The 144,179-nt window shown below is 39.8% G+C and overlaps 1 protein-coding gene across 1 annotated transcript; it reads right to left on the bottom strand.

The window, feature by feature from the left end:
• Positions 1 to 48,437: 48,437 nt before the first annotated feature.
• LOC126480953 (queuine tRNA-ribosyltransferase accessory subunit 2) lies at positions 48,438 to 123,834 on the bottom strand. Its single transcript, XM_050104380.1, has 9 exons — positions 123,521 to 123,834; positions 123,108 to 123,257; positions 119,179 to 119,297; positions 96,685 to 96,841; positions 83,549 to 83,737; positions 81,278 to 81,459; positions 58,973 to 59,176; positions 54,150 to 54,275; positions 48,438 to 48,612 (listed from the first exon to the last, which is right to left on the bottom strand). Exons 1-9 carry the CDS (start codon positions 123,632 to 123,634, stop codon positions 48,510 to 48,512), a joined length of 1,344 nt encoding a protein of 447 aa, XP_049960337.1. The 5' UTR covers positions 123,635 to 123,834; the 3' UTR covers positions 48,438 to 48,509.
• Positions 123,835 to 144,179: the final 20,345 nt, after the last annotated feature.

Raw genomic sequence — 144,179 nt, 5'->3', positions numbered from 1 at the left:
CTGGTTTCTGTACAAATTGTAAATAGCCTTTCGCTCCCTGTATTTTACCCCTGCCACCTTCAGAATTTGAAAGGGAGTATTCCAGTTAGCGTTGTCAAAAGCTTTCTCTAAGTCTACAAATGCTAGAAACGTAGGTTTGCCTTTTCTTAATCTTTCTTCTAAGATAAGTCGTAAGGTCAGTATTTCCTCACGTGTTCCAATATTTCTACGGAATCCAAACTGATCTTCCCTGAGGTCGGCTTCTACCAGTTTTTCCATTCGTCTGTAAAGAATTCTCGTTAGTATTTTGCATCTGTGACTTATTAAACTGATAGTTCGGTAATTTTCACATCTGTCAACACCTGCTTTCTTTGGGATTGGAATTATTATATTCTTCTTGAAGTCTGTGGGTATTTCGCCTGTCTCATACATGTTGCTCACCAGATGGTAGAATTTTGTCATGACTGGCTCTCCCAAGGCCATCAGTAGTTCTAATGGAATGTTGTCTACTCCCGGGGCCTTGTTTCGACTCAGGTCTTTCAGTGCTCTGTCAAACTCTTCACGCAATATCATATCTCCCATTTCACCTTCATCTACATCCTCTTCCATTTCCATAATATTGTCCTCAAGTACATCGCCCTTGTATAAACCCTCTATATACTCCTTCCACCTTTCTGCCTTCCCTTCTTTGCTTAGAACTGGGTTGCCATCTGAGCTCTTGATATTCATACAAGTGGTTCTCTTCTCTCCAAAGGTCTCTTTAATTTTCCTGTAGGCAGTATCTATCCTACCCCTAGTGAGACAAGCCTCTACATCCTTACATTTGTCCTCTAGCCATCCCTGCTTAGCCATTTTGCACTTCCTGTCGATCTCATTTTTGAGACGTTTGTATTCCTTTTTGCCTGCTTCATTTACTGCATTTTTTATATTTTCTCCTTTCATCAATTAAATTCAATATTTCTTCTGTTACCCAAGGATTTCTATTAGCCCTCGTCTTTTTACCTACTTGATCCTCTGCTGCCTTCACTACATCATCCCTCAGAGCTACCCATTCTTCTTCTACTGTATTTCTTTCCCCCATTCCTGTCAATTGTTCCCTTATGCTCTCCCTGAAACTCTGTACAACCTCTGGTTTAGTCAGTTTATCCAGGTCCCATCTCCTTAAATTCCCGCCTTTTTGCAGTTTCTTCAGTTTCAATCTGCAGTTCATAATCAATAGATTGTGGTCAGAATCCACATCTGCCCCTGGAAATGTCTTACAATTTAAAACCTGGTTCCTAAATCTCTGTCTTACCATTATGTAGGTACCCATTGCACGCTAGATTGGCCAGTGACCCCCTTCTGCCTGTGACTTGCGCCATGAAAACTGCTGTGTGTGCCCTCTCTGGCAGTTCTACGCCCCTGTGGCCTCTATTTGCCTTCGCAACTGCTGGTATACGTAACTCACTGCAGTCTGGCCTGCACCTAGCTGTAACTTGTGTTCAGAATATCACACAAAACTAACTTTCCCTATCCTAAACGATGGTGCCGCTACAATACTTTGAACCGCAACAGCCTGTAAACCCTGCTGTACAACAAACGCTTCATGAGATGAGAGAAGGTGCAGCCTTAACAGAGATCTACCAGGAAGAAAGCCTGTTGAAACACAGACAATTTCAGGTCTTTATCCCAGACAAAAGACAAATCCATGCCGTAGTTTTTATACGTTCATTCCACAAAATACTGCCTAGGTCATGGAATGAGAGGCAGAAAATACAATTCGTTGCCTCATATATACAAGGATACGGTGCTTTATGGGCTACTGAAGCCGCAGAGAACTGTATAAACTATGAACGACTTGGAAAGGCTTTTCTGGCTAAGTACTGGTCAGTGGGCATACAACAACACTTTAGAAAACAGGTCTTCAGCCCAGGAATTTACAGCCCAAATCAGGGTGGACTTAGGAAGTATTTCGAAAAATACATTAATTTAACGAGATACTGGGACGAGCCAGTCACGCACAAAGATGTGTAGCGCATCTTAAAGACAAAATTGCCTCTGCATATAAGGGAAAAGTCAATAACACTCCCTGATTTTGACCTAGAACACTTTTTGTCAGTGCTTGATACCATGCACCCAATACAAGAAGATGCGGAAAGCAGCACTGGCAACAATGGCTCGCAGTCCGTGAATACGAACGTACACGGCCACAATAATAGCGGTAACGGCGGGTCGTGAAGTAAGGGCGGCACTTCGCAAACTGGATACGCGCATCAGAATGGCAACAATGGTGGTCCACAAAGTGGACAGGCATTCTTTCAAAGGCAGAGACGAAATAGTAATCGGTACTATCCCAGTTATCAAAATAACCGAAACGGGAACGGACAAAACAACAACAGGTATCAAGACCACAATAATCAGTTGTTGCAAAATAATTAAGAGCAAGGTACGCCTGTTAACCAAAATAGGAATAACTGTAATCAGGACGTCCGGATGCTGAGGTGGTTGAAGCGCCACTGACGACAAACATCGGGAGCGTCAAACCAAACGCGACTGTATCGAGCTCCCGGATGCCAGTCGCGGGATGGAAATGGGGCAATAGTTTGAATGAACATATAAACATGCTCCGATATAGCGATGAGACTGACATCCGTCAAGATTTATTTAATGAGGTAGACAATAATACTGAAGGTCCCTCGGAGTACGTACAAGCCGCTGTTCAAGCATTTGCGGGAAGTATTCACACGACATTGATTTTAGATACCGATGCAAGCGTAAATGTGGTAAAAGATAATTTCTTTAAGAAACTAGCGCAGTCTGTAAAGATTTCGACTTTGCCAGCACAAAACTGCGTGGTATCTGGTGCTATTGGTGCCAGAGGCCAGACTGTTACGTTGCAGGTACGGATAGGTTTAGAATTCGAAAACGGAGCGGATCAACGCACGTTTCTCGCCGTGAAAAATTTAACCGTGTCCTGTCTCGTAGGCATGGAATTCATGCGGAAACGGAACGCAAAGGTGCTATTGGTGCCAGAGGCCAGACTGTTACGTTGCAGGTACGGATAGGTTTAGAATTCGAAAACGGAGCGGATCAATGCACGTTTCTCGCCGTGAAAAATTTAACCGTGTCCTGTCTCGTAGGCATGGAATTCATGCGGAAACGGAACGCAAAGATCGATCTCCTGCATGGGAAATGGAGGCGAGCAGTTTCTTTTCAATCTGATAAAGACAAAAGCGAAACGCAGAAGACTGTGCTAAGAATAGAGTGCAGTGGTTGCAAAACCATTCTCAGCATATGGAGCTTGTACCTGAACTAAAGAACTGTGGGCAAAACGAAATAGATTCTTCACTCATACGATGCAAATCAGATGAAGCGAAGACCTTATCGGACGAACAGAAAATGTAATTATGTATATTACTCGAGCATTACGTCCAGGTATTTTCATTAAAGCCTGATGTGATTAAGCATTATGTTATGCCGGCCGAAGTGGCCGATCGGTTCTAGGTGCTACAGTCTGGAACCGCGCGACCGCTACGGTCGCAGGTTCGAATCCTGCCTCGGGCATGGATGTGTGTGATGTCCTTAGGTTAGTTAGGTTTAAGTAGTTCTAAGTTCTAGGGGACTGACGACCTCAGAAGTTAAGTCCCATAGTTCTCAGAGCCATTTGAACCATTATGTTATTATGTTTACCGGATGGAAGTCCTACCGCATAAAACTTACTGCCAAGCAACTTACTCCGTCCCGTGGTCCAAAAGGGTGGCTGTCAAACAGGAGCTTGAGAAGATGATACAGTGGCGTTTTATAGTGCCTTACCTTTCGCCATACAGCAGCCCGTTATTAGCTGTGGACAAGGCTGGTGGAGGGGTGCGCCTTGTTCTTGATGCACGATCTATCAACAAAATAATTGTTCCACTAAGAAGCAGGCCAGAAGTTTTAGAGGAGCAGCTACAGAAATTCCATAGAGTTCGATATCTGTCATCGATAGACTCCGCTGCCCGTTATGGAAAGTGGCGCTCTCAGAAGATTAGCGGAAATACACCACTTTTATCTTCGCCGGAAGACTGTACCAATTTCGAGTGCTTCCCTTCGGTCTGAGTGTCAGTACCAGAGTATTTATTTCAGCAATATATACAGTTTTAGGACCCTTACTGTTATACCAGTTCACACTATGTGGACGATTTGCTAATCGCAACAGGTACCTGGCAGGAACACCTGTCTTTGTTGAACAAGGTGCTCAATACGTTTTCAGAGTACGGAGTTACTGCCAGCTTGAACAAGTCTTAATTTGCAAGGAATCAGATCAGATTCTTTGGGCACATCATTTCGCCATCAGGAATTTTGACTGACCACGAAAAGATTAAGGCCATAGAAAATTTCCTCCTCCTTCAACTAAGAAGCAGTTAAAGGCGTTTTTCGACCTCGCTTCTTTCTTCAGAAAGTTGGTGCCCGATCAGTCTATGAACGATCCTGATTTGCGGAACTGATTAAGAAGAATGTGGAATGCCACTGGTCCGACAAATGTCAGGAGGCATTTAACAGAATTAAACAGGCACTGGTAAAGTCAAATATCTTGCACCACCCGCACATACAGAAGAATTTCTGTATCGCGACTGACACGTCATGTTCCGGTTTGGGGGCGTGTCTGTTTCAGGAAGACGACGTCGAGGGGAAAAGCGAAATTAAGGTGATCATCTTGGAAGCCGTGAGCTCACGGAATGTGAAAGATCGTACTCAGCCACAGAATTATGGGCATTAGCTGTTATTTGGTCCCTTAAAAAGTTCGACTACTATATTCATGGTAAACATATCAAAGTATATTGTGACCATAAAGCCTTGAGTTTTCTGCTGACGTGTAAGTTGTTACATCAGCGACTAGCCAGATGGACTCTCCTATTACAGGAGTATGATTATGAAGTAGACTACATCAGAGGCAAGGGCAATGTGGTAGTGGATGTTCTATCCAGGCTTCCGCAAAGATTGCCAGAGTATTCGGATCTTATAGAACAAATATCGCATTTCAAGGTACATTTAATGAAAGATAAACAGTATGATCTAGAAATGTGCAGAAATATAGAGACACTACAGGATGCAGATACAAAATGGGCGAAAGTAAAGTGCTTGGCTTTTTGTCACAGTACTATCAAGTGTGCGAAAATGTATTGTTTCATAGACAAAGAAACCAACCCGATTCCTTGTGTGTTTGCATCCCAGACATATTTAAAGAACATGTTATACATATACATATAACATGGGGCACTTTGGTGTCGAGAAATGCAAACGAAACATCGCACAGTACTGTCACATTCCAAATTTGCACTGGTGCGTGCATCGTTTGTTACGCACGTGTACATTGTGTCAGAGAAGTAAACCATCTAATCTTTTTAGCAAAGTAGCTCTGCGTCCTATACTGATTCATAAACCTGGATAAATTATTTCGAACGACGTATCTGGTCTTTATCCACGAGGAAGAGGTGGAGTAAAATACTTGGTCGCCTTGTACGACTTATTTTCAAAATATGTGTGACTGTGTACCACAAAGTCCACCACTGCAGCACCCATAATCAAACGGATTAAGGAACATCATATTCCGAGATTCGGAAAACCAGATGCCATAATATCTGATAATGCACCAAATTTCACTGGCACAAAATGGAAAAGTTTTTTGCTAGAAAATGGCATCAAGCAGATTTTAATAAGTAATTTTCATCCCGAATCAAATCCTACTGAACAGATTTTTCTCGAATTCAACCACTTCATTAGAATGTTTGTACCTCACAAGCAAAGCAAATGAGTTGAATTCGTTACGCCATTTGAGCCAGTGGTAAACAACCTGCCACACACTTGCACACATCAAACGCCAGCCTCGCTCATGTTTGATAGCCTGAGAGAAATAAATGGGTGAATCGTCTTCCCCAGTTTACAGAGAGTAAATTGTCACATGAGGAAAGATTTAGGCAAGCTTTGGTTGCTCTTAGTTCAGCAGCTGCTTTGAGATAAACATCTTATGATAAGAAACTGGGAAAGGTGCAAGAATTCAAAATTGGAGATATTATCTTGTTCACAACACACCCTAAATCTCCTCTTTTATGAAGAAAAAACAAGAAATAGCAACTAATGTATGGTCCATATAAGATTACCGAGCGAGGTGGCGCAGTGGTTAGCACATTGGACTCGCATTCGGGAGGACGACGGTTCAATCCCGTCTCCGGCCATCCTGATTTAGGTTTTCCGTGATTTCCCTAAATCGCTTCAGGCAAATGCCGGGATGGTTCCTTTGAAAGGGCACGGCCGATTTCCTTCCCCATCCTTCCCTCATCCGAGCTTGCGCTCCGTCTCTAATGACCTCGTTGTCGACGGGACGTTAAACACTAATATCCTCCTCCATATAAGATTATCCGTATACCTCATGAAGAAAGTTCCCTATTGGCCTATCCTGAATTGCTGAAAGTTAAAGGACTTTATCACCAAAAGGACATGAAGAAATATGTTCAGTAAGGATATTTTCACAGATGCCAAAGTATATTGTCTTTTATATTTTATCTACCACTCTGTATGATGAATATATACACTCCTTGAAGTTTTATGCTGAGCCAGTCATACTATTAAAGTGTATTGCACAAGGAAGAATATGTACTAGTGTACCAAAACTAATGGATATAAATATTACCAATGGTGTATGTATATACATATATACACATAGCATTAGAAGATGACAAAACTGCTGATATTTGTTTGACATTAGAAGCAATAATGATGTTTTAGTTTTAAGTATTTGCAGAATATAAGTAGTAGTTAGGAGGTTTTTCTGTGTGTTTTTACAAAAGTATGTTTATGTTGTCTAAAGCGACTCTATGTAGTAAGAAAGTACAATTATGGCGCTAAAACTGTGAAATGTGAAAATGAGGACTGAGTATTTTGTATGTAAAAAAATTATTTTCAGCATTAGTTATATGAAGTCTAGAAGTCTGTCAAGTTTATTATGGAATATATTTCTGTATAGATCATTTAAAGTATAGGATAAGGGAAAGTGATGAAAAATGGGTCAAAAGAGAACTAAAGTTATATTTTCATAATTTGTTGCCTAGTACAAACATAAACAGATGAACTATTACCTGCAACTAAGTGTATATAGGACAAGAGACAGTAATATTCAGTGAACTAGTTATCTTGCAGTAAACATCTTTTTTTTCCAAATTTAATTTCTATGGAATAAATATGTGATGCACTTATACATAGGATACTACCAAGTAAAGGACAATTAGTTAAACCTGATAGTGAACTGTATGTAAACAGAGTGTGTTCTCTGGTCACATTTGTGCTATGTAGGGTACACTAAACTGAGCTGATCATTTATTGAAACAAAGATGTACAGGCCATATAATAACTATACTCAAACTGTAAATATTAGTATGTAAGCAGCATGAAAGATAGCATTTCTAGTATATAAGTCAAGCAGAAGCTAGTACATGGTGCTACTGGACTGATATTTTACTTGTATGTGAATATTTATGTGTATGCTAATCTCTTGCTTATCTGTTTCGTGTAAGTTGATGTGAATGCTGTTTTGAATTAGAGGATTGCTATGCAAAGGTGTACTGTCTCAATTTCATCAGCATGATCCATTATATGTTAAATGATGTGAGACCATGAATTATGTGAGTTTATGTGGAGCAGTAGTTTAGATTTTGGCCACATGTGATTTCAGAGACATGTGTTAATTTCGTGATCGCGGTCTGTGTTGTTTGGATTTTGTTTGTGCTTTGCTTGTTGCTGATCCGTATCTAGAATGGGATTATTTCATGGGTACATGGTAACATGACGATAACCTAGGTAATGGTACTCAACCTATGAAATATAAAAAGAGGGAAGTAAAGGATTTTGTGAACATCAGACTGCAAGCAATGCATTGTAACAAACACAGCAGTCTCCATAATTTGTTTTTTGATTACATGAAAGCAGCAGCTGTGAGCTCTCTCTCTCTCTCATTTGTTTTCGATGGATATTTCACAAAATGTGACGTTCTCGTATCAGTAACTTCTGGCTAAATAAATACGCCAATTTAATTACAAAAGCTGTGTTTGAATTAAGAACCTACTTTCCTATTCCATTAATACTGAGGCAAATGCTCGGGTCGGTTACACCAAACAACACCTTATAATCAGAAGTTCATTCACCTCTTTACACAAGTAAGGCTTACAAAGAACTGGATGGCAGAACTGCACAAAGATAATGTTTAGCTTAGTTCAAAGACGATACTCATATCTATACTGGTGTCGATCTCATCGGCGCCACAGTTTCCCTGCCCCCCCAGTATGGAGTACTCTTGAGAGGCCGGGGGGGGGGGGGGGGCGCTGACTATGGCGTCGGCTGGGATGGTCCACGGGAGCCAGACCACGGTCAGCTCGACAGCGTCGTTGGGGAGCTGTGTTGGTAGATGTCATGAAGGAAGGTTCGGCCACCAAACCTCGAAGTCGTTGAAGCGCGCCAGGCGTCGTACTGGGCGTTCTGGTCGTGCAGCAACAGGGAGGCCGATGGTTTGCGGGTGGGACAGAGTGACGACGGAGTGACGACGGGGTGGGCATGGCGAACACACGAAGCATGTCCAGGTCAACGTCGGGCGAGAGGGGAACACATTTCACCAGGTGGCAGCGAATGGCGGAGGTTGTGTCATGAGCACCGGATGAAGGAAAACACACGACGAACAGAGTGTCATCGCATAGTATTATAGAGATGTCGTGGATTATGTCCAGGGGGACAGGCACAAACACCTCGACGAGGGCACATTCAAGATTGGGGGGGAGTGAGAAACCTCGACAGGGCAAGGCAGGCGAAGGGGGAGAGGTCAAAGGGACCGGCGAAGGGCCAGGCAGTGAGGGCGTGATCGTAGGTAAGCTCGACGTGGGGAGCACGGGGTCACTCAACAGAGTGCGTGAGACTGGAGTAGGGACCGAGGTCAGAGGAGAGCTCGACGAATGGAGCTGGAGGTCCGACCTGGAGGGAGTGGTAAGAGTGTCGTGAGCCACGACAGTGAGTGGCCTGCTCGTGGCCTGGAGGGGGGGGGGGTAGAAGTGGGCTTGACATGAGCAGGCTTAAGTATGTTGAGAGAGACTGTAACAGCTGAATCTTTTATCTGGATGTCATAGCTGTTGGCTGAGCGCTGGAGAACTCGGTACGGGCCAGTATATGAAGGTTGGAGGGGAGCATGGACAGTGTCATCTCGGAGCATGACGTACTCACAATTGTCCAGAGATTTCAGGACGTGAACCTTAGGGCGGGAATGGCTGATGGGCGGAGGGAAGGAAGGTAAGTCAGACTGAGGGAGAGAAGTGGAAGGGCACACAAGTTCGCCAGGGAGAACAATGTTCTGGCCATATACAACCTCGGCTATTATGCCTTTGAGGTCTTCCTTATAGATCGCACGAATGCCGAGTAGCACAAGGGGAAGGGCCTATGTCCAAAGAGAGTCGTGGCATCGAAGAGCCGCTTTGAAAGTGCGGTGCCAGTGCTCAACTAGCCCGTTACTTTGCGGGTGATATGTTGTGGTATGGATGCGCCGGATGCCTCAAATGTTACAAATCTCGTTGAACAGGGCCGACTCAAATTGTCTGCCCTGGTCAGTCGTGATGATAGCTAGACATCCGAAACGCGATACCCATGACACGACGAAAGCTCGAGCAACAGTTTTTGCCGTGATATTGGGGAGGGGGACAGCCTCGAAACAGCGAGTTGTTCGTTCTTAGACGAGAGAACATAACGAAAGCCGTTAGAGGGGGGGAGAGGGCTGACAATGTCAATATGAATACGCTGGAAACGCCCAGGAGGGATTGAAAAGGCGCCAAGGGTGAGTGAAGTGTGCTTCTGTACTTTGCAGCGTTGGCACACGACGCAGGAGCGTGCCCATTGCTGGCAGTCCTTGTTGACATTTCTCCACACAAAGCGCTCCGCTACGAGGCAGGTGGACTCATGAACACCGGGGTGCGCTAAATTATGCAGTGTGGTGAAGACAGCTCGATGGAGCATGGTTGGGATGAGGGGGCGTAACGTGCCCATGCTTTTGTCGCACCAAATGATATGAAGTCCGTGTATCTGAAGCAACGAGGAGGCGGGTCAGCTGGCAGGTTTGTAATGGCCGCAGCCAGGGGTTAGTGGTCTGTTAAAACATAGAAAGAGCGTCCCTCAACGTTAGTCTTAAAATGCTTGATCGCTTCGTAGACTGTGAGCAACTCCCTGTCAAAAGCGGAATATTTCTGTTGTGCATTGGTGAGCTTGCGTGAGAACTGCAAAGGCAAAGTTTGACTGTCGACTGTCTGGCTAAGGACAGCGCTGATGGCAGTATCGCTCATGTCTGTGATGATGAAAAGCTGCGCATTGGGATGAGGATGCACGATGGTGCAGGCCTTGGTAAGATTTTTGAGGGCAGTGAAAGAGGCAGTCATAGCAGGGGCCCATGGAACAGGCCCAGATCCAGAAGTCTTGGTGCCTGCCAAGTCATCCGTCAGTGGAGCCTGAATCTCCGCAGCCCGAGGTAGATGTCGGCGATAATAATTAACCGTCCCCAGAAAGCACCGGAGCTCTTTGAATGACGAAGGTCTGGGTCGGTTTAATATTGTTTGTACTTTCTCAGGGGGCGGTGAAATGCCGTCGGCAGAGACCCAAAAATCAAGAAAAGTGACAGCGGATTGATGTAGCTGCAATTTGTCCTGGTTGGTCTCGATGCCTACTGCCGCAAGAGTGTTCATAACAGTTTGCACATGTTGAATGTTGTCCTCGACGGAGGAGCTGAACACAAGAATGTCATCAAGATATGCAAAGCAGAATTTTAGTTCGAATAGCACTTCGTTGATGAAGTGTTGCCAGGTCTGGGTTGCGTTTTCAGACCGAAGGGCATGAATCGAAACTGAAATAACCTGATTGGGGTGGTGATTGCTGTCTTCTCAATGTCTTCAGGTGCCATGGGGACCTGGTGGTAGGCCTGTTTGCAATTAATGACAGAGAACGTGGTCGCACCTGTGAGGGAACTGTTAAAGTCGGCAATGTTGGGTATGGGGTTGGTGTCCATAATTGTTCGTGCGTTTAGTCGATGGTAGTCTCCGCACATGCGCCATGACCCGTCTTTCTTGGATGTCATGTCTATAGGCGTAGACCAGCTACTGGCAGAGGGTTCAATGTCGCCGGAGCTTAGTAGTACAGAAATCAGTTTTTTAAGGTCAGAGAGGCGCTCGGGACAAAGTCGACGTGGTTTACTGGTGATCGAGGGGCCTGGCATGAGGTGAAGCTTGTGAACTGTGCCGTTGGTGACAACGGAAATGTTGCCGACGACACGGGAGGCGGTTTGTTTACAATGTGTGGTGGGCGAGGCAGGCAAGGCGTAGTCTTGGTGTTCGGAGGCACTTGGCGGATCCGACGGGAGCCGAGGCGGCGAAGTGTCCCAGGAGTCAACGTGATAAGATGGCCGCCGACCCGAAGCAGTGGCACTGTGGTCGAGTGAGCTCGGTAGAGCTTGTGAAGCGTTAGTGGGTCCATTGTCCGAGGGCGCGGCCTGTGGCAGCAGGGTCGCAGGTGAAATGCTTGGCGCGAGTGCACTGTTTGTGTGGTCAGTGGCAGTCGTACGGCAGCACGCAGGAGCTGAAGTAATATTGTTTGAGGTGCAGACCGCGAGGGGCGGGGTAGGAGCTGTCAGTTTGGGAACATGTGACACTTGTCGCGCATGCACACTTGTGTCTGGCCGAGTGTCAAACGCTGCCATGTTAGAAGGGTGTGGCCCTGCAGAACTGTCAGTACACGTTATGGCAGTCTTGATAGCACAGTTGCGAAGGGTAGCGGGAGGTAGACAAATGGAAGCTCGATTGCTGGTATTGCTAGCAGATTTGACGCACTTACTGACCTTGCTTTGTCCTTGCTGTAGTGTCTGTAATTCCTTTGCTGCATCGGAGAGCTGGAGCTGTGTTTTGTGGAGCCAGAGGGAGAGCTCAAAGTTTTCCTTGTGTAGGCGTGCGACGTGTTCAAGCTCGACAAGGCACTTATGTGTGGTTTCTTGTAATGTCGTCGGCAGAGACAAGCATGTACGGATGTGATGAGCCGGGACCGATGTGTCACGGGGTGGGTTGCTCGACAGAGCACAGGGGAAGTGAGTCTTGGATGGGTGGTGAAAAACAGTGTTTCGCACTAGGTCCAGTGAAAGTTTGTGGTGTCGCAAGAAGTCAATGCCTAGTATAGGTTCGTCAATTGCCCACACTAAAAAAGTCCACTCGAGTTTGCAGCTTGTGGAGAGTAAGATGACGTGTGAGGTTGTACCCGAGCATTGTAGTTTAGTTGAATTCATGGTTTGCAGTGAAGTATGATGAGGGCGGATGTTTGACGACACTAAGGATGTGGGCAGCAGTGAAACATCAGTGCCTGTGCCCACTAGGAAAAGGTATCCCGACGAAATTTCTTTAATGTAAAGTCGTCCACAATTATCCAGTCGTTCCCGGACAGAATGGAGCACTGGGGGATGCCTGTCATGTTGCGCACAGGAGGTGGCACCCAAACCTATCTGCGATTGGCGTTTGGGAAGTAGTGGGGTGGTCTGCAGTTCCGTGCCGCCTCACCAAACCGTGTGTGGAAGTAACAGTATGGGTAGTGCAGCTGCATTTCCTGTGGAAAGTTCGTTGCCAGAGGCGGTGGTTGAGGTCTGGTGGCCGCAACAAGTTAGGTTGCAGGAGGGGGCTTGACCAAGGGTGGAGCCGGTGATGTCCCAGTTGCTTGATTACTGCGTCCCGGAGCGAGCGAAACAGTCGGTACAGTGCGACCCCGGCCCCGTCCTGCCGCGGGACGAGGAGCCTGAACCTGAGACTTGCCAGGTAGGCAGTGGCTGGCGAAATAGAGCAGTGATGCATCATGTAGTTTGTCAGCAATTGTCATTCGTTGCTCGACAGGTTCGGGAGCCCTCTGAGCCAGAGCAAAGCGGATGTGAGGAGGTAGTTTATCTGACGCGATGGCAAGGAGAGCTGTGTCAGAGAGTAAATCGTCGCTGACAAGGGCCCATAGCCGTCTCCAGAGTTCTGAAGGTTTGTCATTGCCTAGTTGCTCGACGTGGAGCACTTGCCGTATTGCTGTCTCAGTTGAGCGCATAAGCCGACGTAGAACTGTCTTTTTGGCTAGAGTGTACCAGGTAGCTGAGTCCGGGGCATCGACCAGGTCAGCAATCAAGTCCTCCTGGTCGTGCAGGTGGGTAATAAGGCACAGAAATCTGGTTGATTCGTCGAGTTTGAAATGGTTGAATACTTCATACACAATTTTGAACCAGGTTGTTGCCCTGTCGGGATTGAACGGCGGCAGCGTCGGTAAGCGTTGTAGAACATTTGGAAGAACAGGTTGAGTTGAATTCGTCGGGGCACTGCCTGAAACGAGCTGCTGTTGCTGCAGTATTCTGGGAAAGTGTGTCTCCAGGGTATGTGGCTACGACAGCTTGTCAGGTTGCAGCGTGAAGGAGACGCGTTGTGGTTGAGCGCGATCTTTCACGACGCGGAAGGTCGACGCGGGTGAGACACCATAATGTGTCGATTGCGGTTGCGCAAGTTCGGCACCTTGCGGGTGTGTTCGGATTGACGTGTCGCGGTAGACCGACGCGGATGAGACACCGAGATGTGCCAAGAACGGTAGCGGAAGATCGATTGGAGCCAGCGCGGGGGCGACAGGTAAGAAAAAGTTCAAAGTTTGAAAACGCATGCCAGTCTGCGACGTACGATCAGAGTCGGAGCCACCTGTGTTGCAGGGAGGCTGCGGAGGTGCGGGCTGTCCAGAAGCACAGATGTCGAACATCGGGTGGAATGTGTGAATGTTCGCTTTTCATAGTCACTCCACTCAAAACGGTGTGCGGATAAGGTGAATGTCATGGCACAAAACACTGAGGCATAGCAGTAGGACGGAGATGGAGGTCAGGCACAGATAACAAGCTATTGTTCCTGTTGCAGGCCGAGGTATTGAAGCAGGAAGGCATGTGCTGATGCTGAACCAAGGCAGGTGCGGGCATGGTTGGATGCTGAGGAGGTTGACCTGTGAACAAAGCAGTTCTGGCCACGTGGCAGGAATCCGCGTGGTACTGCACGGATTGCAGCGTGGCAAACCATTGTCCTGGCGGTGGTAGGTTATCCAACGAAGCATTTGCAGAAATCGACATTGATCCCGCACTGCACGGAGATCTGTAAGAGGTAACTGCACCGTCGTTGAGGGAGGGAACATGTGGTAGGAACAAAGGCGTCTGATAGCAGGAGTCATGCACACTCCTAACCTCACTTATTGTTGCAGGCACGAAAACGTCCGGCGAAATGGGCGTAATCGTAGAGTGAGAGGCATCATGTTGCAGTCCTGGCGAGTGTACATCGCTCATAACACGATGCATGTCGATCACAAAATCCGGCGCTATTCGGTGGGCCGAAGCCATTGTTCGAATGTTCTGTTGATGTAATACAAGCGAAAATAACCGACGCGGAGGCCACGGACACAGTAAAACGGCGAAAACGGAAGACGTTACAACTCGGGGTCACCAGTGAGGTTAATGCTTGGGTCAGTTACACCAAACAACACCTTATAATCAGGAGTTCATTTATTCACCTCTTTACACAAGTAAGGCTTACAAAGAACTGGATGGTGGAACTGCACAAAGATAACGTTTAGCTTAGTTCAAAGATAATACGCAGATCGAAACTGGTGTCGATCTCATTGGCGCCACAATACCAATCACAATTTATTATGTTACATTTTAGAAATTTTTCAGGCTGCAGCGGAGGACAGTTACCGACGAATTGTTTGGTGGCCACAGGCGAACGCTACTAGTGTTCAATCGGTATTTAGTATATCAAACTTTTATTCCAGCGTCCCTGAGATCTCTTTTACCGATCTTTTCTATCAATATCCGGGCAAGGTAATTACTCAAACTGCGTAATTTTGAGATCGGTCACTGGATTCTAAACAATGTCGTCGATCAACGTTCTCGTCAGTCTGATGGGAATCTGATGCTGGTTGGCGAAATATAATTTCATTATCAACAAGTTAACATTTTCCAAGCACCATTCTATCATTTCAGAAGCTTCGCCACCAGCAAAAGTGATAAACATAAAATTACCTTTTATTAAATACCAGTAATATTATACAATGCCACAGATCAGTGTTTCACTACAACCAGGGTTTTTTACTATTATATTCGTTCAAAAATATGGGTATATGCATGAAAAGCTGACATGACATCAACCATTAACATTACGTCAGTGGCCAAAGCTAACAGTTCGTATTAAACATTTGTCTTGACCCTGCACATTAACATAGCAATTTGTGAGAAACATAATGTTTTAAGAGAGAGCCTTTGACTTAGCATTTTATCCTTAGATACACTTCAATTCTCATAAAAAAAAGGCGTTGTGTTTCACTTCTGAGAAAGAGCATTGTGCATCCATGTTTGACAGAAAGTGGGTGTCTGTATGAATTTATTATGTTGTACATATGCTACTAATAAGTGTGACCACTTATGAAAGCATGCATAGTGAGAGAGTGTGAGGACACCATATCATTACTGATTTAAGTTGTTTCTCACATTTAACTGCAAACTCCATTTTCACACTACTAATGATAAGAATGATCACCAAAGACTGAAAGAAAGTAAAGTTTGTGTTGCTAGTCTATTCTTACATGCTATCTATTTGATTTTCTAGTAAGTAGCCAACGTGAAAAGTTCTGAAATAAGTGAATGGTTTATATGGTGTAGGCCCAGTTCTTTGTTTACTCTTTGTTTCATCACATAAACAATACAGGTTAAATCGTTTTTCTTTCTCTGGAAGTTTTGAATTAGTATCCAAACTTTAGGACTAAAATTTCTAAGAAATTTAACATATGAATTGAGTAGTCTAGGAAGTTATTCTTGTTTTAACTTAGACTGAAGCTACAACTTGTTTGCCATGAGTGAGAAGTGTATGACACGCTGTAGGGTTGTTAGTTCTGGAGTGTGATGTGAGGGTTGTTGCAGTTTTTTTCTTGTGGGTGACTGTAGCAGTGTGAGGATTGGGGAAATAAACAAGGATCATTGGTTGTGTAGGATTTGCTGTATAGATAGGAAGACAGTGCAACAGGAGGAGCAGATTGCTGCCCTTCAAGCGCAACTAGGTAAAACTCAGCAAAGGATAAGGGGCGATAAGGGAAAAGAGAGGTGGGAAGTGACGACAGTTTATAGAAGAAATAGGAATAGGACTTTCTCAGACAGTGTTGTTGTGAATGTGGGAAACATATTTGCTTTGTTGTCACACTTGAGAACTGATGAGCCACAAGTAGATGTAGGAGTAGACAGGACACAGCAAACTTTCAAAAAGTGTTTGAAAAGCAAAAAGTCAGAAAAAGTTGTGAGGAAGAAGAGAGTTTTGTTGTTAGGTAGTTCACATGTAGAGGTGTTGGTCAATTGTTGCAGAATGAACTATGGTGGGGTTACCAGGTCACAAGTTATTTTAACTCTAGTGCAAGTCTGGGTCACGTTCACTTTGCAAAGCCTTCTCATAGCGAGACACTGTGGTAATAGTGGTGGGGTGGGAAACAGTATACATAGGAACCCTTACTGTTCAATTGAGAATGACCTGGCAAAGAAAGCTTCAGCAACAAGACATACTGCTTTTGGGCTCGTGTCTGCTCTGAGCCGCCATGGCTGGCCCCATTTAAACTCTTCCATTAGGAGAGTTAATTTAGAGGTGGAATGGCTGCTTGGATCAGGTATGGTACTCATATCAGTGTGGTTCCTGTTGACTCTATCAGCAGGTGGGACTGTACTAAACATGGCGTTCACCTCAACATGAAAGGAAAGGGAAAACTATCTGGGCTAACTGCAAATAACTTAAGGGGGCACTGTCATAATTAGTAAAGTACCAGTGGTTACAACTGACAGAACAGCAGTTTCTTTGGGGTACGGGGGCAGAAACAAAAGATGTTTGAACACAGACTGAAAATTACATTCACATTGATAAAACAGACAGGCAGAAAGCAAATTTTAATGTAAACATTCCATTCAGACAGCCTGTGATCGAAACTAGAGATACTCAAAAATGGACAGGTAAATTTGGTTCATCCAGTTGTAGTTCAGCCAGTGCACAAAATTAGTTATCCTTATTGCAATAGAATATCCAAGGACTAAGGGATAAGCTTAATGAGTTGCTTATTTGTGTTATAGAATTAGAGTTGAGCAAACCAGTTGATTTATCCTGCCTGTCTGAACACCATGTGACCACTAGTATACAGGGTGTTACAAAAAGGTATGGCCAAACTTTCAGGAAATATTCCTCACACACAAAGAAAGAAAATATGTTATGTGGCCATGTGTCTGGAAACGCTTGGTTTCCATGTTAGAGCTCATTTTATTACTTCTCTACAAATCATATTAATCATGGAATGGAAACACACAGCAACAGAACGTACCAGCGTGACTTCAAACACTTTGTTACAGGAAATGTTCAAAATGTTCTCCGTTAGCGAGGATACATGCATCCATCCTCCATCGCATGGAATCCCTGATGCGCTGAGGCAGCCCTGGAGAATGGTGTATTGTATCACAGTAGTCCACAAAACGAACACGAAGAGTCTCTACATTTGGTACTGGGGTTGCATAGACAAGAGCTTTCAAATGCCCCCATAAATGAAAGTCAAGAGGGTTGAGGTCAGGAGAGCGTGGAGGCCATGGAATTGGTCCGCCTATACCAATCCATCAGTCACCGAATCTGTTGTTGAGAAGCGTACGAACACTTCAACTGAAATGTGCAGGAGCTCCATCGTACATGAACCACATGTTGTGTCATACTTGTAAAGGCACATGTTCTAGCAGCACAGGTAGAGTATCCTGTATGAAATCATGATAACGTGCTCCATTGAGCGTAAGTGGAAGAACATGGGGCCCAATCAAGACATCACCAACAATGACTGCCCAAACGTTCACAGAAAATCTGTGCTGATGACGTGATTGCACAATTGCGTGTGGATTCTCGTCAGCCCACACATGTTGATTATGAAAATTTACAATTTGATTACGTTGGAATGAAGCCTCATCCGTAAAGAGAACATTTGCACTGAAATGAGGCTTGACACATTGTTGGATGAACCATTCGCAGAAGTGTACCCGTGGAGGCCAATCAGCTGCTGATAGTGCCTGCACACGCTGTACATGGTATGGAAACAACTGGTTCTCCCGTAGCACTCTCCATACAGTGGCGTGGTCAACGTTACCTTGTACAGCAGCAACTTCTCTGACGCTGACATTAGGGTTATCGTCAACTGCACGAAGAATTACCTCGTCCATTGCAGGTGCCCTCGTCGTTCTAGGTCTTCTCCAGTCGCGAGTCATACGCTGGAATGCTCCGTGCTCCCTAAGACGCCGATCAATTGCTTCGAACGCCTTCCTGTCGGGTCACCTTCATTCTGGAAATCTGTCTCGATACAAACGTACCGCAATACCGATATTGCCCCATGCTAATCCGTACATCAAATGGGCATCTGCCAACTCCGCATTTGTAAACATTGCACTGATTGCAAAACCACATTCGTGATTAACACTAACCTGTTGATGCTACGTACTGATGTGCTTGATGGTAGTACTGTAGAGCAATGATTGGCATGTCAACACAAGCACCAAAGTCAACATTACCTTCCTTCAATTGGGCCAACTGGCGGTGAATCGAGGAAGTACAGACCATACTGACGAAACTAAAATGAGCTCTAACATGGAAATTAAGCGTTTCCGGACACATGTCCAGATAACATCTTTTCTTTATTTGTGTGTGAGGAATGTTTCCTGAAAGTTTGGCCATACCTTTTTGTAACACCCTGTATATGTGTTAAATGTTACAGGATTCAAGTTAGCTTCTTACTTCAGAAAAGAAAATATGGAGAAAGGAGGAGTTGCCACATTTGTTAGAAACTTTTGATTTCAATAATATTGATATTAATAAATTTTGCTCAGAGCATCACTTAGAAGTTTGTGCAACAGAAGTAGTAGTTCATAATAAGTCCTCTATAGTAGTACTTATATACAGATCACCTCCAGGAAATTTTAACCTCTTCATAAAAATATGGAAGCTCTGTTGTCCTATCTCACAGTAAAAAAACAAGGAAATAGTGGTTGCTGGTGATTGTAATGTGGGTTTATTGAAAAGCTCTGTCAGTGAACAATTACTGAAGTCAGTATCACTCTCATTCAATTTAGTTCATACTGTGAACTTTGCAGCTAGGATATGTAAGTGATCTGAAACTGCTATTGATAATATATTTATAGACAAGTCTAGGAAAAAAAGTCACATCACAAAACCAATAGTAAATAGTCTATCTGAACATGACATGCATGATCTTGTGTTAAATGTTGTCACTTGTCAGGATAAAAAATCTGTTGAATCTTAGTACAGGAGAGTAATAAATAAGCCAAAATTGAGAAATTCAGGAAATTGCTCAAATACATGAACTGGATGGATTTTTACAATACTTCTGACTCAAATGGAAAATAAAGAGCGTTCATTAATAAAGTTATGTCCACTTTTCGAAATTGTTTTCCACTAAAGGTAACTCAAATCACACAGAAGTCAAAAAATAAACCATGGATTACACAAGGAATAAAGATATCATGTGGGACAAAAGGAGACTGTATCTACTATCTAGGAACAGCTTTGATGTTAGCATTGTAATGCATTACAGAGAATACTGTAATATACTGAAGCAAGTAATCCACAAAATAGAAGCAGCTTTATTATGAGAAAAAGATAATTATATCGAACAAAATTAAAACTGTATGAGATATATTGAAGACAGAAACAGGTAAGGCCAAACAGGAAGTGGAACAGAAAAATAAATGAGGTGGGGCCAAAAAGGAAGTGGAACAGACAGCTCTAAAAATAAATGAGACTTTGGTAACAAGTGCATGTAGTGTTACAAACCTCTTAAACAAGTGCTTCATTTCTATTACTGACAGTATGGGGTTATTAGGTTTTGTGAACAGTGCAATGGAGTATCTGAGATCAGTCTTTAAAAATAACTTCTGTAAGATGAAAAGACACTCACATCTCCTAATGAAGTAGCATCCATCATAAAATCTTTAAAATCTAAGTACTCTAGTGGATTTGATAACACATCAACCACGTTAATCAAAGAGTGCTCATGCGAGTTGAGTTCTATCTTAAGTTATTTTTGTAATCAATCTCTTATTAGTGGAACATTTCCAGATTGTCTAAAATATGCTGAATGTAAGCCTCTTTACGAGAAGAGTCTTCAAGAGATACCATCAAACTATCGACCAGTTTCACTTTTGTCAGTTTTCTAAAAAATATTTGAAAAGGTTGTGTTCAAGCATCTCCTTAAGCATTTGACTGCAAATAATATATTGTCCAAGTCGCAGTTTGGATTTCTTGAGGGTTCTGATACAGAGAAAGCTATTTACACTTACAATGAGAATGTAATTAATTCATTAGACAATAATTAGAGACTACTGACATTTTCTGTGGCCTGTCGAAAGCCTTTGTGTGAACCATAACATTCTCTTAAGTGAATGAGAATATTATGGTGTCACCGACAATGCTGAAAATTGGTTTGAGTCTTATCTCACTAACAGGAAACAAAGGGTGTCGTTGCGAAATACCTGTGCAGTAAGCAGTCAGTCTTCATCTGATAGGGAATTAGTTATGTGTAGTGTTCCTCAAGATTCCATCTTGTGCCCATTGCTTTTTCTTATCTATATTAATGACCTCACGTCTATTGTACTGCCACATACTAAGTTTGTTTCGTTTGCAAATGATACAAACATTGCAATATGTAGCAAGTCAAGTACAGATTTAGAAATGGCTGCTAATCAAATTTTGACTGACATTAATAAATAGTTTAAAGTTAATTCACTGTCATTAAACTTTGAAAAGCCTCCCATCTGCAGTTCAGAACCTGTAGGAGATTTCCTTCCAGTATGTGTGTAACATATGAAGACATGTGATTGAAAAGCTGACAGTGCTAAATTTCTGGGATTACAACTCGATAATAAATTCAGTTGGAAAGTGCATACCAGAGAACTGCTCTAAGTACCTCAACAAGTCTGCATTTGCAGTGAGAATGTCAGTTGTAGGAGATATAAATATTAAAAAACTTGCATACTTTACTTACTTTCATTCTATTATGTGATACAGGATCATATTCTAGGGTAACTCATAAAACTGAACAAAAGTTTTTAGCATGAAAAAGCATATAATAAGAATCATTTGTGGTGTAAATTCAAGAATATCATGTAGAAACATGTTCAAGAAACATTGTATTCTAAAAACTGCTTCTCAGTAATTTATTCCTTAATGAAATTTGTTGCAAGTACTATATCCCTATTTCCCACCAATGGGTCAATATATATTATCAATTCTGCGAATAAGAACAGTCCACATAAAGACCTAAAATCACTTACCTTGGCCCATAAAGGAGTCCAATATTCAGGAAAACACATTTTCAATAACTTGCCAGGAACCATTAAAAATTTGGTTTCGGCTAAAACATGGTTTAAACAGAGTTTGAAATAGTTTTTGATAGGTAACTCCTTCTAGTCTATAGATGAATATCTGAACAGAGACTGTTAAGCCAGCTTAAGTAAAAATGTCTGTTAGATTTCGGTTTTAACAGCATTTGGTCACAACAGTGAAGATTAGGTATTTTGTGTATGATAAATTTATTAACAGTGCATAACAATGTTTCACTCTGACAGCATATTAATTCTGTAAATATTAGCTGTTCCAGCTTACTGTTTGGTATTCACCTATTTTTACAATCTCCTGACAAATGATCGGGTAGTAACTATTACTCTGAAATGTTTAATGTTTTTTATGTCATACCTTCTGACATGTTCCACACCCATGGGAATCATCTCATTTTTTGGGTCTATAGAACAAAAACTGAATCAATCTGAAGTGTGAGCAGGAGAAATAGGCGCCCTGGACTCACGAAAGATCACTGTAGCGAGACTGTTTGCTTGGTAATAGAGTGTCCCCATGTCTGCTAGCCCTAGATGTCTCTACAAGTCACATAGGGCATAATATAATTCAGTTGATATTGAAAGCAGTTGTTCGATAGGTTTCCCTGGATAAATAGAAAGTTTTCTGTTGACTGTTTTCAGACCATCTCACCACCTTCAGCCTTACAAGACTTCCTGATTCTTGCATGAGGCCAACAAGAAAGACAGACCGTGATGCGTATGTCACAGCATGTAAGAACTTTAGTGGCTACCTTTTCAATTACAAGCAGATTTCCCGTGGGCCCTACACAATGCCAAGCATTCTCTAAATGTGGCAAACAAGCCGACTACCGTGATGTCACAGGCTCATTGCAGGGCCTATCCGTCTTGTTGTGCCCGTTTCTGCAAACGAGACGCCATTTTGACGTCACCCACAGTTATCGAGGACTTCAGAAAGTGCTGCTATAGACTTTCCTCAGCGGTCGATGCGAGACGTCGGGGGTGGGGGTGGGGGGGGGAGGGGGGGTTCAGTAGTGTCGTATTGTAACTTGCGAGTTTTCGAAAATATTGCATTTCAAAGCAATGGCACACTGAAGATTTATTAAAACACGTCGCTCTTACTACGAATTATCATAATTAAACGTGAAATAGTGACATATCAGCAATCAAAGTCTTCATGAGCTGTAAGTTTCAGTACAAATGATCTGATTTTGTCGGTTCATCGTGCTGTAGTTACAGGCTTAAAGCGCCAAAGTGTGTTATACTATGTATCTGGTTCGTGCTCTGGCAGCTCCGATTTTTTTCCCCATTCGCTTTCCAGAAGGTTCTCAGACTTCTTTATTAATTTGGTAGAGGTATGTTTTGTGATATTCGATGTTTATATGTGTATAATTGCTCTCTCTCTCTCTCTCATTTGTGTGTGTATATATATATATATTTCAAAATACTTGATCATCTAGGAAAACAAATAACGCTCAGAATAAAAACCACAGAAAAGATTGACACTGTTGTAAAACATTGAAAGATAACTTAGTCTCAGCCACCAATAAAGTATAAAACACGATTTACGAACTAGTTCTTTTAGGACACTTCTTTTCCAAGTAAATATCTTCAATTAAATTGCATCTCTAACCACCAATATTACATTTTTCGTCATTTTGTTACAACAAATTTTTCCAGTTCTGATGCGTTTTCAAGAGAACATCGTATGTACAATAAATGAGCTGCTGCTTTAATTCGTCTGCTAGAATAGCTACCCACCCTTTCTAATTACCATACAACTCCTGAACTAGTTTTCAGAGTTCCCAAAATAGACTTATTTTGCTGAGATGTGATGTAAACAGTTGAATAGATATGTTGCTGGATTCAATGATGGCTGGCTTCAGCTTATTTAAAAAAAAAAGAAAAACGAGTTAGTACAACTTTTTCTGTTACTTTCGGAGTGAATTCTTGCCAACATTTAAACTTCTCCCTTATCCACAGCGCAGTCCACATGAATACAAAAATTTATATTTTTAAAAACAATGTAACTTCGAGGTTAGCGTACCCTACACTAAAGAATGAGTGTAACCTCCAGTTCTCTCTGGTTGAGGTGAATGTTATTGTTTTGAACGCCTAATGCGTTGTGAACCGAAAATCACAATAGTTGATAGATCTTTCTTTTCATCTTCAATACAGTGTGTGATGTCAAAGTGACATCACGTTTGCAGGAAGTCTACATCTACATCTATACTCTGCAAACCACCATGAAGTCCATGGCTGAGGCTATGTCCCATTGTACCAGTTATTACAACTATAACTACATTTACACTCTGCAAACCACTGTGAAGTTGATGGCAGAGGATACATCCATTTGTACCACTTGTAATGGTTTCCTCCCATTCCATTCACGTATGGAACACGGGAAGAATGATTGTCTGAATGCCCTGTGCATACTGTAGTTATTCTAATCTTCTCCACACGATCCCTGTGTGAGCGATAAATAGGAGGTTGTAGTGAATTCCTAAAGTCATCATTTAGAGTTGGTTCTTGAAACATTGTTAATAGACATTTTCGGGATTAAATCAGAATCAGATTTTTTTACTGTCCCATAACATACACATATAAATCACAAGATTTAATGTACAGAGGACTCATCAATACTGCATGAGTATTACAGGAACAATAATTATTAATTCATAATTTACAGAGACTGCAGCCTAACAACAGTTTTACTGTAAAAAAGAGAGATTAATTCTTACAGTCTTTTGTTAGACATGAAACTCTTAATCTTAATTTGCAAAACATATCAGCCACTTGCTTTCTTGCTCAGATTGTAAAATATCATTAAGAAATTCTTCTAAGGAATATTAGCATTCCTGTACTAACAATTGTCGAGGTTTTTCCTTTAGTTGCCCCACCTCCATGCTGAGGATTTGTTTCTTTTTTAGAGTGTTGTAAATTTTCATGCCCCTGTATTCTGGGTTTTGTGCATACAGCTTTAATCTATGAGTGGGAAGCATGAAGTTCTCCTTGTTTCTGGTACCATATTGATGTTTCAAATTACTGTCTATGAATAATTTGGGGTTACTGTATACAAAAATAATTAGTTCATAAATGTACAAATATGGAGCACTTGATATTTTTAAATTTCTTTAACAGTGGGCGACAGGACACTTTTGGTTTTGTGTTAGACATATTTCCAACAACTGATTTTTGTAATTTTAAGATTCTAGTCATTTTACTTGTGCCTCCCCAAAAAAATAATATGATACCTTATAACTGATTCAAAGTAGCTGTGGTAAACTATTTTCTTGTCTCCATGCTAGTTGAATATGACAGAACCTTCATTGCAAATGTCAGGCTGTTTAATTTACTTGCTAAATACTTTATGTGTGAAGACCAGGATAGATTTTGGTCCAAATTCATGCCTAGAAATTTAACACAGTCCACTTCTTTCAGTTCTTGGTCTCTAAAATTACTGCTGAACTCTTTTACCTTAGAGTTTTTAGTTTTAAACTGCAGCAAATATGTTCTCCCTACTCAATTATAGCCCATTTAATTGGAACCAGTTTTCCAAACTGTCCAATAGTTTTGTGGCAGTTGAAGGAATTTGTTCCAGGTCATTGCTTTCAAAAAGGGCAGAAGTATCATCACCAAATAAAACTGAGTATGAATTTATGTTCGGGGTAGATCATTTACATAAAGTAAAAACAAAACTGGACCCAGAATTGAGCCTTGAAGAACGCATTGCGAAATCATCATCCATTCAGAAAAGGAATTTCCTTTTGTTGATGATATAACTATCCCTTGTTTTCTGTTCCTGAGATGTGATCTAAACCACTCTAAAGCACAACCCACAATTCCATATGTTTCCATTTTATACAGGAGCAAGTGATGGTTTACACAAATGCTTTCGTGAGGTCACAGAATAATCCTGCAACTTTTTTCGACTTGTTTAAGGCGAAACTGATTTTTTTCATTAACCCATTTATAGCCTCTATTGCACTCTCGCCTTTTTGAAAGCCATATTTGTTATCTGAAATTGTTGTATTGTATTGTATTGAACTAGGACCTAGAAACGACAGAGAGGCTTCATCCCGCTATAGCCCTCAGTGGTTCACAACCCCACAACAGCCTACAGCAGTCCACTCACCCCACCACCACCCCACACTGAACCCAGGGTTATAGTGCGGTTCAGCCCCCAGCGGACCCCCCTGGGAATGTCTCACACCAGACTAGCGTAATCCCAATGTTTGTGTGGTAGAGTAACTATGGTGTACGCGTACATGGAGAAAGTGTTTGCACAGCAATCGCCAACATAGTGTAACTGAGGCGGAATAAGGGGAACCAGCCCGCATTCACCGAGTCAGGTGGGAAACCACCTTAAAAACCATCCACAGACTGGCCAGCACACCGTACCTCGACACTAATCTGCCAGGCGCATTCATGCCAGGAACTGGCATGACTTCCCAAATGGAAAGCAGTTCGTTAGACTGTGCAGCAAATCTGAAATTACGTTTGATTTCTCTATAAATTTTTTCATTTGTGTTACCACCACTTTTTCAAATATTTTTGAAAAAAACCGGGAGAAAAGAGATTGGGCAGTAGTTCCTCATACCTTCTCTTGAGCCTTTCTTAAACAAAGGTTTTACCTCTGCATACTTTAGGTCATCTGTAAAGTGGCTTTCTTCAAGTGATTTATTAATTATTGAGCAAAGAGGGTGAGCTGTTATCCTGGCAGCTGCTTTAACTACTTTGGTTGGTATGCCATCCCACCCAGCAGAATTTTTGTTTTTCAGCTGTAATTAGATTTCTCTTCATCTTTAACTGAAACTTTCTCAAGTTTGTTAATGTATTCTTGTGCCTTCGGTCTTAAATGTACTTTTTCTCCATAAGCATGTACATTTACACCTGATTTAGATACATGTATAAAAAAGTGTTGAATAACTTTTTATACTATACTACTAGCTCACTCATTTGTTACATAGTTTAATTATTAATTTCTTTGCGTGTTTTTGGTACTTGCATTGTTTAATTCATAAATTTCGGGCGTATTATAGTATTTGAGAGTTGTAGCATCGCGTTTTAGTACCTGAATACTGTAAATTCGCGTAGTCGTTTGTCTACTGTTTTTGTTTTGAACGGCCAGTGTCGGTTGGTCACAGTCAGTGTGCTCCCTGCCGCCGTTGGATAAGCAGCTGAGCAGCAAGTCGTATACTCCTAGCTCACTCATTTGTTACATAGTTTAATTCTTAATTTCTTTGCGTGTTTTTGGTACTTGCATTGTTTAATTCATAAATTTCGGGCGTATTATAGTATTTGAGAGTGTAACATCGCGTTTTAGTACCTGAATAGTGTAATTTCGCTTAGTCTCCTTCCGCCGCCGAGCAGTGTCAGCAGTGCGCAAGTAGCAGCATTACTGCATTTACTAGGCAATCTTGTATTTTAATAACCGTTTAAATTTTGTCGATTTGTTTACGCTCTCTGTAGATTAGTTCAGACGTTCTTTGTAAAACAGTTTTTAGCATGGATAGGGACTGCAACTGCTGTGTTCGGATGCAGGCTGAGTTGGCATCCCTTCGCTCCCAGCTTCAGGCAGTATTGGCTTCGGTCACACAGCTTGAGGCTGTTGCCAATGGGCATCACTGTGGGGGTCCGGATGGGGGTTTGTCGGGGACGGCCAGCTCGTCCCACGCATCCCCTGATCGGACTACAACTGTGGTTGCCCGGGATACTGCCCGCATTGAGGCTGATCCCTCACCTGTGGTAGAGTGGGAGGTCGTTTCAAGGTGTGGCAGGGGGCGAAAGACATTCCGGAGGGCTGAATGGAAAGCCTCTCCAGTTTGTCTGACGAACCGGTTTCAGGCTCTGTCTCAGGCTGATACTGATCTTCGGCCTGACATGGCTGCTTGTCCTGTTCCAGAGGTTGCCCCTCAGTCTGCAAGATCCGGGCAGTTGCAGAGGGTGGGCTTACTGGTAGTTGGGAGCTCCAACGTCAGGCGCGTATTGGGGCCCCTTAGGGAAATGGCAGCAAGAGAGGGGAAGAAAACCAATGTGCACTCCGTGTGCATACTGGGGGGAGTCATTCCAGATGTGGAAAGGGTCCTTCCGGATGCCATGAAGGGTACAGGGTGCACCCATCTGCAGGTGGTCGCTCATGTCGGCACCAATGATGTGTGTCGCTATGGATCGGAGGAAATCCTCTCTGGCTTCCGGCGGCTATCTGATTTGGTGAAGACTGCCAGTCTCGCTAGCGGGATGAAAGCAGAGCTCACCATCTGCAGCATCGTCGACAGGACTGACTGCGGACCTTTGGTACAGAGCCGAGTGGAGGGTCTGAATCAGAGGCTGAGACGGTTCTGCGACCATGTGGGCTGCAGATTCCTCGACTTGCGCCATAGGGTGGTGGGGTTTCGGGTTCCGCTGGATAGGTCAGAAGTCCACTACACGCAACAAGCGGCTCCACGGGTAGCAGGGGTTGTGTGGCGTGGGCTGGGCGGTTTTTTAGGTTAGATGGCCTTGGGCAAGTACAGAAAGGGCAACAGCCTCAACGGGTGCGGGGCAAAGTCAGGACATGCGGGGACCAAGCAGCAATCGGTATTGTAATTGTCAACTGTCGAAGCTGCGTTGGTAAAGTACCGGAACTTCAAGCGCTGATAGAAAGCACCGAAGCTGAAATCGTTATAGGTACAGAAAGCTGGCTTAAGCCAGAGATAAATTCTGCCGAAATTTTTACAAAGGTACAGACGGTGTTTAGAAAGGATAGATTGCATGCAACTGGTGGTGGAGTGTTCGTCGCTGTTAGTAGTAGTTTATCCTGTAGTGAAGTAGAAGTGGATAGTTCCTGTGAATTATTATGGGTGGAGGTTACACTAAACAACCGAACTAAGTTAATAATTGGCTCCTTTTACCGACCTCCCGACTCAGCAGCATTAGTGGCAGAACAACTGAGAGAAAATTTGGAATACATTTCACATAAATTTTCTCAGCATGTTATAGTCTTAGGTGGAGATTTCAATTTACCAGATATAGACTGGGACACTCAGATGTTTAGGATGGGTGGTAGGGACAGAGCATCGAGTGACATTATACTGAGTGCACTATCCGAAAATTACCTCGAGCAATTAAACAGAGAACCGACTCGTGGAGATAACATCTTGGACCTACTGATAACAAACAGACCCGAACTTTTCGACTCTGTATGTACAGAACAGGGAATCAGTGATCATAAGGCCGTTGCAGCATCCCTGAATATGGAAGTTAATAGGAATATAAAAAAAGGGAGGAAGGTTTATCTGTTTAGCAAGAGTAATAGAAGGCAGATTTCAGACTACCTAACAGATCAAAACGAAAATTTCTGTTCAGACACTGACAATGTTGAGTGTTTATGGAAAAAGTTCAAGGCAATCGTAAAATGCGTTTTAGACAGGTACGTGCCGAGTAAAACTGTGAGGGACGGGAAAAACCCACCGTGGTACAACAACAAAGTTAGGAAAGCAAAGAGAGCTCCACTCCAAGTTTAAACGCAGCCAAAACCTCTCAGACAAACAGAAGCTAAACGATGTCAAAGTTAGCGTAAGGAGGGCTATGCGTGAAGCGTTCATTGATTTCGAAAGTAAAATTCTATGTACCGGCTTGACAGAAAATCCTAGGAAGTTCTGGTCTTACGTTAAATCAGTAAGTGGCTCGAAACAGCATATGCAGACACTACGGGATGATGATGGCATTGAAACAGAGGATGACACGCGTAAAGCTGAAATACTAAACACCTTTTTCCAAAGCTGTTTCACAGAGGAAGACCGCACTGCAGTTCCTTCTCTAAATCCTCGCACAAACGAAAAAATGGCTGACATCGAAATAAGTGTCCAAGGAATAGAAAAGCAACTGGAATCACTCAATAGAGGAAAGTCCACTGGACCTGACGGGATACCAATTTGATTCTACACAGAGTACGCGAAAGAACTTGCCCCCCTTCTAACAGCCGTGTACCGCAAGTCTCTAGAGGAACGGAGGGTTCCAAATGATTGGAAAAGAGCACAGATAGTCCCAGTCTTCAAGAAGGGTCGTCGAGCAGATGCGCAAAACTATAGACCTATATCTCTTACGTCGATCTCTTGTAGAATTTTAGAACATGTTTTTTGCTCGCGTATCATGTCATTTCTGGAAACCCAGAATCTACTATGTAGGAATCAACATGGATTCCGGAAACAGCGATCGTGTGAGACCCAACTCGCCATATTTGTTCATGAGACCCAGAAAATATTAGATACAGGCTCCCAGGTGGATGCTATTTTTCTTGACTTCCGGAAGGCGTTCGATACAATTCCACACTGTCGCCTGATAAACAAAGTAAGAGCCTATGGAATATCAGACCAGCTGTGTGGCTGGATTGAAGAGTTTTTAGCAAACAGAACACAGCATGTTGTTATCAATGGAGAGACGTCTACAGACGTTAAAGCAACCTCTGGCGTGCCACAGGGGAGTGCTATGGGACCATTGCTTTTCACAATATATATAAATGACTTAGTAGATAGTGTCGGAAGTTCCATGCGGCTTTTCGCGGATGATGCTGTAGTATACAGAGAAGTTGCAGCATTAGAAAATTGTAGCGAAATGCAGGAAGATCTGCAGCGGATAGGCACTTGGTGCAGGGAGTGGCAACTGACCCTTAACATAGACAAATGTAATGTATTGCGAATACATAGAAAGAAGGATCCTTTATTGTATGATTATATGATAGCGGAACAAACACTGGTAGCAGTTACGTCTGTAAAATATCTGGGAGTATGCGTGCGGAACGATTTGAAGTGGAATGATCATATAAAATTAATTGTTGGTAAGGCGGGTACCAGGTTGAGATTCATTGGGAGAGTGCTTAGAAAATGTAGTCCATCAACAAAGGAGGTGGCTTACAAAACACTCGTTCGACCTATACTTCAGTATTGCTCATCAGTGTGGGATCCGTACCAGGTCGGGTTGACGGAAGAGATAGAGAAGATCCAAAGAAGAGCGGCGCGTTTCGTTACCGGGTTATTTGGTAACCGTGATAGCGTTACGGAGATGTTTAATAAACTCAAGTGGCAGACTCTGCAAGAGAGGCGCTCTGCATCGCGGTGTAACTTGCTCGCCAGGTTTCGAGAGGGTGCGTTTCTGGATGAGGTATCGAATATATTGCTTTCCCCTACTTATACCTCCCGAGGAGATCACGAATGTAAAATTAGAGAGATTAGAGCGCGCATGGAGGCTTTCAGACAGTCGTTCTTCCCGCGAACCATACGCGACTGGAACAGGAAAGGGAGGTAATGACAGTGGCACGTAAAGTGCCCTCCGCCACACACCGTTGGGTGGCTTGCGGAGTATCAATGTAGATGTAGATGTAGAACTCTGACATCTGAGCCAGGTTTGTTACAATTTTACTCCCCACTGTAATTTTGGAAATATCTTTGCTGTCATTTCTAATCCCTAGCTCTGATTTTACGATGGACCATACTGCCTTTGATTTGTTTCCATGAGCCAAGATGTATTTATTAATAACCATTTCTTTTGTTGCTTTCACTACCCTTTTAAATATGCTTTTATACTGTTTAACATAGCTAATGGAAACAGGATGTTCACGTATTTCAGTTCCTTGTGCAGTTGTCTTTTCTTCCACTCGTTATTTTTATTCCAGCAGTGATCCAATTTATTTATTAGACATCTTTGTCTGGCACACTCTAAGTGGAAATATTTCATTAAATATGTGTTAAAAATGTTCAGAAAATATATTCGAATGTACAGAGATTGGAATCTCATCTTGGACTTGCCACTCCACCTTTTCTAATTTAGTGCAGAACAGTACAGTAAAATGTCTTTTGCGGTAAGTTTTTCTAGTACTTTGCTCATTTGTATTAGTCATTTCAATAAACAAAACAGAATGGTCTGAAAGTCCTAAATCTACACATAGTTTCCTTGCATCATATTACGAATTATCATATTGCAGAATATTGTGAATTCCGTGAAGTTTGCCTTGAACCCAAATTTTTGGATTAGGTACATAAACTGTAACGAGTCACTGGTCTCATTTGATAAATTTTTATTGAAATCAGCGGCTATTAAAAGCCTTGTCTTTATGTCATTATTGACTTTCTGTAAAAGACCCATTAACTTTGGTAAAAATAATTTTGTTACTGCTACACCTGGAATTCTGTATATTGATATAATGACAATATTTTGTCTTCCTATTTCAGCTGAGCAGCTTTAAAATACACCTTCTTCATTTAGAAAATTGAAATCATCTTTCACTTTGTATTCTGAAGAGTTATTTAGAAGTATGCATGAGCCTCCATGGGTATATTTGTTCTACAGAAACTTGAGGCTACACTGAAATTATTTCGCTTATTTAAAATTGTGACACAGTCTTTTGTAAGCTGATATTCATTTAAACAAGTAATGTTGATACTTTTGCATTCTGAGGGTAAAAGCTGCAGTTCATCAGTGTTATTCACTCTATTGTTATGATTGGTTGTATCTAATCCATTTATGTTCAAGTGCATTCAATAAGTGCTGGTATTTCTGTCTAAAGTCGCAAAATTAGCATTCTTTGTAAGATATCTACTCTGTTTTCTGGTTTCTTATTTATACCAGAGTGTAAATGTACAGTTAAACATTTGGTTCTACTTAACATGTTGGTTTCCTCTTTCTCATGCCTGATGTTAAAAAATCTTTCAAGTGGGATGGAGGCACTATTTTTCGCCTGCCTGACTCACTACACATTTCACTTGCAGCTGTGTCCTCTTCTTCTATTGGTGTGGATATTTTATCTGCTGGTTCTGGTCCAGATGGCACTGTTGATACTGCTGTTGTTCCTGTGGTTTGGGACACTTCACTGCACTTTGTATGATTATGATTTGCGCTTTGTGAAACTATTTTGATTGGCATGGGAAAAGGAATGGCCACTGAGCTAGATATGCCATGAGCATTCTTCAAGATTTCTACAATTTTTTTACCAATTAAACCTTTTCCCTTCCCATTAAGGTGCAAACCATGTCTGGTATAAAATTCTTGGTCCATGTCCCGTGTGTCAAGAAAGAATGTGTTTTGGAAGGCTTGGCAGATTTTATAATACTGCCTGTTGGCTTTCTCAATCCCTTTGATTACACAGGAGAAACTTGGGAGGTCGAATCTGTATGATGTTCCCAAAACAACTGCTGTTTGTTTCTCCAGTAGCATAAGAGTTTTTATTGACGATTTTCTTCAGAGCCTGCCAGTTAAGTTCCTTCAGTATCTCTGTGACACTTTCTCACAGATCTAATAAATTTGTGACCATTCATGCTGCCATTCACAATATATATTCATTATATGTGTGGAAGCAATCTCCTTTGTAGACTGATTGCACTTCCCCAGTATTCTACCAATAAACCAAAGTCTACCAGCTGCATTAGCAATGACTGAGCCTATGTGATCATTCCACTTCACATCCCTACAAAGTGCTACACCAAGGTATTTATATCAGTTGGCTGATTTCAACAGTGAATCATTGATATTATAGTCAGAGGATGCTATGTTTTTTCGTTTTGTGAAGTACACAATTTTACATTTTTGAACATTTACAGAAAGTTGTCAATCTATGCGCTACTTTGAAATCTTATCAAGATCTGACTGAATATTTATGCAGCTTCTTTCAAACAGTACTTCATTGTAGGCAACTGCATCATCTGCAAAAAGCCTGGCATTACTATTAATATTGTGCCCAAGATCATTAATATGCAGCGTGAACAGCAAGGGTGCCAACACATTTCACTCAGGCACATCAGAAGGTACTTCTTCATCTGACGATGACTCTCCACCCTAGATAACATGCTGCGTCCATCCTATCAAAAAGTCCTCACTCCAGTCACAAATTTCGCTTGATACCCCATATGATTGCACTTTTGATAATAAGCATAGGTGTGATAGAGAGTAAAATGCTTTTCGGATGTCAAGGAACACTGAATCCACCTGCCTGCCTTGATCCAAGGCTTTCAGAATGACATTTGAGAAAAGTGCGAGTTGGGTTTCACAGGATCGACGTTTTCAGAATCCAGGGTGATTGGTACTGAGGAGACCGTTCTATTCGAAATACTTCATCATGTTTGGGTTCAGAATATGTTCTAAGATTCTACAACAAATCAATATAAAAAATACTACTTTGTTTTACACGTATTACACAATAACCTCTGTTCTTTAGAAGTTTCTTTACAGTGACTGTATATCATGGAGAGTTCTTCCCATTATGAACTGTTCTACTGGGTACATGTCTGTTCAGTGTGTAGTGTGACTTGTACTTTTTTCCAAGAACAGGGCACGGTTTTTTGTTAGAGGAATGTACAATAGACTGTAGTTAGAAGAGAGGCTAATACGACAGAGATTGCGTTGGACCCTGGAGCCTTGTTCAGATTTAACGTTTTCAGCTGTTTCTCAGTACCAGTGACATTAATACTTACTTCTCTCACCTTTTCTGTGGTACAAGGATTACACTGGGACAATTTTCCGAATTTTCCTTTGTAAAGGAATATTTGAAAATGGAGTCAAGTATTCCAACTTTTGCTTTGCTACCCTCAGTTTCAGTTCCTGTCTCAATCGCTAGGGACTGGACAATGACTTTGGTGCCAGTAACAGCTCTTACATATTACCAGAATTTCTTTGGGTTTTGTGGGGAAGATCATTTGACAGTATCCTGCTATGATAGTCACTAAGGGCTTCACACATTACTCTGTTGACAGCCCAAATCCCTTCACTCAGTATCTCTCTATCTATAGTCCCCTACTTTGTTTTACACGTATTACACAATAACCTCTGTTCTTTCGAAGTTTCTTTACAGTGACTGTATATCATGGAGAGTTCTTCCCATTATGAACTGTTCTACTGGGTACATGTCTGTCCAGTGTGTAGTCAATTATTCTTTTAAACTTGTCCATAGTTTCTGTATAAGCTCCTGCCTTTGCTGGAAGTTTCAAGTTCTTCGTTGAAATACGACACTACTGATTTTTTATCTAGTTTACTGAACATATATATCTTTCTGCTTGTTTTAGATGTCCTTTGTGATTTGCTAATTATTGTTACCACAGTCGCTTCTTGGTCACTGATTCCAGTTTTGATGTGGACACCCTCAATAAGGTCAGGTCTCTCTCTTTCCATGAGATCTAAGACCTATATTTCCATTAAGAGTGGGATTACGGACTAAATGTCTACGTAGTCTTGTGAACTGAATGTACCCCACCTTGTCAGTGGCGTGTGAGCGGTCAATTTCCGTTACTTGTTCCCCCTGCTCATGAATATCCCTATCAACGTCTATTTTTCTAATGTGCCTTAGGCCGGTATTACACCAAATTTCTTTGTCAAAGATTTGATCAAAGATGTGATCCATGTTATTGAAGATGACATGTAAACACCAAAGATAAAGTTGTTCACGCCAGGTTCATCCAAAGCGAAGCAATCCTATTGGCTCTAGCCACCTTGAAATTCTATTGGTTGGTCTCGTTTCGAGCCGAGCTGTCCCCAACGGCAAGTGAAAGTCAAAGGACAGCAAGTGACTTAAATATAAATGCTGCATTTGTTGAAAAAAGTGTGTAAATCGCCACTGTCTGTTTAATGTAATCGTAGTACACAGCAACAACCACGATTTATGGCCCAAAAAAAGCAGTTTTGAAAGCACTTATATTTGTTGTGGCGAAAAGTAACAGCTAAATCCTAAATAAAGTTACTGAAACACAGTGTCATAAATTGCAAACCTGGATAAACAGTTTGTATAGTACAGATTAGTTGCTTCAGCTACAAAATAATGTTAGATGGGTTTTTCCATATGAACTTCATATTAACATCCAAAGCAGAAAAAATGAAGAGGATCGTGGCAAGAAGAGGAGGCATGTAAATGGTATTAATGGCAGTTCCACGGGGAAGTGTAAACGCCACTTTATGACAGTGTCTGGATACAAAAGATTGTGGCATGTGACAGACAGTGGATATTTTCCTTTTTATTTATTTATTGCACACTGATTCTCAGCAATACTGCTATAGGTATGTAAAGCTGCTGTATAGGAACCGTTAGACTATCATATGCTGACATTTATCTCAGTTTCTTTATTATAAATTTTTTCGCCTCTATAGAAACTTTCAGTTGACGTAGGTGCGTTTCAAGTGTCACGTAGGCGCATGGTAGAAATCGAGGTTGCAGCAATGCCATTGGTACTTTTTGCTGTTTCGAAAGATAATCAATTCCAACACTTCCTTTGTTGCTTGCTTCACAATACTGTCGACAGTTCCTAGTATGACACTAGATTTTATGAATCATTTGTATTCCCAGCACTCTCACACACTTCTTCATTTATGCAAAACTTTCATTGTTTATTAATTTATCCTTTTGGAAATATATTAAATTTAACATTTTGCCATCCTGTGTAACCACAGCCGCTTGATAGGTTTCAGTTTTTCCTGTGAGTCAAGATAGGGCCTCTTCATTCTTTGCAAATGCTGTTATCAGTTCCTTTAGATTCCTTCCATATGATTCCCAGTCTTTATGTGAACTTCAGTCAAGAATTTGTTCTTCAAGAATCATAAAAGAAGGTTGTATACATGGAAGAAGCCTGGAGACACTGACAGGTTTCAGATAGATTATAAATGGTAAGACAGAGATGTAGGAACCAGGTTTTAAATTGTAAGACATTTCCAGGGGCAGATGTAGACTCTGACAACAATATATTGGTTATGAACTGTAGATTAAAACTGAAGAAACTGCAAAAAGGTGGGAATTTAAGGAGATGGGACCTGGATAAACTGACTAAACCAGAGGTTGTGCAGAGTTTCAGGGAGAGTATAAGGGAAAAATTGACAGGAATGGGGGAAAGAAATACATTAGAAGAAGAATGGGTAGCTCTGAGGGATGAAGTAGTGAAGGTGGCAGAGGATCAAGTAGGTAAAAAGATAAGAGCTAGTAGAAATCCTTGGGGAACAGAAGAAATATTGAATTTAATTGATGAAACGAAAAAATATAAAAATGCAGTAAGTGAAGCAGTTAAAAAGGAATACAAACGTCTCAAAAATGAGATTGACAGGAAGTGCAAAATGGCTAAGCAGGGATGGCTAGAGGGCAAATGTAATGATGTAGAGGCTTATCTCACTAGGGGTAAGATAGATACTGCCTACAGGAAAATTAAAGAGACCTTTGGAGAAAAGAGAACCACTTGCATGAATATCAAGAACTCAGATGGAAACCCAGTTCTAAGCAAAGAAGGGAAAGCAGAAAGGTGCAAGGAGTATATAGAGGGTCTATACAAGGGTGATGTACTTGAGGACAATATTATGGAAATGGAAGAGGACGTAGATGAAGATGAAATGGGAGATACAATACTGCGTGAAGAGTCTGACAGAGCACTGAAAGACCTGAGGCAAAACAAGGCCCCCGGAGTAGACAACATTCCATTAGAACTACTGACAGCCTTGGGAGAGCCAGGCCTAACAAAACTCTACCATCTGGTGAGCAAGATGTATGAGACAGGCGAAATACCTCTGACTTCAAGAAGAATATAATAATTCCAATCCCAAAGAAAGCAGGTGTTAAGAGATGTGAAAATTACCGAACTATCAGTTTAATAAGCCACGGCTGCAAAATACTATCACAAATTCTTTACAGACGAATGGAAAAACCAACCTCGGGGAAGATCAGTTTGAATTCCGTAGAAATGTGGGAAAACGTGAGGCAATACTGACCCTACGACTTATCTTAGAAAATAGATCATGGAAGTGCCAACCAACATTTCTAGCATTTGTAGACTTAAAGAAAGCTTTTCACAATGTTTACTGGAATACTCTCTTTCAAATTCTAAAGGTGGCAGCGGTAAAATACATGGAGTGAAAGGCTATTTACAATTTGTACAGAAACCAGATGGCAGTTATAAGAGTCGAGGGACATGAAAGGGAAGCAGTGGTTGTAAAGGGAGTGAGACAGGGTTGTAGCCTCTCCCCGATGTTATTCAATCTGTATATTGAGCAAGCAGTAAAGGAAACAAAATAAAAATTTGGAGTAGGTATTAAAATCCATTGAAATCTTTGAGGTTTGCCGATGACATTGTAATTCTGTCAGAGACAGCAAAGGACTTGAAAGAGCAGCTGAACGGAATGGATAGTGTCTTGTAAGGAGGATATAAGATGAACATCAACAAAAGCAAAACGAGGATAATGGAATGTAGTCGAATTAAGTCTGGTGATGCTGAGGGAATTAGATTAGGAAATGAGACACTTACCAAAGTAGTAAAGGAGTTTTGCTATTTGGGGAGCAAAATAACTGATGATGGTCGAAGTAGAGAGGATATTAAATGTAGACTGGCAATGGCAAGGAAAGCGTTTCTGAAGAAGAGGAATTTGTTAACATTGAGTATAGATTTAAGTGTCAGGAAGTAGTTTCTAATAAAAGTATTTGTATGGAGTGTAACCATGTATGGAAGTGAAACAAGGACGATGAATAGTTTGGACAAGAAGAGAATAGAAGCTTTCGAAATGTGGTGCTAAAGAAGAATACTGAAGATTAGATGGGTAGATCACATAACTAATGAGGAGGTATTGAATAGGATTGGGGAGAAGAGGAGTTTGTGGCACAACTTCACTTGAAGAAGGGATCGGTTGGTAGGACATGTTCTGAGGCATCAAGGGATCACCAAATTAGCATTGGAGGGCAGTGTGGAGGGTAAAAATTGTAGAGGGAGACCAAGAGATGAATACACTAAGCAGATTCAGAAAGATGTAGGTTGCAGTAGATACTGGGAGATGAAGAAGCTTGCACAGGATAGAGTAGCATGGAGAGCTGCATCAAACCAGTCTCCGGACTGAAGACCACAACAACAAACAAGTCCTCATGACTAGACTAACCAAACATTGCCAGGATTTTTCTCTTCTTTGTTTACTAGTACCTGGCATTATTTGAGAGGCACTGGGTGACATTTCAAGCAACTGTTCCATTTCATATGGATTCCAGGATTCGTTCAATATTTCAATGCTGTAATCTCCATATTGGCAAGGTCCTAGCTTCCAGTTACACTTGTAACATACTATAACAACAGTAATCTCTTAGCAGTATGTTATAAGATTCATCCCAAGCAGAATCAGATTTACAACAACACGGAGTTACTTTGATCATTTTGTCAGTGATGCAAAGTTGCACCAGTTGGCCCAGAAAATAGCTTTCACCTCTGCTTTTGCTAATTAAAACTTCCCTAAACCTAAACCTGCAAAGACTAGATGAGACTGGGCAATGAAAACAACAAATTTCAGCTGCAGTAACCCCATATAATAATATGTTTAGAGCTCTATCTGGGAACAAGCTGCTGGAAGTAGACTAAAGGAGTAAGTACTTTTGCTATGATGTTACACTATTTTTAACACTGTTGCACTGTGTACCTGAAAATACAAGATCTGTTGAAAAAAAAAAAAAATTCTGGATCTTTATCACAATATTTTTCTACACTTACCTGTTACTTATTGTGCATGGTCTCCTTCGAAATACTCTCCTCCATAATTGGTACACTGCTCCCAACATTTCCACTTCTGGAAACAGTCTTGGTACAAATTTTGCTGGATCATGCAAAGTGCCATCTGTGAATTTTCTTTTATCTCATCTTTTGTTGTAAATTTTTGTCCTTCCAACGGGGTTTTCAACTTTGGAAATATAAAAAAGTCCGCAAGGGCCAGGTCTGGAGAGTACAAAGGATGAGGCAGCACAGTGATTTCATTTTTTGTGCAATAGTCACACAACAACAGGGATGGATGTGCAGGTGCATCATCATGATGCAAGAGCCACGCATTGTCTGCCACATTTCAGGCCGTTCCTTCTCACATTTTCCTTGCAGGTGTCACAACACATTCTGATAGTACCATCCATTAAGTTTGTCGCTGTGGCACAAATTCATTATTAAGTAATCCTTCAAAGTCCAAGGAAACTATCAGCATGGCTTTGACATTTGATGTAACCTGATGAACTTTACTTGGTCTTGAAGAACCTTTCCTGACCCACTGTGAAGACTGAACCTTAGTCTCAACACCATAACTGTAGACCTATGTCTCATCACCAGTTATAATTCTCTTAAGGAAAATCTCGTTCTCATTTGCACGATCCGAAAGCTATTCTCAGACTGCGAGGTGAAGGTCTCTGTGGGCTGTGGGATAAACTTGGTGGCAACATGATGCATTCCAAAGTGTTGTGTCAGGAATTTATGACATGATCCTACTGAAACGTTACATTCTTCTGCAATCTCTCAGGCAGTCAGTCTTCGACTGGCATGCACAATTTTGTTGACGTTCCTGATGTTAGTGTCGTCAGTAGACATCAAAGAATGTCCTGAATTAGAATCTTTATTGTCTATCCGGCCATTTTTACATGGTGTGAACCATTCGTAGCACTGAGTACAGTGTAAGCACTCATTACCGTAGGCTTCCTGCAACATTTGGTGTGTCTCTACAAAGGTTTTCTTGAGTTTCATGGAAAATTATAATGCACATGCATGGCTTCTCTACCTCTGCCGTCTTGAAATTCGCAAACTGTGCGACACAACGTCCTACTCAATACACCACTGAACAATAACTAAAGACCTACAACAATGAAACTTCTGGCAGTTACACATTAAACACAGGCATATGTAGGCCTGCCAACTGCATTTCACTCCAACACACCATTGGTGTGAAATTATGAATATCCTGGAATTTTTTGAATGGACCTCTTACACCAACTCTTAGAGTAGATAGGTAAGCCAGAGCCATTACTTTTGCTGTCATTATAAAATTGCTCAATCTGTATCCTTGGACATGGAGGAAGCATACGATTACATTTTCCACAGGGACATAATGTGGAGAAAACCTCCCCATTATTTATGATGACTACATGAGACAAAACACTTTGTTCTACTAATGATGCATAGGCCAGAAACAGTAACACTGATTCAACCAGTCTGCAGCCAAACCAAATACTGTTTCTCCACTCTTGCTTCCAGGAAACTGGGTAACATTAAATGGAAAATAGTGATAATGATAGACTTAAAACTTGTAATGATTGTAATATTATGGCTATATGATCAGAATAACTTGAATGAGATCCTGAAAAATTTTTTTGGAATATTTCTTAACACACAAAACTACCAGATAAGGAGCTCATGAAGACTTGGAGCAACATTTTTAAAAATATTTACAGGAGATTCACCAAGGAGAATACAGATGACTTAATTGTTAGAATGAAGACCCACTGTCACAGTTTCTTGACAAAATTCTTTTCAAACTAAGAGACCAGATATTTTTCAGTTCTGTTGATTTGTGATACATTTCTGGCCAAATGAAATACTCTAATTACTTATTTATGAAATTAATTACAGTCAGGCATGCATTTTGATGCTCCCATCTTCAAATCAGATTTAATTACTTGTAAAAAAAAAAATTTAGTTCATTCCATAGTCTGTTCTCATGTTTTGCAAGAAGCACAAGAATATTCTCATGTGCCCCACACCAAATATCTCTTGGTGGGATCAATTTATTTCCATAAGCTTACAAGTTGTGGCTAGAAAACAACAGCACTGGTTCTGTAACAGAGTAAGTAGTAAGTACATGTGTGCCAAAGATGAATGACCAACAGCTGTGAATCGTACAGACTTCTGAGTCGAATGAAACATCACTGGAAATCAGTGTGGCCAGGGCCTTCATTTCTGTAAGAGCTGTTATTTTGTTTAGTTGGAAAAATGATGACTAATAACTAAGAAGTAAGTGTCATGAAGTTTCACATGAAACTCGAAAAGCTGCTACTGAAACCTATCTGTTACTAAAAGAATGGTATGGCCTAAAACTGTTTATCACATACGTGAGTTTTTGAGTGATACCAGCATTTCCAAAATGGTTGAGAAGACACTGAACATGACTCATACCCAGGATGGTGTTCAAGAACAAAGATAGATGACAATATTAAAAAAAAAGCACATAATCTGCAGATAATCTGATACAATCTGACTGTCGGTTGAGTATTAGATCAATTGCTGATACTGTGGGAATTGACAAAGAATGTGTAAGGCAAATTTTACATAACCAGCTTTAAATGAGAAAACCATAAGCAAAACTAGCGCTGAAAATTCTCAAGAGCGAACAAAAAGAAACTTGCAAAAATGTCTGTACTGATACTTTGAATCCTCCTGAAAACAATCCAAATTTCTTTGAAAGAGTGATAACATTTAACAAATCTTGGTTTTTCATTGATGATTCAGAAACTAAGTGCTGATCCATCCACTGGAAGGGCCCAACTTCTCCAAGAGTGAAGTTAAAGCAGTGACGATACCCTCCCCCCCCCCCCCCCACCCTTTTGATATTTATGGAACTGTGTATGTTCACTGGGTTTCTGAAGGTCAAACTATTAATCAGCATCACTACCTAGAGATTCTTGCCCAACCCCTTCAGAAAATAACAAAAAACGACCCAAACGATGGAAGAATGTCATGAGTTCTGTATCAAGACAACGCACCATCTCATACTGCATTGTCTGTTACAGAATCTCTAGCGAAGTACAGTATCCCAGTGTTAGATCACCCACATTAGTCCCCTAAGCTAGCACCATGTGACTTTTATCTATTTCCAAGGTCAAATCTGCATTAAAAGATAAAAGGCTTCATTCCATTGAAGCAGTAAAAAGGAAAAGCAGTACGCTTCATCAATGAGCTCACAGTCGAGGACTTCCAGCACTATTTCCATCAATGGAAAATCTGCACAGAGAGATAGTGGAGAGGAGTATATTGAGGGTGACAACAACTAAATATGAAATATGTGTCAAATGTAAATTTTCACAGCAATAGTCCCATTATTTTATAGCCAGAGCTTGTATGTACTGTTCATTTCAAACTGTTCCTTCAACATGAATCTCCCTACAGTTATGCCAAAGCATAACAGTCCGTATTGTGATTGAGAAAGAAAGTACCACCTTTTTTTGAAAGTCAACCATGAAAGCCTCTACCTTTCTGTTTCACATATTGGCTGACCGACATTACCTGCTGAAGCTAGTCTTTCATTCTTTACAGCACTGCCAAATGTAGCCAATATGAGGGGTAGGATTTTTATTTTTCTAAATATTCTTCAGTGTAATTCATGCAAAAGCAAGTTCTCTTTTACAAGTCAATAAAATTTAAAATACTTTCTTCCATTTATTAATTTTCACATTTTAGTCCTCCAAAGTTGATTAAAAGCCATAGAATTTGTGAACCATTGTGCCATCCACTAACAACGAAAACTGACAATTATGTAAGACAAAGCTTGCACAGGTTAATGGAAACATGGCCAAGTGTTATCACCCTTGTCAGTTTCCCTTGAATCACCCATCCATCTACAATGTGCAGTTACAGCAAATATAACAATCATTGTTCCCATCTCGACTGAGTGCCAAATTGCTGGTTTCACTGCCATTCCATCTGACTATGCACCAGGAAAAGGAAAGAGAGACCAGGATTTTGAGCAAGCATCTGCTATTTACATAAAAAATTATAATCATATAAAGATGAAATTCAGTGTTAGCTTCCTGTGTACATCATTATTCATACTGATGTTGTAAATCAACTTGCACATCTTCACTCATCCTTTTTGCGTGCCTGTCAATGAATCAATGCCTCTACTTGGTGAGTAGTCTGCTTTACTGCTCAGTTATTTACATCTTCACACATATTAGATTTTGTAGATTACAATGTTTAATAATCACACCAAAATTCAGTGCAAATGTAGACAACTGAAACAGATGCGCCGGGTGGCTGTGCAGTGAATATGATGTGGGCAATGTGACAGATGACAAACAATGTGCATGCATGCCAAGAAACTAATTATAACTCAATGAAAATTTGCAAATGGCTTACAAGTTTCAAGAAGCCTTATATCACTTATCACCCACCCATTACGATGTCTTCAAGGTTCCTTGGAAGGAAGTATGTTGAGGAGTGCAAGAAGTTGTTGACTCCTGGTCAGGTCTCTAAACTCAAAATGACACTGCAAATGGTTAGGCTCCTTTAGGTTTTAAGGGAGCACAGGAACACAGCAATTAAGCCACAATTGCGTTAGTTTTTGTTATTCTTGCAGATCCAAATTTCAGCTATAAATAGCCACCTTCACTGCATTTCAGTGGGTTACAGTCCAAGAAATTCACGGCAGTACATGTCACCATATGACCTTATTGATTTATAGGCAGAAGGAAACTTTAGGTTTCATGTGGTTTTGTCATTGGCATAGAAAATTTCTTTTCAGGCATTGCCAATATTTTAATACCACATTGCTCTACTGTGTCATTAAGTTTAATAATATATGTGACATATTCCAGTCAGCTGACATTATTTTTGCTTTTTATGTGTACAATATGTTATCCATTGCAGAGATATATTATTTCATCTTCAGACATACATATGACTGTCCAATTAGTCATCTATGGAATACAGCAAGCAAATAAATATTGCAGTATTCCATTCACAATTAATTTGATAATTATATGCATCTCTGAAGATGCAGTTACAGAACTCTGAAATCTCTAACACAGTGGGCACATAAACAACAAAAAACAGACACATCTGAATGAACATGTGAAATATAAATGTAATAAATATAATATAAATGTAGTGGACACAGTTGAATGCCCAAGAATTTCATTTGGCAAAATGGATTACCCTAAAATAAAAGCTTCTTTAATGTACTTATATGGGGTGATTCAAAAAGAATACCACAACTTTAAAAATGTGTATTTAATGAAATTTTTATTTATACATCATTTATACATCATTACAAAGAGCATTTAAAAAGGTTTTTTTTTCACTCAAAAACAAGTTCAGAGATGTTCAATATGGCCCCCTCCAGACACACGAGCAATATCAACCCGATACTCCAACTCGTTCCACACTCTCTGTAGCATATCAGGCGTAACAGTTTGGATAGCTGCTGTTATTTCTCGTTTCAAATCATCAATGGTGGCTGGGAGAGGTGGCCGAAAAACCATATCCTTAACATACCCCCATAAGAAAAAATCGCGGGGAGTAAGATCAGGGCTTCTTGGAGGCCAGTGATGACGTGCTCTGTCACGGGCTGCCTGGCGGCCGATCCATCGCCTCAGGTAGTTGATGTTCAGGTAGTTACGTACAGATAAGTGCCAATGTGGTGGCGCTCCATCCTGCTGAAATAAGAATTGTTGTGCTTCTTGTTCGAGCTGAGGGAACAGCCAATTCTCTAACATCTACAGATACTGTAGTCCAGTTACAGTAGCACCTTCGAAGAAAAAGGGACCAAAAACTTTATTGGCTGAAATGGCGAACAAATGTACAACTAAATGAAACTTTATAGCTCCCTTAATTCGCCGACAGTTAGTGCTTAGCTCTGCCTTTTGTCGTTGCAGAGTTTTAAATTCCTAAAGTTGTGGTATTCTTTTTGAATCACCCTGTATATGTGTAGTTGAGACACTTTCTCTACCTCACCGGGCATATTGTATATCACCTGCCCATTTGTATGTATATTGTATAAAATAATTTGCCTTATATCAACTGTATATCGTATAAAATCACAATACGATTAAATAAAATTAAATAAATCTACCTTACTTTTTGTGAATGGCTATGAATTTGTGAATAATTTTAATATTTCTTTATTCTGTTCATTAATGCATGTATAAGGCTTTTATTCCTCGTGTACTGCTTGTTGTGCATATTTATGAGTAGTTGGCTTCTTTCAATATTTTTTAAACATTTTGCAGCTGTCATCTTCATTTGAAAATGTTTCACTTACACATGATTGTAAAATCATTGTTTACCCAGAGGAAATAATTACTCAGAATTCTTGCTTAGAGTGAAAAACAGAAAGAACAAATATACTGATGTAGTAATTTATACAGGAGACATAACATCTGAAATCACTTTGTCTACATAAGAACATGACAATGAGGTTGTATGCATTTTAAAAATTTGGTCTTGTCCATAACGTAATGAACCACTCATGTTAGTTGGTAGAATACGCTGAAAGAGAAGAGGCTAATATAGAATCATATCCAACTTCATAAGGCAATGAACATATAATTATTACTTTTACAATAACAGAAAGCAAAAATGAGATTGGAATTTTACCTAGAATCAACCCATCTGCATATACGAAATATTAATTCTACTACCAGAACAGACATGGACGGGGGATCACCCAAGCGGAGACATGAGCTGCAAATGGGGAAATCCTTTGAGATAAGAGACTTTGACAAAGGACAGATTTTTACTATGCAGAGTTTGTGAATAAGTTTCTCGAAAATGGCAAAGCTGGTCGAGCTTTCACATGCTACTGTCATGAACATCTACAGAAAGAGGTAGAAGAACAGTGAAACTAACACTAGGTGCTAAATGATTGGATGTCCATGACTCTTTACAGAACATGGGGTTCAGAGGCTTGTCCACTCTGTAAATTGATCTGTGGCATCTCTGCTGAAAGATCACAATGCTGGTGCATGCATACAGGTATATGTTTTGGAGTACACCGCTACTCATACACTGTTGAACATGGAACTCCACAGCAGACCAGCCCTATATGTTCACATGTTGACCCAACGGCATCATCAATTATGATTGCAGTGGACATGGGACCATCAGGATTCAACCATCAACCAATGGAAACATGTCGGCTCTTCGGGTGAATCACATTTTTGCTACACTAGGTTGATGGTCATCTCCACAAACGCCATCATCAAGGTGAAACAGCAGCTCAAAACATGCACCGTGCCCCAGCAGGAGCATTATAATGCTATGGGAGACAATCTCCTGCACTTGCATGGGACCTGTGGTAGTAATTGAAGACATGCTGACAGCTGAAAACCATTTATATTCATCCCTTCATGCTTGATGTCTTCCCCAACCGTGATGTCATCTTTCAACAGTATAACTGTTCATGTCTTGGAGCCATAACCTTTCTACAGCGGTTTGAAGAGCATTACAGTTGAGCTCACACTGATGTCTTGGTGACCAAATTCACCTGATGTAAATCCTATGGAGCCCATTTGGGTCGATGTCGGGCACCACCATTGCACACGCACATCAGCAGCCTCTTATTTACGTGAAACACATGATCTGTGCGATGCCACATACCTCCACATGCTCACCCACAGTTGGACCCCGATTTGCAGAATCAAGGATATATTTTGTTCCAAAAATGGACAAACAAGCTATTAAGCATGTGGTCACAAATAAAGTTTCTCATCAGTGTATGTTAAAGCAGGGCGTAAGGATGAGCATGGGATACTGCATCCATTTATTGTTTGTGCAGGCAAAACTGGAAGGGAGATAATTCGTTGGTGCTGGCAAGTGTTCAGCGCGACCTGCCAAGAATAAGCAAATATGGTCCGGAAGCTCCGTCGCTGGCTGCAAAGAGTAATGTAGCATTGTATTGTCAAAAAACAAATGGAGAGACTCGAAACAGTGACTGTTTATTAGACATTGAACTGCTGTTGAGAATACGTGGACTGGACATGGATAGTCAGCCGCAATAAAAGCTTATGTATTAATTGTGGTCAAAAATGTGTAATTAACTGAGTCTGGGTGCCCGGTAATGTGTGGGCTTATGTCATAAAGTTTAGTTGTTTTTTTGTACAAAGTGGAAATAAATATGTTCTGGTGCATTGAATGATATTCCAAGAGTGGCATATTTTTTAAATAAGAAGAGAGTGAGAGAGTGAAAAATTTCCCCTTCTAGCAGTGAAATCTTTGAAGAAGCATCCGGAGCTAGCAGAAGACATGGGCACTGCAAGAAAGCAGAATCAGCATTCTTCAACAAGTAAGTCCATGAAAACGCTTTAGCTGTATAGAGAGAGCTTAACATTACACCGGGGAACCGCAAAACAAACAAACACACACACACACACACACAAACACACACGCACGCACACTCTTCACCAAATAAATGATTTTAGTGCTATTTTTGAAGTACAACATAATGCTCATGAAGAGCCAAACTGCTTTACTTATTCTGTTTATACTCCAATTAAAAATTACTGTCTGATTGACATTTCAGCAAGTCGACTTGTAGAGGGCCAGCCAGCCAGGATCCAATTGTACTTCTTTCTCGAGCGCCACATGCTCGCTGTGTTGCCTGTTCTGTAGGTACATGCAGCACCTTGTGATGTGTGGCTGGCAACATGCCGGCAACACTGCGCCACCCCCCCCCCCCCCCCCCACCATTGCAATCTGTCAGTCACAGGGTAACTTTAATCACAGTATACAATAAAAGTGACTGTTAAACAAATTGTATAAGGAATTTACACACTTGTCTTTATTTTTTAATGGTTTGTATTTTGGTGATATTACAATTTCATTATAATAGGTATGACTTTGTCTTCACATCAGTGGAGAGAACAGGCCCATATTCACCACACAAATGTCTCATACATTTTTTGTGTTTTTAATACTGTTACTTTCAAATCACATGAATACCTAACTCGTAAACTGTGCATAAACCACAACATCAATATTCGGTTGCAATCATTCTTCAGCTTATAACTTCACGGTCAGTGCTTAAGTACAAAATTGTTTTAATAAAATGGTGTACAACAAGTGCTGAAACATTTTAGATGCAACCAATCTTACATTATTGTAATTACATAGGAATGTTTGCAATTAAGTATAATACAGATTAAGTCTGTGGTACATGCTCGTCACCCAGCTACTGGCCTAACTGCAGACAGAATGCAGACTGTCTCCGCCACAGCACTAGGAGGGGAAGGGCTCCAGGCTCATTGCCTTGACCGCCTTTTACCCCAAAGAAAGAGCCCCAGTACTCATTTAATAGCAGACTTGGTGGACCTGGGTCTATCCTGGAAGGACTAGAATGAGGAAAAATCCCCGCTCCTACCTGTAATCGAATCCGAGAAGTCCAGGGCCAAAGTGTCTAATCCCTAGACCACCATGACCACTGTTAAGTAAGTGTAATACAATAATTTAAAGCAGGGGAACATAAAAATGTGATGTTTCATTATAACATAGTTACAACTTACGAAAAGAGTGATGTACTAAAATTATTGTACAAATTTGGTGTCATTTTTTATAATGTAAAAAAATAGGAACAGTTACTTCATGAAAATGCCGGTTTACATTTTTAATTTTATGTTATTTCTTAGCAATTCAAGGTCTCCTTTTGTAACTGCAGTTCTTATGCTTCTGAAAAACGCCAAGTAGTGGTGCATATTGTGCCTGAAAAAACACAGTTAAAACATTTTTAGTAAAAAAAGGTGAAAATGTCAAAAAATGGCAAATGAAAGAAAGCATAATTCACTTACTATTCTAAATGGATTAAATTGATATGTTACCAGTCACCTCGTCACATCAGACTATTTTTGTTTCTAGACCGTGCCCCAGGAACAGACAGGCAATTTGAAACATTTGCCGAATGCACCCCCCCTCCCCAAATTAGTGGTTTGGTAATTCCTACGTTACAAGCAGCAGTTCATGGCCTTCAGTGTATGTCGTGTCACAGCAGCAGAGAGATGAAACTTCCTGCAGGTCAAAACTGTGTGCCAGACTGGGACTCGAATCTGTGACCTTTGCTTTTTACTGATTGGGCTCTACCAAACGAGCAATGTAAGAAGCACAAATCATGACCTGCCATCACAGCACAGTACCTCATCTCCTACCTTCCAAACTTCACAGAGTGAAAAATCATTATGCAGAAAGATGTTTTCTGAACAATGGTGTTGATCCAATGAGAATGTTTTTAAAATAATATTAATGGCACAGACAGTACACAGATTCTCATTCACTTATTTTTTCCTACCTTCAATTTGTATTATATCAGAATTTATCTTTTTGCATTTTGTTTCTTCTTCCTGTTTACTACTTCTACATTTTCCCAAATTTCTTTTTTGTCTGATGTAGCTCCTTTTTTGCCTCATCTTCAAATGTATGTTCACTCTGCCAGGTGCTTGCTTCTTAAGTAATTTACAGTGTAACACTTTCAGAACATTTTTTGTTGCTAACAAGTTACTTAATTTCCCTCTAGTCCTGTTCTTCTGGGTCTCCCTAACCTAGGTGACTTTACTATTTAACCACTGAAAGTATCATTTACATAACACAAACAAAACAAAACATAAGGATATGTCACTTATAAGACTAAACTCAAGCTGGTTGATCTTCTAAATCATGAACCTATGTGAATTAAAAGTGCTGCCTACAATATCGTGACAAAAGTTTTATGAGATTTTTGAATTGACTACTGTTTTGTGGAGCAGAAGCCAGTGCATTTTTGTCACATGAACTGAACATGAAATTTGATACTGTGAAATTTTTGCTGCAGTTGATGAAATAACTTCAAAATAATAATACTGCTAAATAATATAATCAGAAAGACCAACTCCAAAATTACATGGAAATTCTTTCTGAATTTATGAGTGCTGGTGCCACTTCATGTTATAGTCACAATTTGGCAAATGAATAGAAGTCAATACAAGCATTTTGTCATCAATGTCAAAAAAGGAACACCATGTGAAAGAAAACATGGAGAAGGTGTTCATTTGTTTGTTTGAAGGAAATAGTGTATAAGGCATTTATTACAAGAGGATGAACCAGAATTTTTACCAGGATGTTATGAAAAATTGTTAAAAAAGGAATGTGACACAGTTATAGCCTTAGTCCCATGGCCAAGTGGGAATTGTCTGCTTCAACACATCATCATCATCATCCTGTCCAACACAGGTTACAAATCCAACAGTTTTTGGCAGAAAACAACATCTGTGATTTTTCATCCACCATATTCTCTGAACCTTGCCACCCTACTGACATTTTCTTATCCCTGACCCTATGGCTGGCACACGACACTGCAAAGACGACTCTCAGGATGCCTTTCCATCTAATTCACCAAGCATACTGAGAACCCACCATTTACAATCAGATATATGTACTAGGAATGCTTATGATGTCACTACCTTCGGTATCAAATGCGAACATTTATTTAACGATCTCGTTATCTTCTATGACTGTAAATTTGTATTTGTTTTTAGCTAATAAATCACCAATTCGTTAATTTGGGAGAACTTGAAGAAAATCTGCAGTAGGCCATCCCAGTTCACACAAGATTACTTTTTTTTTTCTTTTTTTCCCCTCCTTCAAGGAGTAAAAAAGTCATTGGAACTGGAGCACAGCATCAAATGAACATTACCTGGAAGTATCAACCAATGGAAAATCCAGGATGGAATGTAACAATAGTATGAGAAGGAATGTTGCCACTCACCATATAGTGGAGATACTGAGTCGCGATAGGCACAGCAAAAAGATTTTCACACTTAAAGCTTTTGGCCAATGGCCTTTATCAACAATGGACCCACATATGTGCACACACAACTCTCACAAACGACTGCAGTCTCGTGCAACTGAAATCACACTGCCAGCATCTCCGCTATATGGTGAGTGGTAACTTTCCTTCTCATAATATTGTTACCTGGAAGTATAATTTGTAAAATAAAACCACATTTTCTTTAAACATTCCAATGATTTGCAGTGCCTTCCTCATATATCTAATGCTACCACCCACTGAATAGAAGTATTTTTTTGTAAACGATAATAAAGACACTCAGCATCAGCCAATCTCATAATAATAATAATAATAATAATAATAATAATTTCATTTTCATGGAACCACTTTTATTGAGTGATAGTAGTTTTTGCGCCAATTTATATACAGATAGCATCTACATTATTAGAAAAATTTATCATACTTATAAGAAACTACAGGTATACATCAGATGGTGTAAAAATCTTACACCAGGGCTTCACAACATATGTGCTCGCGGAGCAAGCTGTGAGCAGCTAGGCGCGAGCACGGAGCAGCGCGAGCACGCTACCCCCACTACCGGACCAGAGCGGAGAGTGGGGAGAATCACGTGGGGCACACAACAGCTGCCGCCAGTCAATGTAAATCCGCGGCCACCTGCAGGGATATCACTCACGAATTATTACTGTGACAAATGAAACAAATAAAGGAGAATGTATACGTGCCACATAATTTTATTAGCTTAGTGTATGCCTCTACATTCATATTAATTTGTGAACTGTTAGACAATAAAAGGTGTCACTGAAGTGTGGGCTTCTCTGTTATCTTGTACTTTTTGCCCTTTACAATTGCGTCTATGTTCAGAGTAATTGTTCTTGTGCATCGTAGGCGCAGTGTGCAGTTTAAATTTCGATCAGACAATGCGTTTCTCAGGCGCGTCTTGTTACATTTCATTGCAGAGAACAGTTATTCACAAACATACATGGAACCGAACAATGGTATTATTGTAGCTGCCAGTTTGTGCAAATGAGGAAATCTATCCTGAGGGAAGTGTCTGTAAAATTCCAAAATGTTTTTCTTGTTCTGAAATTTGTCTCTGTATTCTCTGTCACACTGCAGCTCAATAATTTCTAGTTGCAGCTCAGGACGAATCTCTTCAATATTCGCTGAATATGGAGAGGAGAACAGATCAGAATCACTGTCTAGTGCTGTCAGATCTTGAAAGCATTGATCAAATTCTTCCTTAAAGCAAACTAAACCATGTGAATAACGTTCACAGTCTTTGTGAACATCTTGCATGGATGATAATTTAGGAAAATGAGCTATATTTACTGTTTCCAGCTGACTCACCCAAAGTGTCAATTTCATTTTAAAAGCTCGTATTCGATCTATGAAATGAGTAATTATCAGATCTTTACCTTGTAGTGAAATGTTGAAAGCATTCAGATGGCTAGTTAAATCTGCTAAGAACGCGAGATCACATTTCCATGAAGGCTCTTTCCATTCAGGAACACACGTTATTTATTTCCATGAACACATTTATCTCATCTAATAGGCAAAAATTCGATTTAATAATTCGCCACGACTAAGCCAGCGGAGGTATGACATGTTCTGAGGCATCAAGGGATCACAAATTTAGTATTGGAGGGCAGCGTGGAGGGTAAAAATCGTAGAGGGGGACCAAGAGATTAATACACTAAGCAGATTCAGAAGTATGTAGGTTGCAGTAGGTACTGGGAGATGAAGAAGCTTGCACAGGATAGAGTAGCTTGGAGAGCTGCATCAAACCAGTCTCAGGACTGAAGACCACAACAACAACAACAACAAGCCAGCGGACCTCGCTGTAATGAGGCATGCTACCATACTGGCTTTCTACATCCTCAAGAAAGCTTTTAAATTGTCTGTATTGTAGGCCATGCTTCCTTATATAATTGGTTGTACGAACAACAACACTCATCACATTTTTTAGAGTGATACTCTTTGCACATAAGTTTTCCTGGTGGATCACACAGTGAACGCCCCTTATTTCATTTGGCACGGTCAGTTTTTGCATTTTCTCCTTCAACAGCGCAATGAAACCTAATTTTTTCCCTGTCATCGCTGGTACACCGTCTGTAGACACTGAAACTAAAGAACTCCACGACAATCCTATATTTTCAACACTACTTAAAATATCATCTTCGGTTGTAGTGTTCTTCATGGCTACCACATCGAGGAGCTCCTTCCTCACCTGAAGACCTCTATTAACACCTCTAATAAATATGGAAAGCTGCACTGTTCCAGTGATATCAACACTTTCGTCCAGAGCTAGAGAATACACCATAAAATCTTTATAGATATTTGCAAGCTGGCTCTGGACGTCGTCGGCCATGTCCTGTATGCGACGCATAATGGTAAAGTCAGATAATGGCACAACCCGAAACTGTTCAACTTGAGATGGACACAAATGTTCCGCTGCAACTACCAAACATCTTTTATTAAATCGCCATCAGTGAAGGGACGCAGGGATTTTGCTAAAAACAAAGCAATTTTGTAGCTCACTCTGAGAGCTGCCTCAGTTGATTTTTCTTCATCATCCAGATCTTCTTCGGATAGCTTCCTTTTAAGTTTAATAACTTCCTGTGCACGATCTGGTCCATCACATTTTCCACTTCCGTAGTCTTTCGCGTGGTAGGACATATAATGTCGCTGCAAATTAAATTTCCTAAAAGAATTCAGCGTTTTGTGACATGCTAAACATTTTGCAACACCATCTTTTTCTGTAAACAGATACAATTCCTCCCAATGGGGGTTGAACTGCGAAAGCATGGTTGGGGTTACACAACGGCGACTTGACATGATTCTTAACCAGCGAAGTGACTGTTATGAGCTGATCGTGGTACTTTTAACATTACACAGTCGGCGTGAATTCAATAGGCACGCTGCGGTCCTATTCATACGTGCGCGCGCATTTTCCCTCCCTCCCCTCCCACCCTACTCCGCGACCTTGCACCTGCTCGCGAGCATGTGCCTGAGCAGACGCGAGTACTCGCGCTCAAAACCGGCCAGTTGTTAAGCCCTGTCTTACACCAACTAAATAACAAACCCCATGTGTACCATTCACTGAAATTTGTAATAATTATAAAAGGAGATGGCTCTCTGAGTCAATTATTTCTTCTACATTTATAATCATTTCAAATTTCAGTGAATGGTGCATGTGGGGCTCTGTTATTTAGCTGGTGTAAGATTTTTACCTCATCCAGTATATACCTGTAGTTTCTCATAAACATGATAAATTTTTATACCTCTTGTGCTGCTTTCCTTGAAAATATTACAGGGGAATATGGAAACCTTGGGATCAATTTGAGTTGCTTAGAGAGCAGATCATAGAGACCTAAATACTCATCAGCAGGCAGATAATACAAAATCTTACCATCCACAGTGCAATGTACAGTAAACATTAATTAAGGAGTAAGATGATACTCACACTGATAACAGTACTGGTGCAAGCAGCTCATTGGTCATTAACAGATGATGTATGTAGGCTCTTGTGTGCTTTTTGCAGCAAAGGCACTGACACGATGCTACCACAGGCTCGAAATCTTCACGAAACCTGATCAGAATCACATATAAAAAAACAGCCTTGGATACAAAATCAGTTTTCATTTGAGAAAAATATTTCAATTAAATACGAAACACTAATATCAGATATTATACAGGGCGGTCCATTGATTGTGACCGTGCCAAATATCTCACGAAATAAGCATCAAACGAAAAAACTACAAAGAACGAAACTTGTCTAACTTGAAGGGGGAAACCAGATGGCACTATGGTTGGCCCGATAGATGGTGCTGCCATAGGTCAAACAGATATCAACTGTGCTTTTTAAATAGGAACCCCCATTTTTCATTACATATCCGTGTAGTATGTAAAGAAATATGACCACTTTTTTTGCTTTGTGATAGATGGTGCTGTAATAGTCACAAACATATGGCTCACAATTTTAGACGAACAGTTGATAACAGGTGGATTTTTTAAATTAAAATACAGAACATAGGCACGTTTGAACATTTTATTTCGGTTGTTCCAATGTGATACAATGTACCTTTGTGAACTTATCATTTCTGGGAACGCATGCTGTTACAGTGTGATTACCTGTAAATACCACATTAATACAATAAATGCTCAAAATGATGTCCGTCAACCTCAATGCATTTGGCAACACGTGTAACGACATTCCTCTCAACAGCGAGTAGTTTGCCTTCCGTAATGTTCGCACATGCATTGACAATGCACTGACGCATGTTGTTAGGCATTGTCGGTGGATCACGACAGCTAATATCCTTCAACTTTCCCCACAGAAAGAAATCCGGGGACGTCAGATCCAGTGAACGTGCGGGCCATGGTATGGTGCTTCGACGACCAATCCACCTGTCATGAAATATGCTATTCAATACCGCTTCAACCGCATGTGATCTATGTGCCGGACATCCATCGTGTTGGAAGTACATCGCCATTCTGTCATGCAGTGAAACATCTTGTAGTAACATCGGCAGAACATTACATAGGACATCAGCATACAGTGCACCATTTAGATTGCCATCGATAAAATGGGGCCAATTATCCTCCCTCCCATAATGCCGCACCATACATTATAACCCACCAAGGTCACTGGTGTTCCACTTGCCACAGGCATCGTGGATTTTCCATTGCCCAATAGTGCATATTATGCCAGTTTACATTACCGCTGTTGGTGAATGACACTTCGTCGCCAAATAGAATGCGCGTAAAAAAATCTGTCATCGTCCCGTAATTTCTCGTGCCCAGTGGCAGAACTGTACGCGACGTTCAAAGTCGTCGCCATGCAATTCCTGGTGCATAGAAATATGGTACGGGTGTAATCGATGTTGATGTAGCATTCTCAACACCAATGTTTTTGAGATTCCCGATTCTCGCGCAATTTGTCTGCTACTGATGTGCAGATTAGCCGCGACAGCAGCTAAACACCTACTTGGGCATCATCATTTGTTGCAGGTCGTGGTTGATGTTTCACATGTGGCTGAACGCTTCCTGTTTCCTTACATAACGTAACTATCTGGCGAATGGTCCGGACTCTTGGATGATGTCATCCAGGGTAACGAGAAGCATACATAGTACACGCCCGTTGGGCATTTTGATCACAATTGCCAGACATCAACACAATATCGACCTTTTCCGCAATTGGTAAACAGTCCATTTTAACACGGGTAATGTATCATGAAGCAAATACCATCCGCACTGGCAGAATGTTAGGTGATACCACGTACTTATACATTTGTGACTATTACAGTGCCATCTACCACAAAGCGAAAAAAGTGGTCCAACTAAAACATTCATATTTCTTTACGTACTACACGAATATGTAATAAAAAATAGGGGTCCCTATTTTTAAAAAACGCAGTTGATATCCATTTGACCTATGGCAGCACCATCTAGCAGGCCAACCATAGCGCCATCTGGTTTCCCCCTTCAAGCTAGACGAGTTTCGTTCTTTGTAGTTTTTTTGTTTGATGCTTATTTCGTGATATATTTGGCCCAGTCACTATCAATGGACCACCCTGTATACTAGCCCCCCCCCCCCCTCTCTCTCTCTCTCTCTCTCTCTACTAGAATTATCGGAGAGGATTTGGGTTCCAGTTCAATAGGTCAGATAGGTCAGGCAACACTTATGAAAGGGTAGGTCAGACTTTGTATCTTACACTTCTTAACAGCTTGTTGTCACATCAGCAAGGACTCAAACTGTTGTTTTATCATTATGAATGAGTACACCAACTGCTGAACAAAAATAAAGATCTGCTATTGTAATTTATTTTTTAGTATGATGCTGTTCATGGATTTTAATATATGTTTAGGGTGTGTCCTGCAATACAAAGTAGCTGCCTTGCTGTGGTGCCATCTTTTCTTTCAACATACAATTTGATTTAACTGAAAAATGGTAGAGTTATACGGAACTGGTACAGAAATGAGACAGCTATTACTGGTAGAAAAACTGTATAAATGGAGATACAAACTTATTAACGCATATGACAAGCCCATTCACTATTACTTATCACCTTTAATTTGCATCTTTTGTAAGTCTAATCAAAATCACTGAAGACATCACAACAAAATAAAAGCTAGTGATAAAAGAATAGCTATCTTGAGAGATGTTAATGATGCTCCTGTTCTTGTTGAGGAAACCAAACTGTATGACACAATCAGGGTATCAAGCTAAAAAAATCATTTTTGAAACTTAAATACAGCTAAAGCAAATATGATGGCCTGTGATAAAAGAAGAGCAAATTAAGATAAGAATCAATACTGTAAATGAATTCCTGGAAGAGGCTGATTAATGTACTTGTATAAGGAATATGACACTCATGAACAGTTAACCAACATTAACTTACATAAAATAATGAAAAACAGAGGTGTGAATTAGAATTGTTCATTTAATCTCCAACAATTTTTTAAAAATATTCCTGTACAGCAGCCATGAAATTAACAAAGATGCTTTGAAAGCTGAAAAGGAAAGGAAGCTAAATTCTTCTGAGTAATGGCACTACAAAACTGTGAAAGAAAAAACATGGATTTACAACAAATAGAAAGTGGTTTTTCAAAAATTAAGTGTAAGCTGAAGCCTACTGAAATCCACTGTAACCAAATAAATATGTTTTAGTAGCTTTCTAGACACATAATACATTGTTTAAAAACACTAACCCACAGACATCTTAACCACAAGAAAGCAAAGAGAAGGCTGTAATTATGCAATCTGCAGCAAAGTATAAGAGACAAAGGAGGCAACAATTACGAAAAACTGAAGAGAAATAAGAAGAGTGGAGAACTACCATAAATCGATCTTTGGATTGATCACTACCAATGTGACTGCAGATAGTGCATCAGTTAACCAAAGATCCATAAATGTGTGCATCCACAAAGACATCAATACTAATAATAAAAAAATTTAAAAAAAGTTCATTACATATCTTTCCTTCAGGAGGCAAAGAGAGAAGCTGGAGACAGAAATGGGGAGACGAACATTCGTAAAAGAAAGGGAGTGTTCATCAGATCAACACTTACTGAAACAAATGTGTTTTCAGTAGTTTGAGTTCAATATCAGTAAGTTTGTACATTGAAATTCCCTGGAAGAATGAAACTGTGTGCTGTACCAGGATTAAAAAGCAGAATTTTGTCTTTAGCATGAAATGCTCTTCCTGATTGACCTTTCCAACCATGACTCACAGCCTGACATTAATACTTTATGTCTGCTGTAACTTCTCTCCTAGTTTACAAACATCAAAGAAGCTCTCCTGCATACCTTGCAGAACTAGGACTACTTTAGTCAAGTCGCTGTAAGTTGATTCCTGACAGCTGGAAGCACTGTTGTAAGCTTTCAGCTGTGAAGTGCAGATGGTTGGAGGCGAAAACAACAGCCATCTATAGAGATCCACCAACAATGAGGCACTGCCACAGAGATATTTACAGATTCATTCTGGAACATTTTAGATAGTTTGCTTCTTCACTTCTCTTAAGATTTTTTTACACAGGCATTTTCTGTCTGCGCCAAAATCCTTCTGCTTTAAAACTGACATCTTCACTTCCTCAGCTCTAATGTACAAAATGACTGACACTTAAGCAGCAGCATCAGTGATAAATATGTACATTTGAAAGAAATACAGTATCTTTTGTTTAAACATATAATAGTGACATGTTTACTCTGTAAGGATTATTCAGGAAAAAAGATAAAAATCTAATGAAGTAAAAAAAAAAGTTTATTCATAACCCAAAGGTTACTAGTGGTGGTGTTACTGGAGGTGGTAAGAACCCTAGCTTCCTCTGGCCTTTGAACTGAAGCACCCAGATAATTACAGGTGAACTTAAAGCTTAACATGGACTATAAACCCCAATTCAAATTATATTTTTCACATTAAAATTTAATTACCAGAAGTGAACGAAGTGATAATTGAAAGAAAAAAATCACTTGGGGACTGAAACCATGGACTTCTGGGATAGTTGCCTGACACTTCCCCAAAGAGTCAGCAAGTCACACAAATCTAATAAAAGTGGAAGAAAACTGTTTTTATCATTGACAAGACTGTTATTTCTCTCTGTCTACATGAGAAGCCACAATTTAAGAAAAACACTCATGTACATTACAGCTCTGGGCCTAAAAGCAGAGGCCATAGCATACAGAAAAAAGTGACAAAAGAATAACTTATATTCATATTCTGAGGTACAAAATAGCTGAGCAAGAATATGTTTCATTTTAACCAAGTACAAATTACCATTACTCACCTATCATCCTTCAGAGATATTTCATACACAGTGTCATTACTGTCATGTACACCATTTGCACCTGTGGTTGAGGAATGTACGATGGCTTCTGAATCAGAGTTCAGATTTTTACAGTTTTCACCCTTGTCTGATTTTACTGCTTGCTTCTGACTATCAATATTAATACTTTTGTTAGTTTCCTCTTCCTTTATAGGTGAATCAGGACTGAAAAAAGTACATTAAGTATAGTTCTAAAGAGTAAATAAAACATGTAAGTACTAACATTATTTGTCACATAAAATACAGCCAGGCTTCAGCAGTCAGAAAATGTGGCCGTGTGTGAGATGTCTATGTGTGAGTGTATGTGTGTTTTCTGTATTTCTAACGAAGGCCTAGTTGGCTGAAAGCTCACTTTGTGACAGTCTTTTTGTTGTGCCTATCTGCAACTCAGCATCTCCGTTATATGGTGAGTAGCAACACTCATTTTCATAATATTGTTACAGTCCATCTTGGATTTTACACAGTACTTAGACATTCTTTCACTATCTCTAACTATGTCAATGTTCATATTTTTGGATTAAAAGATACCACTTACTAAAAAGTAAAAGCATTTGCTGTCGATAGGCACACATTAAAAAAGAAAACTTGCTAGCTTTCAGAGTTATCCTAAGATACACCTATGCCCTTAAACGCTGCCACCAGAACTAACATGCCTATGGTATTTTTCAACAGGTGGACAGGTTGTAGTGGTTCGGGTAGACGGAGAGGGAGGCAGAAGGCAGGGAGAGGGACAAGAGTTGGGAGAAGGCCGGTTTGTCATTTTGGAATGCAGGAGGGAGAGGTGCCAGGTATATGGACTAGCATGATTGTAGTGGCCAGTGGGCAGCAGCACACATTGAAGATAACATGGGGATGTGCATGTGGGAGGAGTTGACAGGATGATGGAAGGGGAAACTTTTGGGTGGAGGGTGTGGAGACAGTGAGGTAAAAGACTGACACCAGGATGATTACAGTAACAGAGGATGTGTTGTAAGGATAACTCCCATCTGCATATCTGAGAGAAGCTGGTGGTGGAAGGAAGAATATAGATAGGTTAAGCATCCATTAAAACTGAGCATGTTATGTTCAGCTCTTTGTTGAGCAATAAGATGGTCAACTTTGTTCTTGCCAACAGTTTGGCAGTGGCCATTCATCTTGGTGGACAGCTGGCTGGTAGTCAACATAGCAAACTGTGCAGTTTTTGCTGCAGATTTGGTATACGACACAGCTGCTTTCATTGGTAGCTTGGCCTTTGATGGTGAAGGATAATCCTGTGGCTTGGAGTTGGGAATGGGAGTGGCATAAGGATGGACTAGAATGTTATTTAGGTTGGGTGGGTGATGGGACACCATTTTAAGAGAGGTGGGAAGGATCTTGGATAGGATGTCTCCCATTTCAGGGCAAGATGAGAGAGAAACAAAGCCCTGGTGAAGGATGCACTTCAGCTGTTCCAGTCCAGAGTGATAGTGGGTCACGAAGGGGTGCTCCTTTGTAGCTGATTGGGAGGATTGGGTTGTGTGAGGGTTTGGCATGGGAAGTCTGTTTGTAGGCTAGGTTTGGGTTTGGAGGGTATTGGCTGTCTGTGAAGCTCTTGTGAGGCCTTCAGCGAACTGGGCAAGGGAATTCTCATCACTGCAGACATGTCGCTCATGGGTGGCTAGACTTTATAGGAGGGGTTTCTTGGTGCAGAAGGGATGACAGCTGTCAAAATGCAGATACTTATGGTGGTTAGTGGATTTAATGTGGACAGACTCCCAATTTCTACAGTGGAGAAACTTCTTTGCCATCAACCTCCAACTTAATGCCAACACTGAACTTCACCTCTCCCAGTTCATAACATCACCCAACTAACCCCCCCCCCCCCACCTTGTCCCCCTGCTCCCATCTAATCACTGAAGACAGCATGGCTATATAAGGAAAGCAGCAGCAATCATTCAACAATCACCACTTGACAATGGCCGAGGAGAACTTGGCCAATAGCTCATGGATTTTAAACTACTGGACACAGCTTGATGCTCGAGAAAATTTTATCAGCTTCCAACAATTCCTTACCTCCAACTTCTTCCCCAGCTCCCTTCCTAAGAACACTAACCTTTCGGCAGAAGAAAAGTTCGCCATGCACAACCTGAAAGCAGACCCAGACCTAGTCATCCTCCGTGCAAACAAAGGCTCCATACATGTCATGATGAGTCGCTATGACTACCTGACGGGAGGCCTCTGCCACTGTCTGACTCCTCCAACTGTTCTACCAGAGTGATCCCATCCTGGAAGTCGAACATAACCTCCAATTCCTACTGAAATCCATAGGCCCCACCCAGAAACTCTCGCCTGTGTCTACCTCCCTATCCACCCCAACAATGTCCCGCACACCCACCTCCTTCATGCTCCCCAAAATCCACACACCCAACAATCCCGCAAACACCATTGTAGCTGGCTATTGTGCTCTCACTGAAAAAAATTCCATTCTTGTTGAACAACACCTCCAACTACCTCCCCGATACCTAGCCTCCTATATCAAAGATACTAACCACTTTCTTCACTGGCTTTCCACCATCCCTTTACCTCCTATATCCATACTCATCACTGTTCTTGCCACCCCTCTATACACCAACATCCTTCATGTCCATAGCTTTACTGCAATCGAACACTACCTCTCCCAATATCTTTCAGATCCTAAACTGATCACCTCATTCCTTATACACTTTATGAACTATATCCTGACTCTCAACTATTTTTCCTATGAAGGGAAGGTATATAAACAAATCCATGGCACCAGCATGGCACCCTCCTATGCCAAGCTATTTATGGGTAATCTGAAGGAAACCATCCTAACCCTCAAAATTCCCAACTCCTAACATGGTTCAGGTTCATTGATGATTTCTCCACAATCTGGATTCAGGGTCATGACTAGAGCTCAGACTTTTAGGTTCTAAAAATCTTAATTTAGGTACCTAAAATAGGTTCTATCACTTACAAAAATAGGTTATAAAAATCAGAAAATAGGTGACCAAAATCTGACATTTTACTGTCTAGAAAGATAAATAGGTTGACAAAAATCCACATTATATTACTATCCATGTCCATAGTTACAGTCACATTAAATATCTAACACATTCTCCAGATTTTCCATTAAGAAACTGCTTCTCTTGTCTGTTAATAGCATCTTATATGCCGAGAATGAGCAGTCCACGTCAACATATGTTACCGGAGCATATTTAAATGACGGTATTAGGCTCAATGGGACAACACACTCATGTTCTGTTGATTTACCTGATAAGATGTCAGACACTGTGCAGAGGGTGGTATGGAGATTTCTGCTTCTTACAATGTTCAGAATGAAATTGATGTTTTATCCAGAACTATCCACCAAACAGTAACAGAACATTCTGCACATAGCAACACTAACTACTTTAAAAAATGCTCAATACTCATGCTGACTGGAGCCTATCCACCACCCACAATATTTCTCAACACTAACTCTCTTGATGTGTGCAGGTGAGAACTGTGTATTATGCCTTCTGTTCAGGTGATCCTCTGATCTAAATCTTCAATAGTCTCTACCACTGGCCACCACCTCCCACTCCGTTGCAGCTGCCATTACCTCTCCAGTCATTTCCCATACAACACTAACTGAGTGATGGCTGCTCTTCCCCACACCCCCACCCACACATATTCTTCCTCTCCATCCCTTTAGTTTTGTGAATTAATCTGCATTGTGCCACTGCTCCTGACAGATTGACTATTGATGGCAGGTATGCGACAGCAGGTCAAATAATATCTAACTGCTGAAAGAATACGAAAATCTATCACTGACTGCCAACAATGGGCTATGGATAAACAGTGTGAAGCTGCCCGCATTCTTAGTATTTCATTGTGTGTTGTGGCGCTGTGTGGTCTTGGAAATGTGTTACATTAGCACACAGATCTCATGATCCAACTAACACTTACCATAAACAAACCACAAGAGAAATGGATTGAAAAACAAAGTCATGCATCCCAATCAAGAATTGGCAGACAATCCAGAACTTGGTCAGTATTGCAATGTGTGTGTGTGTGTGTGTGTGTGTGTGTGTGTGTGTGTGTGTGTGTGAACGCATGCACAAAAAAAAGCAATGCCTCTGATCATTTTTTGAATTGTTGTTTCCATTCCAGAATTTGTAGTACTGTAATATTTAAAGAAACAGGGCAGCAAACGTGCGTTTGACACGCCAGTGCTTCATAAAGTGTTCTATAATTTGATAGAATTCAAACCAATGTGCAATTTTGGATTTTCAGCAGAACACCCCCCCCTCCCCCCCACACACACACACACAAAAACACACAAAGGCATTGTCGGAGACAAAATTTTCAAAAAGTGGCAAAAAAATTCACAGGCTGACAGGGGCTTGATCCCAAAGAACTGGATTTGTATTCTGAAACTTGTCCACTAAGCACCACATGATCATAGTATGTGACAGAATATGGTTTGTGTGAAAATGTAATGAGACTGATTGTTTTATCTACCAAAGTTTTTATTTTTTTCACACAGCAATTTTGTCTCCTTCAAAACAGTTCCCTTTGGTAGCTACACACAGGCGGAGTCATCGTTCCCAGTCTTGGTAGCAGCGCTGAAAGACTTCAACTCGTAGGTCCTTTAACATGTCAGTCACATTCTTTTAAATGTTCTCCAGAGTCACAAAATGATGTCTTTTTAAGACTTTCTCAATTTCAGGAAAAGAAAAAAAGTCACAAGGACTCAGATCAGGTGAATAGGGGGATTGTGGAACAACAGGAATGCCATTTGAGTTCAAAAATTCCATGATGGAAGTAGCCATCTGACATGGGGCATTATGATGGTGCAGCTTCCACTTGGCTGCAATGTACAGTCTCATTCGATTCACCCTTTCAAAGACATCTTTGTAGAACATTTGATTGACAGTTTGGCCAGCAGGAACAAATTGTTTATACACAATATCCCTACTGTCAAAAAGCAAATCAGCACCGTTTTGATCTTTGTTTTCCTCATTTGAGCTTTCTTCGCTCCTGGAGATATCGCACTGTGTCATTCTGCACGTTGCTGCTTTGTCTCAGGATCATACTCAACAAGCCACGATTCATCACCTGTGATGTCACAACTGAGCCATTTGCGTTCATGGGCAATCCTCTAGAGAAGATCAACATACACAATTCTTCAATTGTCCTCCTGCTCAGTTGTGAAGTTTGTCAACACTATATTGGCACAAACCTTTCGCATGTGCAAATCTTTAGTAAAAATGAAATGTATGGTGAAAGTGTTTAAGTTTAACAGGTTTTGATGTTCGCCTGCTTTATTTCCTCATTGACTGTCCTCAGTGTTGACGTACTGCGTTGCTACACTGGCTGAAAAATGGGGGTGGAAGTTCAACACTGACTACTTTAAATGATGTAGTCAACAGGTGCACATTTGCATTTCACAGTTCTTTACTTTCACAGTTCACAACCACCCAATATACACATTTAATATGGCCAGTTAACTATTGTTTAACTTTTGATAAGCCTTGTTAAGAGGTTACAGGCAAACATCCATGTACTGCTACAATAGTTTACTGTTGAACATCTACAAGCAGTAAAAGCCTAACCACATAGTTCACAGTTCTTGAAGAATAAAAAGGTACATGTGGAATAGACACTGTCATTGTTTTAACACACGGCCTAATTGTGTTACAGTTATTTCACAGTTAAGTTGATGCATTGCTGTTGATCTAACCATTACATGTTTCCCATCTGAAACTCGGCCATGGACTGACTGTCTCGAGCCCAAAAATTTGGTCTTTACATATCCTCACAATAATAGGTCCTGAAATTACACATTGTTCGACATTTAAGTTACATAAATTACAGTTAAAATATCACTTATTAAATTAAATTAATACATCGAAAAATTCGTTGCTCTTAAATTAACAAATATCGCCACGCAAACAATACTTTTGACAAAATCGTTAATTAATTTGGAATTAATTAAGGGCTGGCTTTACTAACATGTTTTCGAATAGAACTAAATAGATCCCTCAAGAATACTATTAGCTGCTCCTCCAAATGTTTATAATTAGTACAGAACCCATATTTGTTTGTAAGTCAACAATAGAATTTAAGTCATGAAACAATCACAGGTTTCACCCTATAACAAAAGTATTAACCAGGAAGAGTCGAAATAAATTAGAAAATCAGTCACATACATAAAACTCAGCAAAAAACCACACCTGGTGTTATATTCTTTAAAACCTAGAGCCAACCTTTCTCTTTTATGAAAATGCAGACTACACCCACGCATGTCAGTGGCAATTAATTAAAAGTGAAGAAATGAGTTTTAAGGAGGCAGATGGCTAAACAAGGGAGGAAGCAAAAATATCCCAGCTTGCTTTGTCACAAGGTCACCCATCATTCTTATCATTAAACGTTGGTCTGATCTCATGTTTGACATTTTTGTCAGTTTTTGAATTTGGTTCATGTTCTCAGCCTTCCAAAAATGATTTGTGACAGTAAAAAACCTGTGCTCTTTAAAAGTAATGTTTCTCATTGATTTTTCAAAGGTCTCGTGCATGGATTCCCCAAAACTTGGCTGCATAACGGTGCTTTAAATTCCGCAGTTCCATTTTCGTAACACACGACTAAAACACAACTTCACTGATGACACTCTCAAAAATTACATTATGGCTATACAGAGCTGAAACTCTGAGCATCCAGAATGGATAAACACATGGGCCTACACAAGAAGAACAACACAGTGTGGCCAGATCACTCACAGTGTTGTCAGCCTTATTACTTTTCTCACACATCTCATGTTTAATTCTTTTGTGTCCAACTAGCTTATTCTGTGTATTATTTCCATAGGAGAATTCATTCCTTTTGTTCTGTATTTACAATAATAGATTAGTATGTTGTCAATACGGAATTCCCACCAGACGTCACAATAGAATATTTGAAAAATCACACATGTGATATTAACACTTTAAGTAACAATGGTATGTAACTTTGTCCTCCTGAATCATTGATAATTATGTTATCCTGAAAAAGTATTTTGTCATTTAATCCTTGAGTCGGTGTGCCATTTTTCGTAACACGAGCAGCATGCGACGTACTTTGTAGGCATGTAAGAAACAGCTACCTTTATGTAACCAAGGTAAACATGTTGAGCAAAATCACAAATTAATCCTAATTTAATTGAACAACAATAAAATAGACTTACATTATATGACCTAAATCTCTCTTTCATTAAACAATAATTGGTTGTCGCGAACAAGTGTTAACCCACACAAATGACCCACTTGAAGCACTAAACAGTGCAGCTGAATGAGGCCTCAGCCATCCACCTATTTGATTACTAATTATTTCATGAATAACTACCTCAGTGTGGGATTGTGCTGCAAGCTCAGAATCTGGATAATTTTCTTGCACAGATTGTAAATTTTTTCTCACCTAGCTTGCTGTTTATTTTATATTACTGCTGCTCACTTGGATGTCTGTCAACACAACTTCTCACTGTGTTAGCTGAAGCAGTAATGAAGAAATACATATGGGCTTGCAACTGTAAAACAATGGAATGTAACAAAACAATCTTTTTTGTTGTTGGCGCACCGTTTAACCCTCTCAAGGGTTAAACGGTTGATAATTAAAATGTTTAGAACAGGCCCCGTCTGATAGTTCCAGGTCCTTTCTACAATGGCACAAGATTGTAAAAAGTATTATAATATAACCTAAACTTATTATAGAAAAGAAGTAGCTAAATAACATGTCCACATGGATCCACTCTTTGCAAGTGTTTACTGCTGATGACAAATTTTAGGGCATTTACGAATGATATTGTAGTAACCGAAGAACAATTCTCATATAAATCTTATGTTTCTATTTACAGCTCAGAGAAGAGTCTAGTTTTGGCAAAATGTACATAATGAAGTAATGCTACATCCAGGGAATAATGGAAATTTCAGAACATAAACAATAAACAAAAATGAGGAAATGCAGGCATTCACCTTAAGCTGATTCATATGACACACAAATATAGTAGCAAAGGCGTTTCTCACTTCTGAGCAGGCAGTAGCTTGAAAGAACAGTTAAATAGTTACACATCTGTGCTGTTACTTGTGTCACTTGCTGTGCATGCACCACACATCAGTTAGCTACATGTTGTCATTCTCTTTCATGAAGTGTTTTATCTCTGCATTCCTAAAGCATCTGCACCTAGTATCATAGAAAATTCATGAGATAACTTCATGCGCCAAACACAATAGTGCAAGAAAACTACACTTACTGATAGACAGGGTGGCATGGAAGAGGATCGCTGCCATGAAAACAGCTGGCGAGTTTAATATTCACTAATGAACATGATGTAGCAAACACAGTGCAATATAGTTTTTATAAATCTAGCTTAACTGTAATGCTGCCACTGCCAAACTTCACATAAACTATATTTTTGTTGGTTGTGTTTCACTGCTTTAATAAATTGTAGAAAAGACATCATGTAACATGTTAAGCTTGTCTTCAATTTGTTCTTTAAGTGCGACCTGTACCGCTCAAAGACCATTATCCAGCACAGATTTTTTTTTTTAATAGCTAGCAAAAAATGTAGCACTTATAAATAATGTTTAGTCATGCAGAGATGGGTGAATGCATCAGGCTCTTCATGATTAAATTTTATTTATAAATATTATACTACGGACACTTTTTAAATGTAGGTACATTTGCAACTCTTGCTGTTAACAAATATCTAGTTGGATAATGGCCTTTGACTGGTATTGGTCACACAATAAAGAACAAATTGAACAGCAGCTTAATGTGTTACATGGTATCATTTCCCCAATTCTTGCATTCAAGCAACAAGCTTCACTGTTTTAAGGAGTGCAAAATTTTGACTCACAGCCAACGAAAATCAGTCCAACAAGTATACATTTACATTGTGATCTACTGTTGGTGTACACTGTTCAACCAAGTTCTCTTCTTCAAACAATGGGAGACCATACTGGTTGGGGCAAATACTGTACCATGGTCATACGGCAAGGAAAGGTAACAAGTATGGTATACGAAACCAATTTAGGAGACTATGTTGACTCCCCTTGTGGGATTTGTTTCCCCATGATAATACTGCCAATCGTATATCCTGATGTATAAGACAAAGGCAGCCACATAGTTACAGAGGACTGACGTAGGATGCACAGAAACTCACACAAGAAAACAGTTAACACCAGATTTCGAGTTCTTGGTCTTTTTCTAGCAAGAGTATTGTGAGTGTATGTACTCTTACTTGAAAAAGAACAAGAGCTCAAAAGTTAGCATTATCTGTTTCCTATTACATGTTTCTGTGCACCACACACCAGTTCACTAAGGGTAAGTACTTGCCTTTCTCTTATTTTACATATTTTTCAACTCGAGAATTTCCATTATCGTTATATAGTAGATGTCAAAGATGTTTGATCAGCATGAGGATAAAATAGGATATCTTGCCTACCAAAATTTCCAGGTTTGATGTTACTAATTCAAGGTAGTCTGTGTTGGAAAAGCATTTAAGTACTTTTTACACTCTGTTAGTATCTTTGTAGGATCTACGACAATTTATTTGCAAGCAATGGTACAAAATCCTATTGTGACCATTCAAAATTTATTTGGACTAATCTGCAGGAGCAGGAGGATTCAGATTGTATTAGTGACAAAGACATATGAAGCAGTTATTAATATGATTTCGCCCAGTTGCTATATCAACAGTACATTCTTCTGGTGACATAAATGTTACTAACATTAATAACAACTTATAGATACGGTAATGCAGCACAGAAATTGTCTACCACAAAGGTTTCTGCTGAAAAGGTCAACAGTGTTGTAACTACCAAATTTGTGTGTCTGCTGCTTCACAGTCCATGCATGAGGTTTGTGCTTTATTCGGCCACTAGATGCCACCCAGCCTGCTGGTACGATAGCAGTTGCGGACGTAGCTTAACGGCTGGGCCCCCTGTTAGAACTAATGGTTATATAAGCCGGAGCACAAGTCTCTGCCAGCCACTACTGTGTTGTCTGTTGTATGTACTTTGTCTCTCATGTGTTTATGCTTTATCAAGTAATAAAGTTACAGTGTTCTTGCATTAGAACACTTTCACGACAAGTACTGTATTCCACTCCGTGTATCCCACTTTAATTATTGGTCCTTTCTGTTTAATTTCCATATAGGCATTGCTTAAATCTCTTCTCGAGCAACAGCATGTGCTGACAGTTGCTATTTCCTGTTTAATATCTACATTGTGATGACATGCACTCCTGCCAATGATATATCCACCACTGTTCCCTGTGTACAATGATGCAGCAGAAGACTGGAATGGTTATGAAAATGCCTGCAACAGTATTTCCAGGCATCTGGGGTAACAGACTTAAACTCGTACAGGACTCTTCTTTTTTTGTTATGGATCTCACTTCTTATGTATCAGTTGTTGTGCCAGCTCAACTCATTACAGGAACTTTTAAGTCTTTCTTTTTATCAGATGGAAGATACTTTCTACCAATCATTATAAATGTACTCACGTTACTGCTACTCATGTGGAGTTTTACCATTGCAATAGTGAGCAAAACAGTCGTACAGGGCATGAGTAACAGAACTATACAGACTTAGTCATTGTCATAATTTTGTGAAAACGTTCTTAAGGAATCCTACGCAAATCAAATGGTTTCAGATTGCAACACTACATACGGAAGTTCAAGAGCAAGCTCCACAGCATGAAAATCCTACACTTACAGAAGTATTAAACTTAGCTCAATGGAGGCCTCGTCCAAAGTTTAAGAAATCGGTTCCTCTCCCCCCTCCCAGCCTTCAGTCACTTCGCAAGGGAATGGAGAAGCTATTGCAGCACTCCAACATACGTCTAATATCATATAGGTAACAGTTGTTCATGACAACAATGGTCCGAGTAACAACAGCAACAGCCTTGCACTCTGCTGCCTTCATGCCCATACTGTTTCATTCAACTTGAACAGACTGCATCCCCCAAGTGCTAAGCAATGCGTAATAGATGTCATAAAAAAACGATACATTGCTTCTGTGTGTAACTCCCTTCCAAACCTGAGTGAGGATGAAACGAACATGGATGTGAACAGCGTGTCAGCAGGGATGGTGTCTCAAAGCAAGTTATACACTGAACTATTGAGAATGCAGGTGGACAGAGGTGAAGCAGCAACACTGGTGAGTCCTCAAACATATGTGGGTTTGGGTTCTCTCCTACTGGCTCCAATGTTGCAGACGCTCATGAGATAACAAACAACAGATTCCCATTCTTGCACAGTTTTCTGCACCTGTGGCTTATAAGGCTGTGGTTCATTCATTAGCATTCCTAGCTGCGAAAAATGAAAGCAGAGTTAGATTGTCTTCAATCCCTTTATGTCATTCAACCTATTTCTCCCAATGAATGGTTAGCACCACTGGCCATAGTAAAAAAACCTACAGATAAATATTATGCCCCTGCCATAGTTTTAAAATAAAATCACTTAATGCACCATCACTGATACCTATCCTTTACCATATCCTGATGAGCAATTAGCAAAATTATCGGGGCACCATTATTTTTCAAAGATTGACTTAGCAGATGCACATTTACAGCTGCCACTAGACAAGGAATCTAAATGCCTTCTGGTTAACAATACACCAGCTGGTCTCTGTTGATCCATCATGGACAGGAGCTGGTCAAGTAATTATCAATGAAATTCGCCAATAGCTGTCTAATTGAGATGTTATCTTATTTTATTTTGACTACCAGTTTCAGCATTTCACTACGCCATCTTCAGGCCCCAGTATGAATCTCTCAAAAATAAACAATATTGTCATACAGTGTCATATATTCCTGGATGTTGTGAATTCGAAACCATTTCACAAGTGCTTCTTTTGAAGACTTGAGTTGCTATCATGTCTTAGAATGGAACACTTGTGAAACAGTTTTGAATTCATGACATCCAGGAATATATGGCACTGTATGCCAAAACTGTTTATTTTTGAGAGATGCGTATGGGGCCTGAAGATGGCATAGTGGTACGCCGAAACTGGTGGTCAAAATAAAATAAAATAACATCTCAATTACACAGCTTATTGCATCAGTTCCAGGCTGCATCAACTATTTAGATGACGTAGTAGTGTCTGGTGGTTCTACAGAGGAACATTTGGAGAAACTTCATGCTTTATTTTCTGTTTTACATTCTGCAGGATTAAAGTGCAATTTGGGCAAGATACAGTTTTTGCAACCATCTTATTTACTGGAAGTGTCACATGCTGGCATTCAACCCTTAGGCCAGCATTTTGTTGCTGTTGCTGCATTACCACACCATCATGGAATTACAGACATTTTAAGCAAAATTGTGTATTACCACAAATTCATACCAGACAGCGCTACTGTGGCACAACCACTCCATGCATTACTGGGCAAAAATGTTTCTTTCCAATGGTTCCCAGCTTGTGACCAGGCATTCAAGTTGTTGAAATGTAAGCTGCAGCCGGCCCCTTGTTTGCTCACTTTCCAGTCATGCCAGCACCTTCTGTTAGCCACAGGTGAGTCTCAAGTTTGACCTTCACGCCATTCTCACTTATATGTATGTGGATGCATCAGAGTGCCATATTGCATATGCTTCGAAAACCTTAAATTCAGCATAATAGTGTTATTCTCAAATAGAGAAACAAGCTTTAGCAAACATGTATCCTCTAAAAATATTTCATGTTTTTATGTACAGGTCTAAGTTTCACCTGATCAAAAAACACAAACCACCAGTGTCTCTTTTTAACCATTCTGTGACCTTGACGAATAAAACTGCACATCGCTTACAGCAGCGGGCTCTCTCTTTTCCCGTCACAATACAATTATGAGAACATTTTAAACGTATGGTGCAACATACAAATCCTGAGGCCTTATTGTGTTTGTCAATTGGTCCAAATCCAGCATTTGATAAAGAGGAATTCCTTTGTTTTCATTTAGGGGTGGAAGATCAAAATTTTGTTGACAGTTTTCCTATTACAAGCACTAAAATTGCAGTTGCAGTAACTGCAGCTCCTGTTTTAAGTAAAGTTGTCCAACACAGCTGGCTGGACAAACATCCTGGATGTGCTTCTGATCCCCTAAGGAATTATTTTGCATTACAAAATCATCTTTCTGTTTGGGATGGAGTTCTGCTGTCAGCTTCAGAGGACACCGCTCTGCGTGTTGCAGCCCCACCTGCCCTTCGGAGTGAGGTTATGCATTTAGTACATGTGGACCACTGGGTGTACCACATACAAAAGCATTAGCATGTAGACATGTTTTCTGGCCAGGCACTGATGGGAAACAGTGCGAGTTGCTGCAGCCTGTCCACACTGTGCTACTCATCAGGCGACCCCCGTGTATCTTTGTCAACATGGCCAGGTGGCCTTGGAAATGAATTCATGTAGATTTTGCAGGACTTTTTTTAAAATTTCTACTGTACTTGTTGTACTTGATGCACATTCTCAGTTTCCATATGTGGTGCACTGTCTGTCTACTTCTGCACAATTTCAGCTTTGTCTAAAATTTTTGCAATGGAAGGTCTTTCACATATGTTGGTTACAGAGAATGGCCCCCAGTGTGTACCTCAGGAATTTGAAGATTTTTGTAAAAAAGTGGTGTTCACCATGTCACAGCTCCTCTTTTCCACCCTCAATTAAACATTTAGGGATCGAATGAAAAATATGTTCTGGATGTGTCACCTGACGTGGCTCTTGACTGATTCCTCAGTTCTTATAGGTTTACCCCTGTTGGAGGTAAGAGCCCAGCAGAGTTGTTGCACAGCCATCAGCCCCGTACTCTGCTCCATCTGTTTCAACCAATACCAGGACATCCACTGTCACTGCCACTGCAGCACTTCTGGCCTGGCACAGCTGTGGTGTTCACAGTTTTGGCTGCCACCTTCACTTGGTGGTGGCAGTCACTGAGAGTCATTGTGGTCGATGCCTCTGCATCTTCTGCTCTGCTAAGAGAAGGGTGTCACGACAGTTCGGCCAGCTATGACCTCGTGGCGACAGCTGCACACCGGGAGCACCACTGCTGCCCTTGCGTCCTCTGTCTGCCTGGCCGCCTCCTGCCTCATGGCTTGTGCCTTCGTTTCCTCAACTACCATTGGCGACGCCTTCTCAACCGTCTCCTTCAGCTGTCAGGGGCCAAGGGGGCCAAGGCAGAACCCCAGGTCCCATGCTGTCGCAGCCGACACCTCCATCACTACCGCAGCTGGTGTTCCCTGTTCAGCCACCTTTGCCACAGCCTCCTTCACTGAGGTTGGAGTCAGGGGAAATGGAAGCCACATCAACACCACCTGTCCTACCAAATGATCTCTTACAGAGGGGGGAGGGGGAGGGGGCAGGTGCCGCACCTGTTCATGCTCACTTCACTTCTGATCCTATGCCCCATGGCAGTGTGTTGCATGGCTCAACAACCAGCATCAATGACAGAGGAAATGGACTTCTTCACAAAGTAAAGGAGTGCTGTAACTACCAAATTTGTTTGTGCACCACATCATAGTTCGTGCGTTAAGTTTATGCTTGATTCAGCCACTAGAGGTCATCCGGCCTGTTAGCTAGTAAGAGAGCAGTTGCATGTACAGCCCCCCAGCTGCACCCCTTTAGAACTAACAACTATATAGGCCAGAGTGCAGGCTCTGCTGGGCACCTGTTTGTAGTCAGTTGTATGTATTTTGTCTTTCATGTGTTTTTGCTTTTTCATGTAATAAACTCACCACCTGTTTGTAGTCTGTTGTATGTACTTTGTCTTTCATGCGTTTTTGCCTTTTCATGTAATAAACTCACAGTGTTCTTGGGTTACAACAAACATTTATTGCGATATATCAAGTATGTATCTCTCAATATTTCCCATCCAACGTTCTAGTATGTTAAAATAGTTTCTTGTTTCCCTTTAAAACAGTTCATTGCTGTAATGACAAACACACCCTTTCCCCAGTAACTACGCAACAATTACGACAAACTACATGAAAGTCTTGATGTATTATGATAGCCATATTTCTTGCATTTTTCACTTAAGTGTTTTTATTAGTAGTATTAACCTTAATAATTACATCTCTGTATAGCTTGAGTCACGGCTATTGTAAAAGAAATTAAGTTCCACTGGATTTCTGTGCAGTGTGACTATTTGTACCTGCAGCAGGAATGAAACTATATAGACTGAGAAGTTAATGTTAAAAAATAAATACAATTTTTTTTCAGATGGATTATTCTGGGTTCATAAAAGTAAGTCATAGGTACACACTTGGGGCTTTGCATAGGATACAAGTAAGATTTTACTGTAATATAATGCCTGACAAAAAAAAGGAAAGGAATCACTAGGGGAGGAGGAAACAGAATGAAATTTTATGGCTTGGAGGGATTGATACTGCAGTGATACAAAATCGAGTCAGATTTACAAAGAACTTGATAGTATGAGCCCACATATCAGTTATATATTGCACCTCTTATGGCTTGGATGAATGCACAATTTGGTTGGCAAGGGAGTCATAAACTGCTGAATCCTCTCCTGAACCAGCTGACCCACAATTATTGTAACTAGCCTTTGATATTCTGGGTAATGGTACTGGAACAGTGTTGATGTCCAAGATGGTCCCACGCATTCTATCTGTGACAATCAGGAGATCCTGGTGGCCACAGGAGTACCCCAACATCACACAGGCAGTTCATAGAGACACATGTCCTATGCAGAAGAGCATGTCCTGTTGAGAACGGAACCACAATACTGTATTACGGCATGTAACACATACAGAGGGAGGATGTCCATGAGATACCATTGTATAGTCAGAGATTCCTCAATCACTACCAGCCACATCCTGAAGTAATATCAGATGACTCCCCATAGCATGATGTAACAAGTACCACTGCTGTGCCTCTCAGAAACATTGGAAGACTGGGGTCTTTCCCCATTCACCACCATACTCGCTAATGATGATCATCTAGGATAGTGGAGAACCACAATTCATTCTTGAACACCATGCAAAACTATTCATCAGTCACAGGACTACCCCAACTGCAGCAGTTCATACTGTGGTGTTAATGGGAGAAAACATACACGGGTTGGAAATTTCCTAGTCTGGCTGCTGACAGTCTCCATTCAATAGAGCAGGATGACAAGGAATGTTGTAGGGAGCACATTACTTGTTCTCAGGTGGCAGGCAGAGGGGTGTGAAAGGGTTATGAAGTACTTGGTGCACAACACAGTGATTCTACCTTGTGGTGGTCAGACATAGGGAACTGGAACCCTGATGATGAATATGCTGGCCCTCATGTCACCTACAGTCCAACATTAGGCCACTGACACATTCGAATGCCCCACAAATTTGGATACTGTGTGATTCGATCAGCCAGCCAAATGGAGAGCCCACCTTCATGCCCTTCAAAGTGTTCACTCAACATGCGACATTGTTCATATCCCTTATACACAAATCAGCCACCACATTATGACCACCTACCCAATAGCTGGCACAGATAACAGCAGCAATGCATCATGGCATGGAAGCAATGAGGTCCTGGTAGGTTGCTGGAGGCAGTTGGCACCACATCTGCACACACAAGTTACCTACTTCCCATGAATTCCAGGGAGGGGCATGATGAGCTCTGAAATCACATTCAGTCACGTCCAAGGTGTGTTTTATCAGGTTCAGATTTGTCAAGCTGGGGTGCCAGCATACCCACTGTAACTCGTCACTGCGTTCCTCAAACCATACCATCACGCTCCTGGCCTTGCGACACACTGCATTATCTTGTTGAAAAATATCACTGCCGTCAGCAAACATGATTGTCATGAAGGGGTGTATGCTGTCTGCAACCAGTGTACAATACTCCTTGGCCATCATAGTGCCTTGTACGCACTCCACTGGACCCACGGATGCCATGTTAACGTTCCCCAGAGCATAATGGAGCTGCCACCAGCTTGGCTTCAGGTATCAAGGAGCTGTTCAGCTGGAAGATGATGGATTCGCACCCTCCCATCAGCATGAAGAAGAAAGTATTGGGATTCATCAGACCACACTCTGCCCCTGCACCAACATGCAGTCCCGATGGTCAAGTGCCCATTTCAGTCGTAGTTACCAATGTCAGGGTGTTAACACTGGTACATGCATGAGTCATCAGCTGCAGAGGCCAATCATTAGGAATGTTCAGTGCACTGTGTGTTCAGGCACACTTGTACTCTGCCCAGCATTAAAGTCTAATGTTAGTTTCGCCACAGATCACCGTCTGTCCTTTTCTACCAGTCTGCCCAACCTACGACGTCCGACATCTGTAACGGGGGGTGGCTACCCAGCTCCATGATGTGTGGGTGTGGTTTCACCTTGGTTTCGCCAAATGATGAAAATGCTCACCATACCACTCCTAGAACACCTGAAAGGTCATGCAATTTTCGAAACGCTCATGTCAAGCCTTCGGGCCACCATAACCTGCTCTCAGTCAAACTCAGATAGATTGCTCGCCTTCCCCATCCTACACACGGACAACATGCTCACTGATACTACATGCACTGTGCATGTGTCTGACTAGCAGTGCAGCACTAAGTGACACTGCTATAGCCTGGACGGGTTTATATCAATAGTGAGTAAGTGGTCATAATGTTCTGGCTAATCGCTGTATTTCCTAGCAAGTCTGGCAACAATACTAAACATGAAAAACAATAATCCACTGTGATGTCGATTCTACCTGCCACAGAGAACAGCAACTCTAATCATTTACGAGGTGTGATCAAAACATATGTGACCGAATTTTTTAGCAGCAACAGCAGACATTACAACCTTTTGATGTAATATGTTTGATAGCCTGATCTGTTAAGACAGGCAGCATCAAGTTGGAAAACGTTCTGAATTGTCAGTCAGTGTCCAAAAGTGCTAGAGTGAGGCACTGTTTACCACATCTGTCGCGCACCACGAATTTCAAACAACGCATGCACATTAAGTTCTGTTTCAACTTTGTGTATGGCTATAATGCTGTAACTCTTGAAGACTGTTAACAAGTGGTATGAGCCATAAAAAAGTGGAAGAAGACGAGCAACATTCGGGGCATCCATTAACCTCAAAAACAGAAGGAAATATGCAAAAAGTGGCACAAATTGTTCATTAAGTAGGGGAATAAGTATTCGAGCTTGACGAAGAAGGATTCTTGCAAAACATTTTACTGATAATTTGAATATGAGATTTAGTGTGTGTGAAATTTGTTCTCAGACTTTTGGATGATGAACAGAACGAAAATCATGTGTCATTTTGCAAAGAATTGAAAGATTGTTTTCATTCAAATCTGGACTTCATGTCCAAAACTGTAACTGGAGGTGAAACTTGCGTCTATGGGTATGATAATGAGATGCAAATTCAGAGTTTCCAATGGAAAACCAGTGTATCTCTTCACACTAAACAGACACACAAGTCAAAACTAAATATCAAATTCACACTAATTGTTGTTTTTGATATTGAGGGTGTGTCAAACTTGCATAAACATTGTATATAGCGAAGGACTAAGATTAAAGTTGCACATCGCCCATCACTTGCGATAACATTGTAAATTCCAAGTTAAGTATTGTCAATCTGCTTTATTGAAATAAAACTACTAATATTATTTGGTTGAATTGTCGTATATCATTCCAAGAACATCAGCATCCCTTAGGCACCCTATACATGACGAGTGGGCAGGACCTCACAGAGGGCATAGTGCAATCAGAGTTCGTTACAAGGGGAACAACTGTGAGCACCAAATTTTACAAGGGCATATTGCAAAAAAAAAATTTTTACACCACTCCTAATATTTCAGGGGGATACAACACAGCATCTGGGCACCATTCCAAAAGAAGCCCTTCAGAAATGCTTCCAGTCATAGACTTAACAACGGGCTAAGTGCATTGCTAGCCAAGGGCAGTAATTTGAAGGAGATTAAATCAAATTCCATGTAAGCTTATTACTTTGTTTCTAATAAAATTATTCACTGCATTTCTTGATCACACCTCATACATACTGACAGTGGCGTGTATTGTATTAAAATACATTGACATCCAACTATGTCTCCTGGGTGCTTCACTTTTTTTGATAGGCTATGAATAAGCACCGAATTAATTATGCACAAAAGTAATACGTAAACCATGAGAATATAATCAAATTAGAAACAGACCACATGAATACATTATAGATGTATGAAATAACAGAAAAGAAAACAGCAGCAACATCTGCAGAGCTGATTCAATATAGAGCACAGAATATAAAATCTTGACTATAAAAATTAATATTTGTTGCACAGGATGGGAAAATTAGGTAATGTGTGGGCAAACAGAGAAGTACAATTAGTGGTGATAAGAATATAGCACAGATAACGTGCCACAAGAAATATAGGGCACAGGTAAGAAGTCAGAAGTAATAGCAGCTATAACTCAAATTCCAGATTAATAATAAATGAGATATACTAACTATACAAGTCAAAGATGGAATGCGAAAATTGGAAAAAAAGGGGGGCGGGGGGGGGGGGGGGGGGGGGGGGACAGGTCACAAGCAAAATTGAAAAAATAAAAACAATACAACAAGATAATAGTTAATACCCTGACAAGTGAATCTCTAATTCAGAATAGTCAAACTGAAATGAAGAAGTGAAAATATATTATTCCTCCCTCCCTAAAATGAAGAATCCATGTGATACATCAAAAATCTTGAAAACTCCTGAGTGCTTATGATCATGCTTTAGAAGTACTCTGAAATTTATTTATAATTCATGTATTTCAGTAATGTATCATTGTGTCTTGAATAGAGTCCAAAACACTTTCAGATACCTTTTTGAAACTACTCCTGGATAGAATACAAATAACAAATATTCACTGTATACATGAACCACTCAAAATGTTGACAGGCACATAAACAGATTGGTCACTACTGCGGATGCACCATTCACGTGTGGCCGGACTATAAGGATGGTGGCTACAAAGAGGAGATACTATTGATGGCTGATAGACTTAATATGAACAGAGGTTTTTGTGGAGCCATATGAGAAGTGGAGGTCAACGTCCACGAAGGTGGTACACTAGGCTAATGAGAACCACGTGAAAAAGATGAAAAGAGCTTTTAAGGCTGTGGAGTAATGAGGATAGAATGCTTTGATCTGGATTGTGTTGATATCATCTATGAAACTGAACCATACAAGGGGTTCATAATCTCAGGTAGCTAGGAGGGTTTTCTCTAGATGACCCTTAATCAGCTTGTTTTATGAGGATGTTAAGCAGATGCCCATAGCAGTGCCTCTGATTTGTTTTTATATCATCTCTCAAAGAGTACATACTTGTGGGTAAGAACATAGTTGGGCATGGGCATAAGGATGAGGTGATGAGTCTGGAGTCAGCAGGATGTTGGGAGAGGTAGTTACTATGGTTGCAAGGTCAAGGGCAGGGGCAGTTTTGGTGTACAACAGCAATGAGCAAGGCTCCGGGTCATACTGAGGTGAGAATAGTAAACAAGATGAAGGGCTTGGTTTGTGTCCTCAGTACTGGAAGTTTCACAAGAGGTAACATGTTGGAGACATTGGTCATCAAGAGGAGAACAGTCGATGGTTACATCAGGCCTTTCAGGACAGTTAGATTTAGGCATTGCAGGAAGTGTGTGTGTGTGTGTGTGTGTGTGTGTGTGTGTGTGTGTGTGTGTGTGTAGGGTGTAGGGTGTAGGGTGTACTTGAGTGAAAAAGGAAATGGGTTTGGAGGATGATTAGATCAGGATCTGTTTTAAGTTGTGGATGGTATCACTTTCCTCCACCTTGGGGACTATGTTTTTGTGAGGGGACCTGTGAACTGAGTACAATGCCAGGTTGGGGGTAAGGAATTTCTTTTAGGTAACCAGTGGGTGGTTGTTTGGGAGTAGGGGAGTTTCATAGCTGCACAGATTTATAACCTGGCAGAGGTAAGGTTCAATGTTAGCTTTGATTATGAGAAGTCAATGGTAAAAATTTGTTTCCATTGCACGGATCGAAAAAGTGCTCCCAACGCAGGAACTAAGTGAAGGGTGGCAAATTTTTGACCAGCCTAGCATGACTGAATTTTGGAGCAGCGCTAAGGTGGGACCTTATGATAGGACTTATGCAGGATTAAGGTTGCAGTGGACATATTGCCGACAGTGTCTTGCATGTGTTTGGGTTCTGGGTTTTGTGGTATAATATGGTATAACAGCAAGGCAGGGTATATCATCTTGTTGAGCAATGGTGTTTTGGTATTGGAGTAAGGTGAAAGTAAACTGGACAACTTTTATGAGATGGTGTGCATGCTCTCCTAGGAGAGAACAGAGATAGTTAAGAGACGTCTATGCCGCGAAAATTTGGTTTTCTATTATTTGAGAGTAACAGGAACTGGTGGGATCTGAACATTTTTAAGTCATTGTGGAAGGATGTCTGGCCTCCAACGATGGGAATTTTTACGGCAAGATCATTTGGAGGATTTTATGGAATTGTCTGCATTTCAGGCATAGTATTTGGGATGGGTTGTAGCTAGGGATAGAGATGCTTTTCTGAACAGGCACAGTTCAGATGGAACCATGTTCCAATAGAAGTGATATGTACCCAAAAGGGAGGAAAAGAGAAGTTATATAATCCTAAAGTATGACAATTGGAGGTTAGGTACTGCAGGAGAAGACTGACAAGTAAACAAAGGAGGATTAAAGTGAAATAAACACAGGAAGACAAATATACACGAGACAACTGTAAATGGATGTGTGTTTTGATAGTTATCTCTAAAAAAAGACCATAGTTCTATAGGTCAGCACTATTTTCAATCTTGTACCTCTTGACCACTCAATGCATCAACTATATGGTCCTTCCCTTATTTAGGCTTTAAGATAAATAAGACCGGAATAAGTGATAACAACAATTCACAACTCCCAATATTACAAGAAGTTTATTTGGCTTAATATTCTAGATATGCTGCACTGACTACTAAACTAACTGATAAAGAATCTGCTTGCGATCATTTAAAACTTCTAAATGTTCTATTTTTATTATATTCATCTTTCATCAAAAGGTATCCCACTTTGGGACATGATCGATCCTAAGAAAGTAGTTCCCCGTACTACCTTTTTCCTGCAAGTATTGAAGAGCATTCTTAAGCCCTGTCAGCAATTGTGAAGATTTTAATATTGCACTTTCTTGCCCAAATCTGCTGGATGTACAACAATTAATGACATGTAATGAACAGAAATGGAAAATTAAATGAAATACTGCTTTGCCAATAAACCGAATATAGAAATGAAGTATCCTGAGTGACATTACGTAGAAGACTACTAAGAAAAAGATCAGAGACAATCTGAAACCTGTGCTGTTTGGTGTGCTCATAATCCAATGAGTTGCAGAACACTAAAGCTGATCCTCTCTCTGACACGATAAACGGGTATGAGCTGTCAAATACATCAATTCCAGACTCTACCAGTTTAAGAACCATATCTGGATTCCAACAACCATGAGTAATACGGGGCTTGTCTTCTGGAAGTAACTTCTGAAACAGTAATGGTAAACGAACATCACTATATGAGAAAATATCAATGAAGATAATAATACAACGATTTATTATGTCAACTGAACATATATTAAATATATGAACTGTAGTGAGCAAAGAAAAGAATTTATTTTGAAAATAATTATAGCTAAGTCCTGAACATAAGAAACATGAAGAGCATTCCATCTTTTTCCAATAGGCAGTGCAATACTGTGGAGGGTGACAAAATACATGTAATTTGTGTGAATCACTATGCACAAATCGCAAATTTTATCAATGTTAGCAGTGTTGATCTCAAAGCATAATTGTTATAACAAAAAAGGATAAGTGTGACAATTCAACAAACCAGTCATCCGATGAACCTGACATACATTGCTAGCTTCTTTTGCATCTAAAATATTTCATTTTTGCAAACCTATCAAGAAAAGCTGACGTAGCATGGAAGTAGTAGTAAAAAGGTGGTGTAGATAAAATTGATCATAACAAGTACAGGGTGTCTCAAAAGGTATGCTACAACTTCAGTGTATTATAGCACATAAACTAATTAAGATATTCACACCATGTTTGGCTTATGAGACTGACATGCAAAGTTTCGTTTGGGTGTATTCCAGATTGTTGTGAATGAAGCATAATGACAACAGTTCAATATAAGGCTCAGTGTATGGAATGTTTTATTCAGACCAAATCAGACACACAGGTTCATACGAACTCCCAAACATGTTAAGGGAGTATCCACCCTTCCAGATATCAATACTTCAATGGTACAGGGATTTTATGCAGACAAGAAGTGTTAATGTGAAGCATCATACTAGCTCACCTGGGAGAAATGACACTGACACAGAATGGATACAGTTGCCTTTCCAACATTCACCACAGAAGTCTGTTCAGAGGGCGCCGCAGGACTGCAAATCCCAAGGGATAACTGTGCATTCGGTCCTTCAGAAACATTTACAAATGTACTGTTGTGCATATTGAAACCAGGTGACAAGCCACAATGTACGCCTTTCACTGTGGACGTTCTTCACTGATTAGAGGGAAGATGGAAATTTTCTAAATAACCAAATATTTCCTGGCAAAGCTATGTTCCACATGTGGAGTGTGGTAAACAAACACAATGTTTGTATCCAGGGGACAACCAATCTGGATACTGTGATGGAAAGGGTATGTGAATGTGTAGTGTTGTTTGATGAGTGGTCATATTGTAGGACCATTTCCTTTCTCGGGGGAAGGGGCAAAAACAAAAAATCATTAATTCTAACAATTACCTTGAGATGCTAGAGCCGTTTGCATTGCAACAACTGGCTGACTGCTAAGAAACAATCTTTTCCAACAAGATGTTGCACTTCCACATTGAGCTCAGTCAGTGTGGGATGTTCTAGACCAGGTATTTTCAGATCGCTGGATTGCCAGGAGTGATCCAATTCCCTGGCCTCCTAGGCCTCATGACATTACACTAATGGACTTCTTCTAAGTGCCTGTCCCACACATAAATGATTTAAATAACTGAATAGTTGCTGCCATTACCACAGTTGATGTGAACATGTTGTGACAGGCATTGGTAGAGCCCGAATACAAACTAGATGTTGTGCATGCCACCAAACGCATACATGTTGAAATTGACTGAACATCATAAAAACTATGTGTGATAGTGTGTCGTGTAAACCAAACGCAGATTGAACATTTTAATTAGTTTGGATACTATAACACATTATAATTGTAAGTACATTTTGAGACACCATGTATTTCTAGATATGAAAAGTTTAATTTCATTAGTCTGAAGAAAGGCAATTCACACCATGGGATGATACTTATGAATTTTAAAAATGACAAAAAGGAAGACAACAACTAACAGAACTCTTTACAGTAAAGAAACAAGTACAAGATAATTTAAGAGAGTCCAAATTGTCAAATTTACATTGCAGGACTGATGATGAATGGCATACAACAAATTTTCTAACAAAAAATACCAATGACAGTATAAAGACTTTGGGACTATTTATTTAGTTCTGCTACATATAAAAAACATACTTACTCATAAAGCATAAAACCTGCATTACTACTCACTAAACGAAATACTTTTCAGACTTACTACAGTCTCCTGGATCACTTCTCTGATGCTAGAGAATGTAATTTTCTCCACATCTGGTCCATTGGTATGTAGGCCATCAATAACAAAGCCAGATACAGGGTGCTGAGCTGCAGCTCTGGCTGATTCTTGTCTTGCATGTACGCTGTATCCTCCTTCAATTACTGCGAAGAGGCTACTGCTTTGTAATGTCTGAAAAACATCACATTTCACGAAGCGTGATGAAACGACACAGCTATGAGTAAATATATCACAACACAGGCTAATGTCAGTACTAAGTAACATTTCAAAAAAATTAAGAAAGACATATTTTACTCTAATGTGATTTGTTAAAAGTACTGAATTCTTATGCTGCTGAGCCCAGAATACAACAATCTGATTGCAGGATCCATCAATGAACTAACTAGTGTTTTGCTCCAGTAACACTTTCAGTATTAATCACTCAAAAGCTAGCCATTTCATAAAACACTGACACACAGAGGTAGCTTGGCTGGCATTTTCATTACTACCAGCAACTGGTAGTTGCACTCTTATTTATAAACCAGGAAGCCACGCAAATCAAAAATTGTTTTCCGTGTGCAAGGTTTTGGAGCCAATGGCTCCTTCTTCCAACAGAAGGGTTGGAGGCGAAGGCCTGGAGAGGATTAGGAAAAGGGTTGGAGTTCAAAACCCATCCAGAACCCCAGGTCAGGGGAGACTTACCACAAGGGATAAGAAGGAAAGACTGACTGTTGGGGACTGCACTGGCTCCAAAAACCTTCATACATTACACCTTCTTTTATAAGTGTGTTCTCCTGCCACTGTTTGGTGGGTAGATGTTTTTATCTATCCAATTACTTTGTTGTTGTTGTTGTTATTGTCTTCGTCTGAAGACTGGTTTGATGCCGTTCTCCATGCTACTCAATCCTGTGCAAGTCTCTTCATCCGAGTAACTACTGCAACCTACATCCTTCTGAATCTCCTTACTGTATTCATCTCTTGGCCCCCCTCTATGATTTTTACCCCTCACACTCCCCCCAATGATAAGCTGGTGAGGCACTGACATTTCAGAATGTTTCCTACCAACCAGTCTCTCCTTCTAGTCAGACACTGCCACAAACTTCTTTTTTCCCCAATTCCATTCAGTACCTCCTCCTTAGTTACATGATCTACCCATCTAATCTTCAGCATTCTTCTGTAGCACCACATTTCAAAAGCTTCTATTCTCTTCTTGTCTAAACTGTTTATTGTCCACGTTTCAGTTCCATATATGGCTACACTCCAAACAAATATTTTCAGAAAAGACTTCCTGGCACTTAAATCTATACTCAATGTTAACAAATTCTTCTTTTTTAGCAATGCCTTTCTTGCCATTGCCAGTCTTCTCTTTTAGTCTACATCTAATATCCTCTCTACTTCAATCATCATCAGTTATTTTGCTGCCCAAATAGCAAAACTCATCTATTACTTTAACTGTATCATTTACTAATCTAATTCTCTCAGCACTGCCTGATTTAATTCAACTACATTCCATTAGCCTAGTTTTGCTTTTGTTGATGTTCATCTTATATCTTCCTTTCAAGACAGTGTCCATTCCATTCAAATGCTCTTCCAAGTCCTTCACTGTCTCTGACAGAATTGCAATGGCATCAGCAAACCTCAAAGTTTTTATTTCTTTTCCCTGGACTTTAATTCCTACTCCAAATTTTTCTTTTGTTTCATTTATGTTCGCTCAATATACAGATTGAATAACATAGGGGATAGATGAAGATGAAATGGGAGATACGATACTGTGTGAAGAGTTTGACAGAGCACTGAAAGACCTGTGTCGAAACAAGGCCCCAGGAGTAGACAGCATTCCATTAGAACTACTGATGGCCTTGGGAGAGCCAGTCCTGACAAAACTCTACATCTGGTGAGCAAGATGTACAAGACAGGCGAAATACCCTCAGACTTCAAGAAGAATATAATAATTCCAATCCCAAAGAAAGCAGGTGTTGATAGATGTGAAAATTACCGAACTATCAGTTTAATAAGCCATGGCTGCAAAATACTAACAAAAATTCTTTACAGACAAATGGAAAAACTGGTAGAAGCCGACCTCGGGGAAGATCAGTTTGGATTCCGTAGAGGCAATACTGACCTTATGACTTATCTTAGAAGAAAGATTAAGGAAAGGCAAACCTACGTTTCTAGCATTTGTAGACATAGAGAAAGCTTTTGACAATGTTGACTGGAATACTCTCTTTCAAATTCTAAAGGTGGCAGGGGTAAAATACAGGGAGCGAAAGGCTATTTACAATTCGTACAGAAACCAGATGGCAGTTAGAAGAGTCGAGGAGCATGAAAGGGAAGCAGTGGTTGGGAAGGGAGTAAGACAGGGTTGTAGCCTCTCCCCGATGTTATTCAATCTGTATATTGAGCAAGCAGTAAAGGAAACAAAAGAAAAATTCGGAGTAGGTATTAAAATCCATGGAGAAGAAATAAAAACTTTGAGGTTTGCCGATGATGATGTAATTCTGTCAGAGACAGCAAAGGAGTTGGAAGAGCAGTCGAATGGAATGGACAGTGTCTTGAAAGGAGGATATAAGATGAACATCAACAAAAGCAAAACAAGGATAATGGAATGTAGTTGAATTACGTCGGGTGATGCTGAGGGAATTAGATTAGGAAATGAGACACTTAAAGTAGTAAAGGAGTTCTGCTATTTGGGGAGCAAAATAACTGATGATGGTCGAAGTAGAGAGGATATAAAATCAAGACTGGCAATGGCAAGGAAAGCGTTTCTGAAGAAAAGAAATTTGTTAACATCGAGTATAGATTTAAGTGTCAGGAAGTCATTTCTGAAAGTTTTGTATGGAGTGTAGCCATGTATGGAAGTGAAACATGGACAATAAATAGTTTGGACAAGAAGACAATAGAAGCTTTCAAAATGTGGTGCTACAGAAGAATGTTGAAGATTAGCTGGGTAGATCACGTAACTAATGAGGAGGTATTGAATAGGACTGGGGAGAAGAGAAGTTTGAGGCACAACTTGACTAGAAGAAGGGATCGGTTGGTAGGACATGTCCTGAGGCATCAAGGGATCACAAATTTAGTATTGGAGGGCAGCATGGAGAGTAAAAATCGTAGAGGGAGACCAAGAGATGAATACACTAAGCAGATTCAGAAGGATGTAGGTTGCAGTAGGTACTGGGAGATGAAGGAGCTTGCACAGGATAGATTAGCATGGAGAGCTGCATCAAACCAGTCTCAGGACTGAAGACCACAACAACAACAACAGGGGATAGGCAACAACTCTGTCACATTCCCTTCTCAACCATTGCTTCCCTTCCATGCCCCTTGACTCTTATAACTGCCATATGGTTTCTGTACAAACAGTATATAGTCTTACATCCCTGTATTTTACCCCTGCCACCTTTAGAATTTGAAAGCGAGTATTCCAGTCAACTTTGTCAAAAGCTTTCTCTAAATCTACAAATGCCATAAACGTAGGTTTGCCTTTCCTTAACCGACCTTCTATAAGAAGTTGTAGGGTCAGTACAGCCTCGTGCGTTCCAACGTTTCTCCAGAATCCAAACTGATCCTCCTCAAGGTTGGCTTCTACCAGTTTTTCCACTCTTCTATAAAGAATGGGTGTTAGTATTTTGCAACCGTGACTTACTAAACTGATAGTTCAGTAATGTTCACACCTGTCAGCACCAGCTTTCTTTGTAATTGGATTTATTACATTTCTCTTTAAGTCCAAGGATATTTCACCTGTCTTATACATCTTGCACATCAGACGGACTAGTTTTGTCATGGGTGGCTCTCCCAAGGATATGAGTAGTCCTTGTATATGCCCGGCACATTGTTTCATCATAGGTCTTTCAGTGCTCTGTCAAATTCTTTACGCAGTACCGTATCTCCCATTTCATCTCTATCTACGTCCTCTTCCATTTCCATAATATTACCCTTAAGTATATCACCCTTGTATAGCCCCTCTATAATACTCCTACCTTTCTGCTTTCCTTCCTTTGCTTAAGACAGTTTTTCCACCTGAGCTCTTGATATTCATACAAGTTGTTCTCTTTTCTCCAAAGATCTCTTTTATTTTACTGTAGGTGGTATTTATCTTTCCCTTATTGATATATGCTTCTACATCCTTACATTTGACCTCTAGCCATTCCTGCTCAGCCATTTTGCACTTCCTGTCAATCTCACTTTTTAGAAGTTTATATACCTTTTCGCCTGCTTCATTTACTGCATTTTTATATTTTCTCATTTCTTCAATTACATTCAATATCTCTTTGTTAACCAAGAATTTGTACTAGCTCTCATCATTTTTACCTACTTGATCCTCTGCTGCCTTCACTATTTCATCTCTCAAAGCTATCCATTCCTCTTCTACTGTATTCCTTTCCCCTGCTCTTGTCAGTCAAAAAGTTTCCTAATGCTCCCTTTGAAACTCTCTACAACCTCTACTTCTTTCAGTTTATTTCAGTATATCAAGGTCTTGTCTCCTTAAATCTCTACTCAGTTTCTTGTGTTTTAATCTACAGTTAATAACCAATAAATTGTGCTCAGAGTCCACACCTGCCCCTAAAAATGTCTTAAATTTAAAATCTGGTTCTGAAACCTCTGTGTTATCCTTATGTAATCAATCTGAACCCATCCGGTGTCTCCAGGTCTCTTCCATGCATACAACCTTCTTTCATGATTCTTAAACCAAGTGTCAGCTATGACAAAATTATGCTCTGTGCAAAATTCTACCAGGTGGCTTCCTGTTTCGTTTCTTTCCCCCAGTCCATATTCACGTACTATTTTTCCTTCTCTTCCTTTTCCTACTACTGAATTACAGTCACTCATGACTATTAAATTTTTGTATCCCTTATTAATAATTTATTTTATCTCATCATAAATTTGTTCCATCTCTTCATCATCTGCTGAGCTAGTTGGCATATAAACTTGTAGTACTATGATGGATGCGGGCTTCATGCTTATTGGCTATAATGTGTTCAATATGCTGCTCATACTAGTTTACCCACATTCCTATCTTCTTATTCATTATTAAACCTACTAACCCTATTTGATTTTGTGTTTATAGCCCTGCATCCACCTGATCAGAAGTCCTGTTCCCCCTGCCACTGAACTTCAGTAACTCCCACAATATCTAACTTTAACCTAACCATTTCCCTTTTTAAATTTTCTGACCTGCCTGCCAAATTAAGGGATATGATATTCCATGCTCTGATTCGTAGAATGGCAGCTTCGTTTCTCCTGATAACGACATCCTCCTGAGTAGTCCCTGCCCAGAGATCCGAAGGGGGGACTATTTTGCCTCCAGAATAATTTACCCAAGAGGATACCATCATCATTTAACCATACATGGCCGTATCAGTCAATCATCTGGGCTGTTGCACCTGCAACTACTGAAAGGCTGCTGCCCTTCTTCAGGAACCACACATTTGTCTGGCCTCTCAACAGATACCCCTCCACTGTGGTTGCACCTACAGTACAGCTATCTGTGTCACTGAGATATGCAAACCTCCCCACTAACAACAAGGTCCATGGCTCATTATATAGTCAAAAATTGATTATTTTTGTTACTCTATTAACAAAGTATCACAGATCCATCAGTCTCTGCCCATCAATGTATTCTTAACTTTAAAGCCATAACTACAACAGTTCAAACTCCAATTATTTTGAATGTCTTCATGTTTATGAGCAGCAGTGGCTTTTCTGATATTACATGCCAGGCCAAATCATCTGAGTAACAAAAATAAGCACTAATTAAATTAAGCAGTTTCTTTTAAAACTACTGTCTGTTTAATAAGTGGTACATCGCAATGCTCATCACATCATCATAGTACTGTCCATTTTATATCCACTGCTGGGTAATAGCCTCCTCCAGAATTTGCCATGCATTTCTGTGTATAATTGTATGCCTCTTGTTACTGTTGCATGTTTTTAGTGTCATCCACCCACATTTCACTAGGTCACCTTCTTAGTCTTTTGTTATATCTTGGCATCCAGTGAAATACAAGGTGTCTACACTGAAATACCATGTTAGCTGACGCAGTTTAAAAATAGTAAATCTTTCTTCGTTTCAGGTCTGACTTGTCTGTTGGGTGCGAAAGGATCTAAAGTAGCTGCCTAATTTTTATCAACATTTGACACATTTTCACTGTTGTCTGCCCAAGTGAAAATTGCATCAGTTCAGGAAAAGGTACAAACTGTGCTTTGGTATGCAGAGTTTAAACCCACTGTTATGGTGCAAAAGCAGTTTTGTTCTTTTTGCAGAGAAACAGCACCAAATGCAAAGAGGATAAAAGCATGGCGCAAGCAGTTTCTGGATACTGGCAACATTCTGAAGCAGCATGCAGAGGGTCGCCGTGGCTCTGAAAAGCAAGCTGAGAATGTTTGCCAAGTCCATGCAAATCATTTCATCAGGTTTCATGAGAACTTCACATGCCATGTGCAACTGTTTGTAAGGTCTTCAAAAAGTGGTTGCATCTATATTCATACAAGGTGCTGATTCTGCAGCCATAAAGTCTGCAACAGTGGTATGGATTTCCACTTGAAATGTTTAACTGAATCGACCAGAAATGTGCTTTCTTATCAAGTGTTATGTTATCTGATGAGGCCACATTCCATGTATCTGAAACTGTGAATAAGCATAACGTTCACATTTGGGTGCCACTGAATTCACTGGGAAAAGGTGTGTGAGAGCATGAAAGTGAATGTTTGGAGAGACTTTTGTGCAACAATGTAACTGGACTGTTCTTTGCTAAGGAATGACGTACCTAGACGTGTTGGATATGTCTGCTTTTCCCCGAGGCTGAAGACCTGTAACCAAACCTTTGGTTTCAACAACATTGTGCACCACATCACTTGTCATTGGCTGTTTGGACAACTCTCAATCAGACATTTGCAGGGCACTGAATTGGATGAGATGGACCCATGAACTGGCCCTCCTTGATCTCCTGATATCATTCCAATCGATTATTTTTTCTTTTTTCATTTTTGTTTTTCCTGGAGCTACGTGGAAGACAGGATGTTTGCCACTGCAGTGCAGGACCTTCAAGACTTCCTTATTCAAGAGTGGAAGTCATAGGTACCATCCCTCCAGACATACTGCAAAGGACCTGGATGGAAACTGAATACAGACTACACATTCTAAGTGTCACTGCAGAGGCTCAAGTGTAAGTGTTTTGATTTGATTTTTTAACTTAACTTGACATACAACTTATTTTTGTGAAGGAAATAAATTGATTTCATTTAATCTTGTGTTGAGAGCAATTTGAATATAGCATTTTGATACAGACACCCTGAACTTTTGTGATCTATCTACCATCTATTCACATGACTATATGCCTACCGACGTCCATTTCATGTTCATTACTCTCACATTAATACCTTTTACTCCAGTCTACTGCCTATTATCTCTCACAGATATCAATATGAACCTTCAAATTGCCTGCTGAGCAAAAACTAGTAAAACCCTACTTAGTTTACCTAATTCCCTCAAAGACATTTTTACTATTCTGTTCATTTCTTTTGCTATTCAGCCAAGTCTTCTGAATATAAAAATTCCTCAACTAGCTCTGAGACTTCAGTGTTAATTTGTACTATTTTTTCCTGAAGCACTGATAACAGATTATTTTAGATCTATGATAACTGATTTCCAGGTCTACTTTTAAACTTGCTTTATTAAGTTGTTCTATTTGCTCAAGAAACATCAGCAAATGAAGGTGGTTCATATATGTTCCACTAACATATTCTGTCTACATTTTCCCAGTCTAATACTCTGAATACCGGCCAGGTTAGCCGAGAGCACTAATGTGGTGCTTCCTGGACTTGGGTAGGCGTGCCGGCCCCAGATCGAATCCGCCCGGAGGATTAACAATGAAGGCCGGTGTGTCGGCCAGCCTGAATGTGATTTTTAGGCAGTTCTCCACATCCCACTACATAAATACCGGGACGGCCCCCATGTCCTGCCTCAGTTACATGATTCGCATACATCTCAACACGTTCACACTATCCCATGGATTGCACTAGATGCAGACAGCTGGGGTACACTAATTCCGTCCCAGGGGGTACGGGGTGGTGACAGGAAGGGCATCCAGCCACCCCTTAACATTAACCTTGCCAAATCCAACCCTAACCATGCCGACCCTGCAAAACTGCAGGATAAAGGCACAGGCATAAGAAGAAGAATGCTCTGAATACTCCAAAACTCTTTCAACTGAGAATTCTGGCTACGGAGATGAAGTCTAATGGAAGATCTAGTAAGAACATGAACTTTCTTCAGAGTATTACCATAAGGAGAATCAACTGCATTGTTACTCATGTGCTGTTAATACAGATTTCATTCAAAATGGGGTCAAAATATTTCTCAGAAGTTATGACCCACAGGCATAGTAGCAATTCAGACTCAATGCTCCATTCTACAATTTGCTCATGACTCACAAGTGGCCTGTTGTTACCACCATATAGCGGAGACACTGAATTGCAGATAGGCACAACAAAAAAGACTGTCACAAATAAGCTTTTGGTTATCAAGGCTTTCATCGAAAATAGACAAAAAAAACCACACACACACACACACTCACTCACACACGAAAACGCAACTCACACGCACGTGACTGCAGTCTCTGGCAATTCAACTGAAGCCAGCAATGGCCTGTTGTGCTATATCCACATCTGGAGCCACATTGTTCCTGTGCCAGACTGACATCAAGAGTTTTTTTCTAGGTGATTGGTGATAATGTTTGTGAAAATTTAAAGTAAAACAATTACTGCATTGTTCCAGTCTTGGAGAAGTACCATCTGGCATGCACATTCAATAAATAATTTTGCAGGCTCCTTTTGCATTAATTTTCCTCCCAATTCAGCCATTTCTATTGAGCTACCATAATCTTCTTCTAACTTTCCTTTCTTCACACCTCGAATAGCTTTCTATATCTCATCTGTCATTACTTCACGAATAATATATTTGCATTAGTAACCATCTTTGTTTGCGATTCCCCCCTTTGAACTACACAACCAGTTTAAGAAATCTTTGAAAGCTTATAAATGTTTTTTCACTTCTTAACTGCTATACTACCTGTTGTCTTAACTGACAAATGTGATACCCACAAAAAGTAAATTTTGGTATTGTTTTCTTCACACTCTTATTTTTTTCAAATGTTTCCACCACTCAAACTTACTTGATGGAGCGGACATGTACCAGAATCATTTCCCTCCCTCTTCATTCTGTTTGAGAATGGTGTGCAGGAAAAAAATTGGTACCTCTCTGTCTGTATTCAAATTTCTCAATTTTATTGTCATGGTCATTATGGTAAAACTGGAGGAAGTAGTACACTTCTTACTTCTTATTGGGATGTAACACATCACAGCCTTTGAGAGTAGAGTCTCTACGGGGTGCATAGAACCAAACTTCTGAAATTTACTGAGTTCCAGAAACACAAAAAAGCGCAGTTGCTTTAAAAATACACTGTCTGACAAAAACTGTTAAGCATCTGGAAGTGGCTGAGGGAAAAAAATGGAACTTCATAGGTTGAGGGGGACTTGAAATTATTTCAGTGTTTACATTATTGAGCAAAATATATAAAGAAATTGTCAGTATCAGCCCACATATCAGTATGGCATTGCACCTCCTCTGAACTGGACGTATGCACTGATTCGGCAGTGAAGACATTGTATCCTTTCCCGAAGCAAGCTGGTATACAACTGTTGTAACTGATCTTTGGTATCCTGGGTACTAGCACTGAGATGAAGTTGAAATCCAAGCTGGTCCCACACATGTTAAATCAGGGACAGATATGGGGATTCTGTTGGCCATGAGAGTATGTCCAAATCATGTAGTCAGTTCATAGAGACATTTGGCACGCATGGATGTGCAGCATTTTGCAACAGTATCATGGTGTCATTTTTCAGCACGAGAGATAATACATGAGACTGTAGGCTATCCATGACATACCACTGTGCCATCGAAATTCCCTCAGTCACTACCAGCTGTGACCTAATGTCACATACTACGTCTCTCCACACCACGACACCAAGAGTAACACCGCTGTGCCTCCACAAAACATTGGAAGGATGGGAATCTTCTGTGGTCACCACCATACTAGTCGACACAGGCATACAGGGTAATGTAGAACTGTGATTCACTGCTGAACACAGCGCAACATCATTCATCAGCAAGCCATGCTTCTCATCAGTCACAGCACCACTCTAAATAAAGACATTTGCACTGTTACGTTAAATGCAGTCTACTCACGGTATGGTTATCACCTGGTCTGGTTGCTGCTACTCTCTGGCCAATGGAATGGGATGGCATAGAATCTTGCAGGGAGTCCATTACGTGTTCCCGAATGGCCTAGGGTTCCCGGCAGTGTAAGGTGCACAATATGGTGATCTTCCTTTTATGGTGGTCAGACACGGTCGACCAGAACCTCACCGATTATGCCCCCCACAAGCTCCCATGCCGTCCATCATCTAGCCAGTGTCACATCCAAACGCCCCACAAATCTGCATATTTCCTGATTCGACCAACCGGCCAAATGGAGGCACACAACCATGACACCCCATTCAAACTCTGTCCGGAGCTGATAATGCTGTCTCACACCAGTTCCTTCACAGTGATAACATGTGACACTGTTCATGCCCCTTATAACCCTACCAGGACTGGTGACAATGCTACAAATGGGGACACTAATGCACTCTGGTGACCATTCTATCTGTTACAGAGAATTGTAGCTTTACTTATTTCGACATCCATCAATGGTGTGGATGTATATTAAGTTACACTGACATCTGACCACACCCTCTAGGTGCAGCACTTTTTTTGTCGGACAGTGTAGTTTTACAAGTTCTTACAATAAATATCTATGATGTTTACCTTCCCATATCTCAGCTAACAAATACTTCACAGGTGTCAATGATTCCAGTGATAACTGATTGTGTAGCCATATAATACTGGGTCTTTTTGACTAATAACATAGTTTTCATTATATTTATTTACTATGGCTGTATGTCCACCTTTGCACTGACTGCAGTCCATCTTGAACTTGAAGCCTTTTGTACCAATTTTCTAACAGCGAAATCTCCCTATACACAATTGCGTCTGCTGAAAACTGCTTCAAAAAGCTCATTGCCTGCTAGGTTGCTTGCATACATTGTGAACAACAATGGTCCTAAACCACTTCTCTGAAAAAAATGCTAGACACTGTTTTCCCTTCTGATGATGTTACCCCTTTAAGAATGACTTATTGGGTTCTGCTTGCTAGGGAGTCTTCAGTTCATTCATATATCTGCTCAGATATTCTGTAGGCACATATCTAGTTAACTAGGCAATGGTTTAGAATTTTATTGGAGGCATTTTAGATGTCAGAAAATATAATATCAACTTTGACTCCATTGCATACGGCACTCTGAACCTTGTGAACAAGCAGACTAAACTGAGTTTCACGTCTTTGTGGAACTACAATGAGGTGAAAAAAGTCACAGGATAGTGATATGCACATATGCAGATGGCAACAATATCACGTACACAAGGTATAAAAGGAAAGTGCACTGGTGGAGCTAACATTTGCACTCAGATAATTCATGTGAAAAGATGTATGATGTGATTACAGCTGCACAATGGGAATTAACAGATCTTGAACGTGGAATGGTAGTTCGAACTAGACTTATGGGACATTCAATTTCGGAAATCGCTAGGGAAGTCAATATTCAGAGATTATTAGTGTCAAGTGTGTGCTGAGAACACTGTCTTTCGGGCATTACCTCTGATCACAGACAACACAGTGGCTGATGGCCTTCACTTAATGACCGAGAGCAGCATAGTATGCATAGAGTTGTCAGTATCAAAAGACAAACAACACTAAATGAACTACAGAAATCAACATGGGACGTATGATGAACGTGCCCGTTAAGACACTGTGGTGAAATTTGATGTTAGCAGGCTATGGTAGCAGATGACAAGTGTGAATGCCTTTGCTAACAGCACAACATTGCCTGCAGTGTCTCTCCTGGACCCATGTTTGGTTGGACCCTTGACAACTGGAAAATTGTGGCCTGGTCAGATGACTCCAGTTTTCAGCAGGTAAGAGCTGATGGAAGGGTTCAAGTGTGGCACAGACTCCACGAAGCCATGGAACCAGGTTATAAACTAGGCACTGTGCAAGCTGATGATGGCTCCACAAGGGTATGGGCTGTGTTTACATGGAACGTACTGGGTCCTCTGAACCAACTGAACCAATTATTGACTGTAAATGGGCGTGTTCAGCTGCTTGGAGACCATTTGCAGCTATTCATGGACTTCATGTTGCCACAAAGTGATGGAATTTTTATGGATGACAATGTGTCATATCACCAGGCCACAATTGTTCACGACTAGATTGAGGAATATTCTGGGCAATTCAAGCAAATGATTTGGCCTCCCAGATTGCCCAACATGAATTCTATTGAATATTTATGGGACAGAGTTGAGAGGTTAGTTCATACACAAAATCCTACACTGGCCACACTTTCACAATTATGGACAGCTATAGAAGCAGCATGGCTGATATATTTCTGCAGGGGACCTCCAATGACTTGAGTCCATGCCATTTCGAGTTGCTACATTATGCCAGGAAAAGGAGGTCCAACACGATATCAGGGGGTATCCCATGACTTTTGTTGCCTTAGTGTACACTGCTTCCTACTAAGGAGCTTGTTGTTTTGAAAAAAGTCATCACATACAAGCATAATGCATGTTCCACAATCATTTTGCAAGTTGCAAAGGTATAAGTAGAATCTCACCCAAGTTGGCCGGTACCGATATGTCAAATTTATTCAATATCAGGCACGTTGAAACTTATCAGTGTCTTATTCTTATGCTTCAGTGAGGATTTGTTTCCTTGTTTGCTGATTTATGGAACAGCACTGAAACTCCATCTCATTTCCATTCAATGCTCAAATAGTCACACTGAAAACTAAGGATTGCTTTCTTCCTGTGTATAGAGGATACAGCAGATAATTATTCCCACAGTGAATGCTGAAAATCAGAGCAATGCAATGTACTTTACCTATATATTAATGGATCAAAACACTTAAATTTTGCTGAACATGGGTTGCTTTCCTGTGTATGTGACTAAGACTTTGACACTGAAGCTGACACAAACTGCACACACCTTTGATGCCTTATGCCTCCGAACACAGTGTTTAAGAAACTCTGATGTGCGATCAACACACTTCCGCGTACGTTTTTTGCTGCTATGGATATCCGTATCACCATCACAGAGTGCTTGGTACATGTCAGGCTGGAAGGCTTCAATCAGATCCATGTACCTGAAACCAATTTTACTGTTGAAGCTAAACATACACTTACAATGATCACTATATGTATTTCAGACACATAAATGAATATTTATTACAGAATAAAACCAATTTTACTAACAGTACAATATATAAAATTTAACTAAAATGGACACCCACAACAAAAAATGAATCTCTCTCTTTCACTATTTTGGCTTAAATTTTGCAAAAGATGAACAAGGTAGTGTTACTGAATGGTATTTTAGATTTACCCCGTTCTCCCTCCAGAGTTGTGATAATGTCACACACAACAGTAAATCAATGCTCTTGTAAATAAACACTTAACTTCCAACAGTGAAGTGTTACTTCTAGTTCAAATTGTACTCCTGATTTGCTTGAGAAAGCAAAGGTATATTTTTTATTTGTCACTGACCACTTTCAGTTACCTTTTGTCATTAAGTAAGCTACATATACATGACAAGGGTATTTTTTAACATAATTCCAGGAAACTCAGGCTACTGTTACACAGATATTAATAAAACTTAATGCCAATGCTATTTTATTTTATAAATATAAATATCTGCTACAATGTAGATCGAGCATTAAAAAAAAATTACGGTTCTTAGAAGTTAAAAGACAGACTGAGCAGCCTTGGATAATTAATCAAAAAATATTTATATAAGTAATTTTCTAAGACTAATTAGTCTTTTAGAATCTCTATCCTGGAATATGAATGTCCAAAGTTCTCCTGGTGTTGCGATAATAAATGTTTTTATTGGCACCTTCCTCAAACATTGTTGTTGCATGAAGTAATGCAACATAAATGACTATGTTTGCATTGATTCTTCAGCATGATAGAGGACGTACATACATTCCTTAGGATTAACTCTGCTGATTATTCTGGCCATTTTTTCCTGTGCTTTCAGAATTTCACCAAAATGACAAAAGTGTCTGCAAATCATTATGCTAAAAAATAATTGAGACTGGAATAACCCCATGTATACCATCCTTAGATGACCAATAATGACTGCATCCTTTAGCTTCTGCAGAAAGCAGAACACAGTCATGTTATTCTTTCACAGACAATGACTAACACATCTGCCTAATTTTAACTTGAAATAAATATCTTACAGATGCATTAATTTACTTTCCTTTCCTTTATTTAGTCTTAGAATCATGTGGTTTGTTTTACCACAGTTGCAAATGAGTTCATTAAGATCAAAATTAATTCACTGCTGACTACTATTTCCTTTATTAATTTATTTTTTATTTTCACGTCTAGTTCTGTAGGACCAAATTAAGGAGCAAAACTCCAAGGTCATGGAACATGTCAATACATGAAATTACAACATAAAAGTATTAGCAGATAAAATAAAATGTTTATGACCAAAAAAAAAAAAAAAAATCAAGCCACAAGTATAAGTAAACGCAATCAACAATGTAACACAAGAATCAGCTCAATTTTTCAAGGAACTCCTCGACAGAATAGAAAGAGTGACTCTTCAGTTTCAATTTGAAAGTGTGTGGATTACTGCTAAGATTTTTGAATTCTTGTGGTAGCTTATTGAAAATGGATGCAGCAATATATTGCACACCTTTCTGCGCAAGAGTTAATAAAGTGTGATCCAAATGCAGATTGGATTTCTGCCGATTATTAACTGAGTGAAAGCCACTAATTCTTGGGAATAAGATGATATTGTTAACAAGAAACGAAAGTAAAGAATATATATATTGAGAGGCCAACGTCAAAATACCCAGACTAGTGAACAGGGGTTGACAAGAGGTTCACAAACTTATACCGCTTATAGCCCAAACTGCCCGTTTCTGAGCCAAAAATTGGAAGAGTTGCCATATGATGATGTTTTAATGCTGTGGTCATCTGGATAAGACTACTGGATGACCTCTTACATAAGTAGAGAAATGTTTATTGCAAGTAATGGAAGGAATGTCCTCGTAGCATTCCTTTTGATAGTTTCAATAAATGATTCACATAGTTATACAGAAGATCATCCAGTTGGCAGGGATGCTGATGATCATAACACTTTATAAATAGATCATATGTTGCAGGAAACATTACTTCAATAATGAAATTAGAAAACTGTTTAATTATTCTTTAATTTTTTGATAAGGAATTGTCAATGGTGTAGTACTGCAGAATTTATAAAGGATTGTACCTACTATTTCATGTGTTAACAGATTCTAACAAGTGAGCGGCCACTTTAACACGCCCTGTACTTACTTACAGTGTTATATTCTGTTGGAATAATTCTGATTTCTTACAAATGTTTTGAAAATACAAACTTCATCGCTCTGTTTTTTTAAAACTTTTTAAAGCATCACACACTCAAAATAAAATCACAGAAAATTTATTTGTAAATACAAGAATTATATTTTAATGCATTCATGAATTAGTTCATAACAATCATTTGATTATTTGTGTGGGGGATCAAGGTTCTAAGCACAAATCTTATGAATGTTTTAACAGTTAATTTCATCTATATTATATAGTATGAGGGTGCGGTGAAAATTAATGCTGCTAAATTTTTTATTCTGTTCTCAATATGGACTAGGTATTACATGTCATGTATATTTATCAGTCCAACCCCCAGTTTGCTTATGCAAGATGCAACCCTCTGCTGTTAGAGGGCTGAGAATTGCAGCATGTAACATGGCTGTGTGCAACATAACTACTGTACGTTGATGTGAGAAAACTTAAAGCATGAATTCAAAGACTTCACCCACACATGAAACACCCACTCCTTCAGCATGACAATGCCAGACCACAACGAGCACTGCGACATCTGCCACAATCTGACATTTTGGGTTCACTGTCGTTGATCATCCTCCACACAGTCCCAACTTGGCCCTATCTTATGTTCATCTGCTTCAATGACAATATTGCAAAGAACAGATTACTGCTCACCGTATAGTGGAGATGATACATCACAGATAGGCACAACAAAAAGACTGCTAACAAGTGAGCTTCAGTCAGCTTAAAGTAGGAAAAAAAGGAAGCAAAGAAGCACACACGCACGCACACACGCGTGCACCCCTCCCCCTCCGCCCCCCCCCACATGTGGACGCGCGTGCACACACACACACACACACACACACACACATATATATATATTCACTCAAGCACAACTCACACACATGAACACTGTCTCTGGTTGCCAAGGCCAGACTGCGAGCAACTGCATATGATGGTAGAGGCAATTTGCATGGTGGAGGAGGGGGATGGATAGCAGGGCCGGGGTGGGAGATGGTAAAGTGCTGCTTCTGGGAGCATACAGGGATGAGCGTGTGTTGGGAGGTGGGGTGGTGGGGTGGGTGGGTGGAGGGGGGGGGGGGGGGGGGAGCGGAACAGGAGAGAAGTGAAGAGACTGTGGTTGCATTAGTGGAATAGAAGGCTGTGTAGTGCTGGTGTTGGAGCAGGGAAGGGGACAAGTGGTTGAAGGACAGCGGCTGTCAAAAGTTGAGGCCAGAGGGTTTATAGGTACATAGGATATACTGCAGGAAGAGTTCTAACCTGCACACTTCAGAAAAGCTGGTGTTGGTAGGAACAATGCAGATGGTGCAGGCTATGAAGCAGTCACTAAAATCAAGAACATTGTGTTGGGCAATGTGCTCAGCAATTTGGTCCAGCTGTCTCTTGGCCACAATTTGTCAGTGGCCATTCGTGCAGACAGATAGCTTGTTGGTTGTCATTCTCACATAGAGTGCAGCACAGTGATTGCAGCTTAGCTTGTAGATCACGTGACTGCTTTCAAGGCCCTGCCTTGATGGAATAGATGAATGCTTGTGACTGGGATGGAGTAGGTGGTGGGGGAAGGGTGTGTGGGATAGGTCTTGCATCTAGGTCTATTAAAGGGATATGGGCCATGAGGCAAGGGGTTGGGACCAGGAGTGGGGCAGGAATGGACAAGGATATTACGTATGTTTGGTAGGCAGCGGAATACCACTGTGCGAAGGGTGGGAAGGATAGTGGGTACAATATTCCTCATTTCAGGGTAAACAAGATGTAGTCGAAACCCTGGCGGAGAGTGTGATTCAGCTGCTCCAGTCCTAAGTGGTACTGAGTCACAAGGGGAATGCTCCTTTGTGACTGCACAGTGAGAGTTTGGGAGGTGGTGGGTGACTAGAGAGATAAGGCACGGGAGGTCAGTTACTGTACAAGGTTGGGAGTGTAAGTTCAGTGTGTGAAGACCTCAGTGAGACCCTTGGCATATTTCAAGAGGGACTGCTCATCACTACAGATGCGATGACCACTGGTGGCTAGACGACCACTGGTGGCTATGCCACACGAAGAGACTTCTTGGGTATGGAATGCGTGGTGGCTGTCAAAGTAGAGGTAGGTTTCATATGGATAGAGGTACTGATGCAGCCATCTTTGAGTTGGAGGTCATTGTTGAGGAGGGTGGCTTGTTGGGTTGAGGAGGGACACATGGAGCCATGGGGGAGAAAATGAGTTCTGGAGGAATGTGGGTAAGGTGTCATCACTCTTGTTGCAGATCATGAAGATGTCAACAATGAAGCTGAACCAGGTGAGGCATCTGGGATTTGGGGAGGTTAGGAAGGATACCTCTACATGGCACCCGAATATGTTAACACAGGATGATGCGATGCAGCTGCCCATTGCTCTGTCATAGATCTGTTTGTAGGTAATACCTTTAAAGGTGAAGTAATGGAAGCTGAGGACATAGTTGGTGATAGTGACCAGGAAGGAGGTTGTGGTTTTGGAATCTGTTGGGCACTGGGAAAGGTTGTGTTCAATAGCGGTACGGCTGTGGGCATTAAGGATGTTAGTGTAAAGAGAGGTGGCATTAACAGTGACGAGCAGGAGACTGTGTGGTAAAAGAACAGGAACTAAGGAGAGTGGGTGAAGGAAATGGTTGGTGTCTTTTATATAGAAGGATAAGTTGCTGGTAATATGCTAAGGGTGCTGGTCTACGAGAGTAGAGATTCGCTCAGTGGCAGCACGGTTAACTGGCCACAATGGGGTGTCCTGGCTGGTTGGATTTATGGACTTTAGGAAGCATGTAGAAGGTAGGAGTGTGGGAAGTGCAAGGGGTGAAGAAAGAGGCAGACTCAGGGGAGAGATTCTGGTATGGCCCTAAGGTTTGAGGAGGGTCTGGAGATCCTGTTGGATTTCTGGAATGGGGTCATTGTGGCAGGGTTTGTAGGTGGGTGAATCTAACAGCTGGTGGAGTCCTTCCGTCAGGCAGTCCCTGCGGTTCAAAACCATAGTAGCGGAACCCTTGTCAGCAGATAGGTTTATAAGATTGGGATAAGTTTTTAGGTGGTGGATTGCAGTTCTTTCTGTGGATGTAAGGTCAGCTCACATGTTGAGGGGCTTGTGGAATGATGGTGAGGTAAGGTTTCAGGTTAAGAAATTCTGAAATATTAACAGACGGTGATTTGGGGGTATGGGGGTGGATCATGGTTGGACGGAGGAGTGAACTCAGTCAGGCAGGATTCAACATCGGTTTGGGGGCGAGCCTGATAAGTAGGGTTGATGGTGAAAAAGTATTTCCACTGCTGGGACCCGGAGAAGAAGAGAAGGTTTTTACCAAGTCCAGCATGACTGAATTTGGGAGAGGGGCAAAGGTTGAGGCCTTTAGAAAGAACTGATACTTTTGTGGGACTAAGGCTTTTGGAGGAATGATTCATGTCTGTGTTTCAGGCCGGTTTAGGTTCTGGATTCAGTATGATGGTGAGAGGGAGTTTCTGAGGCTGTGGTACATGTAGGTCTATGCAGGGTTTATCAGCTACGAGGGGATGGCGTAAGGGGTAAGAGGTTTGGAGACTGTTGTAGAGGTGGTAGTCAGTTGTAGTGCAAGGTGGGGAGTAGAAGGTGAACACATGGGAGAGCTGAGGTGGCGTTGTATATGCTGCTCTAGGTCCTGAAGGATAAGAGTTTCAATGTGAGTCATAGGATACAGCTACAGTAGAACTTCAATTTTACATCTCCCCAATTTTACATTTTTCGCAATTTCGTGCCATAAATTCATAGTCCCTGTGAAAAACTCATAATATCAATGCTAAAAATTCCCTGATTTTACAATTCTTCCTAGTAAGGTTTAACTCGATTCTACATTCTTACTCGACATCTCACTTGACTTTATCCTGTTTTCTTCCCATTGACATTTGATGTGACTGAACGAGTTATAAGTGGTGACTGAACAAGTTATAAGTAGCATAAAAGACAGTTTGCACCAAAGATGGTGGCAGAGTTAAAGGCATATTTTAGGCCATTGCAGGAAGTGGAGATGTGAGAGAGGAAATGCTGACATAATCTACAATCCGCATTGCCAATACAACTTGCAACATTTAGCTTCACAATGCAATTATGATACAAGTACTGCTAGATTGTGGAAATAATGGAAAAACATGACAGTCTACACAAAGTGTTCCGCACCAAGCCAATACATGACGAAGGTGCTCACCAGCCACCACTTTTTCTTGTGCCACTTATAACTCAGTCTCGTCCACCATCTTTGTGTCCCACTTGTAACTCAGTCTCATCTTTTTGCATGTATTTCCGATGTACTGTATTCAACAACAATACAGAGTGCCAACCTTTTAAATTCAAACACTGATTCTCGAAGAATATGCTTGGTCAGAATCAAGGCCCATTGGCCATTTTTAGCTAGTGAGCTATTGTTGGCTGGTGATTTATTACGCCACCCTAACAGCCAGTGCAGCCACAACATCAAATAAATACATGTAAAATAAGCTCGCCCCTTTGTTTAGCTCATTATGTAATAAGTTCACAGACCTCATTCAAAATTACTAAAAGTACTGTATTATAAAGTACACACAGGCATGGAAGCTATAAATGAAAGTTTGTATGAGAATGTCACTTTTCTCCTCCCAGGTAGCAAACAAGAAAGAAATTTCAAAATTTTACATCATATAATATATCCACTAGGAAAATCAATGGTTTTTGCCACTAGTAATACAGTACAGTATGTAATTGAAAAGACTATCACTTTTGCTAATGATGTACACGGTAATTGAGCCATTTCCCAACCCACTACTGCCACAAAATATACCTGAAAACACACAGTTCTGGGGGTTATTTAATTATATGTTCACCTCAAAAATAGCAAAAATTGATAGCCTGTGTGATGAAATAAACTGAAAACTGTGAAATATGGTGAAAACTGCCAGAATATAACATCTCATATGTTTGTTTCCCACCTGCAGCCACTAACTGTATAGCATGGTGATGTCATGCTAATGCAGTGGCTTGTAGAATATAGAGCGATAAACAGCAAGCTTACTTGGCAGCCTTTCCCAAAGTATGGCTGATGCGATCGGTTTATAGCAAATGGAGTGACCATGGCTTCCACTAACTTATAAACGTAACGGATTGCTGGAACAGAGACATGCTGAAATCACAGCAGCTTAACTTTATGTCATATTGATTAGTATAAATAAGTACCACACATGAAGGAACACTTGTGTGTGTATATAGACACTTTCTCGAAACATGCTGTGTTTACACTACAGCAAGTGAAGAGTTCGAAGTGCAAACACTGCACATTGGTAAATACTGCAGAATGTTCCACTTCGACCACTCGGCTTAGGATGGAGTAGATTTCGAACTACTTTTTGCAGTCGTGATGCCACTAGTGGGCTTTAGACCATCAATTTTTGCGAGTGCATGTGAATGACCCTAGTGTGAACTGTGTGCATTTCAATTATTCATTTCCTTTGTAGTGTGCATGCCACAATATGCTGTTTCAAAGCAGTGGCACATTGCAAATGTATCACAAACACATCACCTTCATCATTAATTGTCCATTAATAAAGCATCAAAAACATAAGGCTTCAAGAAATATTATAACAACAAAGATAAGACACAACTGACATGAATTAATCTGTAACATAATGAATAATGCTGTGACTTACACATTTAGGAGTGGTAGGTTCACATCCTGCTATACGCAAAAAAAATTTTCCTTCTTAGCGTTGCTACTACATTCTGAGACTTTGTTATGAAAGTAATACAAGTATGTTCTGCAATATTTGATCTTATTTAAAATTTCTGTCTGATTAGAAAACAAAGGATAAAATAAATATTTAGATGTCCATTTCCGAATATATGGTGATTTCCGTCTGTGTGGTTATGCAGGGACCTAAGAGAACAACCCATATTGCTCTGGATGTAATGAGCAGCAACCAAATTCATATTCTTCCTTGTCACAAATTCTTCTCTGTTTATTTCTGAATATATTGCGATTTCTGAGTGTGTAGTTAGCTAGTTTAATTGCTGAGACTGAAGCAAGTAGCAACAAAATTCATATTCATCCTTCTAACCAAATATCTGGCTCTTTGTTTAGGAATTTCTGATGATTTCTGAGTGTATGGTTAGGCAGGAACCTAAGAGGACAGCCTAAATTACTGCAAGTGAAACAATAAACAAAAACATTCATGTTCTTCCTTATTACAAATATTTCGCACACTGTGCAACCACAGACACATTCCGGTAAAGAGCTCTAGCTACAACTAAGATTCTCCTGTCACTAAAGTCGGGTTCACACATGCAACTGATGGGGCACAACAGCTTGTGGCTATCTGTAGTTGTATTGTGAGATATCATTCACATAGGACGCTATAAATTCTACATAGTTGCACAGCTTTCAATGTGGCATCAGTTGAAATCATATTTTTGGGTATGAATGTTATAGTGTAGCTTATGGCATTAGAGCTATGACAAGACTTAAATAGAATGAAGATGAAACCCGAAAGTTGGATCCAAAAATAGATTTTGCACAGGGAGAAATCAGGGGCCACAAACACATTTGTGAAAGAAATAACACCCAGAGACAAAAAAACTGTGTACAATAGCAAGCTAGGCAACACCTGGCACATAAATATCACCTGCAGACACACTATTCTCCCAGGAGTTTAGAATCCTATTGTATTACTTGGTATAGGCATTTCAAAAAACCAATATTTAGTTTAAAAGCAGCTACATAACATTCAGGAGCTATTTCCTGCATATAATCCACAATTTAGACAATTCTTGGTCTGAAACACAGGATGTTTATACAACTCGCTTTTTTGGTTACACATCTTCATTTTATTTATTTATTTATTCATCCAGAAATCTAAAAGATTGTCAGATATGCCATTGGTTTGCAAATATCACGTGAGCGCATACATGCAAATATAGTGCGCACCCACGCGCACACACACACACACACACACACACACACACACACACACACACTGCTGCAAAAAATCAACGTAGGTTGCTGTTCTTGTCATTCCAGAAGCTACGAAAGTGCACCTGCTGACCACCGTTTTCACTTTTTCAGTATTTAAAACACTAAAATCGAATGCAGTATAGCAGCGATTACTCCATGATGACTGTGACAGAACGCTCGTATTTCGAAATACTGCCACCAGGGAGCAGTGGTGGAAGAAAAAGGCCGCAACAAAGTACAACCAAGTTGAACTTTTTGTGGCATGACAAAAATTGTATATCTTAATTTGCACCATTAAAAGCTGGAAGTTCACACTTGCAATTGCACTGCACCTGCAATCGGAGATACTTTCATCGTGTGTGTGACCCCAGCTTAACAAAACATCAACTCGGCGGTACAACAATCGATAAATTGAGAGCCTCGTTTCTGGTCACCATTGCCAGTGGCTACAGAAGGAAAACACACACCCCCAAATGTTAGATCCCAATGCCTTTCTCAGTACTTCACTTTTCCATTCAATTCACCATGTTCATCAATTTTTGCTTTTTTCTGGGTGAGCACAAAGGAAAGAGCTCTAAAAAACCCGTGTTTTGACTTATAATGTGTGGTCATAGCATGTCAGAAAAGAGCTCTATTACCTAGTACCGAGACAAAAATTTCAGTTTTTTGACGAGCTTTTCTTGCTGTTACACACCTGTGATTTTTTAAGAACTGAGGACATTCATTACTACAAATTATTGTATAAATATTGTATTGAACATTTAATTTCCTTCACTTATACAGATTTTATATGATGTATTGGAGAGGATTACGAGTTTTAATCGTATATGCCAATTATATATGTTTTTGCTCAAATTTAGGGGGTTTTAATGTTTTCCTTGATTACGCATTTTTCTCAATTTTACGTTTTTTAAATATGGACAGCACTAAAACCTAAAATAGGGGTTTCACTGTATTTGGGACTATAAAATTGGAGAAATTTACAGATGAAGAGAAGGTACTGCAAGGAGGTTAGCACCTGATTTACATAGTTTGGCAGAGGTTGATGAGAGCTAACGACCAATGGAATCTGAAAAGTATGTAAATCGAAGGAGTAGTGAGGTGAAAGGAAAGAAAAGGGAAGTGACTAGTGATGTCAGCTGCATCGGGACTTTTCGCAGAATCAGCAGTGAGGAGATCCTGGCTTCAAATCCCAGTATGGCGTAAATTTTCACTCAGCACTGCTGATTCCGCGAAAAATCCCAATGCAGCTGACATAGCTAGTCCCTCTCCTTTCCTTTTCTTTCTACCCCTTCTCCTTCAGTTTACATATCATATATCACAGCTGTGAATTCAGTGTGGTGTCTGTTCTTTCCGACATGTCCAAAGGAAAAGATGGAGGTTATTGTGGAAGGAGGGGTTGCAGCCCCTTCCCTGCCCCCACTCCAGCCCTGCACAGCATTATATTCCACCAACACATCCACAGTCTTTTTACTTCTCTCCTTTTCCATTCCCCTACCCGTCTAACCTCCCGATAGCACCCAGCTCCCCTACCCTGTCCCCATCACGTCCCTGTATGCTCCCACAAGCAGCACTTTACGGTCCCCCACACCTATTCTGCCATCTCTGCCCCTCCCCACACCAGCTTCGGCCTTACCCAAGAATCTCAGTTGTTTTTCCCATCATGTGCACTTGCTCACTGTCCAATCTCTGAGGCCAGAGAGACTGGTTATGTATGTGTGAGTTGTGTTTGCGTCCGCACGCGAGTGTGTGTGTGTGTGTGTGTGTGTTCTCTAAATCCTCGCACAAACGAAAAAATGGCTGACATCGAAATAAGTGTCCAAGGAATAGAAAAGCAACTGGAATCACTCAATAGAGGAAAGTCCACTGGACCTGACGGGATACCAATTCGATTCTACACAGAGTACGCGAAAGAACTTGCCCCCCTTCTAACAGCCGTGTACCGCAAGTCTCTAGAGGAACGGAGGGTTCCAAATGATTGGAAAAGAGCACAGATAGTCCCAGTCTTCAAGAAGGGTCGTCGAGCAGATGCGCAAAACTATAGACCTATATCTCTGACGTCGATCTGTTGTAGAATTTTAGAACATGTTTTTTGCTCGAGTATCATGTCGTTTTTGGAAACCCAGAATCTACTATGTAGGAATCAACATGGATTCCGGAAACAGCGATCGTGTGAGACCCAACTCGCTTTATTTGTTCATGAGACCCAGAAAATATTAGATACAGGCTCCCAGGTAGATGCTATTTTTCTTGACTTCCGGAAGGCGTTCGATACAGTTCCGCACTGTCGCCTGATAAACAAAGTAAGAGCCTACGGAATATCAGACCAGCTGTGTGGCTGGATTGAAGAGTTTTTAGCAAACAGAACACAGCATGTTGTTATCAATGGAGAGACGTCTACAGACTTTAAAGTAACCTCTGGCGTGCCACAGGGGAGTGTTATGGGACCACTGCTTTTCACAATATATATAAATGACCTAGTAGATAGTGTCGCAAGTTCCATGCGGCTTTTCGCGGATGATGCTGTAGTATACAGAGAAGTTGCAGCATTAGAAAATTGTAGCGAAATGCAGGAAGATCTGCAGCGGATAGGCACTTGGTGCAGGGAGTGGCAACTGACCCTTAACATAGACAAATGTAATGTATTGCGAATACATAGAAAGAAGGATCCTTTATTGTATGATTATATGATAGCGGAACAAACACTGGTAGCAGTTACTTCTGTAAAATATCTGGGAGTATGCGTGCGGAACGATTTGAAGTGGAATGATCATATAAAATTAATTGTTGGTAAGGCGGGTACCAGGTTGAGATTCATTGGGAGAGTGCTTAGAAAATGTAGTCCATCAACAAAGGAGGTGGCTTACAAAACACTCGTTCGACCTATACTTGAGTATTGCTCATCAGTGTGGGATCCGTACCAGATCGGGTTGACGGAGGAGATAGAGAAGATCCAAAGAAGAGCGGCGCGTTTCGTCACAGGGTTATTTGGTAACCGTGATAGTGTTACAGAGATGTTTAATAAACTCAAGTGGCAGACTCTGCAAGAGAGGCGCTCTGCATCGCGGTGTAGCTTGCTCGCCAGGTTTCGAGAGGGTGCGTTTCTGGATGAGGTATCGAATATATTGCTTCCCCCTACTTATACCTCCCGAGGAGATCACGAATGTAAAATTAGAGAGATTAGAGCGCGCACGGAGGCTTTCAGACAGTCGTTCTTCCCGCGAACCATACGCGACTGGAACAGGAAAGGGAGGTAATGACAGTGGCACGTAAAGTGCCCTCCGCCACACACCGTTGGGTGGCTTGCGGAGTATAAATGTAGATGTAGATGTGTTATCTACTTTAAAACAAGGCCTTTTGGCCGAAAGCTCATTTTTTAGGAGTCTCTCTTTTTGTCGAGGCTGTCTGCAACTCAACATCTCCTCCTCTTATACAATGAATACCAATCTATCTTTCATAAGGCTGGCTGGTGTGGCCGAGTGGTTCTAGGCACTACAGTCTGGAACCGCGCGACCACTACAGTCGCAGGTTCGAATCCTGCCTCGGGCATGGATGTGTGTGATGTTCTTAGGTTAGTTAAGTTTAAGTAGTTCTAAGTTCTAGGAGACTGATGACCTCAGCAGTTAAGTCCCATAGTCCTCAGAGTCATTTTTTTTTATCTTTCATAATATTGTCATCATCATACTAGATTTTCCGTTGTTTGATTTTTCCAAAACCTAGAGAACGCCTTTGAGAACTTCACTTTGATAGTGACGAAGTGGTACAAAGAGAGGTAATATTGTGGCTCCGTCAACAAAGTCACACATTCTACAGTGATGGTATGAACAAACTGGTCTTTCGTGGTCTGTTTGTCGCCAGGGTGACTAAGTTGAGAAACAAATATGTAGGCATAAAGAAAAAAGATGTAGAATATTAATAACATTTGTTTTATTTAAAAATCTTACAGAGTTTTCAAGCACAAAATTCAGCGTTACATTCCAGCACACCTCGTAAGTAAATGCATTAGTGCCTCCTCAGTTCATATAACAACTGTTTCACATTATTCATTAAAGTTAAAAGTTCACAAGAAGGGAAATAGCACACTTAAAGTTTTAGGGTGGTTACTCAAACTTGGCAATAAAATTCCCTGAGAATTCCAGATGTGAGCAGGAAGCTGGTGTCAAGAAGCTCTTGATAAACTAATGGTGAGTGTGTGTTGTGGGACGGGGGGTGGGGGTGGGGGGAGGGGGAGGTGCAACGCACCACAATAATGACTTTTCTTTTCTCTCAGCTGCACTGTATATCAGCCATAGGCAGTAGTTTGCCAGCAGTTTCCAGTATTTAAACATCAATAATTTATATGGAATATATAATGAACACATTTTGAAATATTCAGTATTTTCAGATTTGCAATTTATAAATGGCATAAATGGCTGGTCTTCTGGGTTTGAAATTTTTCCAAGCAGGTGGTCACTCTGTAATTTAAGAAATTCTTCACACTTTCTCACATGTAACATAATTCATCTTGCGTAAAAGGAAATTTACTTCAAAAGTAACTCTTTTCAGACCACCATTTGCAAAATCTTTCCACGGCCTGTTAGAAACATAAACAGTTGTGATGTCATGCTCATCAAAAGTAGTTTGTAGTAACAAATTATTGCATAGTCTTTGTCCTAAAGCCTTTGACACATTTTGTTGTCAGTAGATGCCTGCATGGGCACTGTGTTTTGTTGTCGTAAATGGCATATTTTCTTGCAACTAAAGTTTTATTTTGGTGCTATTCTCTCATTTATGTTTATTGTTGGAGTATTATTCTGTAGTAATGGACTGAAGTATAACTCTTTATTAGAGTATCAATTCTTACAAAACTTAAACTGAAAATTAAAACAATGAAAAATTCCCAAGCTTTTCCAAATGAAACAGCTCCTGGGTTTTTCCCAGATTTCCTGGGGCATATACACCCTGTTATAATCTACATACACTATTGGAAGCCATTCAGTTTAAAATCCTACCCTTGAAGAATATAATTCCAGTGAAGAATTCTGTTGAAGATGCTATGGTCAGCTTAACCCTTTAACTGCTCTGGACAGGTGCCTTTGTACCTGTCCCTGTGTCCTCTGAACGTGTTTACGCGTGCCATCAGTCCTACCTGGTACTCTGAATGTGTCAACGCATAGACACGATCAGAGTAACAGGTAGGACTGGTGGCGTGTGTAAACACATTCAGAGCACACAGGGACAGGTACAAAGGTGCGCGCGTTAACACGTCCAGAGCAGTTAAAGGGTTAACAATAGAAAAATTCTTCAGCAAGGAAGGGCTGTGGAAACACTGAACGTGACAACCATAAAAACCCTATACTTGAGGTTGATTTAGGATATTGCAACTTCAAAAACATTGAAGAAGCTGTTTGAAATGCTGCTTGCACAGACAGATACTTTTATTGCTATCTACCTCCAAAGCATTCTGGTCACACTTGACAGAGCCTTCATCTGTTCATCACACTTGAATAATACTATAATGTGTTCATCTAAGAATGAACCTGATGTAAACATTGCACTACGTATTCTTCTACATTTTCTGGAACCTCAATGGATTTCCGTTTCACGTGGGACTGCAGCCAAGCTTTCTCGAGTACTGTCAAGGACGATAATAAGGGTATGTATTGTGCTGTGCATTACGCACACATTGACTTAACGATAATATGGGACAACAGCTTTACCGGCGCATTTAACTTTGACAGTACTGGCCAGTCAGCTGGTACAGCTAGCCTGCAGTGACGTGGCCAGCTGCAGTTCACATGTAAAAAGGGACGAGCAGAGAAGCAATACAGCTTCGAATGTCAATTAATTTATAAGCGGAATGAAATAATACACTGCAGATCTCCCACAATACACTCCTTAGATGACTACATGAAAACCGCAACACGTTATCATTTTTAGCTAATGTACTATTGTAATTAAAAACAAGAAAGATGAGAATTCCTGACTTACCTACAGGGTAATTTTTCTGCATAAGCTGAGTGTAACATATGAGAGTATTGAAGGATTTCACTGTATAGTTAAATATTGAAGCCACTGATGGTATTACTTACACTCAGTCATCTGGTAATCTCTTAACTCCTTCCTTATCCGAATCCGAGAAATACATTTCAGTTTTGGGAGTGTCACCTGCTACGTTGATAGTGAGCCTATCGACAACAGAATCCACGAAGCCAACCCGGTGCAGCATTTTCTTTTCTTCTTTTATGACGAGCCGTCCTATATCCCTCCAGCGTTTGGCAGTGACATGTGAAAAAGCTGTGTGTGTTAGTTCCAGTACGTCTGGTAGCTTAACAGTCTTGTTACTTCTCGGGCCAAATCCAGCAGCTTGGCTCCAGATCAGTTCTGTTGTGTTCATATTGTAATGGTACAGTAGCAAATGTAAAAATGCAGCATTTGTATGATGTGCTCGATGCTGTGAAAATGATTGTTTCTCATGTTTCTTTGATACTTTTGTACCTCTGTGGTATAAAACGATGGACATAGCCCAAATAGAGAGGATTTGATTTCTCATTTCTGCCTTAAAAAATTAAATTGTTTTGTTTTCTTAATTTAAACAACTTTTATGAACAGTCTTTCATAAAACATCAATAATAAACAATTCTTATTTGAAATGGAAACAGAAATTTTGCCTCCAATATGTACTCAGAAACAAGAAGACGTGCATTATTCATAAGAAATGATGATGAGTTTTATAATTATGAGATGTAGGTATTTCAATTTTAACAAGAATTTTTTTTTTCTGGCGAGATTTGAACCAACGCATGAATAACCATATTCCGTTGACATTGCCACACACTACCGACTACACTGAACATTCAACCTGTTTGTTACTCAACTGCATTACATATGGAGCTGGAAAAACAGAGCTGGAGAAACTTCAAAGCCAATTATCTCCATAAATTTATGAAAAACATTAAGAACAGCCTATTTCTTGGAACTTTTTAATGTGTTCCACATGCATGTTTCACTACGGAACAGAGAGCAGCCTCAGTCATTTTTATACTGCACATTAACAGTGTGACAATCAGAGCACAAAACTGCAAAGGCTGTGTCTGTACACAATTTCTGAAATAAATACTACACAGCTATAGTGTGATTAAGAAAAACATTGATGGCTGTTAATGCATTTGAATATCTTAGAGTTTCCTTTAATGTAACTTGGTAATGAGATATCTAATACATAAGGAGGATCTACTTCCAAGAGCGTAACAACGCCAGTGTACATGTGCTATGGTGTCTGACCAATCATTACATTTGTGTTTTTTTACATCAGGTTTAATCTTATGATGAACTGATTATAGCGCCAAATTCACAACATAAACAGCATCCTCCAAATGTTGTGTAGTACTACATGGGGATGCGGTATTACACTCTGTTTTACAACAATGCATACAATCACAGGTTTTCTAAAAGCTACACCAACTTACTGGCTCCCAACCTCAGACATACCTCTCCACTTGAAATCTGAAGCCAGGAAACATTGTTACATGAGTATATGAAGAAACTGGATAACCAAAATATTCCTATGCACGACTACGTCCCAAGTGCTACATCTGATATGCTGAAAGCCTTACAACTACCAATAAAAACTGCTTTAGAACTTCTTGATCAAGGACTTGATATGTGCCATAAACAGGAGCAAATATGTATCCAGCAAGTACCACCAAGAGTACAAACTAGCATAAATACATGCACTAAACCAGAAGGCATCAACCTGGATTGATATTCATGGAAAACACACAACACAACACATTCAAACCATAGACTAGGCAAGGACTTCCTTCTCAAACAGAAAAAAAGTGCCTGATACATCTTGCAGTTACACTGAGACCCACAACTATCCAGCAGATTGCAGTTGGTTGGTTAACTAAGTCCAACACATTAAGCAAGACTGTTGTTTAACATAATATCCAACCAATGCTAATGACTTTCTGAAACACAATCTGGACACTGCTGACTTAATTAAAAAAATTAAATTTAATATTAGACATTTTTTCCACTATAGTATTTTGCCTACAAGTAATATACTGCACTCTAACATTTTACCTGTTCTTCATTGGTGCCAGTGTCTAACATAACGTATCTAATGTAGCTTGTTGGTTGTCATGCCCACATAGAATGCAGCACAGTGGTTGCAGCTTAGCTTGTAGATTACATGACTAGTTTCACAGGTAGCCCTGCCTTTGATGGGATAGGTGACAGGATTGGAGTAGTTGGTGGTGGGATGATGTATGGGACAGGTCTTGCATCTAGGTTTATTACATGGATATGAGCCATGAGGTAAAGGTTTGGGAGCAGGGGTTGTGTAGGGATGGACGAGTATATTGTGTAGGTTCCATGGACAGCGGAATACCACTGTGGGAGGGGTGTGAAGGATAGTGGTCAGGACATTTCCCATTTCAGGGCACGAAGAGAGGTTGTCGAAACCCTGGTGGAGAATGTAATTCAGTTGCTCCAGTCCTGGATGGTACTAACTTACGAGGGGAATGCTCCTCTATGGCCGGACAGTGAGACTGGAAGGTTGAGAGACTGGAAAGATAAGAAGAAAAACTGATGAAGCACAGGACAGACATGTACTTACAAGGATAGATCCCAATAGGTGTGATCGATGTCCTGGAACCACCTATACGGTGGAGCAGATTAGAGTCCAAGACATCAAACCCTGCAACTATTCACCATAAAAGTGTCTCATTTTCAAGCAACTGATAAAAAAGAATTTCTTCTGAACCATTAGAGCCTTGACTATAGTTCACCAATTTGAAAATGGTGCCACAGCCTAGTGGTTAAGTTGTTTGGCTGGTATGCTGAAGGTTGTGGGTTCGAATCAGAATCAGGCAGCATTGCACATGGCAGTTTATTGTTGAAATTAAGATTTATTTTAGGCCTTGACACTCCACTTATTTAGTTGTTCATTCTTATTACCATTTTATGTATCAATGCTGCATGACTGCAAGCATATGAATGTAGTATGTTTGTGCTGAAGCAAATGTATGAAATAATGTGTTTCTCTCTTTTGTCGTACTTGCTAGTAGTTTCTGTGTCTTGTCATTGGATGTGTAGCGGTGTTAGTATAGGTCACAACCAGTCCAATTAATAGTTAATTGTGAATAATAATTTGGAGGGAAACAGTTTAAGAAGTGTGGCACTGCACTGCAGTATACTAAGTATTCAACACACAAGTAGTTGCAACAGTTTCTGTTTAAGGTAGTTTTGCATAACATCAACAGAGTCACTCTTCCATTACACAAACCACAAATAAAAGCCATTTCAGCCCAAACACTCACAATTAAGCTGCATTGAACTTTAAGGTACTTAAGGAGCTAGTCTACTACACAGTGGAGTGATGTATGTATAACAGTCAGTTGTATGGGAGCACTGTGAGATGGATCAACATGACAGAATGACAGAAAGGAGCTACTGTGTTTGGAAATGCCCGTGAATGAAGCTGCTCAATTTGCTTGTGTATCAACAGAGACTGTCTAGCTTTCATAAGGAATTTAACTTGACATAAGAACAGTGGTTACAGAAAGATCCTAACTGAAAGGGGCCAGAGGCTAGTGTTAACGCATTTTCAATGACAATGAGTTTCAAGATTGACTGGAATTGCTGCCATTAGTTAATGCTGGTACATCTCAAACTGTTTCTAAGAAATAACTGACTGAAGTGCATATCGATGAGTTGTAATTTCTTCTCTTTTAAAGTAATGCATCAGTGCCCTGATGGCCCAAAGAAAAATAAGCAATCAATTCAAACCAGACGAAGCATGTGAAAAAGGAAGGGTACCCATATAAATATGGACGGAGCGCCTGACGCATAGCAATGGCTACCTGGTAAAGCTTAACTGCTAAGCTTACGACTCGAACCAAACTACTATAGCTGTACCGTCATTCATTTGACCTAAATTGTGTCTCATATTACAATGGCCCAACTTTGTTTTGATTTGGAGGTGCGACCTAAAAATTTTCTCTCCCCTTGAATTTCGAGTCTCAAATTTCAGGTGCGGCTTAGATTCCAGTAAATACGGTATCGGGTGGAAAGTAGCACTCAACATTCCCGTGATTTCATAGCTCTAAGGCAGGGGTAGTCAATCTTTTATACCTACCATTCACTTGTTTTTATCTCCATTAGTAGTAAAATTTTCTAACTGCCCACCAGTCCCAAAGCAATGATGATTTATAAAAGAGGGAAGTAATTTTACTTTACAAAATTGGTGGTATATTTACAGCAAATTAAAGCATATAATAACAATTACTTATCAAATACTTCATGTAAAATTTTATGAAAACCTAAAGAAATATTTTTTAAATCCTCTATCACCTACCGTCCACCATGAAATTTGCAATGACCACTAGCGGGCTGTAGGACCAGGTTGACCACCACTGTTCTAAGGGATCTAATCATCTATGATTGGCAGCAGGCAGATATGGCACATCTGAACAAACTTGTGGACTTCCTTTCTCACTGAACTGAATTCATGATCAACACTAGTGGCAGTGTTACATGGTATTAGTGTCACATCTCCTGAGGGTTACTAATTTTTTTGTACAGTGTGCTTACAATCATATGGAGGGGGTGGAGAGGGGGATGGAGGAGGTATGAAACAGATTTTGTGACTGTACTAAGGATTTCTAGATAGAATGAAACAAGTTATCTTCAAAGAACTGTCATCAGCAAATGAAATACATTCAGGTGTGACCCAGGAAAGTGGACTGGGACCCTTGCAGTTAATGTATATTGACCCTTTCACAGCTGCTAGGGCCGAGTGTCCATCCTGCCTGACTGGCTAAAGGGGGGGGGGGGGGGGGGGGGCAAACATGATGTGCGCCTCGCCAGTGGGCAGCTGACTTAGCCATACGACCACTGTAGACTGTGTCCATTGTTGGCTAATCCCTCGTTCCAGTGTGCACAAAACCACTTTCCAATCTTTTCTTTATAAAATCAGTATCACACTGTACAGCCACGAAATAGAACTTCAAAACTAATCCAAGCTTTCTGTAGTACATTTACCTGGGTTAAGAAACAGTTAGTTTAGAAAAATGATAGAAACTTTCCTCTTTGCAATTGGGAAATTCTGTAACTTGAGATTTACACTAGCAATACATGTGCCCATAGCCCATTACAATCTCATTAACTTCAGACCAATATGTGTCAAGATATAAATCTGAAGTGAGCAGTTTCTAATGAAGACACCCAAAACTCAGATCGTCTTCTGTTCTGTACAGCCGCAAAAATTGCCGAGAAACTGCAAGCATCTTCCTACAAAAAAAATGGTTCAAATGGCTCTGAGCACTATGGGACTTAACATCTGAGGTCATCAGTCCCCTAGAACTTAGAACTACTTAAACCTAACTAACCTAAGGACATCACACACATCCATGCCAGAGGCAGGATTCGAACCAGTGACCGTAGCGGTCGCGCGGTTCTGGACTGAAGCGCCTAGAACTGCTTGACCACCACGGCCAGCCATCTTCCTACACTGTTTGCCTTTTGTAACATCTGATATATCAGTTCTGTACTATAATACGTGCCCTTTCACACTTTGTGTGTTTGGATCATGTATACTTTGTAAATTAGAAAATCAGATTAAAGGTACTTGGCTGTGTGTGCCGCTTTCTGTTCAGCATGGCCATGAGAGTTGCTAAGAAACTGCAAGTATTTTGCTACACAGTTCTCCTTTTGTAACATCTGATACATCAATTCATTAGGATAATTCATGTCCTTCAGAGTATATATATTTGTGTCATTTGTCTTGTGTATGTTAGGAAACAAAACTATATCTATTCGATGGTCTTGTCAGCAGAAAGGCACCAGGAGCAGGTTAAAGCTGTAGCACTTTCCAACATTAAAAAGAAGACAAGTTAACGATGACATTGGCAGTGATGCGAAATGCAGACAACAGTGAGTCACCATTCTTTTGTGCACATTTACCTGCTCCCACTCCCAGCCATCAGGTCTTCCTGCCTGTCAGGTGTAAATGAATGCTTTAGCCATATGGCTGTTTCACCTGCCATGTGTACATGTATGCCCAAAGCCATCAGGGTGCCCTGCCTGTTGGGCATATATGCATACCCACAGCCACGAAAGGATTAATGACCAGGCAGACAATATTAACGGTAATCTCAGTAACAGCCTCGAAATAGTGTTTAATATCACTCACATCTCAGTTGATTGTGTATAGCTTGACTAGCTACACCAACATTTCTGTGGAAGGAGTTGCTTGTTGTGAAACATTAACACTCGCACACAGTAATGCTTAGTTAAAGTGTCTTGTTTTATGTACATTGTATTTCCTCTTTGTTTTTCTTTGTACTGATGGTTCCGACATGAATAAAAAAAATTAAAACAGCAGTTTACAAATACAAACCCCATCACAAGAACCTCATTCACGTTCCTATACTGCCTGAAATATTCATTTCCAATGATCGGCTCCTTATCTCAAAATATTCAGTTTAAGATTCTCCTCTATTTGTATGATTTTATGTTTCAAAGTTTGGAAAACCTTTCTTTCTAAAACATTAGAATTACATCATTCTTTTTAATCCACTGATATCACACACTATTTAGTACTGTGTAAGGGACTAAATATAACACTGAAGAATCTGTTAGACATATTCTTGATACAAAGACACATCCTATGAAACTGTAAACGATAAAGAGTGCATGCTGAACAGACAAAATACCTTGGGACTCTCATACTCTCAATTCTATCTTCCAGTTGTCACTTGCATGTAACACCATATTTAGTGGTGCTGTAGCTGGTTTCACTTCTTTAAAGCTGCAGTTGCCTAGTCACAGAGGTAAGTGGGAATATGGAGGACAGAGCAAGAGAGATGAGTATAATCCTACCGATGGGAGAAAACATGACAGGCCACATTTACGTGGTAAAGAGGTAGGTTGCTGAAGGGATACAAGCAATTAGAATGGCAAATGGGGGAGGGGAGGGGGGTGGACGATAGCAAGTGTTTTGCAAGCATGAAACTAAAGATAGATTCCAAATGAAGATTTTTATATGTTTACCATTCTTAAACATTTATTATGTCCAATATTACAAATTGTTAAACAGATCTGTGTTCTCATATATAAATTTTAACATTAGGCTAAAAGATAATTTTGTCTTAAATCAGTGCTTACATATCCGGTGTCAGGGAATGATTACCACTTCTGGGCCACACAGAGACCGCTCCCTTCTCGTTGTATCCTGAGGGACTGACTACTGCTGGGTCCTGAACACCACAGTAGATCACGTAGTCCTATAAAAAATAAATAAAAAACTTAAAGAAAATAAAAGAATCACACACTTTTGTCCAAGAAATATGGCATGTGGAGCAATAAAAACATCTGTTGGACAGGACAACTATAATTACAAAATGCACATTGTAAATGATTAACAATCAATATTTTTTTTCTAATATGAATTAGTAATTCTGCTTTTTCTTTTTCTTGTGTTTTCTCTTTAAACTAAGACATGATCATGTGTGTTACTCTGAAAGTTTAAAAAATACAAAAGTCCTTCACACTACCTTCTTCAATTTGTATGTGCTAATGCAATGTCTCAAGCTGATGGTTAGTGGTCCAACAACATGCCTCTTTGGGGAGACTATCCAAGAACAATTACCAAGCAAAAACAACCACTTTTAGGGGCACTAAATGATCTACAATGTTGGTTTATTGGAGTAACGGACAGTTCAACTGAGAAAATGTAATAAATAACTGCTGGTCAGAACATACATTCAGGAAATAACATTAATGGTATTGCTAACACACTACCTAGCTTTCGGAACTAACAGCTACTTATCGGGGAGGAGAGAGGGGTGTGTTGGTTACACAGGAATGACAGATCATTCAGATCCAAGGATGAGAGAGACCTAGCTGTAATGAATGTACCATCACCCTCATGACAGGTGAGTCTGTGTCATCCTGGGGTCTGAGTAACATGCCTTTCCTTTTTAACTTTCCCCAACACAACACACTTTCCTACCCGAAAAGCAGCAATTAGTACTGAAAGCTAGATAGTTTGCCCCTCTACTTTTATAGCAGTACAAACATACATTTCACTTCCTGAATTTAAAATGCAAGATTAACATATAAGATTACAATTTAACACACTGTCTATGACAAGATCATTAGAGACAATGCACAAGCTTGATTGGGTAAGATGAATAAACAAAATTGGCCATGTTGCTTTCAAAGGACTTGTTCAGGCAATTGCCGTAAACAGATTAGGGGAACAACTGACAATCTAAATGAGGAAGGCTGGACAGAATTTGAACTGCCACACACCTCAATGTGAGTCCAGGGTGTTATCACTGCACCATCTCATCAGTTTTTTTGGAAAGAGAGAAAACACATGAGGTTAAAGCCAGATTAGGGTAACAATATAATAATTACTAAGGAGAGTATGAATGTATGTGGCTCAAATTGGTACAGTTATATTGTCCTGTGTTTACTGCTGAACACTGATTATGTTTTGGCAGAAAAAGACATATGTTAATGAACTGCTAACCATTAAAATAGCAACACCATTAAGACAACGCACGAAAAAATGTCAAATTGACACCAGGTATACAACATGCTTGGCTGCACAAATGATTAGTATTGCTGTGTAACCATTCAGTACTGGAAGGAGTAACACCACCTACATTTTGTACACAAGGAAAGATTAGGCACAGCAGGTTATTGGTTTAGAAATCACATTAGAAAGTTGGTGGTTTGTGACAGACTGTGTTATAACTCCTGCAGAAAGGAGAAATGAATATCAGCAAGTGTCAGAATTTGACAGCGGCAAGGTTGTCGCCCTATTGAGAATGCATTCTGCAATACTGATGCTTGCAGTGGTTAATATCCCATGAGTGTTACGCGAATATGGAATTGATGAGTTCAAAAGGGCACACTCAATTCTTGTTCAGGATTTCAGCAACACAAAAAGTGCACGAGAGAGCAGACATATCATTAGGTCCCCCGTGCAGGATCACACAGCCATGTCGCATACAGAGGCAGTAAAGCTGCGTAGGTCTCCAAAACACCTTAGAATTTCAGTGTGGTGCCTATCACTGTCATTTCCTTGACACGGCAGCCGAAAGAGGCGCAACTATTGTGGATTGCCCAATGGACCACTACACATTATGGGTTTCCAGCTGAAGGACAGCAACAATACCATCAATATTCACTTCCTATTCACAATGTTTTGAAGATTGTAAGTGCTCCAGTTACTATTGGTTCAACAGCAAAACATCACTCTATAAGCAGTGTAACACATTTTTAGTTCATTGACTGGCTAATTTAAATACAAAACAGAGTGCACAGAAGTTGTACAAATGAAACCTTTAAATCTTTGGACCTTTCACATACATTTTGGAACCATTTAAAATGCTTGGAAAATGAGTCTCTTACTCATCTTTCAAAACTAAAATTAAGTCAAATAAAGCTAGGTTTTGATTTTGATGAGCCTGTTATGTGGTAATAAAACAGGTTTTATGCATGGCAAATATTTCAATTGTTTATAAAACCTGTACGACCTAAAAGTGAAAGTTCTCCTTTTCAGGAAATGTAGAACTATATGGTACTAATCAACAGAAAAAAAATCAAAATTCTATGTATTGGCATTTTTGAAAAAAAAAAAAAAAAAAAAAAAAATTTCTATAAATTATAAAAAAAAGTTCAGAGCACTATAGTAAAAGAACTTTGACATGTAGGTCCAAATGGTGGATTTCTTAGTAATCATAAAGCAGTTATCTTTCAAATAAAAAAACCCAATAAAATATCCAGAACTGTTCCGGAGATACAGCATTTTAAAATTTTTTCCAAAATCCGCTTCTTCAAAATGGTATGCGCAGTGTCATTTTTGGAGGGCCGTATCTTGGAGCAGAAATTTATTTTGGAGAAAACAAACAAATAAATGTTCCTTACTTAGTCCTTCATTTTAACATATGCTAAATTCAGTAACATCCAAGACTATGAAGGTGAGATTTTTTCCTTGCCTGTCTGAATTGATATGGACAATGCCAGTTATTTTTTTATGTATACTGAACTGGAAGGGGTGGATGGATGTAGGGGAATGTTCAATATGTGCCATCAGCTTCGAACAGTGACACAGGAAACACACAAATGCCATAAACAATATGGTGACTTTAAACTGATGTTATTGGCAATTTTTCACACAGGCTAAGCCACAGATCAGTCTGCCACCACAAACAGTTCTTCCTTTCTTTCCAATTTGTTGGCTTTGTCAACTAACAACAAAAATGTGCATATATGCAGCAAAAGGTGACATGACAACAGCCATTAACATTCCATCATTGGTGAAAGCTGACAATTTGTAGCAAACATTGCTCTTTTTCTAAGATGGGTTAAACCTACTGATAACACGTGTTAGCTTTGAACAATAATGTAATAAGTGAACAAACAATGTGCAAATTGGCGAAGCTAATGAACATTACGAGAATAACAATTCTTGTTAGTGCATCTTATGCACACTTGTGCCGGATCTTTAAGTCCTCCATTTAGATTATTTCATGAGTTGAAGCAGATGGACATACCATTAAGTTCAACATTTGTGTCAACTGAATCTACCAATCTCAGATGTTAGCTTTCTCCTAGATGTAATAATAAAGTGTCATATAATTTCATACTTGAGGAAACAAAGTGCACAGAACAGTGACTATATGTATTCTGAATCGAAATTAGTTTCAGGAATACAGGTTGTGGTGACGACTGACCTGTATTGTTGCACAAGGCCTAGCTTAGGTTGTAAAGTGATAGTTTGGGTGTGAGCTGGGGAAGCCAATGACTGTGTATACAAAACCAGTTCTGGTGAGTTACTGATAGTGTATCCTGAGCTCTAGTTTATGTTGAAGACAAGTTTGGTTGTTACTTGGCAAAGTAGCACAGAATGCTTCACTTAATCCCAATATTTCCCTTCTAGGTTTGTAGCGGCATAGAAACTCATCCTCAAAGTAATAGTATTAATGCTGTGCGGTAACAACTGTGTCAAACACACAATTCAATAATAAAAGTCCTACACACAAAATAATTCTTTTATACAGAAATCAATATATACTAACCTTCATGCCAATGAATGAGGCTAGGCCCTTCTTTATCTCAGCAACTGGTGAATGCATGTGAATAGTTGTTGGTAGGCTAACACACAGAGGATGCTTCTCATTAGAAACCATCTCCAGGACTTCATGTGTAAGGTGAGGCACAGACCCACCCTAAAAAAGAAAAAGTTGGAAAATAATGAATAAATTCAACATTATTTTGTAAAAGAAATACAGAGCCCTATAGTAAAATTTATTGCTACAGCTATGTCCAATAAACTGCACTATAAATGAGAAAACTTAGGGTTCGGCACAGTTCCGTAACGCAACAAGCACAAGTATGATTGTAAAGTGCACTTTTCCTCCAAGATAAAACAATCATAACAAAGCTTTTGCAACAAATCTTATAAACCAGCATCATCTGTTGCACAATATACCTTCGTATACAAGAGCAGGAGAGGTGTCTCTAGCGCCATCTCCGGCAAACGTGAAATCTCCGTAATAACTCCAAGTCTTCCGCACTTTGTAGCGTTTTGTAAACAGAATTTCATTTTTGTTGTGATATAAATCTCTGTTCTGAGACAGAAGGCGCCACTACCAAAGTAAAACCCACGACGATACCGTTATCACTTGCTTATTTCACATTTGTCAATTTCGCAATACGCACGTCCCGCTACTGCTTCTAAACCTACCCCCACTCTTGGTATCAAAACAACACAACATTTTTTTCCTGTTAAAAAAAAAAAAATACAGTCCAAAGTTTACTAGTAGAAGGATCGTACACACACACAGCTCTGACTGCGCAGATATAAAGCTGCGCAGATATAAAGCTGCGCAGGCAGATCATTGCAAGAATACAGAAGTTTTGCGCAGAAGTAAGATGCGCGCAAATCTGAAGTTGAGGGTTTAAGCAAAATTGCTCAAACCTGTGGGCACTAACCGTATCAGTGCAGACACATCCGAGCGTGTAGATAGCAGACCGCCCCAAATACGGCTCATACAAGTATTTGAAACAACAGTCTGGCCTTTCTCGCCTATGTGTGGACAACGAATTTTAAGTGGTAGACACGTGTCAGTGCTCTTGACAGTTCATCACTAAGTTTATTGGAATGCATAGGAGTCACATATGTTTTTGGAAAATTAAAAACAAGAAGTACAGCGATCGAGATAAGAAAACAGTAGCTTATAATTCCTTAATAGAGAAATTACGAGCAGTTGACCCTAAGGAAAATAGGGAAATATTCGATCTGGAGCTGGGGATAGGGAAACATGTCAACCAAGTTGTGGTATTTCGACCTTCTCTAATCTCAGGTGGGGAACTGAAAATCCTGACTCAGTGACAAACTACACTACAGCTCATTGGCCACAACTACAATTTCTAAGAATGTACTGAGTTTTAAAAAAATATAAAACTTTAAAAAATAGTATCTTTTAATTATCAGAATTGATATTTTAGGCTACACAACTGCGGCACTTCATAAAATCCTCCTTCAGAGCAGTGGAAATAGTTTCACATGCGTTGGGTAAGATTTCATTCGATGATTGTTTCGAAATTGCAGTAGAAGATTCTAGATACCTGTTGCTTCTTCCTGTTGTCAGGAATCTTAACACCACCATCAGCCGCTCGTGTGGAGAAATTGCTGTCCTAGTACAAGTATTTTTCCGTATTATGCGAGGAGTTATGAGTTTCAGAAGATAATTATCTGTTTCCAAATCCATTAGCAAATAATTTCGCCAATTCCCGGATTCGCCCCACAATCTGAGACATTTTGAATTTATGTTCGAAAACTGCCTTTCCTTAAACAGTTAAACAGCCATTGCATGGAGTATTTTTGCAGTACAAGTTACAAACACAGGCCTTTAGAAAATTTCTTTCATTACAACTTCCTTAATAAATGAAATAAAGTTTAACTTCCGACGGTTTATCCACGATTTGATTCTTGTTGTTTATGTTTTAGTTCATGTTAGGCGACTGGAATTCGTCAACTGCTATCGCAGACTGGGCGCTTTTGTGCCTGCCACGCTGGCCAAACATGTTAGGAGGACAAGTGTCACAACGGAACGTGCAGGCTGCCATTTGATCGTTTTTAACAATAATTAATGTTAACTTTTTTCTCGTTTCATTGGAAGAAGTTTGTAAGAAGGAATAGCGAGATAATAATTAGAGCTGTTAAGCAGCACATAACAAAGATGAAGAAATATATTTATATATTAAAAAACCTTTACGATAGCGATGAAAATCAGAGTGCAACTAAATTATTTCTGAGTTAGCATTCTGATCTCAAACACGCTCATTGAACCCGCTACATGAGAAAAAGTCAGAGAGAGAAGCACTGTACCTTTCAGATCTTGCTTTTAAGTTCTCAGTTTTTGCGTCTTGCTTCTCAGTACTTGGCTTGGTATTTGTTTCCATTGATCAAAATGAGACAAGAATTTTGATTCTCAGATGTGTATTGTTCAGAAATTCATTTGCAAAAAATTTTAGGGTGTTGCACTGAAATATGTGTTAATTCATAAATATATTTGTAACAACAGATACATAGAATTACAGAAGAAAATGTTCAATTGATCTTCAAAAACGATTGTGAAAATTCAAGTGGGTAAAACATTTTGCAAACAAGTTGTGATCAAAATAATGGAGTTGCTTAAAGAGTAATTATCCGCCCAGGTATCGAAATTTGAGAGCTGAGCAAGTGTGCATGATGTTGAGGTACTGTTAGCGACTTAAAGAGCTAGGGATCTTCACTGTAGCCTCACAATATATATATTCACTTATGAAATTTGTTATTAACAATCTGAACGAATTCAAAAGTAATAGCAGTGTACATGGCTACAACACTAGGAGAAAGAACGATCTTCACTACTCAAGGTTAAATCTAACTTTGTCTCAGAAGGGGCTAAATTATGCTGCCACAAAAATCTTTGGTCATTTACCTAATAGCATCAAAAGTCTGACAGATAGCCATATAGCATTTAAAAGGAAATCAAAAGAATTTCTTAATAGCAAGTCCTTCTACTCATTAGATGAATTTTTGATATAGTAAGTGGGTAATTTCCCCAACCCCTCCCTCCCCCCAAAAAATTAAAAATATTAAGTGTCATGTAATATTTTGTGTAATGTAATATCTTGTCACCTTTTATTAACCTGACACATTCCACATCATTATGAAGTGTCGTATTCATGATCTATGTAACAAATACTAATCTAATCTTCTGTAGTGGTGGTCATAGGTTCCAGTACGATGTAGGTTTGGCTTTTAATATGTGACATTTCTGAGCTTGTCCCCTGTATCGATCAGAATGAGCGTATCAAGCATCACATTTGCAGTGGATGGAGTTTTCATATGTGAAAACTAGTTGTAATGGAAGTAAAACGTAACAGAAGTGAAAATTCACTTCTACCAGTGATGTGCTACACATGATGTTAAAGTTTCTCGATATCACTGAAACTGTCCGAACATTGACCTTCAATGGTTCATCTTCCTAGCTGCAGATTACATCACAAGGCATTTTATTGTGGAGCTCAGCACTGACGGTGACACCTAATATTGGCAACAAATGAGGGAATGAGCCACAAGGCTGCTCAAATAACCTTGATGCCGACTGCTAAACAGAACATTGGCCTCTAAATCGCTACTGCACCTGATTCAGTTCTCAATATCCCCTCCTTTGAATACTAAATCATTAACAGTTTCTTTAATTGTGATCATATTGCCTCTGCAATTATTCCGGTTGTAGATCTGTATCAGAGGAACACCTCATCTTAATTTTTGTTTCCTGTCTTACTGTTACAATGTTTTTAATGCAATATTTAGTGTTCTCTAACCTCTGAAATGTCTGTTGTATTACTACTGTATCCTTCAATAGTCCATCAACAACACTATAGTTTGGTATATCGTCAGTAATTACTCTACTAAAAATGTGCTATGTTTCCTATCATCTTATTTTTATCCATACAATAATGTGCTAAGTTATCTGCGATTTTTGTGTCAAACTTCATATTCCTTTAAAAATCTCAAAACGTATTAAAGATAATTTCACTAAACCTTCTACATTTTATTTTTACAGCAGAACACATATATTCTCAAAATTTCTGCTGTGTATCTCTTTTCCCTGCCGGATGTGAAATTGCGACAACCAGAGATTTTTGTGAAAACTAGTTATTAATTTAACTCATGCTTGGTATTTCTTGCATCTACATCATTCTACACTATTTTATGAAAAAATCATAAAATTCTATAAATATTTAATTTCTTTGATACAATCTGGCACAATTCTGCTAAGAATATGTCCTGAGGGCATGTTCGACATGACCTTGAGGCAGGACCACTGTTACTCTGCAACAAGTGTTTGCTTCCCCACAAACTTTCTTTTAACTTAATGGCATATAGGTTGCAAGTAAGCGAGTAGATTGCTAAAAAGAAAAGGAACAATCTCCTGTGTACTGTTCTATGATGTGTATTCACTTCCTTTTGGTTCTTGAGGACATTGTTCTAGAATCCTTAAGTTCTTGTTTATGCACATCTCTAAGACAGAATGCTATAGAGAGGCACCCGAATTAACAGAGAGCACATAGAGAAGCTGTGACCTGTTATTCAGCAGTGCCTGCGATACCACACCACACTATTAGCCACCATATTTTGTGTGGTCATTCTGCAGTTGGCCTGCAAACAAGATAGTTTGTGTATGGCTATGTAAGCTACAAAAATGCTGATTTCTTTTTTCAGAATCGTGCTTACCATGTGCTCAGGGTATAAATACCTGAACATGCCTCACAAAAAGATATAAGATTGATGTACACATTTTTACAGCTATCCTGCAAGTGTGCTGTATTTTGTGTACATTGTGATAAAGTTTGGTCCATCTAAGTTCTCCTTGGCGTATGCCATAAGCCACATTTACTCTGAGAATGTTGTGATAATGGATTAGCTTGACAAAGATTTACGTCATAATTTATAGCATTTTTCAAAGTCTAGGAACATAAGATTAAAAGTTAATATTTTTCGGACAAAAACATAATTGCTGGATAGAAGGTATAGTGAATTAAGTCATCTCTGTATGGTTATTACAATATCAATGATTAAGTTTTTGATAATTAAATTGACACCCTAGCTGCAAACTGGCGTTGATATGCCTCATTGGGGACATGTTGAAAATGCGTGCCACGACCGGGACTCTAACTCGGGATCTCCTGCTTACATGGCAGACACTCTATCCATCTGAGTCACCAAGGGCATAGATTATAGTGCGCCTGAATTAACTTATCCCTTGCACGCTCCCTGTGAGACCCACATTCCGAACATGTCCACACCACTACATTCGTAGTGCACCTAATTGTTGTTTGCCCATCATACTCGTTACTCATGGCAAATTAATCTACCAAGTCCTGTACGAGTTTGGGCACAGCGTTTGCTTTCGGTCAAGAATTTCAATGGCCGGGAAGCCATATTTTAACTATATATGATGGTAGACTCTTAGTGTCCTGTGAGCAGATAGTTACTTGTATTAAATTATAACTTTAAATCGTAATACATCCCCTTTATAAATAATGTAAAAAGTGGAAATTACTCCATGAAACAATCTAGGTATCCTTTGATACATGGATAGTATTTTTGCAAGGTCTGGATCTGCATCAAGAGCAACTGATAAGCAATTTCAGAAAAAGATAGTTTAGCTAGGTAGTGTCTGAAGTATTAATTTCATAAACTTATAATCACTCAACTATTTCCTTTTATTAGACTGGCTGGGTGGGCTCAACCATAATGTACCCGATCTGTGACTCAGAGTTTCTGTATTTGACCCACATTCCACTCAATTTAACTCACTTATTTCAAATTCAAATACAAATTTAACCACATGTTACACACCATTTATAGAAAATCAAAAGTTTCTAGAATGCTTCTCTGTTAACTCTGTTCTCCAACAATTGTCTTATACTTATTTCCAACTGACACTGAATTTTTGTCTATTTGATATATCTTATATATAGTAAAGGGTGTATGAAACCATATGAAGACAGAATTTTCCTGACTCTGTCTTCTTATTATCAATGTCACTCAATAAAGCGTCTGGGGCTAGAGTATTTGCATGTATATGTCACAATAATTGCTTAAAGACTTGCATATCAAATGTTTGTCCATCTTAATCAATGATAATTTTGCTTCTGGTTGTAACCACCGAACATCAGTAATTGGATGTAATTCTGCAGTTGTTCCACATGTTATCTACCACTGTCTGTTCCCCACCCACTTGTTTTGACAGCAAAAAACATGATGGAGAACCGTTGAAGTTGCTTCACTGTCATTGCGGATATGCCTCCAAAGAGGTATAACACTATCATGTTCTGATTGTGTATACTGTACTTTTGTCTCTTCTTGATCTTTACTTTGCAGTTAGCTGCGTTACTGTCACAGTCTGCAAATGTTTCATGACGACTTGGAGATTTTTCCCAGCGATTCGTTCCATAAACTTAGCCAGTTGTCTCAAAGTGAAGAATTATTGTGTTTTACAATACCAATGTGTACAGTTAAGAACATATACTAATGAAACAATTTTTACCAATTAAACTTTTAAACAGCAGAAAATTCAGCTTAATGGAAAGACAAAAACAAGTTATTTTGGCCATTATTTGATATTCAGTACGTAAAATATACAGCGGATAGACTGAAAGGCTGTATGTATTTGTTTCTAAATATCGTTAAATGCATATCTATGCATTTTCTTCTAGCAAATAAATGCTGATCTTCTGAAATTTTTCGATGATACTTTTTTCTATTGTATCACTTGCCATCATTTCACCATACAAACTTTGTTAAGAAGACCTATAATTAAATTCGCTTTGTCATTTCAGGAATTTTGTTATTGTTTGTTCCTTTACTTGAGATACTATACTTTCAGTTCCATTTTATGTTCTGGGTTAATCTAAGGGATGTGTGAGAGTTCTATCTAATCTAAAGAAACCTCATTCTACTATGCTAACATTCAGTGCGGATAGGCCTTTATGCATCTACAGGACAAGTCAGTACAGAATACTGATTTATACAGAGATTCAGGGAGAGCATAAGGGAGCAATTGACAGGAATGGGGGAAATAAATACAGTAGAAGAAGAATGGGTAGCTTTGAGGGATGAAGCAGTGAAGGCAGCAGAGGATCAAGTAGGTAAAAAGAAGAGGGCTAGTAGAAATCCTTGGGTAACAGAAGAAATATTGAATTTAATTGATGAAAGGAGAAAATATAAAAATGCAGTAAGTGAAACAGGCAAAAAGGAATACAAACGTCTCAAAAATGAGATCGACAGGAAGTGCAAAATGGCTAAGCAAGGATGGCTAGAGGACAAATGTAAGGATGTAGAGGCCTATCTCACTAGGGGTAAGATAGATACCGCCTACAGGAAAATTAAAGAGACCTTTGGAGAAAAGAGAACGACTTGTATGAATATCAAGAGCTCAGATGGAAACCCAGTTCTAAGCAAAGAAGGGAAAGCAGAAAGGTGGAAGGAGTACGTAGAGGGTCTATACAAGGGCGATGTACTTGAGGACAATATTATGGAAATGGAAGAGGATGTAGATGAAGATGAAATGGGAGATACGATACTGCATGAAGAGTTTGACAGAGCACTGAAAGACCTGAGTCGAAACAAGGCCCCCAGAGTAGACAATATTCCATTGGAACTACTGACGGCCGTGGGAGAGCCAGTCCTGACAAAACTCTACCATCTGGTGAGCAAGATGTATGAAACAGGCGAAATACCCTCAGACTTCAAGAAGAATATAATAATTCCAATCCCAAAGAAAGCAGGTGTTGACAGATGTGAAAATTACCGAACTATCAGCTTAATAAGTCACAGCTGCAAAATACTAACACGAATTCTTTACAGACGAATGGAAAAACTAGTAGAAGCCAACCTCGGGGAAGATCAGTTTGGATTCCGTAGAAACACTGGAACACGTGAGGCAATACTGACCTTACGACTTATCTTAGAAGAAAGATTAAGGAAAGGCAAACCTACGTTTCTAGCATTTGTAGACTTAGAGAAAGCTTTTGACAACATTGACTGGAATACTCTCTTTCAAATTCTAAAGGTGGCAGGGGTAAAATACAGGGAGCGAAAGGCTATTTACAATTTGTACAGAAACCAGATGGCAGTTATAAGAGTCGAGGCACATGAAAGGGAAGGAGTGGTTGGGAAGGGAGTGAGACAGGGTTGTAGCCTGTCCCCGATGTTGTTCAATCTGTATATTGAGCAAGCAGTAAAGGAAACAAAAGAAAAATTCGGAGTAGGTATTAAAATTCATGGAGACGAAATAAAAACTTTGAGGTTCGCCGATGACATTGTCATTCTGTCAGAGACAGCAAAGGACTTGGAAGAGCAGTTGAATGGAATGGACAGTGTCTTGAAAGGAGGATATAAGATGAACATCAACAAAAGCAAAACAAGGATAATGGAATGTAGTCTAATTAAGTCGGGTGATGCTGAGGGAATTAGATTAGGAAATGAGGCACTTAAAGTAGTAAAGGAGTTTTGCTATTTGGGGAGCAAAATAACTGATGATGGTCGAAGTAGAGAGGATATAAAATGTAGGCTGGCAATGGCAAGGAAAGCGTTTCTGAAGAAGAGAAATTTGTTAACATCCAGTATTGATTTAAGTGTCAGGAAGTCATTTCTGAAAGTATTCGTATGGAGTGTAGCCATGTATGGAAGTGAAACATGGATGATAAATAGTTTGGACAAGAAGAGAATAGAAGCTTTCGAAATGTGGTGCTACAGAAGAATGCTGAAGATTAGATGGGTAGATCACATAACTAATGAGGAAGTATTGAATAGGATTGGGGAGAAGAGAAGTTTGTGGCACAACTTGACCAGAAGAAGGGATCGGTTGGTAGGACATGTTCTGAGGCATCAAGGGATCACCAATTTAGTATTGGAGGGCAGCGTGGAGGGTAAAAATCGTAGGGGGAGACCAAGAGATGAATACACTAAGCAGATTCAGAAGGATGTAGGCATGGAGAGCTGCATCAAACCAGTCTCAGGACTGAAGACTACAACAACAACAACAACAATGAACAGTATAACATGTACGTCATGTGATTCCTATAGACAATGAGTACATGGAATACAATGTTAATACAATATTTTAATGTAATATGAAGTAATTTTACACTGCCTAAACTACTCCAGATTTTTTAATAGGATTTTCTTTTTTTCCCAGTTGGGTATTATTTGGAAAATGGTTTCAAAATTGTGTATCACAGTGAAGGACTCTTAATAGCAAGAAGTTCTGTCTTGAGGGATATGAATATTAATCAGTTTCTGGTTGTATAACTACTTACAGAGGTGTTTCGCTGATATTCATTGCATGTTGCTAAATATTTGTAAATAAAGGATATTGATTTCTATGTGTGCAAGAATGAAAGGTTCAGATGATGACACATTAAATTATTGTCTCTTTCTGTTATAGATGATTCTGCTGAGTCATTTTTGGGTTTTGAATGTAGTTTGATTACAGGTTTCATACCAACAGAATGTTATTCCATACACGATTGCTAGAGACGGGATTATATGCATCATAAAATCCTTAAAATATGTATGAAAAATGCTTAAAGTGCATGAAAAGTGTTGGAATATGCAATATAAAATAATAAGAAAACATGGTAGTTACTGCATGCGTTATATCTCAAAGTCGAACCTGTGCAAATCAATTTTAGGAAGAGCACTGGCCACGCGAAAAATCGCTACATTTGGAATGCTGATATCATTTTCTGTATACCTTCTGGTAGAGGTTAGGAAATAGGCTTCCTGGTGTTATTTTCTAAAAATTGCATAATAGGGGCTCATAGAGTGTGTCAAGAATTATTCCTTTTTTGGTATTGTTGTCGATAACAAACGGATGCAATGCGAGTGAGTCGCAGCGAAACAGTCGATATGTACAGGTCCAACTTTGCGATATATCGCAGGCAGATGTGTGCATGCTCAAAAACTCTGTAACATTTTATTTAAAAAACACCATACAATCATGAATTTTAGCTTTTAATTGACACTATTGGACCAAAGCATCATTTACAATTTAATTTACATTTTTCTACAGTTGTTAACATAAACGACCATGCACTGTTCCAAATGTTGGCTAGTAAGATCGTGTCTTCGATCACCCAAAGCATTTTTACAAGCATAAAAGTACCATTCTACATCAACTGAGGTAACTGGGCAGTATTCGAATTTGGGTGCTACGTTGCCACTTACTGTTTCTGGTAGAAGTTCACCCATCCCATTAAGCCTAGGTTATTGTTTTTTAATGTTTTTTCAAACTTTTCTTTAAGTTTTCTTGGGAATACCTCTGGCATATTCACTAGAATAATTTTATTCATTAACTGAATAGATTCTGTCAGTGCCAGACCTTGAGTTTTAAGCTTTTCAATACTTGCAGGTATATGGGAAAAATGAGTGCTAAACACAGCAATGTCTTTTTTAATACCAGAATCATTAAATTCTTCCTTGCACTTTAAAACTGCCAAAGCCTCTGCACTATCGAAGTCGTTTACTGTTCCTCTAATAGTGTCGAAATATTCATTATAAAACAACACAGCTTCGACCAACGTACACCAAAGAATTACCACTGGTTCTGGAGGTAAAGGCACATTTGGTAGTTTTCCTTTGTAGGTCTTTATGCGAGCAGGAGCCTTTAGGAATACTTTCTTTGTAGATGAAATGAGTTTATTTACATTCACAAACGTGGAACATACTCCTTCAGCAAGGCACCTCACATGAATAAAATTGGGATAAAATACTCGGCGGGCTTTTCCTGCGTTGATCATATAGGGAGCAGCATCTGAAATGAACACAAATACCCTTTCATCTGCAGAAGATTCTGGAAATATTTTTCTAATACCCTGGTTCACAAATCTGGCGAACGTATAATGGTATACTTTTTCAAATGCTTTGCAGGACGCTAACTAGAAAGAAGAAGGCTCTTCTTTTAAAGCACCAACAATTAAATTTGCAATGTAATGGCAACAGGTGTCTGTAGTTTTCTCAACTAAAATCCGCATAATGTGTATTTCATGGCGTACTTCTTGCAGAAAATTTACATAAATTGAAGGTATGTAATTTTTACGCTATGTTGATTCATTTGGTATATTTTGATTTAAGCAATATTTGCAGAGGAAGCCTTTGAACATAGGATTTTTAAGTTTGTGAATAGAAATATTGCTTGCAATGAATGCTTCACATAGATCCATGTTAAACCGACCACGCAAAGCAAAATATTTACTGAGATGTGGAGGAAGCATGTTCACGCTTTCTTAAATTGTAGATACGCTACTAATGCCAGAAATGGAAACAAGGCTATGTCTGATGAGACCACATGTTTTGAACATGTGAACTCACCACCTAGTAACTCAAGACAGAAAATTATTAGTGTAAGTATTAGTGATAATAGTTATGAATGTCAAAATAGCACTAGATATAGGTTCACTGACATTGAATTGTTGTCCACTGCAGTTAAATTGACATCTCTAAGATATGTGGTTCCAGCAATCTGGAATTTTTCGATGATGGTAATAGAGTACTTGAGGTGTGTAATGTACATATTCTATGCAAGGACTTTTATGCAGAAACACCATTGAAAACTTCAAAATCAACTAATTAGTATTATGAAGCCTACATGAGATTGTCATATGCTCAAAGATTTGTTGATGTAGGAAGGAAAGGGAGAAATTTACTGAATTAGAGAAACTTCTTTACAAGTCTTTAAAGAGAATTTGCCTGCAGCAGCAGTAGAGGCCGTAAGTAAGACTGATCACCTAGATGAAAGTCTTGTAAATACAAAGCTTGAGTTTCATTTGTTGACACATTTATGAAAAGAGGCCATACATTCCTATACAGTACTTCAAATGTGATAAGTGCTGTTGTAGGTGAAGTACTTAACATGCAAGTAATGACCAGGTACTATCAAAGCTGTCCGCTTAGAAGCAATGTCAGTAAAGAAGATTTGAGAAAGGATTACAGATACAGAATAACCCATTGTGGATCATGTGATTGATGGTGTTGGAATAAAGAGTGTATTACAGTAAGAATATCAGGGATAATATCTCTTAAGAATTAAAGATATTTGAGGGGCTGTATAGGGTACATATTTTTATAGTTATCTACAGATGAACAGCCTATGCATAATCAGTAACCCATTAGTTGGTCTCGTTATAATCAGGCTGAGAGGTTGATATTCCTAACACTCACGAGGAAGGTCTTCCTGAATCGGTTTTCAGCGTCCTCAAGCCAACATTCAGGTATCTGTCCAAGCACAAACTTCCCAAGAAGTGTTTTCTCAGCAAAACACAAAACCTTAATGAGTTTCTGGACCTCTTTATGTGGACGCGTTGGCCCAAAACAACATTTTGCTCAGCTGCAGCAGTTACAATTGCAGTTTATGATGCGGTTATTGTATTTAATGGCAGAAACACACAGAGGATGAATGTCTTGAGGAGAATGGGCTTTAAAGCTGGAGCATTCACTCGAGACATCTTGAAGAGAACAAAGCATACATAATGTGATTTATAACATGAACTAGAGTAATGAATTTTTTTTAGGAGGTTGGACCTGAACTACAGAAAGGATAATTAAATTAAAATAACTATTTTCTTTTTTTTATAGAAATGTCATTCTTCAATCTCAGATTAAAATTACTGTTGTTGTTAGAAACGAATAACTGCACCTGAGAACTCCACTGAAGGTCTTGCAAAGAACACGAGACAGAAAAGAAGAAGCCAGAAGAGAAGTCCTAGAGAAAAAGAATACACTCAGTACAGTTCTGAAGCATTTTGGTACAGGGAATGGTAAGGAAAAAAGTAAATTCAACTTTAAGGGACATTTTCTCAGAATTATCATTTTCATTATTCAGGTACATTTTTCTCAGAAACTACGAAGCGTAGAGCCATGATTTTTGGCATATCATTTTCATTATGTATAGGGGTAAATTTCAATATTATTCCTGTAAAACTGGATATGTAACATAGAACTTTTATGCATATTTTTAAGATGAAAACATAACTGAGCACAAAAATTCATTAAATATCAATGTATTAAAACGCTTCTGTGGATTTCCCTCGGTACATATCGACGATATATCTGCAAAATTTACAAGATAATTTGTTGGAAAACATCTGAGAAAATGATACCTTTGTTTGTCATGGTGTCACAAAATTTAAAAATTAAAAAACTTCACATTTTTCTGTTGACATTATAAAGAAATAGTAAATGCATTACACAATTGTTAACCACTGTGCAAAATTACAGTCATGTACCTAAAAATTGTTTTTTTGTGAATGATTATATTTTGTACATGTGTTTCATTCACATCCTCTATTAAAATATCAATTAAAATTACATAAAAGATATAAAACATGTGTAAAGTGAGTTACAAAATGAACTAATGGGAATTAAAAATCTTATAGGAGCTGGACTTGAATTACAAAAAGATAATCAACTTATAATTGCGATTTTGTTTGTTTTAAAGAAATGTCGTTCTTTGAAGACATGCTAAAATTGTTGTTGTAGTTAGAAAATATTTTAGCATTTGCTGAAAACAAATGGAGTGTGCACTTTGATATCTTCCTTTAGTTTCAGAAACGAATTTAAAAAACAACACATGTATATCGATATTTTACAAACGGTTAATAAGTTGGGTTTCCATATGCAACAAAAATGACACAACAGAAAGTGACATGACGACTGATACGACAGTAGCATCGTATGCTGTTGTTTCCACATGCTCTTGACAAATTATTGTTGTGGCACTATTTCCAATACAGCATCAGATGGGATTATTTGTAATAACACTGGTATTATTATTGAGGACCAAGAACCAACTAGAAAGAAGAGAAAGCACAAATGTTGCATTTGTAAGTGGAATTTACACACAAACAACATTGTAACATTTTTAAAACTGAGGCCCATACCACGCTTCCACAGCTACAATGTCACAGTTATTGTGTGATATGTTTGATGCTATTTGTAACACTGTAAAGACTTGCGTAAAACCTAATATTATCACTCTTGCATCCCACATCAGTTACATACAATAAAATAGTAAATTTATTCTTCTTTCAAGCTCACTAAAGGAGTCTGAAATATTTTATTTATTAAACGCTTCATTCGGTTAAAACAATACTGCCATCAGAATTCTTGTTACTTTCGTTCTCAAATCCACTGAGCAAGGGTTTCAAATAGCTTTGAAGTTTCCAGAATAAAATGAGCTGCTGTAAAACCACAAATACCTGGTATAAGTTGGCAATCCCAATTGATATCATAGTGGCAATATGTAGATGCACCATTAGTTTATTTTCAATGTGTATGAATAAATTCTTGAGCAAAATTATTGCCCTTGTCCTAGAGGCACATGCATTCTTCATTCATGCGAACATTAAAAGAGTGAATTGCTGCATCTTAAACGAATGTTATACATAAAAATGTTTAAAATGACGTATGTAAAATCTTAAAAATGGCATCATCCTTGAAAATTAAATAAACTACAGTATCTATATGGCAAAAACGCAAAATTAAATTTACTTTCCTATAGCAGAATATTAGTATCTTAGTACATGCGAACAATGAGTAGCTCATACAGAAAGAAAGTTTAAATGTCAGCAAATTCTGGTAATTACCAATAAGTAACAACAACATTTAATGAATGTGCTGATCAAATGAGTGACAGAGCTACTATATAGAGCATCTGCAGGCCACCATGCAATGCACTGTGCATGGTGCCTTGTACTGCTACTAGTCACTCTCTTTCCTGATCCACTCACACAGGGAGCAAGTAAAAAACGACTGGCTACATATCTCCATATGAGCACTAATTTCTCTTATTTTGTCTTCACATTCCTTACTCATAATGTACACTGATATCAGCAGAATCATTCTGCTGTGAGACATAAATGCCAGTTGCCTAAATTGTCTCATGTTGAATAATATTCCTGGTGCATTAGGTGTTTCCACCTTTCACCAGATGAGGGGACGTCCAGAATAACAACACAACAGAGCACAGTCGTTCTGGTGGTCCAGGTGTTATGGTATGGGTAGTGAATAGGGATATAGAAACGGAAATGATGATTGCTTAAATATTTGGAAAAATATATTGGAAAGAATAGTTGGGAAAATTCTGAAGGTTTCTGCGCACAATCTTGGGTGAACTTTAACTCATACCAAGACCTTGAATATCGTTAGATTCACAGTCAACAAACATAATTTGCATTCCATACTACTGCTTCCAGTAGTGTGTGGTATCAAACAATTACTGCAGCTATTGAAATTGTCGATATATCTGTAAGTTCTTAAGCACACGAAGCACAATATTTTTAGTATAAGTAAACCAAGTTCTATAGGTGGCTATCAAGTCCTAGTCGTTATCTTCACATAAATTCCATTAAGTTTAGTCTTAAGTGTGACAATATCGATGCAGGAACACTCCTCCAGATATAGCGTTAAGTATTCTTGTCAACACAGAACCACTTGATGCAGGATCTCGGCTGGCGAGTGAAATGATGAACAGATAGGAGTTGAACTTATAACCATGTCAATAAATATTCCCTTTCTAGTAACTTTTTCTAATATTTATAATGCATGGTTGAAATACACATCTTTAACAATGCTGGTACGACGGATCCAAGCATACGTCTGTACATTACAACTTCGTGAAACAAAAAGGTGAAGGTATACGAATTAATAAGCTGTAGATCGTACTACTTACTTTGTTTCATACATTATACTTAACACAAAATAACTCACTAATTTACTTTTTCCAGTGTCTTTGGTTTATAGATCAATTGGTTTACATGTAGCTTATGTACAACAAAAGAAAATAAAGAAAAAAAATATGATTCAATAGAATTGCCTTCCACTGTGCACTGAGGTCATATGAATGTGCACAGTGGCTGAGCTTATTTCCCTTTTTGAATGCCTCTAGGCAGATCATATTATTATTTATTTACTGTCAACACTGCTATGCATAGCAGCATCATATCGAATTGTCGACCATCTTCTAAATTACAGTAGGAACTGTAAATAGTTCATTTAGCTCTTTATGTGAATATTATTATGTCTCATTTAATTGCTATGTTGCACTCATTGATGATAGCTGAGGCTAGAAAAAAAACTTATTAATGATGTACTTCTATGATTAGATGAATGAATAGTTCAAGTGCTACCATATACAGTGGAATAGTTACAGAAGTTTAATTTTAACACATCTGAAGCTACATCAATATCAACATTTCTACATCTAGGCTACAACAGATTCTACAGTGAAATAATATATCTCAAAAAACATAGTCCAATAGAGACAAAGCTTTTTCTTTTCCGATTAGCAAAAATTATTACAGTTATGAAACTATTAGTATTGTGTCACTTCACTGTTCACAAAACTATCAGTTTCATTTAACTGAAAAATTGTTATGTTATGGTTCATGAACTTATGTGGTGGTTGCGAGTGGCAACTTGACAATTGTTCAGATTCAGATTTTTATTTAGTCATTCTGCATTGATATATGCAAAATAGTTTGTTAGGATATTTAATTTCATAAAAATTCACACACACACACACACACACACACACACACACACACACACACACACACAGAGAGAGAGAGAGAGAGAGAGAGAGAGAGAGAGAGAGAGAGAGAGAGAGATACAGGGTGGAGAAAAACTGTGTCACGAAATTTTAAGTCTGGATAGCTGATGCCAGTAGGAGCCAAAATTACTAATGTTGTGTAGGTCGACAACATATCATATTTAAAGTACTGGACTTTGGCGCCACGCACTCCGATTGGCCATGGGATTGCCCTGTTGACGTTCATCGGTTGACGGGCAGTGCTATGTGTCAATTCACACATACTAACGTCCCTCGCCCCATCACTGCCTCAACGTGATACACACACATGTCGAATTGGTCTTGCTGTTTGTCTCCACCTCAAGTCAGAGGCATTCACACATAAGCTTCGCTTCAGAGCACAAACACATCACTTGCTATATAGTCACACAGCATACAGCATGGTGGCACAGTAATCGTTTGAAGAACAAGATATGTTTTATGTTTACGGACTAGCCGCCGATAATGTGCATGAAGCTCGGCAGTTGTATGAGGTACGGTATCCAGCAAGACACCACCCACACTCGCAAACGTTTACAGCAATTCACCGTCGACTTGGCGAAACAGACTCAATAGTGAGATGTCGTGGTGATGCTGGAAGACCTCGAACACAACGGGCTGTTGCATTTGAAGAGACTGTTCTCGAGCGCTTCGAGGAAGCACATATGACAAGTACTCGAGGGGTTGGACAACACATGGAGGTGGCTCATTGGTTAGTCTAGGAGGTTTTGAGGGATTATGCCTGACATTGATTTAGTTTCCACCCTTTCCAAGACCTAAATCCCACGATGGACCATGAACACATGCTAGTGTTTTGCTGGTAGCTACTGCAATGTGTTGCATGATATCCCAACCTCCTCGCCATTGTGTTGTTTACTGATGAGTGGACCTTCCATCGGGATGGCCTTTACAACACTCGTAATGTTCATTACTGGGCAAGGGGAAATCGTCACGTCCCGTATGTCCACAGACACTAGGAACGATTTTCGCTCAACATTCAGGCAGGCATTGTGGGTGATCATCTGACTGGGCTGGTCAGTCTACCTCCTTGATTCACCAGTGCAAATCTCTTCACTTTTTGCATGAAACTCTACTTGGCCTGCTGGAAGATGTTCCCCTGGACACATGGCTAAACACGTGGTTGCAGCATGGTAGGGCACCCACACATTATAGTCGTGCTGTGTGCAGATATTTAAATGAACTCTTTGACAGCTTGGTAATAGGCAGAGGTGCTAGTAAGGCATGGCCCCTGTGATCACCAGACCTCACACCACTGGACATTATTCTGTGGGAATTGTTCGAGGTTCTAGCTCACCCCCCCCCCCCCCCCCACACACATGAACCACCTAGAAACGAAGAGGAATTGATGGATCACATTCAACATGCCGCGAATCACATCAGAACAATTCCAGGATTCTTTGAAAGAGCTCGGCAAAACAACTTTCGACGTTACCAAGCTTGTGTTGCATCAGAGAGTCGCCAGTTCGAGAACCTGCTTCAAGTAAACAATATCCTAGCTACGAAAAAAGCAATTTTCAGTGCTGACACAACTTGTACAAGACGTTCTGTACGCGAACTAACAGCTGTCGATGGGTTTTTTCCCAGTATGTCTTGTCATGAAACTACAATGGATGTGTCAGGACCCCGGCAGATTCGTCCCCAGGCCCCCAGAGTGAAAGGCTGGAGCGTTCCCACCGAGCATGTCGCCCGGTTTCGATACATCGTGATTTCCGGCAGACAGAGCATCTGGCAAGAGGGCAATCCTACGGCCAATGGGAAAGTGTGGCGCCAAGCTTCCATAGTTTAGGAATTATGTGTTGTCAACCTACACAACATTAGTAATTTTGGTTCCTACTGGCATCAGCTATCCAGGGTTAAAATTTCGTGACACACACACACACACACACACACACACACACACACACACACACACATATATATATATATATATATATATATATATATATATAATTAAACTAATGTAGGATATTTCAAAACTTCTTCTAGTGGATAAACCTTGGTTCACTAGCAAGAAGGTGTGCAAATTTTTCTTAAATAATTCGATTTGCATTGTTTAACATATGTAGTTAAGTTGTTATACATTTTGATTGCTATTTAAATATAGCTGTTATTTCTTTTTGCTGATCTGTTTTATGGGAAGGACAAAGAAGTACAGTTCCTTGTAATATAATCTAGTCTTTGTTTTCTTACAATTAAATTAGGCAGTTCAGCAACCTTGTTATTAAAACTATCAAGGATATATTAACTGCTGCTAAATATTACTCAAAAGTTTTCAGTTTACTCTCTACCCGTCTGACTACCATCCTCTGAATAATAACAATTCCATTCTTTTTTTTTTGTTGCTTAAACAGCATGCACACCTTAAAATAGATTAAAAAGCAAAATGTGTTGTTTCACATATTCAGATGTGAGATAGATCATTCTCTTCAGCAAATATGTTACTCTTTATAACCTAACTGTTTCATGTTAGACATTAGAGTTCAATGTTAGTTTGTTACCAAGTGTAATATTAAAAACTTTAGATATTGGTTTTCTATGTTGCAGTTATTAATGGTCTGAATTACATACTCTACATCATTTTTACACTCAATAGTAAACAATTTGCATTAAATCATGATGCTACTCTTACTTTCACCAAATTCACACGTTGACAAGAGCTTCAAATACATGGTTTGCAGACAAGCAAAAAAGTTGTAATATCTGCATGCATATGCATCTTTAGATCTATATTTTCCAATAACCCATTTATTTGAACTAGGAATGGAAGATATCACTGTGGCACTCCATGTTTAACTTCAAGTGGATTTGAATGCTGACTTTCTGAGCTCACCATGTTTTCTTATATTTACACATGACATGATTAGCTTCAAACTTTTGGCACAAATTCCATGGTACTCAAGTTTAGAGAGAAAAACACAGTGGTTAACACAGTCGAAGACCTTATTCAGTTCACAAAAGGGTACTTGAGTGTGAGTATGGTCCTCGAATGCTGATAAAAAGTCTCTCACTAACACTTCTATTGCATGCTTTACAACAGTATCATGTTGCTTAAAATAAGGGATTTAGAAACACAAGTACGTCATTATGAACACACTGTAACGGAAAGCGTGGGTTATGATGGCTGTGAAGACACAAAATCTGTTAAGACTAAAATAACTATTTTTAAAGATTCAGGCAGGAAATTGCAACACACATTAAAGTGCTAAATTGTGGTTGGGATCATCCTGAACTAAATCATTCATTGAAAATAGGTAATGAAAAGTGTAGCACATTGACAACAAATAACAACAATGTGAAGTTCTTATCACAGTGACTGTCAAGGAAGAAATCATGGGAAATTACTACAGGACAAACAGGTAAGCATTTCATTGTGTAGTGTATTATAAAAGCTAGTGGTCAAGTGAAGGAAGTTGTTAAAAGGAGGAAAATATACTGAGGTGAAAAAAGTCATGTGATACCTCCTACCTCGGCTGCTCTAGTCCATAATGCCTAATTTCACCACACTGTCCTAATTAATGCCTTCGTCGAACGTCCCACACTGATTTACTGATTTCTGCGTTTATTTCATGAAGTGTTACTTGTCTGTCAGCACTGACAACACTTTGCAAATGTCACTGCTGTTGCTCATTAAGTGAAGGCTGTTGGCCACTGCTTTGTCTGTAGTGAGAGGAAATGCCTGAAATTTGGTCTTCTCAGGACGCTCTTGACCCTGTGGATTTCGGAATATCGAATTTCCTAACGACTTCCGAAATGGAATGTCCAGAACGTCTAGCTCTCGTTACCATTCCGCTTACAAAGTCCGTTAATTTCCGTTGTGCGGCCATAATCACATCGGAAACTTTTTCATATGGACCATATGAGTACAAAGTACAGCTTTGGCAATGCACTTCTCTTTTGTACCCTGTATAGGCAATACTACTACCACCTGTATATGGACATATCGCTATCCCATGATTTTTGTCTCTTCAGTGTGCATTAATAGTTATTGGTGCCTCGAATTACTGTGAGAAAGTTCTGGAGGAATTTCAAAGGAACCTGACAGATCCTCTGGAATTCGTATCGAAACTAACACACAAAAGGAATGTAATTATTCCTTCAGTATCTCTTAGACATGACACTAATGGCCTGAATGGAAAAATAATGTCTGTGAATTGCTTCATGACAGAAAAAAATTAGTAGTCCATAGGAAGAGAGTATTCGTAATTTTCGAAGTCGAATGGCTGGAAAGAAACGAATAAATATCTCACGATCCATATTTAAACAGACAGATCCATATTTACAATAGGCTTACCTCTTCCGAAGACATAGTGATAATAGAAAAACGAATAACAGTAATAAAGCATACATAAAGGGACTAACAACAAAACGCCTATCCTGAAGTGACAATAGGTAAAGAGTGACTATTTTCAGATGGAAGTACCAAATAAGAACTGAGAT

This window comes from Schistocerca serialis, chromosome 5, assembly GCF_023864345.2.
Source record: "Schistocerca serialis cubense isolate TAMUIC-IGC-003099 chromosome 5, iqSchSeri2.2, whole genome shotgun sequence".
Lineage (NCBI taxonomy): Eukaryota > Metazoa > Arthropoda > Insecta > Orthoptera > Acrididae > Schistocerca > Schistocerca serialis.
This window is presented reverse-complemented; position numbering and strand designations above follow the sequence as displayed.

Excerpts from the sequence above, each read along its gene's own strand:
- LOC126480953 (XM_050104380.1), bottom strand. The coding sequence starts at position 123,634 with ATGAAATTCTGTTTACAAAACGCTACAAAGTGCGGAAGACTTGGAGTT. Across the intron at positions 119,298-123,107 it reads CCTCATTCATTGGCATGAAG|GACTACGTGATCTACTGTGG; the intron begins GTTAGTATATAT and ends TATTTTTTATAG. Across the intron at positions 48,613-54,149 it reads GCACCAGTACTGTTATCAGT|GCACAATATGCACCACTACT; the intron begins GTGAGTATCATC and ends GTGTTTTTTCAG.